General features: G+C 42.8%; 3 protein-coding genes and 1 non-coding gene across 4 annotated transcripts; 1 reads left to right on the top strand and 3 right to left on the bottom strand.

Annotated features, from left to right (window-relative positions):
* Nucleotides 1-36,005: 36,005 nt before the first annotated feature.
* On the top strand, nt 36,006-83,849 carry CAND2 (cullin associated and neddylation dissociated 2 (putative)). The gene is made up of 15 exons (XM_036738125.1): nt 36,006-36,415; nt 50,825-50,968; nt 56,600-56,754; nt 59,029-59,152; nt 60,210-60,466; nt 62,079-62,184; nt 63,469-63,608; nt 65,597-65,889; nt 67,428-67,569; nt 69,254-70,756; nt 72,104-72,199; nt 72,784-72,953; nt 77,971-78,135; nt 80,413-80,520; nt 82,289-83,849. Exons 1-15 carry the CDS (start codon nt 36,348-36,350, stop codon nt 82,514-82,516), a joined length of 3,699 nt encoding a protein of 1,232 aa, XP_036594020.1. The 5' UTR covers nt 36,006-36,347; the 3' UTR covers nt 82,517-83,849.
* Nucleotides 83,850-84,245: 396 nt separating this feature from the next.
* On the bottom strand, nt 84,246-89,271 carry RPL32 (ribosomal protein L32). Its single transcript, XM_036738126.1, has 4 exons — nt 89,195-89,271; nt 88,615-88,715; nt 85,334-85,515; nt 84,246-84,423 (listed from the first exon to the last, which is right to left on the bottom strand). The coding sequence occupies exons 2-4, from the start codon at nt 88,708-88,710 to the stop codon at nt 84,294-84,296; spliced, it is 408 nt and encodes a 135-aa protein (XP_036594021.1). The 5' UTR covers nt 88,711-88,715; nt 89,195-89,271; the 3' UTR covers nt 84,246-84,293.
* LOC118832438 lies at nt 88,786-88,925 on the bottom strand. The gene has a single exon (XR_005009200.1). It is a non-coding gene; the product is annotated as a small nucleolar RNA SNORA7 (small nucleolar RNA).
* Nucleotides 89,272-95,336: 6,065 nt separating the features above from the next.
* EFCAB12 (EF-hand calcium binding domain 12) lies at nt 95,337-114,775 on the bottom strand. Its single transcript, XM_036739716.1, has 8 exons — nt 114,329-114,775; nt 112,993-113,169; nt 108,875-109,028; nt 106,530-106,732; nt 103,707-103,920; nt 98,174-98,318; nt 97,226-97,282; nt 95,337-95,601 (listed from the first exon to the last, which is right to left on the bottom strand). The coding sequence occupies exons 1-8, from the start codon at nt 114,746-114,748 to the stop codon at nt 95,337-95,339; spliced, it is 1,635 nt and encodes a 544-aa protein (XP_036595611.1). The 5' UTR covers nt 114,749-114,775.
* Between the last annotated feature and the right edge of the window lie 15,954 nt (nt 114,776-130,729).

Here is a 130,729-nt window from a genome sequence, read left to right as displayed (position 1 = left end):
ATGTTTTTCACTTTATATACTTAAAAATATTATTATAAGAAGGGGTCCATAGGCATTGCCGGACTGCCAAAGAGGTCCATGACCTGAACAAGGTTAAGAATCCCTGCCCTGGTAGAATGTAAACTCCCTGAGGGCAGGGATTATTTGTTATCGTCTTTTTTGTCTAGAAGCCTCACACACAGAAGGTGCTTTTTTGTTTAGTCATTCAGTCATGTCTGACTCTTCATGACCCCATGGACCATAGCATGCTAGGCCCTTCTGTCCTTCACTAGCTCTCAAAGTCTGTCCAAGTTAGTAGGTGCTTAGTTTCATATATATAAATATATGCATATTTATATACACATCTACTTATTTACATATATTGTCTTCCCCCACTGAGAATCAGTGCGGAGGAGTGGATAGAGAGTTGGCCACCAAGACAGATAGAGCTGGGTTTCAAGTTTTTCCTTTAATAGGACACAGAACAAGTGATGTAACCTCCTGGTTCTCTAGGCAACTATCGTAAGACTGTAAGCTTTAGAGAAGGTGCCCTAGAGTTCCCTATAACAGTGAAATCCATACTCTCATGATAGAAAGTGATCTCCTTGAGGGCAGGGACTGCTTTTGCCAGTCTTTTTAATCCCCAGGACTTAAGGCAGTTTGTTGTTTAATAAACGTTCAATGATTGATTGACCGACTAAATATTTGTTTAAATTGTGGATTTGTCTCTGGACTCCAAGTAGGGAGATTTGTTCTTACTCTGTTCACAGTGCCCTATGGCTAATGGCTAACAAAGGACTTAGGAGCTCTCTCTACATGGGCCTGTTTGGTCTCCTTCCGATGGGAAGAGGCCCTTGTTGACTGATAGTCCATCTATAACACTGTGACCTGGAGTGAGGGTTTGGAGGAGGCCTGCCGGGTGGCTCAGGACTACTGAGTCATAACCATGCCCTTAGAAACAATGCCAAATACTACACGAGTTAAGTGAGTTATGATGGAGTAACTGAACGCATTCAATCAGTCAACAAATAATTGCCCTCCTATTACTGTGCTGAGCTAGGGACTAAATACTTTGGATAATGAAGATAACTTTAATATATGATTGCTGCCTTCCATAAGAATGAAACTCATAATCCTAGAATGTTAAGGTTGGTTCCACCCCATTTGTTGAATAAACCAAGATCTGAAAAGGTAAACTAAATTATCCCAAATCTCACAGCTGGTGAGTGACCAAGTCAGCACTTAAACATGGGTCTCCTGCCGCCCAGTTCAGTGTTCTTTTCACTAGTCTAAACTGCATAAAGTATTTGAGTGGGAAACTGAATTGGACCATCTCCCTTTTGTGGACTTTGAACTACCCTGACCACTAGGGCAGAGTACCTAATAGTGTTGAAACCACTGCATCAACGCTACTGTGACCTTCTGTAACCAGGTCCAGGTTGTGTTATCAGAGCCTATTCAAACATACCAGAACTGGGTTAAACTCGAATCCAGAAACCATCCCTTCTCCCTACTGTTCTATCATATAGGCTCCCTCCCCTCACCTTGCCCCCACCGCCAAAGCTGGCATTTCAAATGACTCCATGGCTAGCACAGTAAACAGCTTGTGACCCAATGTTCCATCCCCCTACCTAGCTGCCCTTCCAGAGTGTATAGAACCCCTGTTTGTAAACCCCTTCTCTGTTTGAAAAGACAGTGCATCACCCCAAATTGCAGTTCCTTGACCCTGAATAAAATGCCCTTTAGTATTTACTGATTGCCTAGTTAAGTCTGAGTATTTTCAGGTGGACATGAGTAAGAGATGATCAATGGATAGGGTTCAAGATAGAAAGAATTACAAACTACAGGTTCTTAACCCCTTTTTATGTCATGAACCCCTTTGTTAGTCTAGCAAAGCCTACAGACCCCTTCTCAGAATAATGTTTTTAAATGTGTAAAATGAAATACGGAGGATTACAAAAGAAACCAATTATATCAAAATGCAATTATCCCCCCCCCCAATTTTTTTTAAGTTCATAGACCCACATTAGCTATGTGGCACAGTGAATAGAGTGCTGGGCCTGGGGTCAGGAAGACCTGAGTTCAAATCTGGGCTCAGATACTTTACCAGCTGTGTCCTGGAAAAGTTACTTAACCTCTCTGCTTGCTTCAGTTTCCTCAACTGTAAAAGGGAGATCATAGTAGCACCTACCTCCCAGGATCAAATGAGAAAATATTTGTGATGTGCTTAGCACAGTGCCTGACACCTGATAGGTATTTAATAAATGCTTGTATCCTTCTTCCTTCCTTGATTGAGGTATTGGTACAAACAATAAACCCTACTTTAGCTTAGGAACTTAGATTCTATATCCTAAATGTGGAGCTGGCAAGGGCCTCTTAGGCCATTGGGCACAACCAAGTCAGTGGTCTTTCTACTGACCCAGTGCTGGAAGGAAAGGCTTCACAGGGTAGGAAACCAAAACAATTCCCTGGATGGAAGGTCCCAGATCAGGTGATCTGAAGGACTTTGGGACCTCAAGGAACAGAGTAATATCTTGGCCATATATCTATTGAGGAATACAGGGAGAAGGAAGAGGGAAATGCTCAGCTGGTGACTGCCACATTCCTCAGAAGAGCTCAAGGCACCTGCTAGAGGGTGAATAGCCAACTAACCAGATCATTTTCAGTCACAAGGTGACTTCTCCTAGGGGCTCTTCCAGCAGGGCTCTATGCCCAAAGTCCACATGATTCAGAATCATCACTGGTGATGAACTGTCCATTTCTTAGCATGGTACTTGAAAGGTATGTTGATCTTTGCAGCACATAAAAGAATGTGATTACCTAGATGGTCCCTGAACCTGACAGGAGTTGCCTGAAATGGATTTTCAGTCCCTGGTCCTCCAGATTTCCCTTCCCTAGGGTTTAAAAAAAAATCACTTTTTGTCCAACTGTGGAGAAACCACTTAAATTGATATATTATAAATGTGTGTTAGGGGGCCCCTAGAGCTCATTGAGTAGAGGCATCAGGCGTATGCTTTAGAAAAATCTTTCTGGCAGCTAAATGGAAGATGGGCTGCAGTGGGAGAAACTTGAGGTGAGGAAACCAGTTTGAAGGCTATAGAAATAGTTCAGATGAGAGCAATGAGGGCCTGGACGAGGGTGTGGCGGTGGTAGCTGAGTGAAAGGCAGGTAGATTAGACATGTTGTAAAACAGGAAGGACATGATTTGGCAATAGAGTCTAACATCAAAAAATGAAAAAGAAAAAAGAGTCTAACATCAAACATACTGCCACACTTGGGTTAAAGATAAATGAATTTCCCTAAACTGCTTCCCCCCCTTCTTTTTATTCATTGTTATTCCTTGTTATTGTTTATTTATCCTTGCCCAGGTTGGCTCCCTGGGCAAGGAGGGGGCAGGGATACATTCAGAATTGAAGGTTATATAAAAACAAAAGATAATAACATTTTAAAATTCAGGAAAAAAGCCTTGTTCTGGTAAGGGCTGGGAATTTTGTAGCTCTTCATAGCACTTTAGGAGCGAGTACTTGAGCAATGAGGCTTTGGAACTGAAAGACCAGAGATCTGATGGTAGATGTTTAACAACCAGCTTTCTGAGAGAGAAAAAAAAAAATTATTCAGGACACACTTTAAAGTTCGATCTGCATTATTAACATTTTGTCCATCGTTTTCTTATGTCTAGACAATCAATAAAATGGTAAATGAAACCATGACTTGTAGTGTTTGCCAACTTCCAAGGTGTAAATGCTCCAACTGAAAATTTAATGCTTAGCTCTTCAGAGCTGGTTTGAGCTGGCTCCAGCACCCTCCTATTTTTGAATCCCACTGACAGCACTGATCTGTCTCATCCCCACTTCACACTGGAGTCTCTGTATGTCAACAAGCATTTAAGCATTAACTAAGGGCCAGGGCATGGAGATACAAAGAAAAAACAAAAACAAAGACATAATCCCAGAAGGAAGGCACTTGGGGCGGGGGTAGGGGGAGAGGAATGGTCTCCAGAAATTTCTTGGGAATCTTCTGGGGCTGCATACTCCATTCTAGGAGCTGGCAATAGAACCCAAACCCTCAGATTCCATTCTATCTCACCATTGTTACTAGAGGACAGCCCTCCTCCCAGAACTGCAGGGTCCAATGTGGCAGAATCTTTGATAAGGTTAATCAGAGACAACAGGATGGGCATTTCCCTTCTAGAAATTGTCTACTCAATGGGCCTCTTCCTTCCTCCAGACTCCTTACACTTGACTGCTCCCCAGCAACACTGGCATCCTCACTGTCCCTCATACATCACTCCCTCTGCCCTGTCCATAGTACCTCCCCGCTGCCGCTGTCCCCCATTCCTGAAGCACTCTCCTTTGACTCTGCCTTCTGGCCTCCCTGGTTTCCTTCAATATTCAATTCAAATCCTTCCTTCTTTAAAAAGTCTTCCCCAGTCTCGAGCTCTCCACTCTAGTGCCTTCCCTACATAATTACTTTTAACTTGCCCTGTAGAAATAGTCTATAGAGCTGTTTGCACATACATATACATACACATACATACACACAGAGAGAATATAGAGATAGAGACAGGACCTGTGATTTCATTGGAACAGCAAATTCCCTTTCATTAGAATATAAGTTCTTCCACGGCAGGGACTGGTTTTTGCCTTTCTTTACATCCCTAAACCTTTAGCGTAGTGTCTAGTATATAGCAAGCACTTAATAAATGCATGCTTATTGTTGACTGATTAAATGGGGCTTCAGAGTCTGAAACTGTTGTTTCTCATCTAGGACAGGAGCAAGAGCTCCGGAGGACTGGATTGGATGGCCTCTAAGTCCCTTTGGATTTAGCTTTGGCTTTGGCTTTGGCTCAGGCTGGACAAGGAGGAATTAAGAATCAGTCCCCGAAGGACAAATAAACCCCAGGGAACACAAGTGAGGCAGACTGGAATGATAGCCCCAGGCTCCCAGCTCCTCACTTCCTACCTCTGGGAATCCCTTCCTTCCTTCTAGATTCTGTTCTACCAGCCTTTCCTGCTCCCCTCCAGCTGCTAGCACCCTCCCCAAACTGTCCGGTGTTGATTTTGTATATTATTCATACATACACACATTTTTGTAGCTTAGTGTAGTGTCTAGAGAGCTAGCGTCTATAACAGGGGCTTTTATGTTTGGGCCCATTAAACTGTTTTAACAATATCATTTTGATGACGATTTCAATGTAACTGGCTTCCATCACAATCCTTTGATTTTATTTTATGCATTTAAAAATGTTATTCTGAGAAGGGCTTCGCTGCACTGCTAAAGGGGTTCATAAAAAAACAGGTTAAGAACCTTTGCAAGCTCCTACATGCACCGACGTTGTGCCCCTGAATAAGTAAGTGACCCTCTAAATGATGAGAAGGTGCAGGGGGAGTTACTTTGCTTGGGAAATCGCTCTTCCAATGAAATCACAGGTCCTGTTTCCAATCCTATATTCTCTCTATGTGTATGCATGTAAATGTATATGTATGTACATATATGTACATGTGTATATATGTATATTATGGGGCAGCTAGGTGGCATCATTGTGGATAGAGTGCTGGGTTGAAGCCAGGAAGACTCATCTTCTTGAGTTCGAATCTGGCCTCAGACACTTAGCTGTGTGACCCTGGGCAAGTCACTTAACACTGCATGCCTCAGTTTCCACATCTGTAAAATAAACTGAAGAAGGAAATGGCAAACCACTTTGCTAAGAAAATCCCAAACGGGGTCATGAAGAGTCAGACATGACTGAAATGACAAAAAGATAACAAATGGATGTGTTGTTTCCCCCAAGAATGTAAGCTTCTCCAGAGCAATTGTTTCATTTGTCTTTGTCTCCCCAGGACCTGACACAGTGCTTGGCACCATACTTGTTGATTGGTTGCTTCAATGGGGGATTAGGGCAGGAGCAGATATCCAGGAGCTAAAAGAGGGGCCATTTTAGGCTTGATTGAAGGGAAAACAATCTAACCATGACAGCTGTCCAAACGTGGAATGGGCCAGTCCTGGAGAGAACGGAGAACCCACCCAGGAGACATGTTGCAGAGAAATCTGTACGACCTCTTGTTGGGTCTGATTTAACAGGATAATTTTTGAGGTCAAGATGAGACTTAAAAGACCTCTAACATCCCTTCCAACTCTGAGGACCTCTGATCATTCTATGATTTGTGAACCACCCTCCCCCAAACCTCAGCACATGTGCGCGCACACACACACACACACACACACACACACACACACACACACACATATCTCCTCCTCCTCCTCCTCCTCCTCCTCCTCCTCCTCCTCCTCCTCCTCCTCCTCCTTCTTCTTCTTCTTCTTCTTCTTCTTCTTCTTCTTCTTCTTCTTCTTCTTCTTCTTCTTCTTCTTCTTCTGTAACTTCCTGAGGTTTCTTGTTCTTTTGCAAAACCTCTTCCATGCAACACTTGTATATGCTGAGCACATTAAGAGAGCCAGTAATGTCCCCCCTTTTTTCTCAACCAGATTTACTGTTATATATAAAGGTAGGGGTGCATGTGAGTGGAAGAAAGAGCCCCTAGCCCCTCACGATTTGGTCCCACCCTTCCAGGGAAAATCCTGTTAGAAGTTATAACTGTCTCTACCTCCACCCCCTCCCCTACCCCAGTCCAGGGCATGGGAGGAGCAGAGAAGGTAGCTCTTTTGGTCTTAACATTTCCTTTCTGAAGGGAAATTGGTAAATATAAAACTTTTAGGTGAACAATCCCACAAGTCCACCTGTATTTGTGCAATAACTCACAGACTCCATCAATCAACACTTTGTGTTTCTGTATTATGTTTCAGATCTTGTGCTAAGTGACGGAAGCACAAAGAGGCAAAAACAATCCCAGTCCTCAAGAAGTTAACATTCTTTTTTTTAAAATAGTATTTTATTTTTTCTAATTATATGTAAAGATATTTAGCAACATTCACTTTTATAAGATTCTGAGTTCTATTTTTTTTTCTCCCTCCTCTCCCTTTTCCTCAAGATGGCAAATAATCTGATATAGGCTAGACATGTGTGATCACGTTAAACATATTTCCACATTAGTCATGCTGTGAAAGAAGAAACAGAACAAAAGGGAAAAAAACCATGGGAAAAAATTAAAAAGTGAAAATAGATCTGCATTCAGACTCCATAGTTCTTTCTCTGGATGTGGATAACATTTTCCAGTCTTTTAGAATTTTCTTGGATCGTTGCATTGCTGAGAAGAGCTAAGTCTATCATAGTGGATCATCACACCATGTTTCTGTTACTGTGTACAATGTTTTCCTGGTTCTGCTCACTTCACTCAGCACCAGTTCATGTAAGTCTTTCTAGGTTTTTCTGAAATCTGCCTGCTCATCATTTCTTATAGCACAATAGTATTCCATTACATTCATATACCCCAACTTGTTCAGCTATTCCCCAATTGATGGGCATTCCCTCAATTTCCAATTTTTTGCCACCACAAAAAGAGCTGCTATAAATATTTTTGTATTTGTAGGTCTTTTTCCCTTTTTTATGACCAAGGAGCTTACATTCGAATGGAGGAGACAATATATAAATGAACAGGTTCATACAATGTACATGCAAAGTGGACAGAAGGTCACCTTGGAAGGGAAGGCACAAAGGGCTAGAAGGACCAATAAAGACTTCCTACAGAAGGTGACATTTGAGATGATTCTCAAGAAATCCAGGGTAACTAAGAGGTATAGGTGATAAGAGAAATATCCCAGGCTTCCAGAAATGGTTCTCATCAGAGAGCGTCTTAGTTCAAGCCCTTAATTTTAGAGTTGAGGAAACTGAGGTTCACAGAAAGGTCACATAGGAAGTAAGTAAAAGAGCTGGGATTCAAAATGGCGTCTGACTTAAAATCCAATAGTCTTTCTTGTTGGTACAATCAATGAGGGATAGGATGATAAACTGAGGCCTGGAGGAAATCTCAGAGGGAGGGGAAGGTGGAGGGAAAAGAGGAGGAGGAAGGAAGAGAAGCCATCCTCAATGGAGGGAAAATTGAGAGAATGTTTTATACAGATTCTTTTGTTTAAATTTTGTATTCCCAGTCTAGCACTGTGCCTAGGACCCAGTATGTTCCAATTAAATGTTTGTTTATTTAAATTTAAATAGAGTTCGGTAGTTTTGGGGATCCCAGAGAACAAGGACCCTGTCTTATCCACTACTGCATTCCTACTATTTAATTTTTATTGAATTGAATTCCCCTTTCTCACCCACCTTAAAATAAGCCTTGTTTAAGGTCCCACAATGATTCCCTTAGGTATTTTCTTAATTATTTTGTACAGTTTGTGCCTTTTCTTTAACATTTACCCACCATAGTATTTTCTAGACAGCCTTGTACCTGTGGGATTTTCTCTTGGTTTTGTGATACTGCTTTCTTTGGGTTCTCCTACCTATGTGATAGCTCCTCTGTCTCCCTTGCTTCCAGGTCATGTCTGCTAACCTGATGGGTCGCCCAAGGCTCTGACCTGGGCTCTCTTCTCTCCTCCTACTCTATTATTTCTCTTGATGACCTCATCAGTTCCCATGGATTCAATGATCATCTCTATGCAGCTGATTTTCCAATTTATTTACCCATCAGTCCTGTTCCCAATCAACCCTATTACCAATATAATATAATATAATATGCAATCAAACATAAAATCCCGGTTTTAGCTTTTAAAGCCTTTCATAATTTGGATCCTTCCTACCTTTTCAATGTTCTCACAGCTTACCAACCTCCACCACAATCCAGAGACACTGTTCTTGTATAACACCCTCCATCTCCCAACCCTGGCCATTTTCTCCAGCTGTCTCCCATGCCTCATCTCCGCCTCCTGGCTTCCATTGAGTCCCAGCTATAATCCCACCTTCTACAGGAAGACTTTCCTGATGCCCCTTAATTCTAGTGCCTTCTCTCTGTTGATTATTGCAAATTAATCCTGTCAGTATCTTGTCTGTACATCGTTGTTGTTGTTTAGTCATGTCCTGACTCTTTGTGAACCCATTTGGAGTTTTCTTGGCAAGGACACTGGATTGATTTGCCATTTCCTTCTCCAGCTCATTTTAGAGATAAGGAAACTGAGGCAAACAGGGTCAAGTGACTTGCCCAGGGTCACACAGCTAGTAAGTGTCTGAGCTCCATGCACTATGGCACCACTTAATTGCCCTGTTTTGTACATAGTTGTTTGCTTGTGGTCTCTCCCATTAGACTTTGAGCTCCTTAATTGCAGGGACTGATTTTTTGCCTTTTTTTGTATCCCCAATGTGCATAATGCCTGGCACATAGTAGGTGCTTAATAACTGCTTATTGACTTGAATTGTTGAAGTAATTATGAGTACAAAGACTTGGTTTCTCCTCTTAGTTCTCATACGAATTAGCTGAAGGAGCTTTGGCAAGTCACTCCGCAGATTTGAGTCTGTCTCCTTCCTTAAGGCAGCTAGATGTAGAATCATGAAATCCCTTCATATCCTGCCTGCTGCTTGCTACGTGACCTTGGTCAAGTCCTATCACTTCTCTGAAACTTTGTGTCCTCATCTGGAAAATCAAGATACTAAGAGCTATAGGCTTGTTGTGAGGCTGGTGTGAAAAGAAAATGTGTGTAAAAAACTTTGCACATTTTAAAGCCCTAGATAAATGTCAGTAGTTATATTTAAAATGTTCTGTTTGGAATAAATTCTCGGCTCTGACATTTTATGTTCTAACGTACCTTCCAGCTGCTGTGTGTAGTTAGATCTGAGAAGTTCCTGATTCCTTATCAATTGGATAAGTTTACAGGGTGGTGAGCCTTTGGGACTATTATTCGATGTTCCCAGTTTCTTCATGGAGGGTGTGAAGGTGCCCATCGATAATCTGGGGAGAATGAGGCCATCTTCTTTGTCTCATGGGTAAAGATTAATTGAGCATAAATGTATTGGCTCAGACTGTTGTGGGTCTCAGGTCTTCCCTTTTGACTGGGACTATAAAAAAAGAGGTATTGGCCCCCTTTTCCTCACCTTTTTTAGGAGAGATCCAGAGGGAGCTGAACATAGACCAAAGAATATAGACACTAGAGTGGCCTTTGGTTCCTAAGGGTGACCAGCACATTGACACAACTTCCTCCTGGAACCAACCAGTCACCCTCCCCTCAGTTCCAGAGAACCACAGTAGAGTGAAACTGAATTGGACCATCTCCCTTTCATGGACTTTGAACTGCCCTGATTATTAGGGCAGAGGACCTAATAGTGTTGAAACAGCTGCACCAAGGCTACTGTGACCTCCTGGAACCAGGTCCAGGCTGCATGATCAGAGCCTGTTCAAATGTAACAGAATTGGATTAAACCTGCCTCCAGAAACCAAGCCTTCCCCTGCTATTCTATCATATGGACTCCTCCCGCCCCTACCGCTAAAGTCAGCATTTCAAATGGCTCCATGGCTAAAGTAGTAGACAGCTTGTGACCAGCTGTCCCATCCCCCTACCTAGTCTCCTCTCCTGAGTGTATAGAACCCCTGTTGTAACTCCCCTCTCTGTGCATCCTTGTCTGAAAAGACAGTGCATTGACCTGAATTGCAATTCATTGACTCTGAATAAAATGCCTCACCATTATTTACTGATCCCCTAATTGGTTTGAGTTTTTGTACAGATTGGCAGTGGCACCCAGAGAAGTAGTGGGGTAGTATCAGTTTGGGGACCCAGCCCTAGAGAAATGCTATGTAGTTCATGGGACCAGAGGCCATCAAATCCAACCTGTTCATTTAACAAATGAGAAAACTGAGGCTCAGAGGTCAAGCGACATCTAGGGTCACACAGCTAGTAAGTGTTCATGTTCAAATTTTCCTCACTCCAGGTCCATCACTCTATTGGAAGGAGCAAGATGGTTCAATGGTTAGAGCTGGACCTGTGTGAAGATCTGAGTTCAACTTTGACTTCAGGCACTTATTAGCTGGGCAAGTTACTTAATGTTACCCTATCTCAATGACATCACCCAAAAGATGGGGTGGGGGGACAGACTAATGGCACCTCCTTTTCAGAGTTGTTGTGAGAACAAAATAAAATAGTATTTGTAAAGTGTTTTACAAACTTTGAAGCAATATATAAGTATTATTATTACTATCACTAACTGTGGCAATTAAAAAAGTTTTGAGAGACACAATTTCTGGATAATTTAATCATTTTATTAATAATGTCGGCATTTTAATAAAAGGATGCTCATTCGGCCTCTCTCTTAGACCAAAGACAATCATGGTTGCAGACTTACCTCATATGTCCTTTTGAAAGAGGCAGGTTCCCCAGGCTGGCAATCAATTATGATTGGTTAACAATTAATGAGAGAAGGAATGTTACAGTGAGGGACTGGACCTAAACTTTGATGATGTCATTTAGTTCTTAAGTCATCCCCAGCCTTGAGCAATCTATTCAAAGGATAGATCCCCCCTCCCCAAACCTTAGTAGAGCCCAGTAGCTGTTCCACCTGAGTGGGATCTCAACAAGAAAGTTAGTTCAATGTCTTTATCAGCAATGTCCTTCAAGACACGTTTACTTTTAAAATCAGAACTTTGGAGAAAGGGGGGAAACTCTGGATCTCCCCAAATCATTGGTTATTAATAATAATGTCTCTCATATAACTATTGCTGCTCCACTGAGCCACCTAGAGATCTAATGTATGCACCCAACTACTTGGCCCCAACAGAGTAGTGGTAGTTCTGGAACCCAAGCCTTGAGAGAGAGAAGGAGAAGTTCCTGAGCATTGCCAGGCTCACTGTTGCCTCTTTAGCTACTCCAGGTTCTAGAGAAAGCAGCTTGGTGGAATAATCTGATAAGAGTATTGGGCCTGGAGTCAGGAATTCCTGAGTTCAAATTCAGCCTCATACTTACTAGCTATTTGACCCTAGGCAAATCATTTAACCTCTGTCTGCCTCAGTCTCCTTAACTGTAAAACGGGGATCATAAAAGCACCTACTTCCCAGGGGTATTGTGAGGGATCAAATGACACATTTGTAAAGTGCTTAGCACAGTGCCATGTACATAGTAAGGCACTCAATAAATGCTTGTTCCCTTCCCTAGAGAGAAGCGAGCATTTCTGGATAACAACATCCACTTGAGAAAAAGAGGGATTGAGCACACGCCCACAGAGTTGGCAGAGTCTCAAGAGACTGTCTCCTCTGAAATGGAGGAGCTAAAAACCTATACTTTGTCCTCCATTGTTACCATAAGTTATTTGGACTATGCAAGTCTGATGGGAAAGGGAGTTTCTTCTCTAAAGATAATACCAAATCAGTTTTCTTTCTAGGGTGAGTTTGAGCCGTTAGGGGACTATAGCTTAGGTCCTATATTGGAATAATGACTTTTCTAAAGTAGTCACATGTATTCAAATTTATACTATTGGAAGTTATTATAGTACAGTATATATAGTGTAAGGATAGGAGGGGTTCCAACCTGATGGAAATGAGAAATAAGAATATAATACAATCACTTCAGAGGGAGGGAACTAACAGATCCTGAGGATTTGTTCTGTAAAACTTGAGCTCAGGCAAGAGGCTGCACTCAAGGACCTAGAAGGTCACTTGTGGCCTCAAAGCCACAGATTCCCCACCCTTGAACTATACAGTGAAGCAGGAATAAAAAAAAAGGAACTCTATAGAATGTCAGGGGACTAGTGGTGACAAAAATAATATATCTTTCCAGCAACTACTACTTCATTTCCCTTCCTAGAGATGTCGAAACTATGAGCATGGAGGCCCCAAAGAACTTATGAAGTATGAGTACTAATGTTTTGTAAACTAGAGAGTGTTATATAAAAGCGAGCTCTTAAAACAGATTCTAATCTAACAGGGGACATTAAACACACATAAACTTAAAATGTAAACAAGCCACAAAGTGGTAAGTGTTTATGGGGCGGGGGAGGCGGTGGTTCATACCTAGTCCCTACTGCTACTGGCCTTGGCTAAGTCTGTCATCAGTACGATGAGCCTCCAGGAGTGGGAGGCCACCAGGCTGCCAAAGGAGAGGCCAACCAGCCCAGGTCAGAAATGGAGCAGGTCAAAGGTTCTGAACTGATCAGCCTTGGGACTGAGCCTGTGGCAGAACAAGAAAGGGAAAACCAGATTTTTTAAAAAAAAAATGTTAATGGGAATTTGGAACTAGAAGTGACACTTCTCAGTTCAGGACTTCTGGTGAGTTAGGGAGGCGATCATGCAGTTTCCAGTAAGATGTGGCATAAACACATTGTAATCAAAATGTCAAGAAGGCAACCACCATTTCCAGTTGTTAGGTTATGGAAGTGGAGGCAAAACCCACAACAGCCACAAGATGGCAGTGTTACTATGGGAAAACACAAGCATTTGTGATATTTTCCCTTTTTTGCCCTGATAATTAAATGCATTTGCCACTTAAAAGAGAAAAGGAGATTCTGAAAGAAAAAAAGCCCAGGTTCACAGACTTCATTCAGTAAGAAACTAAAGTCACAGGGCTGCACACAGGACCACAGATTTAGAGCTAGTAGGGGCCTAAGAGGATGCCCAGTCCTACCCCCTCATTTTAAAATGGAGGAAACCAAGACCCAAAGAGATTAAATAATTTGCCCAAATTCACAAATGTAGTAAGTGATAGAGATGGAATATTTTATGGTGAGGTTTAGGGAAATTTAACACATCCTCAGATAAATGAGTAAAAATAGCGTTTATATGGAGCTCAGTATGTACCGGGCACTGACTGTACTAAGCGCTTTCAAATATTATCTCATTTCAGCCTCACAACGACCTTGGAAGGTAGAGGCTATTATTATCCCCATTCTAGAGATGAGGAAGCTGAGGTAAACAGGGCTAATTGGCTTGCCCAAGGTCACACAGCTAGTAAATCCCAGGCTGGATTACATTCAAGTCATCCTGATTCCAGGTCAGGTGCTCTCTTGTCTCAAAAGACATCCTCATTGGATTTCTGCCTATGGGGGCCCTTTGTTTTCTCACTTCTGGGTGCAACCTCAATCCAATAAAAACATAGACACACGACACTTTTTTTTTTTTAACTTACATAGAGGCAGCCGGGAAAAGCCAGATTTTAGATTTATCTCTGTGCCGTCCTGGGTATGTGAGCCTTTGACTGCCCTAAGTGAGGACACATTTCTGAGAAAGTGTCAAGCCTGCACAGGTAGGAGGATTTTCCTCCCCTGAGAGCTCTTCATTAACAAGATAACCACAGATCCAGTCCCCATCCCCACTAAGGAGATCCGGAAGTTTTCTGGGCTGCTTTGAGATGATATTTCCGGGGCGGGGGGGAGATTTTTTGGATGGATTTTCTGCAATTTAGTTTCATTCTTCAGTTTTGTAAAGGAGACTACATTTGAGGAGACTCAATTATTTTGAATAGGCCTGCTAACCCAATGGCTACATAATCACAGCTGTAAATTAGCATTTCAAATACTCTACAAAGAGACTACAATAGCCTTTTTTCTTTTGTCTGGGGGTGCCACTGTTTTTTTAAGAGAAAGTTTTCACAAGTAAGCTGTATACCAACCTTTGAAATAAAAGGGTGGGACCATAGGAGAGCTATCAGTCTAAAGACAACCTTCGAGTTGCTAAGAGTACCCAGCATTCATTGCCTGCCTTTAGCTATGACAAGCTACTTGTCTGAGGTGAGACCTGAACCCAGTTCTTTCAGATTGAGAGGCGGTCTTGCTATCACCCTGCCTAGCACTCTTCATTTCCCACAGAGCTCTGCTCTTCAGGGCTTGGCCATGAAGCCCCAGGAAACTTATCATCCAGCAAGGTAGCATCCACCCTAGAAGGCTCATCTGCCCTTGGGGCCCCTCCCTCCCTCTGGATGGAGAGCTCCTCGAAGAACCTCCATTTATAAAGAGCGCCCAGGCCATCCATTGCTTCATTTCCCACCCTGTTGCGCTCCCCTGGGCTTCTCTGTCATATCTAGGTGCCTGGTACCTTTCCCCAATCCGGCCCTATCTCCCTTTTTCAGCTTCCTTTTTATATTGCCTTCCCTATTATACTGTAAGGGATTATCTTCAGTTGCAACTAGAAGGAGAACCAAACGGCATCATAAACATTCATAAATGTCATTATAAACAAGTCAAGTTAATATTTTTTAAAATTTTATTATTATGAACTTGACAAAAATCAACCAAGAACACTTCCCCAGACAGAGAACAAAAGAACATCATGTGTGAAAATGACTCTCCACTCCAGAGAGCTTGGGTTGATTTAAAAGTCTATTGCAAATTTAACTTTGCATCTACTATTGCTTGTCTGTATCCCTCTGAACCTCCTCTGCTTCACTGCTGACAATACCACTGCACATGTACAGGTATTTTATATGTAGCCTTTAAAGAGCTCTGGGGGTCATTAGCCAATCTTCTAATCATATTAGCAAGGAGGATTCTGAGGGTTTGATTAAATCTTCCTTTCAGGGTCTTGGTGTGCCCCCTAAGGGGTTGGGGATATCTTTCTAACGTTCTTGGCTCAAGCCCCCATTCTGGTGTGTTCTTTCCAATACCAATTGCCAATGAACAATATCCACCATCACATAACTATTGAAGGTCATGTTGCCTCAGTGACCTATTGTTCCTGGGTATGCTTGTCAATCAGTGTTGAGGGAGGCCAACAGCCAGTCTGCAGCTATCCAGCACGGTATCCCTACCTGTTTACATCATCTACCTGATAAACATCATGTTGGGGAGGAGCTGAGATGCAATGATGAGCCCATCAACAAGTCTGCTCCATCACAAATACTCCATTCTCTAAGGGCAGGCAAGAATAAGCACAACAGCGAGAGAAATAACAGAAGTGCCATGCAGTTATTATGACTTTGTGTTGACCCACGAGTAGAGGGTAGGCTGCTAGCACTCTCTCCACCTGGAGGCTTACAATTAGTTATTGCCTCCTCACTTGAGGCGCTGGACAGGGAAAAGGGATCATGTTGGCCAGCAGCCAACCAAAAAGCCTTTTCTTTATCACGAGGTACAATGAGAGGAAACAGTGATGGCGTGGTCACCCACGCTGCAAAGTGGGGTGGAGAGAAGAATGAATGCCACAGGCTGAGCATGCTGCATTTCTACATACGGACTGGATTGTCATTGGCCTGTTCCCTCACATACAGTTCCAAGGAACTTCCAAAGCCAAGTTGGTGAGCAGGGATTATTCTTTTAAATCTAGAAGTTCTTAAGACATTCAGAGTTATTTTCCTTTACGGTGTTGTAATCATTGAATAAATTGTTCTCCTGATTCTTTTCACTGCACTCTGTACCAATTCATACAAGTCTTCCCATGTTATTCAGAATCCATCGCTTTTACCATTTCCCATAGTGCAATGAAGTTTCATTATTTTTACATGCCATAATTTCTTCAACTACTCCCCATTTAATAGGTACCCACTTTGATAAACCAGGAAAATACATTTTCTTTCTTTTTCTTTTCCTTTCTTCCTTCCTTCCTCTTCCTTCCTTTTCTCTCTCTCCCCTCCCTCCTTTCCTTCCTTTCTTCCTTTGTTCCTTCCTTCCTTCCTTTCTTCTCTTTTCTTCTTTCTTTCTCTTTCTTTCTTTCGTTCTTTCTTTCTTTCTTCTTCACCTTATTCTTCATCATCATCATCTTCTTTGTCTTCTCTTTCTTCTTCATCATTATCTTGTCCTCCTCCTCCTCTTCCTTCCCCCCACTCCCAGGCTGACCATATTGGTGCCAGTTGTAGCGCAGATGCCTGATGAGCTTTAGCACTACTGTAGCTCAGAACTCCTGAGATCTACTAGCCTCAGCCTTTCCCAATAGCAGAGATTACAGGCCTGTATTACCAGGTCCAGCAAAAGTAAATTTTTGCTGAGTTTTTTAAACTCATCTGACCAAACTTTTTTTAAACGATTTTTAAACTCAAAATGACCAAAAAAGTTATCACCACTTTTAAAATGGCCAAAGATTCACAGTTTTTCTTCATATCCTTGTTATTTTAAAATGTATAAAGGGCTATTTAATTTTTTTAAAAAATAGTATGCCTTTTATTGTTTTTTCATATCACAATTGTATTCTCCCCTATAAAACATTCTTTTGTAACAAAGAAAAGTGTTTAAGTAAACCTACCAATACAGGGACCATGGTTGACAGATTAAAAAAAAAATTTCCACATCCAAGGGCCCCCACCCCTCTGCCAAAGGGAGAGCTTTAGCCCTAATACACTAATTTGTAACAGTAGAGCAAGAATGGCCCTTTTTATCTACATTGGCCACCCCCTTCCATCTTTCTACTTTCAAGGTTCAGGACTAACCTGAGTCTCATCTTCCTCATCTGTAAAACAGGGATGATAATCCCTGCCCCCATCCCTGAGAATAGGCTCTAAAAAGGCCTTTGAGATCATAGAACTCTATGAATGTACAACAGGTCTTATAATCAGCAAGAGATTAGGGCCCACCCTGCAGAAGGAACACGCTGTAGGTTTAAAAAGGACAGGAACAGAATGTCAGAGAGCATCTGCTACTTTAAATTGTTACTTTAAACACGTCTCAAAAAATGTGTCAATGCAGCCATATACCGGCCCACGGAGGATTAACCTTCAGGTTTTCTGTAGCATTTCTTGGTGCCTATTATCTGCTATTTTAATATCTATTCTGTGCTATTGGCAGCAGAGATACAAAGAAATATGAGACAACTAGCTACATCTTTTCTTCCTGGGTATCATCCTCCTAATTCCTTGAACTCTTAACTCCTCTGTTCTCCTGTTCTGTTCTCCCATTCATCACCCATGAGACTGTTCACATCCTGGACCTTGCTGTCATTCAACAATATCTGTTCCCTGTTCAAATCACAAACAACCCATTTTGGACCCCAGTCTATGCTCCCCAACTCCCATCTCAGTGTCTAGTCCAACCCCCTCAGTTTACAGATGAAGAAACTGAGGCCCAGAGAGGTGAATAACAGCACCTCCCTCCCAGGGTTGTTGTGAGGATCAAATAAGATAATGTTAACTTAGCACCGTGCCTGACACATAGTAGGTATGAAATTATTAATATTGGTGTTATTACTACTATTATTACTGAAGATTAGAAAAATAGTATCAGAGGTAGGATTCAAACACAGATCTGACTCCAAAAATGAATATTCTTTCTATTGTACCATTCTTATTAATATGAGTACCATTGCCAATGTGACAGGCTGCAAACTATCCAATACTTTCTTATTCTGTTTGACTCTGATCCATATCTTCCAATAAATCTTCCAAAGGAGTCAATGTCAAATGTCAATGCCAAAATCCTTCCTTTAGGCATTTTAGCTTAGGTGGTTACCTTGCAGCTCTTGGACTCTTCATCTGTCATCCCTCATCTATGGGACCCACTTTCTTTGCTAGTCATATGTTTCCTGTAGGGTATCTTTTGCATTTAAAGTGCAAGTTATCATTGGTTGTTTGCTTCCGCTCATCTATGCATACCATACACTTCCTCGTTGCCTTGCCAGTTGGGTCACCGACATTTTTATTCTTCAGAGGTTGTGTTGTTCCATGATTCACAGACATATGGAACCATGTTACACTAATGGCAACTATGTGAAGGAAGATAACATCAACGGGCAATAAAACTTATGGTAAACAAGATAGAACAAGATGGCGTAACCTGGCTAATGTTAATGCAGGTGGTCAAGTCACTAATAATAGAAGGGTACAGACACATGCACAATCACTCACGACCACTCTGTGTTCTTTTGTTTATTTGGTTGTCACGGTGCCTTTGAGTTCCTGGTTCAGCAGAAGAAAAAACAAGAAAGTTCCTGATACTTTGGAAGGTGGAAGTGAACAAAAGGGGGGAGGGAGGGAAAATCCCTTAAACTCCTCCTAAGCCAGAGAGGGAAAAGCAAGGAAAAGTCAACAACTGACTCTTTTCAAACTAGAAGCAGCAGTGAGAGAAAACAAGAAAGGAGGGGAAAAAACCTGCCTCTCCTCTTCCATGTCTTTGTCTCTTTCACACTGCAATATACATACAGTAGATATCACTGTCACTCCCAGTGGAGAGGCATATGTAATTGTTCTTTGTTTTAATATATCTCATTCAATTTCAGTCTGGCCTTGCAAACATGTGTTTCTTCTCTACATACACCAATTAGTTACATAAAGAACAGTACAGGACACTTACTTCACTGTCTTTTTCAAGGACCAAATTCATTTGCTGTGGAGTTGAGGATAGGGTGAGGAAGACCCCAGTGGGAACCTTCTGTACCTTGTGTTCTGCCAAGTTTGGGTCTGGGAATTTCGAACTGATCTTGAGTAGTTTTTCTGGCTTTGTTCCTTGTGATATTGTTTTCAATCTTGGCAAAGTTTGGCTTCAGAATTATGAATCTATGAAATTTATCGTCATGCTAACCAATGAGAATATTCAGGTTTTTGGTTAACCAGGTAGGGGCTGCCCTGTTCAGAGAGACAAAAACGATGGGATGTTTAGACAAATTCTACAGCTGGATTACTGGGGCCATCTCCCCAATTCTTCTCACCTGGGCTTGTTCCAATATTCAGATGCACATAACAGAACTATGGGTTTAGTCTGTTTTTCAACATTTCTGAATAAACCACTGTATTAGGTACTGGTGGAAATACAAAGTGTAGATGAGATGTGGTCTCTGATCCTTTGGAGAATTATAGTCTAGTTAGGGGATAACACAGTATCTTCCTCATAACAACTTTACAAGGCAGATAGTACAAATATTATTCTCCCCATTTTATAAATGTAACACTAACACATACGCACACACACACATACACACATACACACACGCCCCATTCACTCTTTTAACCCTAACTTATACTGGCAGGTTTGGTCCCCCTCTAGAAAGCAGTTGACTACTTCTCTCATCAGGGTTCTAAGAGTAACCCCAATGGACTAGGATTTCTAATGCTATCTTTAATGAGCCCTCATCCAGTGTGCTATCCCCAATACGGGCTAACCGGTTGATATCAATTAGGAATTAAAGGAATATTTATTGAGAAGGTATAGCAAGGACTAAAAGCCCCCCTGACTAGGGGTACATGCTCCCCTCTACATACATTTGTTCTTTGGGGAGCATGGGCTCAAATTTGAAGCAAAAAAGTACTGAGGCACACATGTAGGGGACATGTAAGAACTATGCTATGTAGAAACTCTGCTGAGTCTAAGCCCACTCTCCCCAGAGCCTGGGAGGGATGAGAGAGATTATGTCTTCAAGGTGTTGGGACAAAATGGTTGTATGTCTTTTCTTGCAATATCTTCAAAGTAAATATCTCTTTGAAAAAGTTAATTGATGTTAAGTGATTAAATGGAGTAGGGACACTGCCAACAGTAAAAAGGAACTCATCTATAATGGGAGCTTGAGCCAATGGTATTAGAGAAGAGATATCTAAAACCCCTTAGAACCTTAAGGGGGAGATGTAGTTAGCCTGGCTCTAGAATAGTGTGCCAGAGAGGACTTGCTATGCTGATGTGGGAGATCAAGAAAGGCAAAAGAGAGAAGATGGTATTTTAGTGGGGCTATGAATAATCCGTATGAATAAAGCAGTCAAGGAAGGAGAGGGAGGATGTTCTGAACGTACAGACTGACTTGACCAAATGCAGATGAGAAGGATGGGGATGTGCAAGGTATGTTGGGGAGGTCAGAATAGTCCATTGTGTAGAGTATGTGGAGGAGAGCAATATGAAGAAGACAAAAAGAATAAGGAATTACTAGTTGTTGGTGGAACCAGCTTGTATAGGTTCCAGAGAGCCAATTGTTAAATTTTCAGTATGAGCATTTACACCTTGGAATGCCAACATAATTTGTTGTTTTGTGGGTTATCTAGACATATGAAAGTGATGGTACAAATATTAATAATGCAGATTAAACTTAAAAGGAGTTGCATTTTTTTGTTTGTGGAGAACTAGCTGTTAAACATCTACTAGCATAGTCCTGGGTGTTGCCATGCTTTGGAAGGCTTTGTATGACAAGCAAAGAAATGTGTTCCCACGAGCAATAAGGGTGTCACAGAAGCTTGGTAAGCCAAGGAGTGAGCTGACTAGATCGAGGCATGGGATTAGTCTGGCAGCTGGATGAAGGCCAGAGAATAGAGGATGGGGAGAAAGCAGAAAGCTTTCTGTAGGTGGGTAGTGATGAGGGCTTATACTCTGTACTAATAGTACAGAGCAAAAGAGAGATGCAAAAAGCCAGTATAGACACCAAATTGCTAGAAACTGAGAACACCTCATATATGAGTTACAGAAGGATATGCTACAAGTTTCATGTCTATAGGAATTAGAAATTGAATCCATAGGATGTTCCAAAAAGCAGGACCACCTAAATGTGAACTCAAAATGGGGATGAAGCCACATGAAGGGTCAAAATACAATTTTGCTTGAGAGATTGCATATATCTTGGTCTTCTCACCACTCCTATTCATGACCTTCATCCTGAAAAGAGAAGTCTTTGAATATTCCATTCCACCCAATTCTTTCCATGTTTCTGGCAGTTACTTTCTCTTTTTCATTGCTAGTTTGGGGTGGGGGTGGGGGTGTGCGAGCTGAGGGTAGGAATGATGGAAAGCATCTGGGTTGACATATATTGGCTGCCCAGAGTTATTACTGCAGATATGACATCTAAGATGCCTCAACTATGATCAGGAGAGGGTGTGAGCTGAGATACAAACCTAGAACTGAGGTGTAAGCTGCCTATTAGGACTGTAGGAGTCAGCTCAGCTGGGTCAAGTCAGGTCTAGAGCAGAGACGGATCGCAGAGCACCTGACTAGTAGCATTTGAGAGTGCTATCAACTGTTGAGATTAAAGTGGAGACAAATTTGTCACCCCTTCCACTGAGAGGGGGTCTTGGATGCCTAACTCCTGCCATGAAGGTTTTAAGTGCTTGGCCAAAAAAGCAGGGAAGACAATGAGAAGATTTTCCATTTTGGAAAATGATCAAAGATGGTTTTCCTCTTGTTTATGTTCTGTACAGTAAAATGAGTGTGGCTACAGTGGGGATTGCCTATGTGAATGAAATATAGTCAGCCAGAGGTAAATTTCCCTAATATGGGCGGGGGATTTGGCAGAGATGACAAATTTTCTCCATTTTTGTAATTTTGGATTATACTCCATATCATACTCCTAGATCTTTATTGAACCCCAGGCCCACCTCTGGGGGCTAAAATGGTGTATGAGTTGAGTTCAGTGGGAGAAGGAGTAATCCAGGATTTTGCAGGTTGAGGCTTTGGGATGGGCAGAATACTTCAAAATACCATGTGGCCGTGGGCTCAGGGTAGCTCCACCTGGTGGCCAAATGACAAATGACTCTTTAATGGTTCGTGATCACCTGCTTTTTTGTAGGGTGGGTTGCAGAATGAGCTGGAGAAGCAAATGGCAAACCAGTCCAGTATCTTTGCCAAGAAAACCCCAAATAGAGTCACAAAGAGTTGGGCACAACTGAAAAGACTAAACAACAACAACAACAAAAGGTTGTAGAAAGCAGGGAAATGAACCCAAAATGGGTTGTTACTCCTTCGGCAGCATCACCATTAGCTGATGTAACCTACCCCAACTGACAGAGACGTGAGGGAGAAAAGGAAGGCAATACCAAGGTCTGGAACCTGGAATGCTGGGTTACCAAAGATGGTGAAGCCTGAATGAGGAAGACCAGGTCTAGAGGGAAGAGGATAAACACAGTTTGGACATGTTGACTTTGAAGTGAGAGAGAGAGGAGAGAGATGCATGACATACAGGTGGAGACATCCTGAAGAATATTAGAGATGTGGATCTGGAGTTCAGAAGAGAGGTCAGGACCAGAGATAAGTATTTGGGAATTATCTGCACAGATGCAGTAGTTGAAGCTATGGAGGTCAATGAGAAAGGAGGAGAGAAGGGGGAGCAAAATGATTTATGCTTGTAAAGTACTTTAATTGGAAAAGGACTTCTCAACTATCTCATTTGATCCTCACAACAACTCTGTGAGGTAGGTGCTATTATTATCCCCATTTTACAGTTGAGGAAACTGAGGCAATCAGAGGTTAAATGACTGACCAAGAGTCACACATTAAGTGTCTGAGGCTGGATTTGAACTCAGGTCTTCTAGACTCCTGGCCCAGGTATATCCACTGCATTACCTGGCAGCCTCTAGGCAGCAATGGAGAAATTAAAGGCAAAGGGCACCATGGGTAATGCGATGATGACACACACAATATATTTTTAAAGGAGATTAGGGAGCTGGACTCTCCAGGAATTGCATAAGAAATGTGAAAGGAGAAAAATCAGGGAATGGGAAGGAAGGAGATGGGGTCTGGGGGAAGGGAAGGAGGAGAGATTCCATTTTCCCAGCACCTTCTTTCTCCTCTCTTCTGATCAGAATTCTTTTATCTTCTCCTTTGTTCCTTTCACCCAGGGCTCTCTATTCTTCTTCCCCACCCATTAGCTTCCAGAGTGTCTCTCACACCTCATTCCCCTGAGTCTGGGTCTATGCCCCAATGAATGTAGCTATGGAAAACAAAATTCACTGCTGTTACCCAGTAAATTGGGACCATAACTTCACTAAACTTGAAGAATTCTTGATATATTTTATGTTGACATCACCTTCATTTCAAAATATATCCTTCTCTCTCCCCTCCCAAGAGAGCCATTCCTTTTGACAAAAAATGAAAGAGAAAGAAAGTACCTCAGCAAAACCAACCCACAGGTCGACTGAGTCTGAGACTGAGACTGAGTCACCATTCCATATCCATAGTGCCCCACCTCTACGAAGGAAGAAGAGAAGAGAATTTTGTCAATTCTTAAGAGTCCAAGTTTCGTGGTGATGACCACATAGAGTTCAGGTGATTTTTGTTGCTATACTTGTTTTCCTGCTTTTGCTTACTCTAACCTACATCGGTTCATATAAATATTTCCATACAGCACCCTACTTTGAGAATATAGATTACTGAAGTTCTAGAGCTGACAAGCCAGGGCAGGTGGGGTGTAGTTCAAAAGTTCTTAGTTCTACAAATGGATTCACCACAGGCTTCCTTTACTAGATGAGCTCCTGTGGTACAATTAAGAATGTGATCTTCACCTCACAAATAGACCCAACATTTTAGAATTAGAGGAGAATTAGAAGGAACCTTATTGATCACCTAGTTCAGTCCCTTTATTTATTTAGTTTTGTCAGTCAAAAGCATTTGTTAAGCTCTTACTATTAAGCTCTTTGTCAGTCAATGTGCTAAACTCTAGAGGAAGTAATAGTATTTGCCTAATTCAAGTAGCTTACTTTCTAACGCCGACTCCTTCATTTACAGATAAGGAAATGGGGTTCAGACAGATCAGGAGACTTGTTTAAGGTCATACAGTAAATGTAGAGCCAGAAATGGGCCCCAGATCTTCCAACTTCCATGTTAGCTCAGTCAAAAAATGAGCTTCCTAAATCTCAGTTCTGACCATATCAGCCCCCAACATTCAGTAAACTCCAGTGGTTCCCAGTTGCTTCCAGGATCAAATACAAAATGCTCTCTTTGGCATTCGAAGTCCTTCACAACTTACCCCCTTCCTACCTTTTCAGTCTTCTTATAACTTGCTCCTTCCCAGCTCTCTTATATCTTACTTCCCAGCACATACTCTTTGATCCAGTGACACTGGCCTGGCTGTTCTATGAACAAGACACTCCATCTGTCACCTCTAGGCATTTCTCTGGTTGTCTCCTGTCCCTGAAATGTTCATTCTCCTCAATTCTATCTACTGGCTTCCTTTAAGTCCCAACTAAAATCCTGTATATCCCAGGAATCCTTCCCTATCTCCTCTTAATTCCAGTGCTTTCCCTCTGTGATTTATTTCTTATTTATCCTGTATATAGTGTAGTTTGCTTTTTATGTATTTGTTGCCATGTCATCTCCCTCATAAGATTGTAAGCTCCTTAAGGAAAGGACTCCTTTTTGCCTCTTTTTGTATCCCCAGCACTTAGCACAGGGCCAGACAGATAGTAGGCACTTAATACATATTTGATTGATTCATTGATTAAAACTCTAGCTACCATACCACAAAACCTGTCATGACTGTGCAGAGCAAACCTTCAATAAGCCAATTTCTCCAAGGGACAAAAAGAAGCTGAACTTGAAGGAAGTATTTATGAAGAGAGATTTTCTGCTTTGAGGCTTTTATTAAGGAAGAAAGGGAAAATGGAAACCACTTTATACAGGTTTTGGTTTTCTTTCATCTTTGAGGACTACATTGGGGTGAGAGAAATAAGAATTTTCAGAGATAAACTTGAGTATCCTTGGCACTCTACTTGGAAGAGAAAGAATTGAGAAAAAATGAAGGGAGATTGAAATTAGGTGGAATTAAGGAAGCCAGAAATTGATTGCTTCTTTGGGTACAGAGTAATATCCCAAGTCCATAGCATAGCGGAAAGAACATTGGGGTTTCAGGAGACCAGAATTCCTCCTGGCTCTGACTTATTAGCTATGTAACCTTGGGAATATCACAACTTCTGGCTCTCTGTTTTCTTGTCTGTATCATGGGGATAATAACACTTGCCTTGCCTGCCTAAAACATTAGTTGTGAGGCTTTCCTAATGGCTGACATTTATAGAGCATGATAAGGTTTGCAAAGCACTTTACCTACATAATCTCCTAGGAGTCTCACAACAACTTTATAAGATAAGTGCTATTATGAAAACCATCAGCATAATTGACCATATCAACAACAAAACTAACAGAAATCATATGATTATCCCAATAGATGCAGAAAAAGCTTTTTGACAAAAATTCCTATTTTAAAAAACCCTAGAGAGCATAGGAATAAATGGAGTTTTCCTTAAAATGATAAGTAGCATCTATCTAAAACCACCAGCAAGCATTATATGTAATGGGATAAGCTAGAATTATTTATAATAAGATCAGGGGTGAAACAAGGTTGGCCATCATCACCACTGTCATTCAATATTGTACTAGAAATATTAGCTTTAGCAATAAGGGAAGAAAAAGAAATTGAAAGAAATAGAATAGGCAAAGAAGAAACAAAGCTATCACTCTTTGCCAATGATATGATGGTATACTTAGAATCAACTAAAAAAACTACTTGAAGTAATTAACAGCTCTAGTAAAATAGCAGGATATAAAGTAAACACATATAAATAATCAGCATTTCTATACATTACTAACAAAGCCCAGCAGCAAGAAATAGAAATAGAAATTCCATTTAAAGTAACTGTAGACAATATAAATTATTTGTGAGTCTACCTGCCAAGAAAAATCCAGAAACTATATGAACACAATTACAAAACACTTGTCACACAAATAAAGTCAGATCTAAATAATTGGAAAAATATCAGTTGCTCATGGGTAGGCCAAGCTAATATAGTAAAAATGACAATTCTACCTAAAGTAATTTACCTATTCAGTGCCATATCAATCAAACTGCCAAAAAGTTATTTTATAGAGCTAGAAAAAAACAATAACAAAATTCATCTGGAAGAACAAAAGAATATCAAGGGAACTAATGAAAAGAAATACAAGGGAAGGTGGCCAAGCTGTACCAGATCTAAAACTATATTATAAAGCAGAAATCAACAAAACTACTTGGTACTAGCTAAGAAATAGAGTGGTAGATCAGTGGAATGGGTTAGCTACGCAGGACACAGTAGTCAATACTACAGTAATCTATTGTTTGATAAACTCAGAGACACCAGCTTCTGGAATAAGAACTCACCATTTGACAAAAACTGCTGGGAAAACTGGAAAATAGTATGGCAGAAAGTGGACATAGATCAACATTTTACACTGTAATACCAAGGTAAGGTCAAAGTGGGTACATGATTTAGACATAAAGGGTGAGACTATAAGCAAATTAGGAGAGCAAGAAATAGCTTACTTGTAAGATCTGTGGAGAATAGAAGAATTTATGACCAAATAAGTGATAGAGAACATTATGAAATGCAAAATGGATACTTTTGGTTACATTAAATTAAAAAGTTTTTGCACAAAGAAAGCCAATGCAACCAAGAGTAGAAGGGAAGTAGAAAGCTGGGAGACAATTTTTATAGCCAGTTTCTCTGATAAAGGCCTCACTTCTAAAATATATAAAGAACTAAATCAAATTTATAAGAATATAAGTCATTCCCCAATTGATAAATGGTCAAAGAATATGAACAGGCAATTTTTGGATGAAGAAATTAAAGTTATCTATAGTCATATGGAAAAAATGTTCTAAATCACTATTGATTAGAGAAATGCAAATTAAAACAACTCTGAGGTAACACATCACACCTATCAGATTGGTCCACATGACAAAACGGGAAAATGATAAATGTTGGAGAAGATGTGGGAAAATTGGAACACTAATGCATTGTTGGTGGAGTTGTGAACTGATCCAACCACTCTGGAAAGCAATTTGGAACTATGCCCAAAGGACTATAAAACTGTGCATACCCTTTGATCCAGCAATACTGCTACTAGGTCTGTATCCTAAAGAGATAATAAAAAGGGGAAAAGGACCCACATATACAAAAATATTTATAGCAGCTCTTTTTGTGGTGGCAAAGAATTGGAAATTGAGGTGATGCCCGTCAATTGGGGAATGGCTGAATAAGTTGTGGTATGTGAATGTAATGGAATACTATTGTTCCGTAAGAAATTGTGAGCAGGTGGACTTCAGAAAAACCTGGAGAGACTTACATGAACTGACGCTGAGTGAAATGAGCAGAACCAGGAGAACTTGTACACAGTAACAGCAACATTGTGTGGTGACCAACTTTGATCGATTTAGCTCTTCTCAGCAACGCAGTAACCTAAGAGAATTTCAAAAGACTCGTGAAGGAAAATGCTATCCACATCCAGAGAAAGAATTATGGAGTATGAATGCAGATTGAAGCAGATTATTTTCTCTTTTTGTTGTTGTTTCTTTCTTGTGGTTTTCCCCTTTTGTTCTGATTCTTTTTTCACATGACTAATGTGGAAATATATTTAATATGATTGTGCATATATAGCCTATATCAAATTGCATGCCATCTTGAGGAGGGGGGAGGGGGAGGAGGGGGAAAATTTAGAACTAAAAATCTTATAAAAGTGAATGTTGAAAACTAAAAATAAATACATTTTCAAAAGAGGTAAGTGCTATTATTGTCCCCCTTTGAAAACTTAGGAAATTGAGGTTTGGAGAGATGAAATGACTTATGGATGACCACTCAGCTAGTTAGTTCCTGAGATGAAGGAGACATCACTAGACAGCAGTTTGTTTGGAAGAGATTTGGGACCTTGGGCAGCAAGCTAGCATGAGTCAGTAAGTCAAGAAAATGCTGCAGTCAGCTCACAAAAAGAGGCATAGCCCTGCCTTCCTCTGTCCTGGTCATTCCATATCTGGAGTATTTCATTCAGTTCTGGATAACACGTTTTAAAAAAGACACTGAAAGCTGGACAGTGACTACAGGAAGGCACCCAGAGAGGGGAAGATCTTGTTAAAGAACTGAGTATGCTTTAGCTGGAAAAGAGAAGCTTGGGTGAGGGCTACACAAAAGAACGTGAGAGCTGCCTGGAAGCATCTGAAAGGTTGAAGGATTAAATTTATTCTCCTGGGCCCCCATGGGCAGATTATAAGCAATGGGTAGAATTGGCAAATAGCCAAATTTTGACTTGGTATAAGGAATAACTTCCTAAGAATTCACACTAGCCCAAAGTCAGAAAGATTGCATCTGAAGGTAGTGGGTTTCCCCTCACTGAAAATCTTCAATCAAGGACCAAATGACCACTTGATGGGAACAATATTTAGTACAGGGGATTCTTGTTCAGCTGCCCATCCAAATACATACCTGGGATCTCTGGGATCCCTTCCAACTTTGAGATTCTATAGTAACATTCCATTATATTAATATAATACAACTTCAACTTAATGTCTCTGGGCCTCAGTTTCCTCTCCTGTAAAATTGGGATCTAGATTAGATGATTTCTAAGGTCCCTTCCAGTTCTAGAGTTACAATTCTATGAACCCAAAACAAAGAAAATCAAAGCAGGAATGATGGTCACAAAAGGCCTTTGGTAGTTTCTGGCATGAGCTGAACCTTGAGTAGAGCACAATTTATTCTTCAATTCCTCAATCAGTAGAGGGGTGGACATGTGGATTATTTCCAGATCTTTGATGTTATAAATAGTGCTGCTAGGATTACTTTTGTACAGATAGGTCTTTTTTGTACCAACAACATCCTTAGAGTATGGTCCAAGTAGCTGTATCAGTTGGTGAAGGTGGATGAACACTTTTGCAGCTCTTGGTACATACTCTCACATTGTTTTCTGAAAAGATTGTACCAGTTGACATGTGCCTACTTTTTCTACAACCTTGGTGCCATTGAATTTTATCATTTTAAACTATCTTTGCCATTTTAATAAGTGTAGGTGGTATCTCAGAGTTATTTTAATTTGTATTTTCCTTTGTTAGAGTTTCAGCATTTCTTCATGTTGTTGTGGATCATTTGCGTTTCTTCTTTCCAGAATTGTCAATTCATAACCTTTGGCCTCTTATTTTTAAACTCTTTTTAAAAAATTCCAAATTCTCACACTCCTTCCACCTCCTCCCTCTACCCATTGAGAGGGCAAGAATTTAGTCTATCACATAATCCAAAAAAAGAAAACTCTAGTAGGTAGGTAAGCAGTGCATGCTTTGGGTTTGGAGCTGTCCAGGGTACTGACCCACCCTTTAGCAGAATTCGGAGAAAACAAGTAGAGAGCACTAGAAAGCATATTCAATCATTCTACTCTCTTCCTGAAGGACTCATACCCAGGGTCTCTCCCAAATAGTAACCAGTTAGACAGTCACCACACCCAGTCGGTTAATCTCTGGGGATGTTCCTCCCCCTAACCCTCAAAAGGGAGAGGAAGGATAGTGTAGTAGATAGAGAACAAATCTTGGGAACTAGAAGACCTGGTTCAAGGCCTGCACCTGACACATGGTAGTTGCATAGAGAGAAAAGTCATTTAAACTCTCAGTGTTCTAGGCCACTCTCTAAGACCATAAGTTGCAGAATATAGATGCATATATGCATTGAGAGAGGGAATTTCATCACTGGAAAAGCCAATGAAATCACAGGTTAATCAGTTGATGCTTAGTTTTACTTTTTCCCTTTTTCTTTTTTATTCTTTGTTAAGAGGGATAGGATGATATATTTAGAAATGAAGAGGACAGGGTACAGTGGTAAGTGCCTCCAATGCCTACTACTGGGGTGGTGAAAGCTGGTGGGTGTCTTGAGATTGAGAGTTCTAAGCTGCAATGAGCTAAGTTCAGTCATCTACACTATGTCCAGCACTGATATGGTGGGATTCCCAGAAATGGAGAGCCACAGAACTGCCTAAGGAGGCGTGACTCAGCTCATGTCTCAGATGGAACAGGTAAAAGCTACTTGTTGATCAACAGTGGAATCATAAGTGACCATTGCATAAGTGGCCAGGATAGAAAGTCTGGGAAAGACAGAAGAAAGGAAGGAAGGAAGGAAGGAAGGAAGGAAGGAAGGAAGGAAGGAAGGAAGGAAGGAAAGAAGGAAGGAAGGAAAGAAGGAAGGAAGGAAGGAAGGAAAGAGGGAAGGAAAGACATATTGTGTTAGAAAGGGAATGATCTGGATATGACCAGATAGTAATGTGGAGGTCTATATCTGGGCAAGAGAAGATAAAAGCCCACCTATTAGAGCACAGGGTAGTGCCAAGGGTAGAATTCAAACCAGGAGGTAGAAAACAAGCTGTAGTGGAAGTGACATGAGAGGTGTGCTGGAGCCAGCTCTAATTGGCAACAGACCTGTTGTTAAATTTTCAGTGTGAACATTTACACCTCAGAAAGAAACGATCACAAATCATGGCTAGATTTATTGTTTTCTTGATTGTCTAGACTTAAGAAAGTCATGGAGAAAATGTTAACAACACAGATTAAACTAAAAAGTGCATAATACATTTTCCCCAAAGAGAAGCTGGTTGTTAAACATTTACTAGCACTATGCTATAATTATATATTTTAGATATGTATATATATATATATATATATATATATATATTACATATTATACTATTGCTCTATAAACATTGCTTGACTGCAGCAATGGTGTAGTAGAAGGCTCCAGGAATGAAGTCATCACCAGACTGGAGATCTGATAACTATAGACTGATGATGATGATGATGATGATGATGATGATAACTGGCATTTATATAGTCCTTTAAGGTTTGCAAGGTCTTTTATATCCATTATCTCATTTGAGCCTCACAACACCCCAAGGTGGCCTAGTCTGGAGAAACAAGTTGTAGAATATGAATGTAATTGAATATTACTGTGCTGTAAGCAACAATGAGGGGGTGTTAGATGGCTCCATAGTGCACAAAGCGCTGGGCCTTGTGTCAGGAAGACTCATCTTCCTGAGTTCAAATCCAGCCTCAGACACTTCCTAGTCATGTGATCTGAATTGTCTTATGAAGATCCTGAAGATAACCTGGCAGGATAAGATACAAGACTCTGAGATCCTTACTCAAATTAAACTGCCAAGCATTCAAACTCTGCTTCAAAGAGTGCCACTCCCATAGGCTGACCATGCTGTTCAAATGCAAAATTTACACTTGCCAAAAAGACTATTTTATGGAGAACTCACATGGGGGTGGGCATTTACATGGTGGTCAGAAGAAGTGATACAAAGACACTCTCAAGGTCTCTGAAGATCTTTGGAATTGATTGTGTGACATGGGAGACACTGGCACAGGACCACTCAGCATGGTGTGTCCACATCAGAGAAGTGCTGTGCTCTATGAGCAAAGCAGAATTGAAACAGTCCAAAGGAAATGCTGGATGTGCCAACTTAGAGTACCCACCCCGAATGTTCACATGGATTATTTGTGCCCAACCTGTAGTAGAGCATTCTGAGCTCATATTGGTCTGATCAGTCACAGTCAGACATATTGAAACTTGACTCTAGAGTGATGTCGTCATTTTGGTCCTCTTTGAGAAGGAAGGACAATAACCAACCAATCAACCAATCAACCAACCCTGGGCAAGTCACTTGACCCTGTTTGCCTCAGTTTCCTTGCCTATAAAATGATCTGGAGAAGGAAATGGCAAACCACTCCACTATCTTTGCCAAGAGAACCCCACATGGGGTCACTAAGAATTGAACTCAACTGAAACAAATGAACAAGAAGAAATGATGAATATGGAGAAACACAAGAAGCCCTATATGAACAATGGCAAAACAATCAAATTGATTGCTGTGAAATTATAATGAACAAGTTTGGTTCCAAAGAATAGATATGGAAATCCATCCAACCCCTGCTTTTGTGCTGAGGCCAGGACTTTAGGGGAGCTACAAGTCAGACTTGTTTGATGTTTGATTGGTTTTGCTGAACTGTTATTTCCACTCTTTAAAGTCTTTGTTCTAAGCAGTGGCTCTCTGGGAAAGGAAGAGGGAGAAAAATGTAAGCAATGTGAACACTGAAGATATCAATAAAAATGTATTTAAGGAAACCCTGGGAATTTCCCCAACTTCTAAATTAGAAGAGAAGAAGGAAGAGGAGAGGAGATATAAAGATATGCCTGGGCTAAAAGAGAGAGCCTAAGACAGAGTCCCTCTGAAGGGCTTCCTTCATTGGGGTCTTTCATCCAGGGGCTCGGCCCAGGTGGGAGCTGTGTTCATATTCCCTTGCTTAGAAGAGAGGTTATGTGACTCCCTGATGTTACCTTCTCTCACAAAGGAGGGGAAAGAGATGGAAAGTGGAGAGGGAAAATAATATCTGACTTTTATATGGTACTCTTGAAGTTTTCAATAGAAGTGCTGTCACAAACAATATTAAGAGCTTCACAACAACTCTCAGGCAGATACTACAGATATTATCATTATATTATTCATTTTACGGCCTCAGTTTTCTTATCTGTAAAATGCAAACTTTAAACTCCACAATGCTCCATTCAATTCAACAAAATATACTTGAAGTAAATTGCATACCTTCAAGGCTGGGCTCTCAGTACCTTCTAAGATTAGCTAATTTGATAGGCCATTCTGCACTAACGAACTAAAGAATTCTAGGCAAGGGCAGCCAGATTTTGAATTTAAAGAATTCTCTCCCCTTGCATTTAATAAACATACCAGGAGTTTCCAGAGACTAGACCATCATATTTCCAGGGATTATTTTGTTTTTAATTAAAATTTTTTTTGTTACATTTTGAGTTGTAAATTATCTTTCTCCCTCCCAACTCCACATTAGAGAAGGCCAACATTTGATATACACATATATATGGCACCAAACAGCATATACTTCTATATAACAGTTCTTTCTCTGCGAGTGGCTAGCATTTTCTTTCATAAGTCCTTCATAGTTGATTTGAATAATCATATTACTCTGAGTACCTTAGTCATTCACAGTTACTCTTTGAACTTTAAACATTCTCTTGGTTCTGCTCGTTTCACTTTGATTCAGTTCATGAAGTTTTTCTATGTTTTTCTAAAAGCAACCTGTTCTTCATTTCCTACAGCACAGTAGGATTCCATCACAGTCATATACTCCAACTTATTTAGCCATTCCCCACCTTTACTGTTAAACATCATTGAGAATAAATTTGTCCTAGAATTAGAATCACAGAACTGGAAAGGAACTGTGAAAACTGATTTTTAATAATCATTATCTTGGAGATTCAGAGCTTCCCCAGCCACTTCTTCGGAAGTTCAGGTCGTTGGGGGTTTTTTTTTTCTTCAGAAGAACATTACTGATAAAGAGATTGCATTGAGTCTCCTTAGCCTAGTCACCCCCCCCCTCCCCCCCGCTAGCAAGTAATTTAATATAATGCAGGGAAGACTGGGTGGAGACAGAAACTTTTGTTTAGCTAGCCCAAATCCTGGGGGTCTGAGAGAAGAGGTATTTCTTCCTTCCAAGGGTAAGCTTATGATGGGATGATATCATCCTTGTGCACCCTATATAAACTGTGCACCCAAACCTCAAAATGAACTCTCAGTTCCAAACTGTTAGCTCCCATGTGTGCATGTTGCCAGCTTTGAGAGAAATAAAACAATGGACACAACTTAATCATGTTTGTCTTTCTTAGACCAAACTCGGAGGCTGACAGAACTTAAGAGTTTATCTAGTCCAATTCTGCCATCTTTTTTCACATTGGAGAAAACATGAACAGAGAGATTAAGTAACTTGTCCAAGGTCACAAAGCTAATTAGTGGCAGAGCCGGGACTTGACCCAGGGGTATGCTGGTAAATGTTTAACAACTGACTGTCTAAAAGGCACACCAGACTTTTCAGTTTAATTTGCATTAATATTTTCTCCATCACTTTTCTAAGTCTAGACATTCAAAACAACAAATCAAGCCCTGATTTGTTGGTTTGCCCATTTTTGAAGTAAAAAATGCTTATGCCGAACATTTAACAATACAGGTTACAGGAGGGGGAGGGAGGGAGCTGGTCCCCAATATATACGGACCAATTCTTCATTTCCTACCAGCTGTTTAGGTTGGTTTTGACTCAGCAATTATCATGACCCTAGGCAAGGGACCCTCTGGCAGCCTCCCCCTTCCCTTTCAGCATCCTTTCATTCACCGTCTTTCTCCAGAAGACTGCATGCTCCCGGAGGATAGGGACAATCTTTCTTTTTCTAATTTGTATCCCCAGTGCTTAGCACTGTTTCTGGCACACAGTAGGGACTTAATAAATGTTTATTGACTATTCACTGTGGAACTCAGATCTGCTATTCTCAGGGTAATACACATTCCACCATCCAACACAGCCTCTGGTTGCATAAAGCAAATCTTCACAAGGCTTATTTCCTTGACCTGGGCAAGAAATTCACAGCCATGCCAGGGAAATGAAGGGATCCTCCGAGGTGTAGTGATTCAAATTCATATCACTTCAATTCAACAAACACTTATGAATCGCCTACTATTTTAAGAAGTCTTGAGAAGACTTAAGTCTAGGATATCCGAAAAGGTGATTCTAGGGGTAATGTGGAGGAGGGAGTTCCCTTTTAAGAGCTTTAATCTAAGAACAGATGGGACATAGAGTTGCAGAAGGGGGTCGACTGGGTGCCCCTTAAATTCAAACAGAAATAGTTGACCTTCACCCGCTTTCCTATGTCCCCCCCCCTTGATTTTCTTCCTCTTTCCCCAAATCCTTCTCCTTTTCTCTCTTCTCCACTCTCCCCAAACTTGTTGCACATGAGAGCATGCAGAAGAAAAATCAAAGATCTGGGATTCGGTGACTGTGAAGTGTACTTAGTTGGGTCGTGCTGGATGTGATCCCTCACTGAGCTTTAGTTTCTTCATATGTAAAATGACAATAATAATTCTGGTACTACCTACTTCACTGACATTATGGGGAAAGCAGCCTATTCACTCTAAAGCCTATAGAAATGTAAACGGGGTTTGTAAGGTCCTTTCCAGTTCCAAATCCCAAGGTATTCTCCCTCCTTTCCTTGTAGTTTACCCCAAATTCTGACTCTTCTGTGCCATGCTCCTAAATCCCCCTCCTCCGTTTACAAGTACCCCTTCTTTTTCCAGTCTTTTACCCCAAATATCTCTCGTCTCCCTTCCCCAGATCCCATCCTGGGCTGGCTCCAGTCTCCGGACCACATATTCCTTCCCCCTCCAGTCTTCTTTTCCCGAAACCCTCCCTTTTCTGGTCCCTTATCCCCAAATCCTTCTTATATTCCCTCTCCCGCCTTCCGACCCCCTAAATTTCACTCTTCTTCTTCAAGACACTGTCCTCCCCAGTTTTCTCTCTGATTTCCACTCCTTTTCTCCACCTATCAACAGGAGTGCAGCCCTCCCCTCTCTAGTCCCCTATCTCCAGATCCCTCCCTCTTCTATCAACAGACCACCCCCAAACCCTCCTCTCTCTAGTTCCTTACCCTAAAATACCTCCCCTCTTCCTTTAAAGATGGGAAGGGAAATCCCCCTGGGTCCCTGTCCCCTTTGTCCCCTATACCCAAATTCCTCCCATCTTCCATCAACAAACCCCCTCACACTCTCCTTCCATTAAGAAATGGAGAATCCTGCCCCCTCCTCCGCAATAGCTTCCTTCTCAGGTCCCCAGATCCGCTCCTTCCTAGCCCCCTGAAGCCCCTCCTCCTCCCGTGCTGGGGCGGGGCTGGCGCAGGTTTGCTGCCGGCAGGGGGCGGCCCGAACCTCCAGCGCAGAGCCCGGAGTCTGGAGCTTGGAGCCGGCGCGGCTATTTCTATCTCATGATCACAGTGCCTGGGCTCGGGGCTTTTCCAGCGACTTCTGCCCGGGCGGAGAGCGGGCAGCGGGCAGAGGACGGCGCCGTTCCGGCCCCAGGGAAGCCATATTCTGCATAACCGGCTTCGGGCCCAGGGAGACGGTGCGCTGCAGCCCCTGCGCCCCGGCCCCTGCGCTCCGGCCCCCGCGCTTCGGCTCAGTCCAGCGGCGTCCCTGCGCTGCGGCCTCTGCGTTTCACTGTGCCACCGGCTCCAGCGCAGTCCCCTCCCCTCCGGCTGCTGCGGGGCCACGGCCGCCTGGCAAGATGAGCAACGTGTCCTTCCACATCTCCAATCTCTTGGAGAAGATGACGTCCACGGACAAGGATTTTAGGTAGGATTCCCCCCAAGTGCCCCCTCCCCCCACTAGGAGAACGTCAGGTCCTTGAGGGTTGGGACTGTTGAGATGCCATCATTTTGACCCCACTACTAGCATGGTGCTGGTCTCGTAGCAGGTGCATAATAAATACAGTAAGCAGGAATTACCGTGTCACTGTCCCAGCCCTCCTGATCCCCGGTTTCCCTGGCCCAGGACTCCAGCCCCCTTCCCTTTCCTCTACCTACTCTTATCAGTGTAGGCCAGTTCTTTCCCCATCTGCTCCCTGTATCTACCCCATTCCCCCCAATTCCTGTCTTCTTTAACCCCATCTCCATCTTCTCCCACACTATTCCAACCCATCCTTCCTTCCCTACCTGCCCCCTAATCCATCATCTGAGCCTTTGCAGTGTGGTGGGAAGAGGGCTGGCTTTGGAGTCTTGAGGACCTGAGTTCAAATGCTGATTTTTATCATTATTACCTGTGGCCTTGGGCAGCTCCCGGAACTTCCCTTCTCCTGTTAAATGATCTCAATGATCAGTCTCTAATGACCTCAAAGGTTTCTTCCTGCTCCAAAGCATGACTTTATCATCTTCTGTCTCTTTCTCTTCCTCCTCCATCCTCTCCACAATGCTCTCCTACAATGTTGTAGGATAGACTTCTGTGATAAGTTGGTGCTGACCCTTCCACGGAGTCCCCTTCCCTTCCTTCTGTCTTCTTTCCCTGTAGGAAGTTTGGCCTCCCAGATATGTTTCTTGTAGATCCATACATTTTTAAATTTTCTTTAGAGGTGGAAGGAACCTTCGAGGTGATTGAACCTAACCACTTCGATTTGACACCTAAGGAAAATGGAAGTGTTTGCTCAGGCTGACAGTCATTTAGTCTGATACTCTGCTCAGTGCTATTGAATGAGGGGACATTTCTTTCCTTCTTTGTAAAATAAGGGACCTGGACTTTATCTCCACAGTCCCTTCCATTTGCAATGTTTGACCCCATGACAGCCTCAGAGAGGCTTTGAAGATGCCCTTTCCTTGAAAGGGAGATGTGGTATGGAGAAACAGGTAGTGCTAAGCCTCCTGGGTAAATTGTGATAAAGTGATCATTCAGTTCTGGGTCCTTAGGGCTGGAGGGAGGTGGAAGTGGTGGATGATGAAGACTCACCTTGGGCAGGAACACAGACAGAATCCCAATGCTGGAAGGGACTTGCCCAGAGAATCAGATTCTAGAGCTGGAAGGGTCTATCTAAGGCCAATCCTCTTGTTTTATAAATGGGGAAACTGAGACCTCAAGTAGATAAATGACTTGTCCAAGGTCACACAAATGGTATTTCTTAGAGGTAGAATTTGAACCTAGGACCCAATATCAACTAGCCCACCACCCCTGATATTGTAATTAAGTAGAAACTGAGGCTCAGAGAAGTTGTAAGTTGCTCAAGGTCACTCAGCCAATTAGTAGCAAAAACACAACTAGAATTCAGATCCTCCAGCTTCCAAGTATAGTGCTCAGATAATGCTGATTATGGGGCTGGCAGGAAGAGGGGAAGAGTGGCAAAGGGGGGTTCGTGGACACAAGTCTGACCTTGAAGTCAGGAAAACCTGAGTTCAAGTCCTGCTGCTGACTCAGACTGGGCTGTGTGACCATGGGTGAGCCCTTGAAGCTGCCAGTGCCGTACTACCCCCAGCAGCTTTCTAAGAGTGACTGAGTTCAAATGGAAGGAGTTTCTACATTACACATTCCCTACGGAGATGAAATGGTGGGTTCTAGTTCTGCACCCAAAAAAGAATTTGGGGCAGGGGAGAGATAGTACAAGTGGACATAGACTAGCTTTAGGAGAGCAGGAGAGATATCGGTGAAATGAATAGACCTTCTTCCCAGCCCACCTTGATCTTGGTTAGACCCTGGGAATAAGGTGCTGGGTCCCTGGGGTCCACCTTCTTGTGGGTCTCCCAGCTGTTGGCCAGGGGTGGGAAAGGCTGCCTGTCCCTGCCAGAAACCTGCCCTACATGGACCAAGTTGCCAAGCTGGACTGCCTGCTCCTCCGTACATACCACTGTTTATGGAAATGCAGAGTCAGCCTTGTGTCTCTCAGCCCAGGGCAGGGGTGGGCCTTGCTGCCTGGTTTCCAGTGAGGCCTAATAATGTGTCTTTTATTATAATAATCCTTTACACTTGTATAGACTATTATACTTTCCAATAAAGAGTACTTCACGGTGGGCAAAATACTTTCCTCTAGGTTGGAAACTTGGCTGTGCTAACTTACATTCTGCCTCTGTGACTGAGTAAGTCACCCCGTTGCCCCAGACCACTTGATTTTCTTATCTTTAAAATTAGGGGGAGTTGCTAGTTGATCTCCAAGGGGCTTTCCAGATCCAGATCCAGTACTAAAATATGTCATGTAGACCTTTTTCTCCCCATTTTACAGATGAGGGAACTGAGGCTTTGAAAGGTTAAGTGACAGTGTATTTCAGAGCTAGGACTCAACTTCATGTTTTAGGATTTAGGACCTGTATTCTTTCCTCTGTACCACAAATGTTCCCGTGCCTTATTTCTAAGATCTCTCAATATCTCTGTGAGGTATACTGGGCAGGGGTTATTCTCACATTGCACAGATGAAGAAATTGGGCAACAAAATCTCAGAATTTGAGAGTTGGAAAGGACCTCAGTGTCTATTGAGTCCAACCTGTAAACAGAAAGAATCCCTATTGTATTATATTGGGGGTGGGGAGCAACACACTGGACAAGGAATTAAAAACCCCAGGTTCTAGTTTGAATTCTGCTAGCTCTACCTTCTAACTCTTCTACCTTCTAGGCCTCCATTTGCTCATCTGTAAAATGAAAACAGTCTCCCAAAGCCCTTCTAGCTCTGATATTTTTCTCTACGAGGAGTTCCTGGCAGAACTGGGCCTCCTGACTCCTGGCCCAGAGGTGTTCCTCCTGTTTTGATATCCTCTGGAATAGATACCACTCTAACGTAGCCTTAGGGCAGCCTAGGAAATGAGCTGGAGGGAAAGTAAAAGGAATTACAAATGGAGAAATTGAAGCCCAAGGGGAAGTTAGTTATCTCACTTTACCCAGAATCCCCTGGGTCTTAGTTATTACATTGTTCCCTCCAGGATCCTTGGACTTCCTAGAAGACTTTCTTCTTTTGTACTTACCATTCTCCTGCTATCAGGCCAAACGGATACTTTTCTGGTATCTGTGGCTGCTGAATCAGCTGACCAGGCCAGCACATTCCATCTTCTGTGATGTAGAGATGAACTGCTCAGCCCAAGGTTATGTCATAGTCTGTGCACTTGGCTCCTAAAGGCCCCTAACTGTCCTAGTTATGGTGTCCTAGAACCTTAGAATGTTCGCGCTAGAAGTGCCCTCCCAGATGCTTCCACTGATCTCATTTTACAGAACGTCTTGACTCTCACCCTCTCATTTTACAGATTATAAAACTGAGTCCCTTGCCCAAGGTCACAGGGTAAATTAGTGGCAAAGTTGGAGCTTAAACCCATATCTCCTAACTTTCAGCTCGTGGTTCTTCCCATCACATCAAGCCAGCTTTTGACTTAGAATCCTAGAATAATAGATAGCTGGGAGACATTTTAGGATTTAGCTGGTCCAGCCCTCTCATTTTATAGATAAGGGAACCAAGGCTCTGAGAGGAGAAATCACTTGTCCAAGATCACACATCTACTAAGTAATAAACTAGGTCTAAAACTCAAGTGTCCAGTCTCCTCTTCCATTAAAAATTCCAGATCTGGATATGGACCAAGCAACCTGTAAACAAGCATTTAAGTAAATTGTGAGTAGATTATCAGGTTGAGATTATCAGGTAGATACTATGTCTCTTTTCCTTGGAAGCGACTTACGGTATCCTGGGTAGTCCCTAGTCACCACTCATCACTGCCACCATTCACAAAATCCAAAAGTCGAATGGGTACCATAGCGTGCCCAAATTCAATCCATCAGTCAACAGGTATCTATTGATGCCATACCATGTAAACTCATAGAATTGAGAGCTGGGAGTTGTTAGTACATACAGAATTAGAACTGGACCTTACAATATAGATGTGAGAAAATAGCATTAGAGCTGTAACCCCCACCCCCAACTCCAGTGCCTTCCTGTTGTCTCTAGGATAAAATATAAACTCCTTCATTAAGCCTTTAAAGCCAGACACAACCTGCCCCCAGCCTATCTTTTCTGCCTTAATGGACATTATTACTCTCCCATTCCACACACTGTGATTCAGCCAAACTGGCCTTTTCTCTGTTAGTCATGCAACTTCACTCCAGTGCCCATCCCTGTGGGGCACTAGATGCCCACCCCATGCCTAAAATTCGGTCCACTTCTCTTCCTTTTGAGGTCAGGCACCAGATTTTGTGAAGTCTTTTCTGATATCCCCAACTGCCAAAGCCAATCCTCCCAAACTACTTTAGATTGAACTGCTTTGTACATTTTATATTTATGTTCATGCTGTATATATTTACATATATTATTGTCATCTCCTCCATCGGAATGTAAGCTTTTTGTGAGTAGGGATAGTTTCACTTTTTGTAACACCCTAGCTCCTAGCACTGTGCTTAGCACATAGTAGGTATTTAATAAATACTTGTTGATTGATTAAACAAAGAACGTTATAACTGGAAAATTTAATACTTGTAAATAATAAATACTACTTTAATAAATCTTGTTGATTAAAAGCAGAATTCTAACTGGAAGGAGCCTTAGTATATGTTAGAACGTGGCATGTTCAAGAGAGTACAGACCATCATGTACAGATGATGAACCTGAGGTCCAAGAAAGGGAGGTTGACTAGCCCAAAGTCATGTAGCCAGGGATGGGCAGAGCCGGAACGATAACCTGGGATTCCTCCCTCTTAGTTCAAGATTCTTTTCTCTGGACGAGGCTAGCTAACTGCTTTGTGCACCAAGCTAGGAGTGGAGAGAGACACAGAAGCCACTGTCCTCTTTGCTCAGCCCTAGCTTCTAAAATTCCTGGGTCTCATGCAGGCCTGAGTCAGGCTATTCCTGGCACCCAAAGGCAAGAAATAACAGGGAGCTTTCTCCCTGTCTTTCAGGCAGAGCCCAGGCAGCCATACTCTATAAATAACATAAAGATGGCATCTAGATGGAAGGCCTGTTGGTGTCAGTCTGAGTGGTTGCTGCTAATGTCCCCAGAGGGAGGTGCTTTTCTCCTACTGGGTTTTCCAAATGTATTTGTACTCAGTGTCCCCCAGTAAAGTGGAAAGAGCACTCTGAACTTGGAGTTAGGAGATGGGTTCAAATCCAGACTCTTCATTTTTTTAACTTTTGTTTTATTTTCAGTTTATAAGTATTTACTTTCTCTCCTTCTCATCTCCTCCCACCCCCATTGAGAAAAAGAAAAAAAAACCAAACCCTTGAAACAAACATTTCATAGTCAGGCAAAACAAATTCACCTATTGGCCATGTCCAAATATACGTACCTCATTCTGTGTTTTGAGTCTGTCACTTTTCTGTTGGGTGGTGGGTAGCATGCTTCCTCAGTAGTCCTCTGGAATCATGGTTGGTCGTTTAATTGATCAGAGTTCTTAAGTCTTTCAAAGTTGTTGGCTGTTACAATGTTATTTTATAAATTCCCCTCTTAATTCTGCATCAGTTCATATAGTCAATCAGTAAACATTTATTAGACACCTGCTATGTGCTGGTCACTGTGCTAAGTGCCAGAGATACAAAAAGAGGCAAAAGATAGTCCCTGCCCTCAGTGACCTTACAATCTAATGTTCTGCTCAGGCTTCTCTGAAATTGTCCCTTTCATTGTTTCTTATGAGACAATAATATTCTATTACATTCACATACTATCATTTGTTTTTAATCACAGTAAACATTTCTATAGCAATTAAGGCTTTCAAAGAATTTTACACTTGTTATCTCATTCGGTCCTTGCAACAACCTTTTGAGGTAGGTGCTGCTATTATCCCCATCTGACAGGTGAGGAAACTGAGGCAGAGTGAGGTTAAGTGACTTTTCCCATAATCACATAGCTTATTGTCTGAGGTGGGTCTTTCTGATTTCAAGAATCGTGCTCTGTCCACTGTACCATCTAGAAAGAAGGATGCTGTGTCACTTAGTTTCACCCTCTAATTTGACCAGTAACATCTCTGGGCCTCAGTTTCTTTATGGAACCTTGCCAGGTTTCCATAGCAAGTCAGAGGCAGAAGTAAAAATCAAATCTAGATCTCCCTCTCTGTTGAAGCTGCCCCATGGAACAGACCCAGGGCACAGAGGGTGCAAAGTTTGCCCCTGTCCTCCCAGGTCCCTCCTTTCCTGCATTTAACCTCCCCTTGCCGCCATTCTTGTTCTTACAGAGCTTCCAATTCATCTCGTCCCCGGTCTGCCCTTCTCCTCTAACCCCCAATGGTAGTGGGTAAATACTTAAGGCATCATTTCCCCCAGCATCATCTGCTTGTCCGTAGAGTACTCCAGAAGACTTCAAAGACTTGAAGAGCTAATGGAGTACTTTTCTGAAAAATTTTGCTTTTATTGATGCCCTTTGTTTTCTATATCATATTAAAGATTTCCAGATATATTCCTGCCCCTGCCTTAACTGGTGAACCATCCCTTGTAGCAACAATTTTAAAAGAGCTAAAGAAGGCCATTGAACAAAACCAATGAACATCTTGACCATGTCTGGCAGCAAATACAATTTCCTACGTCCACAGCCACTCACCTCTGCGATACATAATAATAATAATGATAATAACTAATATTTTTATAGCACTTGTGTGCTAGGTGCAGTATCTCATTTGATCTTCATGATGACCCTGGGAGGTAGGTACTACTATCATCCCCATTTTCCAGCTGAGAAAACTGAAGCACACAGAGGTTAAGTGACTTGCTGAGGATACACAGCTGTTAAGTGTCTGAGGCTGGATTTGAACTCAAGACTTCCTGATTTCAGGCCCAGCACTCAATCCTAAGGGAGGGTGATGCATTTTCTCAATGTTTCTCTGGTTCAAGCTTGGTTATTGTCATTATACAGCATTCAGTTTTGTTTTGTACTTCCTGTTAACACTGTTGTAATCATTGTATGTATCATTTTCCTGGTTCTGCCTGCCTCACTGCATCAGTTCATCTAAGTCTTCCCGTGCTTCTCCATATTGTTCATAGTCATCATTTCTTAACGCTGCAGTCAGATTCCATTATATCTATGTTCCACATCTTGTTTAGCAGGTCCCCAATATATGGGCATCCACTTTGTTTTCAATCCTTTGCTTCCACAAAAAGTTTATGTTACAAATATTTTGGTGCATATGGGACCTTTGTTTTAGTCTTTAACCAGTACAAGAATAATTTTTAATGGTGAAACTTCAGGCAGTGCAATAGACTGTCTAAGAAAGGTTTGGGACTAGAAGAACCTTCCTAGTCACTTCAGATCATGCCAGGAGTTGACCTCCCAGCCCTGAGCCCTGCTTTGCCAGCAGTGCCCTCATTAAGATATGATGATGTCTAGGTGATACTCTAGTGCAAACAGCAGGGAGAGAGAGACTCATTCTTCTAAGGAGAGCAAAAGACCATCAGCCTTTACAATAGCCCAGAGACGGCTATTTATTAAGCACCTCCTGTGTGCAAAGTACTCTGCTTAGGCCTCCAAGGTTACCAAATCTATTTTAATTGCTAAAGCTGAAGACCTTTCTCTGCCTTCCTCCTTCCTGATCTCTCTGTAGCCTTTGATATTGTTGACTGTTGACCTCTCTCTCTCTTTCCTCCTAGACCCTTTCTTCTCCCATGTTTTCGCAACTGCTTCATCTTGGTTTCCCTCCCCACTGTCTGGACATTCCTTCTCTCTTTTCTTTGATGGATCATTATCTATTTCTCACAGAACCCACTGTTCTGAATCACCATCTCTTGCCTCTAGACTCTCTCTCTCTTAGTAACATCATAATTCCCATGGATTTAACCATCATCTCTAAGCAGATGACTCCCAGATCTACATCTTTCCAGAGCACCAGTCCCTCATTATCAGTTGCCCAGTGGACATCTCCAATTGGATTTTGGAGACATCGGCATCTCAAACTTAGCATTTCATTATCTCTTTCCTTCACCCTCCACATGGGAGCATACACATCCCACTGTCTTCTTGTTTTCTTAATTTCTCTATCTCTTTTGAGCATGCCACCATCCTTCCATTCACACAGGTTCACAGCCTCCAAGTAGTCATTCTCCTTCCCATCATATCTAATTGCTCCCCAAGTCTTATCCAGTCTCCTGGCTCAATATATCTCTCACCTGTCTCCTCTCTTCCATCCATACAGTCACTAACCTGGTTCAGATCCTCATCACCTCTTAGCTGGACTATCGGCTTGTCCCTCTCCAATCTGTCTTCCACACAGTTGCCAAGTCGATATTCCTAAAGCCTGGGATTATAGGGTCATAGGTCTAGACCTGGAAGAGATCTTAGAGACTGTTCAGCCTCTTCATTTTACAAGTGAGGAGCCCACAGACATTAGGTGACTTGTCCAAGGTCACACAGTCACTGGCAGAGAGCCCAGATTCAAATTCAGGTCTAGGTTTCCTACTCCCAGTGACCTCATCACTATCACACTCCCCATTATCATGTATTTTTTTTAAAAAGTTGACACTTATGCATGGCATATATGTGTACATCCATCCTATAGACATTTATAATAGCAACTCATTTTGGTCAGTGCTCCTCACTGACCACTCTGCTTCCTGTCAGGTCTGATCATGTCCCTTTCACCTCAAGAAGCTTTAATAGCTTCCCCCTTGCCTCTAGGATAAGATACAGATTCCTGTGCTTGTTTTGTTTTAAAGTCCTTCACAGTGGGATTTTTGCTGTTCCTCTCCTGACATCTTTGCTATTCTCTGTAGAGGATACTCTGTGTCTTTGCTCACGGAGCCTGGAATATATTCTTTTCACCTCTGATTCTTGGAATCCCTAGCTTCCTCCCAAGATCAGCTTATAAAGGAAGCTTCTGATGCCCCCTCCTCTTTAGAAATAACTCTGCATATACTTTGCATGTATTTATATGCACCCAAATAATGTACACACAGTACAGAGTGCTTTAAGGTTTGAAAAACACTTTTGCAAGTACTACCTCATTTGGGTTTTTAAATTTTTTGTTCATTTTGGACTTACAGCTGCACAACATAAAAAGAGGATTCAATATAAAACCAAGAATTTCCATTACTTTTTTTGAAAAAACTATGTAATAAATACTTTACATTGCTTTCCAAGTTACCCTGCTTTTCTGTGCTTTCTTCTAAATTTTCTTTTGTTCTCTATTGTGCACTTTTTTCCTCCCTAGAGAAGGCTACCATTAGACATGTGTGTGTGTGTGTGTGTGTGTGTGTGTGTGTGTGTGTGTAAAACCATACCATACGTACTTTATTTATCAGTTCTTTCTCTGGATGTGGACAGCATCTTCCTTTATAGGTCCTTCCTTTGTAGCTGATTTGAGTTATAATACTCAAAATGACCTAAGTTGTTCAAAGTTGTTCTTAGGAGAATGTTGCTGTTACTGTGTATAACGTTCTCTTGGTTCTGTGCATTTCACTCTTCATTATTTCACTCAAGTCTTTTCATGTTTTTCTAGAATTAACCAGCTCATCATTTCTTATAGTATAATGGCGTTCCATCACAATTATATACCACAACTCGTTTAGCCATACAGGTATTAGCACACTTGATCCTTACAACAGCTCTGTGAGGTAGGTTTTATTGATAGTATTGATAGGTGTTACTGGTATTATTACAGATTTTACAGATGAGAAAACTGAGTTTAAGCAACTTATCTGAAAATAACAGGCAGGATTTGAACTCAGAGGTCTTTCTTAATCCAAGTCCAGTCTTCTAACCACTATAACGTGTCGCATATTCCAACCCTAACCCTAACCCTCTAACCCTAACCCTTTAACCCATATTGTCTCCCCTCTTCCCTCCTCCCCAGTAGAACGTAAATTCCTTGAGAACGGGAATTGTTTTGATTTTTTTTGTCTTTGCATCTTAGCACTTAGTTTGGTGCCTGGCACATAGTAGGTGCTTAAACACTTGTTGAATGAATGAATGTCAAAGGCAAAAAGAGAAGGCTTTGTAGAGTAGGTGACTTTACACTGACCTCTTCCAATATCCCAAACAATGCCAGGATTTTAAACAGGAAACACTTCAATCACTTGTATCAGAGAAGGATTGTTGTCTGGTGGAATGAACACCCATCTTGGCGTCCAAAGACCTCATCTGTGAAATGGGAATGTTTACCATTCTCCATGAGCTCATAAAACCTTTTTAAATCTTTCTATGACCATGAGAACCATTGCCATTATAAACAAGAGGCAGGTAAGAGTGAAAGCTTCTTGCCAACATCTTCAAAAGGAGAAAGTTGGAATAGATGAGCTTTTTAAGCCCCATCTAGTTCTAACTCTGTGATAAAAGCATTCAGGACATAACTCAGCATGTCATAGGCAATAGGGCCCTGGACCTGAATTCAAATTCTGTCCCAGGCAATTAATAGCTGTAATTCTGGATCTCATTACTTAACCTGTTCGTATCTAAGTTCCTTATCATTAAAAGAAGTGGAGTGGACAATGGCCCCTTCAACTCTTAAGTCTATCATGTGTAATTCCACAGAAAGCAACTAAGCGGCAAGGTTCAATAAAGCACTCAACTTAGAGTCACAAAGACCTGAATTCAAATTCAGCCACAGATATTTACTAGCTGTGTGACCTTGGGCAAGTAACCTCAATTTCCTCAACTATAATGTGGGAATAATTATAACATTTAACCTCCCCAGTTGTGAGATTATCAATCAGTCATTAGATTAGAAGCTCCTTGTGGGCAGGGACTCTCTTTTGCCTCTTTTTGTCTCTCCAGCATTTACAGTGCCTGGCACATAGTAGGTGCTTAATAAATGTCAACTGATTGATTGATCTGAGGTTGCACTGGAATGGAATTCATTTTGGTCCATTGTCTCCGTCTTTCCCTTCACCAACATCTCCAGCCTTCCCCTTTACCAACGTGTCCATTGTTTCCTTTCTCTTATATCCCAGACCACCTTGGACTCAGAGAAGGCTGGTAGCTCCTAGAAAGGCATTTCTGCCCACATGCTGAACCTATCTATGCCAAGAGTAACATGGAGAGGAGGGCTTTCTGTACCAAGTCCAAAGATGAAATGACTCGTCCAGGGTCAGCAAGGAGCACAATTGAGATTGAAACCCTGCTTCTCTGACTCTTTGACTCTCTTTCCACTGCTCCGTGCTGCTCACCATATGTTTCTTTGAGAGATAGCTCTTAGTGGTCCAGAGAAAGGAGCTATGGATTTCAAGTTGGAGGAGTTGCCTTTACTTACCTCCAAGCTCTCCTCCTTTTCCTGCCTGGACCACCATGGACAAATCATGATCTTCAGGACCTTAGTTTCCTTTTCTCTAAAATAAGGAGGTTGCGCTCTATAATGTTTAAAATTCCTCCCAAATCTGAAATTCAGTGATTTTTGCTAACAGCGAAAAGAAACATGTATCAAGTACCTATTGAGTCCCAGGTACTGTGCCAGTACTGGTGATACACAGACAATAACAAGGCAATCCTGGTCCCCAAGGAACATATGTTCTATTTACAGGGAAAGAGGGGGGAGAAGGCAATGACTTGCTGCTGGGAAATCAAGAAGATACTGAGAAAAGACCATTGAATCAGGCATTTAATAGATCATTGATAATCTTGGAAAGGGTAGTTTCAGTTGAGTGATGACATCACAGGACAGATTTGGGAAGTTGAAGAGCAGACGTGAGATGAGAGAGTAGAATGTAGGTAACCTTTTTCTCCTTTCCTTCCTTTCTTTTTTTAAGGAGTTTGGTTGTGAAAAGGAAGTTATAGGACAATAGCAAGATGAAGATGAAGCGTGGGCTCTTTTAAGGGGGAAGATCTAGGCATGTTTATGAACAGTAGGGATGGTGCTAGTGAGTAAGGAGAGATTGAAAATTAGGGAGAGAGTGGAGAACCGCTCCCAGAGGAGATGAAGGCATGGGATTGAGGGCTCAGGTAGAGGGACTAGGAAGGAGAAAGATTACCTTGTTCTAAAAGACCAGGGCACAGTAGGAAAGAATGGGGGACCTATGTGGTAAACTTAAGTAGGAGTCAAGAAACCTGATTTACTATCTGTCCTTTTCTCAGTCCTCACTCTTCTTGATCTTTCTACTGCTTTTGACACTGTTGACCCCCATATTCCCCATCTCTAGGTTTTTGTGATGGCACTCTCTCTTTTTTCCCCATGATCCCCACCCTTTCTCTGGGTTTTCATGACACTATTCTCTGTTCTCCTTCTGAGTATCTGATGGGTCCTTAGTCAACAACGAGGTGACACAGTGGGTAAAGCACCAGACGTGGAGTCAGGAAGACTCATCTCCCAGAGTTCAAATCCAGCCTCAGACACTTACCAGCTGTGTGACCCTGGGCAAGTCACTTTTCCCTATTTGCCTCAGTTTCCTCATCTGGAAAATGAGCTGGAGAAGGAAATGGCAAACCACCTCTCTTTGCCAAGAAAACCCTAAATGGGGTCATGAAGAGTCAGATGTGATTCAGCAACAACAGTGTCATTACAATATATGGCCCTAGAGAAATTTATTTTTTTTAATTTTTTTTTTTTTGTGTTCAGCATTCACTTTTCTACGATTTGGAGTTCCAGATTTTTTTCTCCCTTCCTCTCCTCCCCCTTCCCCAAGACAGCATGCAATCTGATATAGGCTATGCATATACAATCATATTAAACGTAATTCCGCATTAGTCATGTTGTGAAAGAAGAATCAGAACAAAAGGGAAAAACCATAAGAAAAAAAAAAAAAGAAAATAGTCTGCTTCAATCCGCATTCAGATCCCATAGTTCTTTCTCTGGATTTGGATAGCACTTTCCATCATGAGTCTTGTGGAATTGTCTTAGATCGCTGCATTGCTGAGAAGAGCTAAGTCTATCAAAGTTGGTCATTGCACAATGTTGCTCGTACTGTGTACGATGTTTTCCTGGTTCTGCTCGTTTCACTCAGCATCAGTTCATGAAAGTCTTTCCAGGTTTTTCTGAAGTCCATCTGCTCGTAATTTCTTATGGAACAATAGTATTCCATTACATTCATATACCACAACTTGTTCAGCCATTCCCCAATTGATGGGCATCACCTCAATTTCCAATTCTTTGCCACCATAAAAAGAGCTGCTATAAATATTTTTGTACATGTGGGTCCTTTTCTCTTTTTTATGATCTCTTTGGGATACAGCCCTAGAAGTGGTATTGCTGGATCAAAGGGTATGCACAGTTTTATAGCCCTTTGGGCATAGTTCCAAATTGCTCTTGCCCTGGGGAAATTTAGCTTGGAGAAGAGAGCCTTAAAGGGGGACACAGGAGAGCTGTCTTCAGGTATTTGAAGGCTAGTCTTGTGGAGGGGGTATTAGACTTTGACCTCCAAAAGTCAGAACCAGGAGCGATGGTTGGAAACTGGTGGAGAAGTTGGATGTCAGGCAAACCTTTCTAACAATTAGAGCTGTCCAAACTGTAAAATGGGCTGCCTAGAGCAGTGGTGGCTTCTTCCTCCTGGCTGAAAGACTTCAAGTAGAGGCATTTGTCAGGTCATTTCAGGTATGGGTCAGACTTGATGACCTCAGAGATCCCTTCCAACTTTCAAATTCTCTGATTTTTAAAAATTCTTCTTTAAATTTTATTTCCTCAATTACATGTAAACAAAATTCTTAAACGTTTTTTTTAATTTTGCGTTCCAAATTCTCTCCCTCCTTGAGAAGGCAAACAAATTCTGTGTTTATATGACCTGTTACATATTCCTCCCCTCTATGTAGTCTCAAACTGGCAAACTGGCCTATTTTCATCCCTCCTACATGATCTTCCAGTCACCCATCCCCATGCCTTTGATATAGGCTTTTCCTGATGTAGGGAACACACTCTTTGCAAAATCTTGGATTCAAGGCTTAGCTCAGGTGACACCTCCTATATGACCCCCCACCCCCCACCCCATTGTTTCCTTCCCACACTCTTCCACTGAATTTATTTTGTATGTATTTTAAGTTGATTGATCTGTGTATATACTGCATCCCACTAGTAGAATACATGTTCCTTGAGGGCAGAGATTGTTTCATTTTTGTCTTTTATTCCCCAGGGTCTAGCACAGTGCCTGGCACCATAGTAGACACTGCTTAAGTACTTGTTGAATGAATGAATATCATTTGGTCTTCTAAGATAGTCTTGTGAAGTAGGAAAGACCAATATCATCTTCATTTTACAGGTGAAGAAACTGAGGCTCAGAGAAATCCAACAATTTGTCCATTGTCACCTACCTGGTAAATAGCAGAGGCCTGATTCAAACTTGGGTTGTCTCCTTACTCTGCTCTTTTCACTGTAGATTCCCATAAAGCCAGTTGGGCCTGCTTAAAGCTTCTTCTCCTTGTAGATTCATGGCCACCAATGACCTGATGTTGGAGCTGCAGAAGGATTCCATTAAGCTGGATGAGGACAGTGAGAAGAAAGTGGTGAAGATGTTACTAAAGCTTCTAGAAGATAAGAATGGAGAGGTACAGAATTTAGCAGTCAAATGGTGAGTGGGGAGCTGAAGCAATCATCATACATTCCTATCTAAGATAGCCTAGAATGTGAAGGGTTAACCACGTGGGGACATGAGTGAAGGGGATCAGAATGGAGAGGAAGGAATCTCCTAGAGGGAAATGAATGACTCCCAACCAGGCACGTTCCAGAAGCAGAGAAGAGGGACTCCCTTCTTTAGGGAAACACAATGCTTTAATTGGGGAAGGGGAGGGAAGATCATCACCAAGTTCAGTCGGGAATGGCTGAAGTTGAAGTGTGACTGTCAGAGAACCAGGAGATCAGAATGGTAGAAGGACGAACTCTCTAGTAATTCACCAGCATCATGTACCTTGGGACACATAGTGACTATCCTGACCCCTTTAAGAATGAGAATGGGATGGGCCAGTACTGGGGCAGAGGACCTCAACAAAGTGGGGTCCTGGGAGTGACACACAACAGTGATGTCAAACTCAAAGAGAAATGGATCCCTGTGGACTACATGTTGACCTAGAAAACCATAAATTAACATCATCTATGTTGTATTTTTATTTATTTTGTTAAGCATTTCTCAATTACATTTTAGTCTCATTTGGAAGATCTTGAATTTGACAGCTCTGACGTTCATCATTTCTTTCTCCATACTTTTATCCCCTTGAAAGATTTTGAGCAGAGATAGATTGCCCCTTCTCCTAGCCAACTGGTCTCCTATGAGGATTCATCTATGGTTTCTCCATTTAATAATACTAACTTTCTAACCTTTGTACCCATCATATCCCTCATATCCATCAATGGTACTTTCCTTCCCCTCCCCCTGACCTCACTAGGACTGGGCTCTGAATGGTTTGTCCAGTGACACATATTGGTCTTCCCACATTCTCTCACCTAGTTGTCTTGGTAACTGATGACATAAACTTGCTAGATGGTTGGTGGGATTAGGGGTTCAGTGCAGAATGGAGGTAGGGAGTCTCTGCGGCCAGGGCTTGGAGGTGGGGGAGGAGAAGGTCAGGCTTTGATTGTTGACCCGCTTTAGCTTGTCAACACCCTCCTAAAATGTCTCACCCAGAAGTGAACACCATACTTGGGGCACAGTCACACTGACCAGCGCACAGGACAACAGGACTGTCAACTCTTTATATGTGACATCATTAGAATCAGTCTGTCAGGCTATTGACTTGTATCGACTCCTGTCTAGCCCCAACTTCTGTCATCCTGTATTTGTGAGGTTGAATTTTTGAACTCAGATCTAGAACTTGAAATTTCATAGAGGCAAACATAATCTTCTTAGACTTGGTACCTCCTTCTAAAACCAAGTGTGTTTAACCTGGGGTCCAATAACTTGATTTTAAATATTTTAATAACTGTATTTTGGTATAGCTGGTTTCTTTTGTAATCCTATGTGAATTTATTTTATGCATTTAAAAATATTCTCCTGAGGAGTCTCTAGGTTTTGCCAGACTGCCAAAGGCATCCAGGTTGACAAAAGATTAAGAACTCTTATTCTAGACTGTCAGTCTCTTTTTTCAATCCTAATTCTGACATCCAGTATTTCTATTATCCCACGCAACTTTGTCACCAACAGTTTTGATAAGCATGCCATCATTCCAGTCATTAATAAATATATTGGACAGAATATGGCCAAGCACAAAGCCCTGGGATGCCTTCATCGGAGATCTCCCCCCAAATCAAGATTGAACCATTCGCTAATCATGGTTTCTTGGGCCCACTTTTCCAACCAGTCTCTAAATCCACCTGACTGTATCTTCATTCGACTTGTTTCTCTCTGTCTTTTCCATTATATAATGGCAAACTGCCAAAAGATGTATAGAAATCTAGGTGGACATTTACGGTCTAGAAATCGAATCAAAAAATGGAAATAATCTCAGTCTGACCCAGCTTGTTCTTGCCCAACTCATGCTGACTCATAGAGTGATTCCCGTTTCTCTAATGTTCACAGAATGTCACTTTAATAATCTGTCCTAGAATTTTGCTGGAAATCAATCAATGAACAAACATTGATTAAGTAGTTTCTATGTGCCACGCATTGTGCTAAGCACTGGGGATATGAACAAAGGCAAAAGCTTTATCCCTGCCCTCAAGGAGCTTACCTTCGAATGGGAGATACAACATGCAGACAGTTTGGTACCTACAAGATATATTTAATGCAAAAAGAATTGATCCAAGCACTAGCCTGGACTTTGAGATAACATGTGAGCATCTACAGGCCTATGGGGCCTCTCTTGCTCTCCATGGATTTTTCCTTTTCTTTTTTGTTTATTGAACATTTTTTAAAAATTAATTTTTTTTTTAATGAACAAAAAGTTGCTTTCTCCTCATGGTCTTTCGTAGGTCATTGACAGTGACTCAGTTTGGACGTTCCCATTCTTCATTACCTTGGGGTTTTGTTAGTGTGGGGCTCTAACTCACTGAGGAAAGGGGGTTGCCATCTTACTATTTCACTGATTTTGGCCTTCAGTTTCCTTTTCATCTTTTTAGTCTAAAGATCCTTTTCCTTCATAGAGAAGACAAGAGCAATAGTTGTTGAGAAGTTCTATTTTCTCTTTGTTGTCATTTTAAATTTTTTATAAATATTTAATATCAATAAAACCAAATAAACTTGCTTAGTAAATAAATATTCACATTTAAATGAGTTAATTTCTTAGGACCCTAGGTTAATAGATTAAGAGTTTGAAGGGAGGGGCAGCTAGATGGTGTAGTAGATAGAACACTGGGTTTGGAGTCAGGAGGACCTGAGTTCAAATCCAGCTTCAGACACTTACTAGCTGTATGACCCTGGGCAGGTCACTTAATCCCAGTGGCCCATCCCCACCCCACCAAAAAAAGCTTGAAGGGAGTTTCAGAGTCATGTAGACCAGTGCTGTCAAACTCATATAGAACTGGGGATGTCTAAACAATATCTTAGGATCCCTGTGAGCCTCATATTGACTTGGAAAATCACACATTAACATTGTCCATGTTCTGGTGAGTATTTATTTTGTTAAATATTTCCTAATTACATTTTAATCTGGTCCTGACCGCACAGTCTGACACTTCTGATCTAAACCAATTCCCCCATTTTAGAGATGAGGAAACTGAGTCCTGGGGAGCTGAAGTGAGTTCCTCAGGGTCGCATAGGTATTAAGGATCAGATCTCAGATTCCACTCAAGTCCTTTGACTCCCAACCTAGCTCTCAGTGTACAGGGGAGAGAGAGCTGGCTTTGGAGGATCAAATCCCGCCTGCCCCTTACTACCCATCTGATCCTGGACAAGTCACTTACCTTGTCTGGGCCTCAGTTTCCTCATCTGAAAAATATGGGGGTTGCATTGGATGGGCTTCTGAGGTCCCTGCCAGCTCTGTGACCGTATGAGAACAAAAGTGAAGGAGCCTAAAAGAATGAAGAATCCCGATAAAGACCGGAGGCTGGAAGAACTGCGAGGGGGCTTTCTGTACCAACACTTTCCTATCCTTCCCTCAAAACCCTTATCAGAACTCTGCCCTTTTACTTTGTTTCACGTTTAGTTTCAAATGGTAACAGTTGGCACTTTCACTTTCCTGGTTCTGTGTCTCTTGCTTAACGTTATTTTTTTTTTTTGAGGGGAGAAGGCAGGGCAATTGGGGTTAAGTGACTTGCCCAAGGTCACACAGCTAATAAGTGTGTCAAGTGTCTGAGGCCGTATTTGAACTCAGGTCCTCCTGATTCCAGGGCCGGTGCTCTACTCACCGTACCACCTACCTGCCCCTCCTTAGCGTTATTTTTTTAAAATCTCCCCAGATTTCTTTGTATTTCTTGTACCCATTGGCTTTAATTACATTTTTGTGTTCTGTTCCATTAATAATGTTTTACTTAATTATGTATTAATGTATTTAATTAATTAATTTTATATGATAATAAATGCTATTATAAATACATCAATATATTTTATATATGATAATAATAAAATAATTTTATGTAATAATGTAATTTATTTACTGCCCTTCCCAATCATTGGCCATTTTGGCCGTATTCAGTTTGTTGTTACTGCAGATAATATGCCATGAAAATCTTTGTATCTGGTTCAGCTGAATCAATTCTGTATTTCGGCTTGCAGCAGAAAGAGCATTTGTCCAAATACCTGAAGTCACCCATCAGTCTTCATCATACCTCCATACCCATTTGGTAATCTACTGTGGGCCCTGTTTTCATTTTTTCCATCTGGCCTACACTCATTAGTAACCATTGTTCTTCTGGGGCCTGTGATTTCATTGGGAACTCTCCATGAGAAGACTCTATTATCTCTACTATCATTAAATCTCGATACCTGCTCTGCAGCCTAGAGTCCTAAAGACTTGTTTGGAGTACTAACAGGTTAACTGTCTTTACCTGCGGTCATAGAGGCAGGATTTGAACTCAGATCTTCCTGACTTCAAGACTGGCTCTTATTTTCTATGCCATCCCTTCCTTTCACTCGTTAATAGACTCCCATAATAATATGACTTCTGCTTTTCCCCTCATGGCTCCTCACCAGGATGCCCTCCATCACGCGGCTTTTTCCCCTGGGTGTTAGATCTCTATGTAGGTTTCTGTGTTCTGGACTTTGGCTGACATTATACTCACTGGAATGCATTGCCTTCCACTCTGCCTCTGCACTACCATCTGACCTCTCTTGGTTGTGTGTCCCTCACTATAATGTGAGCTCCTTGAGAGCAAGGACTGGCTTGTGTTTCCATGCCACAGAGCTGATGGCAGAATAAGTGCTCAGTACATGCTTTTTCATTCATTCGATCCCAAGAATACTCCGCCAAACTCCAATCTGTCCCTTTTTGAGCAAGACAGACACTCCCAATACCGTATCCTAATCATGGATCCCCTCCCCCACTTCTCAGTGATATCTGTAAAATGAAATTTACATCTTCGTGTTAAGAACTCTATTAAATCTTGTTATTAATCCATTCTATAGCTATTTGTATTTCAACCTCTGAGGCCATGGTTTGTATTACCGCCCTTCTAATAAGCTGTTATTCATTAGGATCTCCATTCTTTATACTGAATATATATTTTATATTCTTTATATATACTTTATATATATACATATATATAATTTATACTTTATATTCCCCAATACTGAAGTGGCCATATGATTAAATAATAAACACTCATTGAATAGAAAGAGAAAAGAATGAAAAAAGAATGAAAGAATAAGAAGTAGAGATAAGAAGGATAGAAAAAATGTAAATAAAGCTAGTATGGTAGGGGATAGTAGACCGTGGATTCCTAGTGTTAACCCAGGGGTCACTCAGGGATACCATTCCATGATCTCTTCATTTAAGCCTTCAGTAGAATGCACACTGAGTCAGAGGAGCTGGGTTCAAATCTTATCTCTGATGCTCACTACCTGTGCGACCTTGGCAGGCAACTCACCACCTCCCTGGGCTTCAGTTTCCTCTTCTGTAAAACGAGAGGGATGAATTGGGTGGCATCCAAGGTCCTTTCTACCTTTAGGTCTCTGATCCTAAGATTCTAGCAGAATGGTAGCCCGTAGAAAGACCTCCATTATTCCCATGAGATCTGGAAATTTAGTCGGAATTCTACCTTGGGCAAATTTTGAAGCCATGGGGAGGGACTCTTGGAAGGTAAGCACACCATTTTCTCTCCTTTCTCTTGGTAGCCTGGGCCCTCTGGTGGGCAAAGTGAAGGAGTACCAGGTGGAGACCATTGTGGACACCCTCTGCACCAACATGCTGTCTGACAAGGAGCAGCTCCGGGATATTTCTGGCATGGGCCTGAAGACTGTCATCTCTGAACTCCCACCTGTATCCACAGGTACCCAACCCCATCCCCCTCTGTAGAGAGCCATAGGATTTCTGGGCCAGTGCAAGTTAATCTCCATTAGGTTCTGTATTCCTAGGAGCCTGGATTCAGAACTGGAAGAGACCTTAGAACCAACCCCCTCATTTTACAGATTGGGGAACTGAGGCACAGAGAGGCAAAGATACTTGACCAACTGGTTCACACAGCTAGTGAGTCTGAGGCAGGATTTGAACCTAGGTCTTCCTGACTCCCAAGTTACACCATACTGGCTCCATCCCTCTGCCTTCAGATAAAGGACCACACCCAAACCAGCCCAGTGGGTTGGGAGTGCCTCCTGTTTGTTCAGAATACCGCAGCTGCAACTAGGAGAATAATTCGTCTTTGAGGAAGCTAACCTCACTCCTTCCTGCTCCTTGCCCTTTTGTTATGAACTCTATATTGTTCAGTCATGTCTACCTGTCTGTGATCTCATTTGGGGTTTTCTTGGCAGAGATACTGGAGAGGTTTGCCATTTCCTTTTCCAAATGAGGAAACTGAGGCAAACAAGGTTAAGCAACTTGCCCAGGGTCACAAAGCTAGCAAGTGCGAGAGACCAGATTTTGAACTTGGGTCTTCCTGACTCCAGGTCTGGCACTCCCTCCACTGTACCGCCTAGCTATACATCAGCTCATGTGAGCCTCAAGCTATAACCCTATGAGGCAAGTGGGAGGAGAAACGATATTTGCCGGGGACAGAGGCTGGGAGTTGGTGACTTGCCCAAGGTCATGAAGCAAATCGCTGGCAGAGATAGAACGTGAGCCCAAGCCCGAAGTGCCCTTTTCAGTTCAGCTCAGTGCGAGAAGAGCAGGTCCCCACCCTCTGTGAGTGAGGAGGCTCAGTGGACCAAGGCTGGCCTTACATAAAGCATGAGACTCATATCTTTTTTTTTAACAAGTTCACCCAAAGGACTTGCCGTTGCCTTCAGAATGTTCTCCTAGGGGTTCTGGCCTTGCTTGGCCCATCCTGGAACTCCTGGCTTGGCACAACCTCCAGAAACTGGTTTATAAGCAAAACAAGGGAACCAGTCCTGTAACTTTGGACTCCAGTGCTTAGCACAGTGCTGAGCACATAGGTGCCTCATAGATGTTTCCTGACTAGCAATATTGATTCTGAACCCCTTGCTGGACGGCTTATCCTCGTTACACTCACCAGGCCCTAAATCCCTCCCTCCAAGGACAAAGGTGCCTTCCAGCTGTGGGTCAACAGTGCCTCCTTAAGTCACCCCTTCCCTAGCTCCCTCAGAGGCATGAATGCCAAGCATCTGCTGCCCGGCAGCTGGAGTAAGGATGAGACCTCATAAGGTGCTGACTCACAGTGGGGTGACCCTGGTGTGGAGACAGTCTGATGAGTTAACCTCATTGGGCCATTTACCATATGGATGTATAGATATATCTATGTATATATAGATATAGATATAGATATAGATATAGAAATACATTTACCAGAGGATGGTGAGGCAGTTCTGATTTATTGCCTGTAGCTTGTCTAGTTGGTGGATTTCTCAGTCACTGCCCTGCCCTCCTGGGAGTCACATTCTTTATTGCCTTCATAGTACACCCTGAGGTGGTACGAGTGGACAGAGAACTTGGACATGGAGTCAGGAAGCTTACACTCTAATGGGGGACAAGAACACGTATCAGAGGCAGGCAGGAAGAGTGCAATGGTGAGACCTTGGCCTTGTTATCAGAGGATCCCAGATCTCCAGCTGGAAGGGAACTTAGAGGTCACCTAGTCCAGGAACCCCCTCATTTTACAGGTGAAGAAACAGAGGCAGGTAGTAAAGCCAGGGCCTCTTTCTCTAGACCTATATTCTCCCCACTGTCCTGGCTCTTGACAGTTAGTAGCCGTGCAGCCTTGAGGAAATCACCCGCTGGCAAAGCAGGGATTTGACCTCTCGGCCTCTAAATTATGCACAATTTCCACCACCCCATACTTTCTGGTACAGCTTTACCTTATCAGCCCCAAAGCTGTAACCAGTGTTAGGATGGAGCCATGCCACTGAAACCTCAAAAGCCCAAACCGCTATTGTAACCGAGTTGGATACAGGATAGGGAGCTAAATATTGATGACTGAGGGATGGGGAGGGGGAAAGAAGCATTTATTAAGCCCCTACTACGTGCCAGGCACTGTGCTAAGTCCAGTACAGATATTATCTGGCTGTGTGTGCATGCCACCTGCTGGGATCAGTATCCCAGAAACGCAGGCCTTTTGGCACTGCCCCAGTTGTTTCTCCCCTCCGTGTTCCAGGCTCTACCATGGCAGCCAACGTGTGCAAAAAGATTACATCCCAGCTCACTGGAGCTATTGGGAAGCAAGAGGATGTGTCCGTGCAGTTGGAGGCTCTGGATATCTTATCAGACATGCTGAGTAGGTAAGAAGTCTGGGAAGAAAAGAGGCCTGAAGGTCAGGGAGTGGTCAGAGAGGGTGCATGTGAGCCCCAGATTGCATTTTTATAGGACTTTGGACTTTTCAAACTGTTTTTATATTCGTGATTTCATTTGGTGCTTACTACGTTCCTTTGTGGAAGGCAGTATAGGAAGCATCATCTTCATGTCATTGATGGGGAAACTGAAGCCCACAGAGCAGCAGTCACACAGTGAGTCAGTGGTACATCAGTGACTAGAACTCAAGGCTTTTCATTCCTAGTTGCCTTTCTTCTATCCTGCCTGGGTTTTAGGGGTTCCTCTGTCAGGCATCAGGAATGAGCTATTTTTCTGGGGCCCAGAGGGTATAGATGCCTCAGTTCTCACTGTGCGTTGAAGACTTGGATTGGCCTGGTTGGGAGGATAGAATGGGAAGGTGATAATGCCAAGCATGAGGTGCAGACTGTTCACTGAGGCAGAGAAGGTGTAGATGCCTAGGGTGCCCCCTGCCAAATGGAGCTTTAGATTGGCATGGCTAGGAGAAAAGGAGGGGGAGGGCAATGATAGGGGAGGCCCAGGCAGAATCGGAGTGGCTGAGAGATAAAACATCCTCCTTCATAGTTCCATTTATACTTCAGTGTGGATTCTACCTCTCCCTAGGACACATCTGTAGTTGGAGGGACCCACTGCGGTAAAGCTGGACCGATTCTCTGTAGGAAAGTGCTAGATAACAGGCTTCCCACTAGAATACCTTCCATCTGGAGTTAGGAGGCCGAGCCCTGGATTCTAGAATTAATTGACTAGTTCTACTCTGGACTCTCAGCTGAATCCCTTAACTTCTCTAGAACTAAAGCTTCCCATGCCCTCTCAATCTACGTCCTAGAGTCCAAGTGAGGATGAGTTAGGCCAGGTAGAGGCCAAGTGCCCTCACTGCTCAGCTGCCTCTTGTGGAATGGGGTGGGTTGTGGGCTGGGTGTTGGGGGGAGGGGGGCTAGAAGTGGGGAAATTGAACCCAGAGACTGGAGACTGACTCCTTCATCCCCCTCCCCCTTCCTTTGGCCACAGGTTGGGCGGGGCCCTCTTCTCCTTCCACTCCTCCATCCTGCACTGCCTGGTCCCACAGCTCACCAGCCCCCGCCTGGCAGTGCGCAAGCGGGCCATTGTTGCCCTTGGCCACCTGGTCATGACCTGCAGCGCCAACCTATTCTCAGAGCTCATGGAGCAGCTGTTGGCTGAGCTGGAGGGAGATGCATCCACCTCTACCACTCGTACCTACATCCAGTGTATTGGAGGCATCAGCAGGCAGGCGGGCCATCGTGTTGGTATGAGGCTTCTGGCATTTTGGGGAGAGAGGGCCAGGGAGTGGGGCTGACTGAAGAAGGGGGGCGGGTGACAGTCCTTGTTCCCAGGTGGGGAATAGAATGCCCGGAGGAGAGTCGAGGACAGACTGGACCCCAGAAAATGGGCATTTTCTAGGGTAAAGAAATAGCCGAGCCGAGCCAAGGAAGGATGTGGGCTACCATGGGCCCAAAATGTAAAGACAGGAAAAACAGCTGAGGCCTGCATGTTTTTTCCCCTTCTAATGAATAGCTCCATTTGTCCTGCAAACAAGCATTATGGAAACTGTAGCTTATTTTGTACAGAACTCCAACTTTGTGGAAAATTTCTACAGCCAAGATTTAAAACAAACAAAAACAAAATCCCTGCAAACTGTCTCAATAAAGAACTCAGATAATGGCAAATAGTCACTTGTTTCCTGGTCCTGCTGTTATAATTCGCAAAGCTGTCAAACATTGGGGAAAATACAAGGAAGAACATTTTAAAACTGTGTTGCTTAAGAGGGGAACAGCTGGTCTATTTAGGACTTAGAGCTCCTCCTAATTACCCATGATTCTAAGAAGAGATCCTAGTGCAGCTATTCCATAAGATACAGAGCTGCCAGGTCAAGTTTTCCTATACTGAGGGCTGCTTCTAAACCTTCAGACCAAAGTGCTTTCAGGTGCCTCCAGCCTCTGCGAGGGCCTGACCTAGAAGAGGAGGCTAATGAGAGATGAATGGGAAGACATGTAAGTGCCAGGGTTAAGAACAAAGGCCCAAAGGTGGAAGCCAGGTGCCAAGGATGAGAAAAGAGATTTAGGGAATGCTCCCAGAACAATGGCACCTGTCGCCCAGCGTGGTTTGGCTCACTGTGGATTCTCTGCTCTCGGGGCTGCCAAGAACACAGAGAACAACTGGAGCTTGGGGAGGGGAGAGGGAAGGATGGGGAACATTATACACCTGAGGCAGGAGTGGGGTCAGTTGGCTTCTGCCTCTTGGCTCTCTGTCCTGAAGACTGCAAACCACCTTTTAAAAAATTAATTTTTATTGATAATTTTTGTTTTTCTATCAAATGTATTTCCAACTATTTCCTTCTCCCTGCTCCTTCCAAGAGAGCCCTCCCTGATAGTAAAATATGGAGAAAGGAAAAAAGATGTCCAAAAAATTTTAACTACTTAAAAAAAAGAAATCTGATTTTATATGCCACATCCCTCACCAGTGGTCCTCCACTTACCCAAAGGATTGTGGGAGGAGATGAAGCTGCCTTCTCATGTCTTCTTGATCGATCAGTTTCATTGTTTTGTCATTCTTTGTCTCATTTGTGTAGTTATTGGAGCATATGTTGATTTATCAATCTGTTCATAAGAGTCGTTGAATCTTGCAGAACAAAGCTCCTAGCCCAGGCCTTTGTCATCACCCCGCTTGGGGATGGAGTGAAAAGGACTCGGGGTTTAGGGTCTGCCCTGAAGTGAGTCTAGACCTATTATAATGTACTCATCAAAGTCCTGGGATGGAGCAGGCCAGGCTTGGGAGGAGTCTGAAGGCTAGGCAGCCAAGGGACATGTTGTGTTGGGTGGGACTCAGCCCTGGACCCTCTCTCGTCTTTCCGTCCTGCAGGTGTCCACCTGCCAAGGATCGTCCCTTTAGTGGTGAAGTTTTGTGCTGTGGAGGATGACGAGCTCCGAGAGTATTGCTTCCAAGCCTTCGAGTCCTTTGTGAGAAGGTAGGGCTGTCTGGAATTTGAAGCCCTGATTTGATTCAGTCTCTGGCAGTCTGGGGCAGGGTGGGGAGGGGTGTTTTAGGTAGTCCTGGGCACACACACTAAAGCTGTTTCCTCCCTGCTCCACTCTGGCCTTCTGGAAACATTTTCCTTCCCTCAACTCTTCCTCTTTAAATCTGCCTTAGCTATAAATAATAAACATAAAGAAAAACAAAAGTTCATAGGACCCTAGAATTTCCATGCAGGAAGGGATCTCATTCTAATCAAACAGTCAAGTAAAAAGCATTTATTAGGCACCTACTGTGTGCTAGATCCTGGGCACACAAAGGCAAAAATGAAACAATTCCTGCCCTCACAGAGCTTGGGTCCAGCCCATTTGAATCCCTTCTATAAAACTCTAAGCTTTTTAAGGGCCAGGGCCATCTTTGTCCCTGCCTGACCTCAGGTGTACAATACAGTCTCAGTGAATGTTTTTTTAATTGAATTGACTTGGAAGCCAAGGGTCTAGTAACTAGTTGGTGGAGGAAGTGATCGAGTTTCCGCTCTCCACACATCAGACCCAAAAGGGAGATAAAGGAAGTGTGATGGGGAAGGAGTCCTGGATTGGGAGTTGAGTCCTGGGTTCAAATCAGATTCTAACTCTGCCTGGTGGGGAACACACACACACACACACACACATACATGCACACACATACATGCCTACAAATGCTTCCTTAAGGGGGCTGGTTTGTGGTGGCTAATGGGGATGATAGACCCTTTGGCAGAGAACCTCCCAATTTGGAGATTAGGAAAAGCCAAGGCCACTAAATCCCATCAACATCGACCAGGGAGAGAGGCCTGTATTTGAGGGTAGGGATTAGGGGATGGGGAGAGAAGCCTTGGAGGTCAGTTGAAGGGGAACTGCCAGGTACAGTCAGTGCTGGACTTACAGACTCATGATACATAAGACATGGAGGCATGAAGTGGGGAGTCAGGAGTTCTGGGTTCTACACCTGGATCTCTGTCACTATCTGGGTGATCTCAGACAAATTACTTCATCCCACTGGCTCCCAGTTCCCTCATCCATAAAATGAAAGACTAGAATCACATGCTATGAACTTGTCCATTAGCTAAATCTCCAGCCAAAATCTTAAGGGCCAATTCTCTCTACTTCCAAGGAAGAGATTGGGGATGGGGAGTGAGTGTGACTAAGGCCTCTGGAAAGCACTCATTGTAGGAGAGTAATCTAAACCCCTCACTTCCACTGCATATAAAATTGACCATTCCCTTTCTCCACCCAATCTGCAGGTGTCCCAAGGAGATGGGACCCTATATTCCCAGTGTGACCAACCTCTGCCTGAAGTACCTGACTCATGACCCCAACTACAACTATGACAGTGATGAGGATGAAATGATGGAGACAGAAGATGGAGAAGATGATGAACAAGGTAGCTGTGGCCATTGAGATGGGGCATGGGCATGTGGCAGGGTAGTCCTCTTGCTTCCATCAACCAAGGCCTAGACCCTCCACCAGACCAAGGCTTAGACCTTCCACCAGACCAAGGCCTAGACCCTCTGCCAGACCACAGCTTAGACCCTCTACCAGACCACAGCTTAGACCCTCCACCAGACCAAGGCCTAGACCCTCCACCAGACCAAGGCTTAGACCCTCCATCACATCAAGGCCTAGACCCTCCACCAGACCAAGGCCTAGACCCTCCGCCAGACCAGGGCCTGGACCCTCCACCAGACCAAGGCCTAGACCCTCCGCCAGACCAGGGCCTGGACCCTCCACCAGACCAAGGCCTAGACCCTCTACCAGACCAAGGCTTAGACCCTCCACCAGACCAAGGCTTAGACCCTCCACCAGACCAAGGCCTAGACCCTCCACCAGACCAAGGCCTAGACCCTCCATCACATCAAGGCCTAGACCCTCCACCAGACCAAGGCCTAGACCCTCTACCAGACCAAGGCTTAGACCCTCCACCAGACCAAGGCCTAGACTCTCCGCTGGCTCCCATCATCCTTAATAGCTAGCATTTATATAGAACGTTAAGGTTTGCAAAGTGATTTACAAATGTTATCTCATTTTACTGCTATAACAACCCCAGGAAATAGGTACTATTGTTATCTCCATATTACAGTTAAGGAAACTGAGGCAGACAGAAGTAAAGTGAGTTGCCCAGGGTCCCACAGCTAATAAGTGCCTGAGTCCTGATTTGAACTCAGATCTTCCTGATTCCAGGCCCAATGCTCCATCTCCTAGTACCACCTCACTTCATTAAAGATAATATGTTTTGTTTTAGATATGATGTGAGATGAGTCCGCTAATTAATCTCTGCGTTCAGGACCCTGGCTTCCCCTCTAAAGTCCAGAGGCCTCTTTGTGACCTTCACCTCTTCCCCCGCTCCCAAACTATCTAGTGCCATGCCCATCTTTGCCCATGCTCTGAAATGTGCCCCCTGTCCCTGCTGTCCCTAAGTCCTCTGTCTCATGTCCCAATCCCCTCCTGCAGGAGGCCGGGTGAAGTGTGTGGCAGAGGTAGAAGGAGTAAAACCAAGGGTGGGACTGATGGACAGCCAGGCGGCCACGTCCTGGGGATGGGATTCAGTGTTATCTGGACGGAACCAGTAGTGTCTGATTTGTCACTGTGCTTTACCCAGAAACCCAGCCTGTTTGGGCTGTTCTCCTATGTTTTACACACTCAGGATGCCCACCCACTGGGCATTACAGCCTTATCTTGCTCCCCAACACCAACATCTCGGAGCTGATTTCCCATTTCCTGGTTACTATTTCCAAGACTCAGCATAGCATAGTGTTTAGAGTATTGGAGTCAGAAAGACCTGTATTCAAGTCCTGCCTCTGACTCCTACTAGCTGTGTGACTCTGGACAAGTTAACTAAGCTCTCTGATCCTCAGTTTCCTCATCTGTAGAATGGGAACACCTGTCTCATGGACCTGTGGGGTTTTTTTTTGTTAACAGTAAATTTAGGCATAGAAATAGCTGTCTAGTAAGTGAGGAAACTGAGACCCAGAGAGGTCAAGCAATTTACCCAAGCGCCTCCCCATACAGGCAGGTCGGGACAGAGGCGGGATTGAACCAGGTTCTCTGACTTGGAAGCCAGTGCCTCAGGACATGGGTGCTGGGAGGCTCAAATGGAATAATGTCCACAAGGAATTTTAAACTTTTAAAGCTCTGTGTACATGGCAGCTATTATTAATTAGTGATATCATTAATAACCATTCCTTATCATTATTGTTACAATATATTATGTTAATATAGTCATTGATAATAACAAAATAATGGATGGGTAATAATCACAGGAGCTACCCTCCCCCCCCCTCCTCCTCACTCCTACTGCTTCTATGTGGGTGTCTCCCAGTTTAACATCAGATGTCAGTCGCGTGAAACCCCCTGTGATTCTGCCATCCCCAGAAAGTGACGACGAGTACAGTGACGACGATGACATGAGTTGGAAGGTCCGAAGGGCTGCGGCCAAGTGCGTGGCCGCCATCATTAGCACCAGGCATGACTTGCTGCAGGACTTCTACCAGGTCCTCTCGCCGGTGCTCATCAGCAGGTTCAAGGAACGGGAGGAGAACGTCAAAGCTGACATCTTTGGGGCCTACATCTCGCTGCTGAGACAGACGCATCCCGGGCAAAGCTGGCTCCGAACGTCGGAAGTGGCTGGCAAGGAGAACGTGCCCCTCACCATGCTGCAGAATCAGGTGGGGAAGCAGGGATCGGGGGTGGGGAGTCTTTGGTGGAGGGACCTCAGGATCGTGGTGCTCTTTTGGGGATCCCCCATGAGTGGGGCACTGATAAGGGGGAGAGAGGTAGGCAAAGTGGGGACCCCAGGTGGGGAGTCTTTGCCGGAGGGACCTCAGGACCATGGTGCTCTTCTGGGGCTCCCCCATGAGTGGGGCACTCATCACAGAGAGGGAGATGGGCATAATGGGGGTCCCGGGCGGGGGGGTCTTTGCTGGAGGGACCTCAGGATCGTGGTGCTCTTCTGAGGATCCCCCTGTGAGTGGGGCAGTGATCAGGGGGAGGAAGGTGGGCACACCGGGGATCTTGGGGCCAGGAAGGATTGGTCCAGTCCCAGTAACTGTCACTTCCAGCTGCACATCCCTCTCCATTGTCCTTTAGGCTCATAGAGGTTCTTACCTTCCCTTGTTCCCCACCCCTCCACCCCCTGCAGGAACTTCCCTAGTAGATGATCAGTTAGTTCCCTCTTCTTTTGGAGGCTCCTGGGAAGAATATTGTCTTCAGAGTCAGAAAACCCATATTCAAATCCTGCTTCTGTCCCTCACCGTCTGTGTGAGCATGGGTTCTTTCCTCTCTCAGCTTCAGTTTCCTCGTCTTTAAAATACGGGGGTTAGACCTGGTGGTCTCTTAAGATTCCCTTCCATATGACTCTATGAGCTGTGCAGAGAAAGAGAGGCTAGTAGGGCCTTCCTCCCTCAGTTCTGTAATCTTTGATTTAATATTAAATTAATGGGCAGCTAGGTGGTGTGGTGATAAAGCACTGGGCCTGGAGTCAGGAAGACTGGAGTTTAAATCTGGTCTCAGAAACTTACTAGCTGTGTGACCCTGGGTAAGTCACTTAACTCTGTTTGCCTCAGTTTCCTCATCTGTAAAATGAGCTGGAAAAGGAAATGGCAAAACCAGTCTAGTGTCTTTGCCAAGAAAACCCCAAATGGGGTCACAAGGAGTCAGACATGACTGAAACGACCAGACAACAAATTAATAATTTGATTATTATTAAATTTAAGTTAAATTTAAAAATTTACAATTCTCCCTGAAATCTGGGAATTCTCAATTCCCAGCTGCCGTATGGTCCCAGAGGACTTTGATAAGTAGAGATGGTGTCATGTGAACCTTCTTCATTCTTCCATCACTGGCTGAATCCATAGCATTCCTGAGGGTGGAATAGGATGAGAAGTGCATTTGGGCTCCAGGAGGACTGGCTACCTGGGCAAATCATTTCTCTTTTCTGGGCCTTTGTTTCTCTACCATCAGTGAAATGAGGAAATTGGACTAGAAGATCACTAGGGTCCCTTGTAGCACCAGATCTATGATCCTGGAATCAGGGATAGAAGGACCGGGGCTGCCCCAGGCTCAGCCAACTCCAGATCAGGAGCCCCTTTGTGAGCCTAAAGGACATTTGAGACAGATAAGGAGCTTCACGGTAGAACCTCAGTTCTTGGGCGCAGGGAGGGAGAGAGGCTCCTGCTGGTCACTGAGCGCTTCAGACATCCCACAGGTGCCCCATATTGTCAAGGCTCTCCAGAGACAACTCAAGGACCGGAGTATCAAGTCCCGCCAAGGCTGCTTTAGCGTTCTCACAGAACTAGCTGGAGTCTTGCCGGGGAGCCTGTCCGAGCACATTCCTGCTTTGGTGCCAGGTAACCTGGGCTGGGGGTAGAGGGCAGTGTTGGGACTGGGGGTAGCATCCTCCTTGTGAGGAGCCGGGCAAACCTCCTAAACAGACACAGATCCACCTCTCACCACACCAGTCCTGGTGAGGGTCACTTCTATCAGGGTGGTACTTTGGAAAGAGCTTGGGCATGGAGGCCAGAGACCCAGAATCAAATCCTAGCTTTGTGATCTTGGCCCCTCTGGGCCTCAGTTTCCTCATCTGTAAAATAAAAGTCTTGCACTAGCCCAGGGGTAAGCAAACTTTGGCCCAAAGGCCACCTCCAGCCCACTGCCTGTCTATATAAAAATGTAGAAAGCATTCTTGGCTTATGGGGCCAAGCAAAACTAGGTGGTGGATGAGATTTGGCCCGTGGGCTATAGTTTGCTGACCCCTAAACTAGGTCTTTCCCAGCTCTAAATCTGTGGTCCTGTGATCACCTTAACTACACTATGGCCCCATCTCACCCCTAGTCTGGCTATAAACTGGCACCTCCGCCTCCCACCACCATCCTTTATTTTGATAATCCTGGTCATTGTGCAGACCCTCCTCCTCTTCCTAGATGCGCTGGCTCTGGAAGCTGTAACTACACTGGAGCATTTGGTCCTTTCCTCCCTAGGGAACTGCCTGAATCTTACCCAGAACCTCTCCCTATCTCTGTTACTATACTCCATGTGTCCTCCCTCTCCAACTCACCCACTTACTGAAGAAGAGAGTGAAGTACCAGACCCTGGGTGTTTCTGAAGCAGCAGAGGATGCTTTCTGTGCTTGGTCTGCGATCCACGCTTCTTGTTTTATGCTGCATTAGCCTCTTGGAGAGGAGGGGAATGACCCATCCAGGAAGGGTAGCGGTATGACCCATCCAAGGGTCTCCAGTAGCCTCTCTGGTCCCTGGATGACTGACCTTTGGCTCAGCAATAGAGCAACCGATGACAGTTTCCACTGGAGGGCCTGGTCTTCTTTCGTTTGCCCAGGCAACACGTAGTTTATTGGGCACGCCATGTGCAAAGCCTCGCACTAGGAGCCTCAGAGATGCAAAGAGCAATAAAGAAACCTAACTCTCAGTCCTTTGTAGATTTTAGTATTGCTACCAGTCAGGAACCTCAGGAGAAGAAGGAAGGCATCTTTTCTATACTTGGAGAAAGAAGGAAGGCGTCTTCTGTATACTTTTTGTCCTGTAATTTTTGAGACCCCCATTAATACTAGAAAGCTGTATTAGGAGTCAAGAAAGCTGAGTTCAAATCAAGTCTCTAACCTGCTCCAGGCCTGTTTCCTCAATGGTAAAATGAGATTAGGCCTATAAGGTCCATTTCAGCTCAAACCCATGATATTTTGCAATCAGATTCTTCCCCAGGTTTCTGGCTATGGATCACAAGGAGGCTTGGGTGAAAGTATAGTTGGCATAGTGTTTTACCTGTATTGTTGAGACACTTCAAAGCACCCACCCTGTGATTTCTGTGTAAACAAGACAATCCATGTGCATCGATTAATTCCCTAGATATACTGTGGATGGTGTTGAGGCAAGGATTGCATGAACTAGACATTCTGCAATAGGAAATGGGTGGTGGAGGCTTGGTGGTGCTGAGTTGCAGAGATTCTCCTTAAAGAATCTGGTTCTTCTGGTAATGTTGTTTCTGTTTTCTCCACCCCCCCCCCATACCTTTTGGCTGTAGGCATTATCTTCTCCTTGACAGACAAGGCCAGCTCTTCTAACATGCGGATTGATACTTTGGCCTTCCTGCATGTCCTCCTGTGTACCCACCCTCCTGAGGCCTTCCATGCCCACCTGCCAGTCCTGCTGCCCCCAGTGGTGGCTTGTGTGTCTGACCCATTCTACAAGATAACCTCAGAGGCTTTGCTGGTGACTCAGCAGTTGGTGAAGGTCCTCCGGCCCCTGGACCAGCCCTCAGCCTTGGACCCCCAACCCTACGTCAAGGAGATATTCACTGCCACCCTCATGAGGCTGAAGGCAGCTGACCTGGACCAGGAGGTGAAGGAACGAGCCATTGCCTGCATGGGCCACATCATGGCCCACCTGAGAGACTGGTTGGGGAACGAGATGAAGACCACCCTGCTCATTTTCCTGGAGCGGCTAAAGAATGAGATCACCCGGCTGCCCACGGTCAAGGCACTGGTTCTGGTGGCGGGATCCCCACTCCGGGTTGACCTGCAGCCCATTATCGATGACATTTTTCCCATCTTGGCTTCCTTCCTGCGGAAGAACCAGCGGGCCCTGAAGCTGGCTACCCTGGCAGCCCTCGAAGTCCTAGTACGGAATTACAGGACCGCCATCCCTCCACCCGTAATCGAGGCAGTACTGGGAGAGATTCCCCCGCTCATCGGGGAGAGTGACATGCACGTGGCCCAGATGGCTGTGGGCTTCCTCACCTCCCTGGCCCAGGCTCACCCTTCCTCACTCTCCAAGACCAGCGGCCCCATCCTCTCTGAAGTCCTGCAGCTGGTATACTCACCGCTGCTGCAGGCTGGAGCACTGACCGCCATCGCGGGTTTCTTCCAGGCCCTCATGGGCACACGCTCCCCGCGCCTGAGCTACTGTGAGCTGAAGAAACAGCTCACAAGCCCCATCTACAACGCAGTTCCGAACTCACCTCCCCTCCACAAACAGGCACACCACTCAGTGGCCAAGTGCTTGGCTGCCTTGGTAGTTGCCTATCCCCAGGAGGCAGCAAATACTGTGGGCCAGTTCACCCGAGATGCCCAATCCCCCCGCTCCAGCCCAGGCGTCAAGGTCCTGTCTTTCCTGGCACTGGCCGAGATGGGCCACGTGGTGGCTGGGATGGGGTCCCAGCGAGAGTTGAAAACAGTTCTGCTGGAGGCTTTTTCATCGCCGAGTGAGGAGGTGAGGTCAGCAGCCTCCTACACGCTGGGTTGCGTGGGTGCCCGGAACCTTCCTGAATACCTGCCCTTCCTGCTTGGGGAGATTGGTACCCAGCCCAAGAGGCAGTATTTGCTGCTGCACTCTCTGAAGGAGACCATCGGTGCAGCCCCAGCGGAAGGCCTCAAGCCCTATGTGGATGACATCTGGGCCCTGCTCTTCAGGCACTGTGAGTGCACAGAGGAAGGCACCCGCAACGTGGTGGCCGAGTGCCTGGGGAAGCTGGCCCTGGTGAACCCCTCCCAGCTGTTGCCCCAGCTACAGAAGCAGCTCCTCGCAGGTAAAAATGGAGGGAGGTGCTGGGGAATTGGCTCCCCGGGTGGGATCAGAGGGACCCAGAATGACGTGGAGCACCTGCAAATTGCTTCCTCCCCAAAGTGCCCATTGGTCTTCTCATCCAGGAAAGAAGAAAGGGAGAAAGCAAGTCAGCTCTGTTATCCAGAGCTGGGGGTCTCTTATTTTAAAGGCCTATGCTGGTTTCATTCCAGTCCACTTGGAAAAAAAAAATTTAGCAAAACCAAGCAGCACAAAGACTGTCCCTAACAATGTATGCAATATTCCATACCCATGGCCCCCCACCTTTGCAGAGACCACTGCCCACTTTAGATGGGGCAGCCTACAGAATTCAGCCGCATTTCGACAACGTCACTTAACGTCTGTCTCCTCAGCTTCCTCAGCTGTCAAGTGAGAATCAAATATCACTTACCTCCCAGGGTGGTTGTGAAGATCAGATGAGGTAATGTGGGAAAGCTTTTTGCAGACTTCCCAGCACTATATAAGTGCTGCTTACTATGGTTAATAATCTTCTTATTTCTCTAGCGCCCTGTGATTGCCAGATCCCTCCCTTCTCAGTAGTCCTGTGGTGTAGATAATGCAATTATCTTTGTCCCCCAAAATATGACTGTTCTTTGGCTCTAGACCTGTGGTTTCCTCATGAGTATAGGGAACTCCACTGCTGTTGAAAGATCTGTGACTCCTGTCTTGGAGAATCACCCGGAGCCCTGGGAGGTGGTGATTTGCCCACGATCACACAGCCAACATATGGTAGGGACAGGACACGAACCCAGGGCTTCCTCACTGCAAGGCCAGCCCTCTGTTGTTACCTGGCTCCCTCTCTCGTTTCTCCACCAGGTAATAGAGGCTTAGGAAGGCAGTGCCTTGTCCCTGGGTCTTGAAGCTGGCTGGTTTTAGAGCCAGAATGCTCTTTATCTCAGAGCACACTGCAAAAATAATCCTAGGAAAGAGACCACATTTCACACCCCTCTCCAAAACAGAAGTGGGCTGGAATGTCTGTTATGTATCATCCCTCTTGTTCCCATTCCTCAGAGTGGATAATTGAGAGCTGGCAGTAAGTAGGGTTCTTTCCCATGCACTCTCCCCAAACATCAAGAACAGAAGAAGGTGGGCCTGCCCCAGCAGTAATAAGAGGTTTCAGATCTGAAGGTGCGCCAGGGCCAGGAGTGAAGTGTTGACATCACTTTCCCTTGGAGATGGGAGGAGGGAGACTGGGCTTCCCCTGGAGGCACAGGGAACCTGGGAGGGCCCAGCCCCATCCATGATGCCATAACTGTTATTTTGAGTTGGTCCCTGTTCCCCTTGGGTCATGCTTTCTTCTGGGTCCCGCCAGGTTCACCACATGCACGTAGCACTGTTGTCACCGCCATTAAATTCACTATCTCGGACCAGCCCCAGCCTGTCGACGTCCTCCTGAAGGACTGCATCGGTGAGTCCAGAGCCTGGCTTGGTTACCTGGCAAGACTTTTACCATCAAGAACAAAAGCAGAGAGAGGGCAGAGCCTCTCTGGCAATGATTAAAGTCACAAATCCCAAGGGGCCCCATGCCGGCACAGGCTGCAGAATGAAGTGTTTGTATCACCTTCCCTGTGGAGGAGGGGGATCTTCTCAGCGTTTGCTCCCTCCTCAAATTATTAGACCTGTTCTTACCTGTCCCTTCCAATCCCATTGGACTCTGAGGTTCTCGAGGGCAGAGGCTGTTTTCTGCCTTTCTTTGTGTCCTCAGCGTTTAGCACGGTGCCAGGTACACAGCAGGAGCTTAATAAATGCCTACTGACTTGATTTGACTATATCTATGAGCCTGTGAATACAACTCTTATACACTACTTAGGTGTACAGTACCCGGATAATTGAGGCACAGTTGGAGAACTTAGATTTCTATTGTTTTTACTTAAAAGCTATGGCTGCCCCCCTCACTCATGTGTGTGTGTGTGTGTGTGTGTGTGTGTGTGTGTGTGTGTGTGTGTGTGTTGTTTATTTTCTTCTTCTTACCCTCTCCCTCCCACCCTTCAGGAGATTTCTTAAAGACCCTTCAGGACTCAGACCTAAATGTTCGAAGGGTGGCTCTGGCCTTATTCAACTCTGCTGCTCACAACAAGCCCTCCCTCATCCGAGACTTTCTGGATAGCACGCTTCCCCATTTGTACACTGAGACCAAGGTCCGAAAGGAGCTCATCCGAGAGGTAAGTGGGCACTGGGGTGGCAGGCTTGGGCCTGGAGATGGGCAGCAGGGTGAGGACGGGGCAGGTGACATGGAGGAAGGTACTGGCCATCCTGCTTCCTCACCAGCTGGGCGAGTAAGAATAATTGCAAGGTTAATTTACTGCTAAATACCACTCCAGCTTCTAACAACTTCTCTCTGAGAGAAGGCAAGGTGGCATACTGAGTAAGAGCGCTGATTTTAGAATTCAGAAGATCTGGGTTCAAAGCCATCCTCAGACACTTAATAGCTGCGTGACCTCGAGCTGGTCATTAAACCTCTTTAGCCTTAGTTTTTTCATCTGTGAAATGGGCCTGATAATAGCACCTACCTCCCAAGGGTTGTTGTGAGGATTAAATGAGATAGTATTTGTAAAGTGCCATGTAAAGGCTGCTAGCTGCTGCTCACCTCTATGGTAGAAACCCCAAGAGATCTCTAGATGTGTCTGGTCCAATCACAGCTGGAGTACTTTGTTCACTTTTATATGTCATATTTCAAGGACATTGACAAGCTTGGGTGTGTCCAGGAGAGGAAGAGGAGAATGATGGGGAGGACCAGAGGCAATGGTGTTAGTTGATCATTAGGTAAAGAAATCAAGTGTATTTCTTTCAGAAAAGAGAAAATTTAGGAGTCAGTAAACACTTATTAAATGCCAACTGTGTGCCAGGTACTGTGCTAAGCACTGGAGATACAAAGAAAAGGGGGAAGCTGAGAGCAGATCTTCAAGTATTTAAAGGGCTCTCAAGTTGCAGTGGGATCATGCTTGTTTGGCTGGGACCTTGAAGAGGAGCCTTGGGTGGAAGAGTTGTGGAAAAGATGATTTCAGTTCAGACATGAGGAAGAAGTTTCCTGACAACAACAGCCAGCCCCCAAATAAAATTGGATGCCTTGAAAGGTAGTGAGTTCAGGGGACAGAGCCAAGATGGTGGAGTAGAGGCAGCAACCCAGTTGAATTCTCTCATTATTCCCCTCAAAACGACTTTAAAATAACACCTCAAATCAAACTCTGGAGCAGCAGAGCCAGCAAAAGGTCACAGTGAGACAGTTTTTCCAGCCTTACAAAAATTGGTAGTTTGGAAGGCAAGGTCTGTGATATTGGGGTGGGGTCAGCCTGGAGCAAATGCAACGTTAGTAACAGTGGTGGCCTTTGGAGGCAAGCAGTAGCAGCTCTGGGAGCTCCAGGGCAGAGAAGGACCCTGCAGTGGGGCAGGGGCCCTTCTTGGGTAAAAACCAGAGAGAACAGTGACCACACCTCTCCCCTGTATCACACTACCTTGGAAGCATTGAAAACTTGCAGACCCCCAGAACTGTCTGTGAAATCAGCAGTTCAGAAAACCCTGGAGCTTGGGACAGTACCTGCCCATCCCCAGGTAAACAGAACCCGCTTTAACATGAAGTTAAAAATCAAGAAATAGGCTGGCAAAATGAGCAAACAACAACAAAAGAACCTGACCATAGCAAAGTTGTTATGGTGACAAGGAAGATCAAGACACAAATTTAGAAGAAGACAATGATGTGGAAAGAGTTACAAACAAAGCCTTAAAGGTGGGGGTGGGGGGGACCTGTAAATTGGACATAATCTCAGTTAGAATTCCTGGGAGAGCTAGAAGAGGAACCAAAAAAAAAATTATGTTAAAAATCAGAGTTGTAGAAGAAAAATTGGTAAAAGTAATGAGAACAATACAAGAAAATTACGAAAAGAGAATTAACAGTTTGGTTAAAAAAGGCACAAAAAATAACTGAAGAAAATAACACTTTAAAAAACAGAATTGGCCTAATGATGGCACAAAAATTCACTGATGAAAATAACAATTTAAAAAGCAGAATTGGCCAAATGGAAAAAAGGTACAAAAACTCACTGAAGAAATAATCCTTAAAAATTAGAATTGGGCAGATGGAAGATAATGACTCTGTGAGACATCAAGAAACAATAAAACAAAGTTGTCAAAAGAATGAAGAAATAGAACATGTGAAATATCTCATCAGAAAAACAACTGACCTTGAAAATAGATTGAGGAGAGATAATTTATAAATTCTTGGACTACCTGAAATCTATGATCAAAAAAAGAGCCTAGATACCATATTTCAAAAGAGTATAAAGGAAAACTTTTTCTATCCTAGAACTAGAGGGTAAAATAGAAATTGAAAGAATCTACTGATCACCTCCTGAAAGAGATCTGAAAGTAAAAACTCTCAGGAATATTATAGCTAAATTCCAAAGCTCCAAGGGTAAGGAGAAAATTTGCAAGTACCCAGAAAGAAACCATTCAAATATTGTGGAGCCACAGTCAGGATCACATAAAATGTAGCAATTTCCACATTAAAGGAGTGGAAGGCTTGGAATATTCCACAAGGCAAAGGAGCTAGGGTTACAACAAAGAACCACTTATCCAGCACAACTGATTGAGTATAATCCTGCAGGGGGGATAGTGGATATTTAATGAAATTGGGGACTTTCAGGCTTCCCTGATGAAAAAATCAGAATTGAAGAGAAAACTTGACATTGAAATACATTCACTAGAAGCATAAAAGGGAAACCTGAAAGAGAAATCATAAGGAACTTAATAAGGTTAAACATTCCTATCTGGGAAGATGAGACATGTAACTCCCAAGAACTTTATCATTATTAGGGCAGTTAGAAAGCCATCTACATAGACAGAGGGCATGTGTCTGAGTCAATTATATTGGGAAGATCTCCCCCTCACTCCCCCCCCCAAGGAAATGAAGGGGTGAGAAAGAGGGATGCACTGGGAGATGAGAAAAGGGAGAGGAAGAATGGGGAAAATTATCTCAGATAAAACAGCCATGCCAGGAAGGGCTTTTACAATGGAAGGGAAAATGGATGGGGGTGGCAGGTGTCACTTGACCTTAGTCTCCCTGGAATTGGTTCAAAGAGGGAAGAAAACATGAAAACACAGACACAAATTCACACACCCACATACATACTTACAGAGTTGAGTATAGAAGTCTGTCTTACTCAACAGGAAAGGAGGAGGAGAAGGGGATAAGTGAAAGGTGGGGAGGGGGATAAAAGAGAGGGCAGATTGAGGGAGTCAGTGGTCAGAAGCAAAACAAAATTTTGAGGAGGGACAGGGTAAAAAGAGAGAGATGTAGAAAGAAGAAAATAGGGTAGAGGGAAATGCATAGTTAGTAATCATAACTGTGAATATGAATGGGATGAAATCACCATTTAAATGGAGGCAGACAACAGAATGGATTACAAACCAGAATCCAACAATATGTTGTTTACAAGAGACACACTTGAAATAGGAAGACACGTACAGGTAAAATAAGGGACTGGAGTAGTTATCTGTTATGCTTCCCCTGAGATAAAAAGGGAAGGGGTAGCAAATCATGATCTCAGAGCAAAAAGCAAAAGAGACCTAGAGAGATAATCAGGGAAACTACATTTTTGTTCAGTGGTACCATAAAGAATGAAGTAACTTCAGGACAAAACATATATGCACGAAATGGCAGGATGTCCAGGTTCTTAAAGGCACAAACAAAACCAATACAGGCCAAATTAGAAGGAAAGCAGGAAACTGGGAAAACTTTTATAGCAAGTTTCTCTAATAAAGGCCTTGTTTCTCAGATTTATTGGAACTGAGTCAAATATATAAAAATAAGAGCCATTCCCTAATTGGGAACGGTCAAAGGATATGGACGGGCAGTTTTCAGAAGAAGAAATCCAAGCTATCTATAGTCATACGAAAAAATGTTCCAAATCATAAGATAAATGCAAATTAAAACAACTCTGAAGTAGTGCTTCACTCCTATCATATTGGCTGACATGACAGAAAAGGAAAATGATATCTAATGGAGGGGATGGGGAAAAATTGGGACAGTGATGCTGTTGATAGAGTTGAACTGATCCAACCATTCTGAAGGACAATTTGGAACTATGCCTAAAGGGCTATGAAACTGTGCAAACCCTTTGACACAGCAATACCCCTCCTAGGTCTGTATCCCAAGGAGATCAAAGCAGAGGGAAAAAGTCCCACATGTACAAAAATATTTGTAGTAGCTCTTTTTGTGGTGGCAAGGAATTGGAAACTGAGAGGATGCCTCTAAATTGGGGGGTGGCTGAACAAGTTATATGGAATACTATTGTGCTATAAGAAATGACAAGCAGGATACTTTCAGAGAAAACCTGGGAAGGCATGTGAATTGATGCAACATGAAGTGAGCAGAACCAGGGGATCATTGTACACGGTAACAGCAATATTATAATGATGATCAACAGTGAATGACTCAGTTATTCAGAAAAATACAGTGACCCAAGACAATTCCAAGGGACTCATGATGAAAAATGCTCTCCACCTCTAGAGAGAGAACTGATGAACTGAGTGCAGATTTAAGTATAATTTTTTCAGTTTATTTTTTTCTTGCCTTCTTTATCTGCAACATGGATAATATGGAAATATGTCTTGTGTGATTTCATATGTATAATTGATATACTTGCTTGCCTTCTCAATGCGTGGGGGAAGGGTTGAAGGAGGGAAAGAATTTGGAACTCAATCTTTTTAAAATTAATGTTAGATGGAAATATGTTTTGCATGACTGCACATATATAAGCTATATCAAGTTGCTTGCCTTCTCAATGGAGGAGGGGAGGGAAAATAATTTGGAACTCAAACTTTTAAAGTGAATGTTAAAAATTGTTTTTACATGTAACTGGGGGAAAATAAAATATTAAATTAAAAAGTATTAGAAGTAAATTAATAAAGAAGAAAAAAGGTAGTGAGTTCTCCATCCGTGGAGGTCTTCAGTGGCCATTTAGTGGATGGAGGTGTTGTAGAGTTGAGTCCTTCTTTAGTATAGATTATACTAGATGTGACAGGTCCTTTTCACCTCTGACTTTCTGTGTTCTCCGAGTTTAGGACACTGGGAGAGCTTTCTGGGCCAGCAGCGCCCCCCAGTGGTCACTGTGGCCACCAAGCAAACCACTCCCAGTGCAACATCTGCCCTCCCCTCAAATCTTGTGTTGACTTCTCCCACAGGTAGAGATGGGGCCATTCAAGCACACTGTAGATGATGGGCTAGATGTCAGGAAAGCTGCCTTTGAATGCATGTACACACTCTTGGAGAGCTGCCTGGACCGACTGGACATCTATGAGTATTTAAACCATGTGGAGGATGGACTCAAAGATCACTATGACATCAGGGTAAGGCCGGCCTCCCCCACTCTCCTTCCGGGAGTGTGATTACCTTTTGTTTTTAGTCACCAACCAAAACCACAGGTCCCGTTCCAACATTAACATTCTGTTCCGAGGTTCCTTCTACCTCTGATATTCTCTGTTCTAACATCTTTCCCAATCTCAGTCTATTTTTAAAATTTTTTAATTAATAGCTTTGTTTTTCTGTCACCTTCATTTCCACAGTTACCTCTTCCCTTTCCTATACCCACTGAGCCATCCCTCATGACAAAGAATAAACAAAGAAAAAAAGTGTGTGTGGTGGGGGGGTGGGGGGGAAGAGTTCAGAAAAATTTAACTAAACCTCAGCTGTTCCAGATAGCATCAATATATTGTTCATACCCGTAATCCCTTCCCCCTCCAAAAAAGGGAGCAAAGTGAATGTTCATTAAGAGATTGTTTCTACAGGAATACACACATTTCTGTGCACGTTGTGTCTTACACATGTATAGGCATAGATGTATTTGTTACACATACATCTATACACATATAATATAGTGTGTGTATATATGTATGCTGGGTGAAATGACCTCTACAGTTCCTTCCAGCTCTAAAATCCATTGCTCTCATCCAGGCTCTGTCCTCTCAAACCCACGAGGTGCTGACATGATGTTTGAGAATCACGAAGCTGGGAGGGGACTCGGTCAGCTTAGAGTGGATGGAAGCCCACCATCCACTGGATGCTTGGAGCTTCTCCAACACATTTCCATCCGGCTCCTGCTTGAGCACCTCTGGTGACAGGGAGCTAACCTGCAGACAAAGATTCTTCACTTACAAAACCCATCTCATCTTTACCTGTCCTTTTTTTTTTTTTTGACACAACTGGGGTTAAGTGACTTAATCAGGGTCACACAGCTAGTAAGTGTCTGAGGGCAAATTTGAACTCAGGTCCTCCTGACTCGGGGGCCAGTGGTCTGTCCACAGTGCCACACAGCTTTTTTCACTTTTTTGGAGGGAGGAAGGGGAGTTATGCTCTGTCCTCTTCACACCACCACCTTTATCATTTCCGGAGTTTCAGGGCAAGGCATTTGAGTCAGGAGGTGGGGTAGAGTCTCATGATCTTTGGGAATGGGATCAATCATAGATTTTGAGCTAGAAGACACCTTAGGTCAAGTTCGGTCCCCTCCTTTTCCAGGTAAGGAAACCAAGGCTTAGAGTTTAAACAGCTTGCTGATGGTCATAGACAGTAAGTGGCAAAGCCAGTTTCCCAATTCAGCCACGTGGGCACAATGGGTCCATCCTATAACTTTTCCTGTCACCTGTAGGGGGGCATACCTGTGATCTCTGCTCTTTGTGACCCCCAGCTAAAAGCGACTGGATATCCACACTAAATCAGGCCCCCTGGGCATCAGGGTGCCTCCGGGCTGTCTAAGGCGGGACAAAACAGTCCCAGCTGGAGACTGAGTAGGTCTGAGCTTCTCCTATGCCAAATCAGCAGTGTGCTCAGGCCTTGAATAGCCGCTGCACCTCCAGCCTCGGCAAGAGAATTTCTGTTCAGTTATTTTTCAGTTGTGTCTGACTCTTCCTGATGCCATTTGGGGTTTTCTTGGAAGACATACTAGAGTGATTTGCCACATCCTTCTCCAGCTTATTTTACAGATGAGGAAACTGAGGCAAGCAGGATTAAGTGACTTGCACAGGGTCACACAGCTAGTCAGAGTCTGAGGCTGGATTTGAACTCAGGGAGGAAGAGCCAGTCTCAAAGAAAACAAAACAAAAAAATACTTTTCCTGGGGCAATTGTTTTCTTATTTCGCTCTTGTGAGAGAATTTTTTTTTTTTAAAGTAGAAGCAGCTAGGTCAGAGGTGGGGAACCTGCGGCCTTTTGACTGAGTCCAAGTTTTACAGAACAAATCCTTTTATTAAGGGGATTTGTTCTGTGAAGTTTGGATTCAAAGCTCCACACCTTAGGACCTAGAGGGCAGGCCACAGGTTCCCCACCCGTGAGTGGATCAGTGGGTGGAGTGCTGGGCCAGGAGTCAAGAATACCTGATATCAGATTCAACACTGTAGATGTGTGGAGATGGTCTTTTTAAGCAGAATCCTTCCTCTTACTCTTTAGACCCCCTCAGCCCCTTCTTACCCTAGAGTCCACAGAGTCAGGATTGCTTCATCGCTTTTACTAGCTGAGCTGTGGGGGAGGAAATAGGAAGAATGTGGATTCTTTGGGGAAGTAGATGAGTACTGGGGGATGTCTAGTATTCTGTTTGTCCTTTCACAACTAATCTCTTTTTACCCTGCTTGGCAGATGCTCACTTTCATCATGCTGGCCCGGCTGTCCACTCTGTGTCCCAACACTGTCCTGCAGAGGCTGGATCGCCTGGTAGAACCCCTACGAGCCACCTGCACCTCCAAGGTGGGTTCCTCCCTCCCTGATGGGAGCGCTTTGGCCTCGGAGGGTGGAACCAGCAACACAAGCTAGTGTGCGAGATAATGGCGCAGTTAGGGGTGGTCCCATGGGGGAGGATGTGGTCTCTGAAGAGGAGTAGGAGGAGGGGAAGGCCTCAGACATTCAAGATTCTTGAAGGTATGGAGGTAAGGATGTTCACAGTGTATACAGGAAGCAGTGTCAGGCTAACTTCTATGGCGGGATTGGTTTGGGTTAGGGAGTGGACTTTCGATTTCATTGGCACAGGGAGCTCCCCAGATGAAGGAGCTCCTTCCAACACTGGCCACATACTTCTTTTAGTTTTAGAACGCTCTAGATCACAAGTGACTTGTCCAAGGTCTTCCCAGCTTTAAGATCAGTTCCCTATCGGTTATGCCACAATGCTTCTAAAGCAGGCTGCTACCAGATTGTGGAGGGCCATACAGGAGGAGTAACGGACAGCCTCCAAGTTTTGTTAGCCATTGTATGAGATGGAATTTGCCATTTATTTCTTAAACTTCAAGCTTACAGGGAGATCTCTTATCCTGGCATTTTGTGAATGAGGGGCTGTGTGGCTTAGTAGATAGTTTGTTGGACTTAGTGTCAAGACTTGGGTTCAAATCCTGCCTTAAGATACCTGTTGCATAAGCTGCACTACTATGTTGTCATCAGGGAGGCAGATCACTTAACATGTGGGGGCCTCAAGTTTTTTCATGGGGAGGACAGCACCTCACATGTATGCTATGAGCCCTAAGGGGAAGGGAAAGGAATAAGCATTTATATAGCCCCTACTGTGTGCCAGGCACTGAAATTAAGTGTTTTACAAATAGTATCTCATTTGATCCTAACAACCCTGAGAGGCAGGTGCAGTTACAGTTGAGAAAATTGTCAGACGAGTGACTTGCTCAGAGTCACATGGCTAGTGTACGAGGCTGGATATGAACTTGAGTACTCTGGGCCTAGTGCTAAGGTACAGGAAGTGCTTTGCAAACCTCAGGGCGCTTGTCAGCTAATGCTATTCACTTTTTTCATTGCTGTTCATTATTTGATCTGCCAAATGCCAACAGATAATTTCCTCATGGACTGAATCTTCTGTCTCTTGCCTTTCAGTGGACTGGTTATTACCTGTTTTGATTCTCAGGCTGGCACTCCCTCCACAACCTCCCTAGAAGCTAAACGTTTCACTGACCCCTTTTAAAGGCTTAACATCAGTCATTTTCTACTAACCCCCCTTCCAGATGGAATTCTTCTTGTGCCACCAAAATTTCTTATAGAGACCAACATCTGATAACATACAATGTTATGTACTGGGCAGGCCTCATGTTTCCTTATCTATGCATTACTGGGGTTTTTTTAAAACATTTTTAGTAATTTTTTAAAAGTTGTTATAATCATTGGGTTTATCGTTCTCTTGATTTTGAATTAATTCATACAAATCATTCCCCATTTCTTTGAATTCCTTATTCATTTCCTAACTGCAAAATAATATTTCATTATTCATATTAGCCATAGCCCAATCAATGGGCAGCCCACTTCTGTTTCTAGCTCTTTTTATCACGTCCCCTATGGACCTCCCCATTGCCATGGAGAACTCAGAACATCAGAGGTAGAAGATGTATTTTCAGGTTACAGGAGGAAACAAGGCCCAGACAGAGAAATGAAGCTACTGAGCTAATCTGTAGCCGCTCAGTTCCAACGAGAGATAGGTTCATTGGCGATCTCTTCTGAACGACGTGTTTCTTATTTCCCATTTTAGGTAAAAGCTGGTTCCGTCAAACAAGAATTTGAGAAGCAAGATGAACTTAAGCGCTCGGCTATGAGAGCTGTGGCAGCCTTACTGACCATACCGGAGGTGGAAAAAAGCCCAGTGATGGCAGAATTCTCTTCCCAGATCAGATCCAACCCTGAAATGGCGGCTCTCTTTGACAGCATTCAGAAGGACTCAGCTTCCTTATATGCTTCAGAGTCAATGGATCTAAGTTAAGGGCCTCTGCTTTTCTGGTCAAATACCAACCCTCTATTAGTGGAACAGATTGCTAAAGAGCATCATCACCTGCTATGACCCAGGGCACGCCCACTTGTCTTTTGTCTAGGCCTCCATTGGGGATCTCGGTGCCCAGAATGGTGCTATCCCAGTTCTTTCTCCAGTGACCCCAATATGATGGCACAGAGGCCAGAGCTGAAGGGTCGAGCCGGGGAATAACTAAGCCCTTTCAGTTCAAGGACATGTCTGAGACTAGTAAGCAGGGCCACTGGGAGGGGAAAAGACACTTCTGAAAGATTTTTGTCTTTATATAGAGGGTTTTTAGTTTCTGTGTTGCACATTATCTGAAATGTCCCCAAGTTCCACTTTTAGAGATTCTGGTTCTCTTGAGTGGCAGACACTGTGAAAAAAACAAGATTGGTAACTTAAGGGAGCTTCCCTGAGGGGAGACAGACTCCCTTCCACACTAAGCCCCTCCGTTCCCTTTATTGCTTAATATTTTTTAGTTTAATGAATTGCTCAATTGGTAAATATAGCATTCTTTGAAAAAAAATTAAATACACCTCTGGCAAAGTTAGGCATTTACTATGAAGTGTGAATTGGTTTTAAAAACCTGTTCTCTTCACCTAAGGTAAGCTGTTCCTCTAGATTCCGATAGTACTGATTCCATGGATGGCTGATAATTAAGTACAAGAGAATTCTGATTACGGAGACTAAAGGGAGGAAAAGAATTTTGGAATCTGTCCATGAAATCACTCCCACCCAAACCAAGAGAGGGGATATTTCACTTTAAAGGTGATTTCCTTACTTAAGGGGCTAGTCTCCTGATCCTAAATAGAACCAGTATTATTTTATAAATGGGATTAGTTAGGGAATTTAAGGCAGTATTCAAGATTTGGAGTTCTAAGGAGATAGGGCAGAAGTAGAGGGTGAAGTAGGATGTCTATACCAGACTCCTAGTATTGCATATAGTGGCTAGACTGGGGATTGAATCCTGCCTGACACTAGCCCTGGGATCCCGGGATTTGTTTCCCTATGTGTATCATCTTAAAGCACCCTATGTTGTCACAATTAGTGCCCCCCAGTGTTCCCTTCTAGACTGCAATGTTCTGTAGAAGCTGTTTGCAGGAATGTTATTTATCACCTCAGAACAGGATCCTCATTGATAAGCTTCAGTTTCAGGACTCTACTCCAAGTCATACTGAGGCTTGTCAGACATGGAGGGTCAGGGATGCCTTTTTTGAGGCCCACTCTGCTAGTTTAATATTTACATAATTTGGGCTGTTGGGTTTCTATTGTTTGACAAAGACAATAAATAAAAGGTAAAATACCCGCTTCCATTGCAGTTTCTCTCCAAACTCATCCATCTAAAGGTGCTAACAAGTAAGTCCCCAAAGTTAAGAAATGTACTGCATAACTTGATCCACCCTTCCTTTACATTTTGAGTAATGATCAAAGAAGGTATTTATGAAGAAAGGGGTTGGAGATAAGAGCAACTCTGCACCAAAACCTAGGAGAGAAAGGGGACCTCCTTCAGACTTAAGTGTGATCCAGTAGAAAAAGAGCCAGGTAGTAGAAACTGGAACCAAATTTTTCCTGGTCATCATTTACAAAAACAAGGAAAAGGAGAAGCATTCTTAACCACCTATAACAGCAGAAATAGCAACAAATTCCAAACAACAATTTTCCAAATTCCCTCTAAAACCTCCACAAAAACAAAGCCAAACGGTAGCATTTCCAGGATTTATTTAACACAAATAAAAATGTGCAAAGCTCTTTACTCATTTTCTTCACTCCTCAGCCTAGCATTTGGATTGGTGATCTTGATGGCGAGCTGAGCTGCTCTCTCAACAATAACTTTCCGATTCTTAGAGGATACATTGTGAGCGATCTCAGCACAGTAAGATCTGCAAAAAGATCAAATAGATTAAAAACAAGCCAGGTCACCCACACTTAAGTATAAAGGCAAGCATTCATCTAGCACCTACTATGGGCCAAGCCCAGTGCACTAAGCATTTTTTTTTTACAAAGATTACCTCATAAAATGTCACCCGAGTACAGGAAATACAATTGGTTTAATTGAGAGACAGGAAAAGCCCCCAAAAAACATTTAAATGGCTTTAGTTGATACTTCATATAGTCATATTTATTACAACCCATCCCCTCTTAAAGAGCTCAGGAAGCTACTTGTTCTTCAAGATACTTAAAACCCCGCCCTGTTCTAGTCACCTTCTCTCAACAGCCTACATACACATACCTCCACAGCAAGCATTCAAGGTAAATGAATGGAAGGTTTGGATCCCTGAAGCAACAATGAAATGAGTGGCTGGCACACACACAAGGATTAGTTTGGCATCACAAAGGATGAACTGGGGGAGAGGCTACAAACAGCCAGGACTGGCAAGCTGATAACTGCCAAAGTTTCAAGCCAGGGTGACTATGAAAATGGCTGTGCTACCAAATCAAAATATATAGTCAGGCTGCCTTAATTCCTGGGAAGTCAGAAGACTCCCCATTCTCCCACTAAACATCTACAAAACCTTCACTAAGTCACCTTTACCCCATTTCAAACCACAAGGAAAGGGATCAGTCAGATAAGGCCCCGAGGACCCCAAAGCGGAGGTGTAAATTTTTAAACACAACTTCCTATTTAAAAGGGAAAGCTCTCAGTCTCAGGGACTCCTAGTCACAGCACACAAACTAGTTTCTATAAGCAATATGGCAAACACTGACCTCCAGGTTAGTAAACCTGAGAGCCAAGCACAACAGGGGCAAAGACCTCAGAAGCAGGAAGGTGTGATGTTCGCAGTAACTTACTTGTTGCACATCAGGAGCACCTCGAGCTCTTTGACGTTGTGCACCAAAAACTTCCTGAATCCACTCGGGAGCATGTGTTTTGTCTTCTTATTGCTTCCATAACCAATATTGGGCATCAAGATCTGGCCCTTGAATCGTCTTCGCACCCTGTTGTCAATGCCCCTTGGTTTACGCCAGTTTCTCTGTGATTAAAAGAAAAGTACAAGTAAATCCATGTGTGACACCAAAGACTGCAATCACATGGCCCCAAACTCAGGGTGTCATTCCCATCTTACAGAGGCTCCACAAAACTGCTTGACCACCCCAGACCAAGCTTCAACACCCTGGGGCTGATATGGCCTCATTAGCGGGTACCAAAGCATACTTCCTCACCCATGCTGCCATCCACCAGGAAACAGAGCCCAACCTCAAGACACCTACCTAGCCTGCCTGCCCACTTTCCATCACCACCTCTTGAAATGGTAGCATCAAAACCACGCTATGGGAGTGTTAACCATGCGACTGCCCCCAAATCTCCAGGCATAACCCCAGACCAAGACTTCTTTCCTTTGCCTCCACTGCCCTATATATTGTATCTCCCTATTAAAATGTAAATAGAAGCAAGGAACATGTTCCTATTCATCTCTAGTACCTGACACAAAGTGCTCATTCATTCAACATACACTTTTTTTAAAGGCACAATAGTTTAGGTACTTGAAGGAACAAAAACATGTATTTTTAGAGCAGGAAGTAACTTGGAAGTTATCTAGTCCAATCTCCCTGTTTTACAGAGGAGGAAACTGAGTAAGTGGCAGAACATGGGAGTAGAACCAAGGTACTCCAATCTCATGCTCCGGCCACTATATTCTGCTAAGAAATGCCTCCCTGAGCCTACCTGCTAAGACAAACCCAGGAACTATATAAATATATTAAAAAACACCTTTCATACAAATAGTCAGATCTAAACAGTTGGAAAAATATTAATTGCTTATGGGTAAGCCTATCCAATATAATAAAAACAACAATTCTATCTAAATGCATTTACTTATTCAGTGTCATACTAATCAAAACTACCAAAAAATTACTTTATAGAGCTAGAAAAAATAACAAAATTCATCTGGGAGAACAAAAGGTCAAGAATATCAAGAAAATTAATGAAAAAAAAGTGAAGGAAGATGGCCTTGCCACACCAGATCTCAAATTGTATTAAAGTGGTCAATCATCAAAACAATCCTGTGCTGCCTAAGAAAGAGTGGTGACGAGTAGAATAGACTAGGCACACAATACACAGTAGTAAATGACCATAGCAATCACCTAAAGACCCAAGCTGTTGGGACAAGAACTCACTATCTGACAAAAACTGCTGGGAAAACTAGAAACTAGTATGATGGAAAGTAGGTAGAGACTAATGTCACATACCATATACCAAGGTAAGGTCAAAATGTGTACATGATTTAGACATAAGCAACTTAGGAGAACATGGAATAGTTTACCTATTAGATCTATGTTGATAAGGGAAGAATTTAGGACCAAACAAAAGACAGAACATTACAAAATTTAAAATGAATAATTTTACGTTAAAAGTTTTTGCACAAACAAATCCAATGCAACAAAGATCAGAAGGAAAACAAAGCTGGGAGGTTTTTTTACAGTATCTCTGATAAAGGTCTTATTTCTCAAACATATAGAGAACTAAGCTAAATCTATAATACAAGTCATGCCCCAATTGATAAATGATCAAAGGATATGAAGAATTTTCAAAGAAATCAAAGCTATCTATATTAGAACTATGCCCAAAGGGCTGTGAAACAGCATACCCTTTGATCCAGCAATACCACTACTAGGTCTGTATCCCAAAAAGATTTTTAAAAGGGGGCGTGGGGGAGAGGAGAGAACTTATTGTACAAAAATATAGCAGTTCTTTTTGTGGTGGCCAAGAATTTGAAATCTTACGGATGCTTGTCGATTGGGGAATGGCTAAACTGGTATATGATTGTAATGGAATACTATTGTATTACAAGTAATTAAGAGCAGGATGATTTCAGAAAAACCTGGAAAGACCTACATGAACTAATAGAAAGTGAAGTGAGAAGAACCAGACTTCACTAACAGCAATACTGCCTGATGAAGAACTGTGAATAACCTAGCTCTTCCCAGCAATACAATGATCCCAGACAATGCCAAAGGACTATCCACTGCCCAGAGAGAGAACTGATGGAATCAGAATGCAGATTGAAGCATATGATTTCTCACTTTTTTATGGGGTTTTTTTTGGGTGTTTTCTTTTATAACATGACTAAGAGTAAATATGTTTTACACGATTGCACATTCTATAACCTCTCCAGGAGGGAGCAGAAAAGGGGAATTTTAAAAAACGAATGTTAAAAACTGTCCTTCACGTGTAATTGGAAAACAATAACATATTATTCTAAAAGAATGAACAATTAGACATCAAAAATCAGGCTGTAAATCCAACCTGATGGATCAGGGGGAAAAATGCCTCCCCGAGCTTAAGGAGACAGTGAAAAGCCCATTTTCAGATACAAGGGTGTCCCTGAAGTCTGGACACATAGGAAAACTGAGGACAATGTGGAGTCATCGCATCGAGTTCACACATGAATCTTGCAAAGCGCATCAACCTTTGCATCATAAATAATGGAAACCATACTGAAGATGTTATTTATTAATATTACAATTAAATAAAATGTGGTTGAAAATTTCATTCATTTGCATTTTTGCCTGCATGTCCAGACTTTAGGAACACCCTGTGTTTTCACCCGTGCGTATTTCTATTTTACACACTTACTTACACACACACACACACACTTTTCAGGCAACGCAGTGCGCTGAGTGATACAAGCACCAGATGAAAACAATTTGCGAGGCCCGGGTTCTGGCCCAAGTTCTACCACACTCTGATCCTGCAAAAATTACCTCTCTCCTATAAGGGAGGAATAGGTGGGGGTGGGGCATCTAATATTTGCTATGGGCCTGCTCTGTGCTGAGCCCTTCACAAATACCTCACTTGGGTTTCACATCCACCCTAGGAGCTAGGTATTATGCTCAATCCCATCTGACAGTTGAGGAAACTGGGGCAAGCGCAGGTTAAGTGTCAGGCAGGAGACCCGGAATAATTATTATCTTTTTTTTTTTTTTTTTTTTTTTTTACAAATCCCATCACGCTGAGGATGCATTTGCTAATCCACCACCTCTGGACACTTTGCTCATCTCTAACACGGAAAGGTGTTTCGTGTCCCCCGTGCTGGGCATCCAGCAGGCACTTAATAAATGCTGATGGGTACCTTGATCTTGACATATCTGTCGGACTGGTGCCGGATGAACTTCTTGGTCCTCTTCTTGACGATTTTAGGTTTCACGAGGGGTCTGAGGGCAGGCATGGCGCCTGTAAAACAAAAAGTTGGCCGTGACCACGGGCGACGGCTGCAGGGGGGACCCCCGCCCAAGGCCCGGCCATTTGTCGCAGATTTTCTTCCGCTCGCCAGCCACGGGCCGCGCTAGGAGCGGAATGGGTTTCCTCTGCGGCCTCACTCTGCCTCCCGTAGCCGAAACTGGAAGAGCACGGGGAGCTCTCCAGATGCGATCCGAGGAGGTCCACGGGCGCAAGGGCGGGGAGGAAAGCGGCGGGGCCCGAGCGGCCCGGGAACAGAAGCAAGGGCGGGCGAGGAAGGGGAGACCTCTGGAGCTCCGGAGGCAATGAGGCCTCAGCCCTCCGCTGCCACCGGGGCACGGGGGGGTCTGGCCGCCTCCTTCCCCAAACGGCGCCCGGCCCGTTCCCTCCGGGGCCCACCACCTGCTGCTTCCCGGGACAGGCGACCCTTGGGACAGCCGATGGGGCGAGGATGGCGACGGATTGTGACTTACCGGCGAAGAGATAGCCGCCCCTCCACGGGCAGCGCCGACAGAAAGAGAGAGAAAGAAAGACGTAGCACAGGGGCTGATGGGACTTTACGTCCAAGTCCTAGAAGGGGAAAGGAGACAGGCGCAGCCACCGCGTAACCTAAAAGGGTCAAGTTGTGGAGAGAAAAAAAATTCCTAAAGATAAAGACTATATCAGTCTTATCACTTACCAGAACTATGGTCAGAGTCCTTACGAAACTGTAGGGATTACTGATTTAAAACTTTTATGTTGTGATTTGTAAACTTCCAGGACCTTACAGGGAAGGTACTTCCTTCCGCCAGAAGTTGAAGTCATTTCCAAGAGCCGGACGAGTTTGAGGAGGGCTTTCGCCAATTCCTCCTCTCTACAGTCGTCTTCCCCCTAGCGGAGGGGATGGACCCAAGCTGGGAAGAGCTGAGTCACCCACGTGGCTGTGTAAAGGGATTTGCGTGTTCGGGCTCCTTTCATTTTCCAACAGTCGATTTTAAACCTATATATCCCGGTTCTGTGCTAGGTGCAGAGATGCAATAGATTGCAACAACATTTTGTGTATTTATTTATCTTTTTTTTAAATTCCCACTGGATTACAATAAATTCAGGGATTGCAATGACAATTCATGTAGTCATTCAGCAAATGTTTATTAAGTTTCCACTGGGTGCAGAACACATTATTATTCTTAAGAGCTTGTAATACTTCCTTCAAAAATTTATTTTATTCTTATTTTTGACAATTTTTCTATTGTGGAATGACCCTTAGTCAATAAATTTGAATCACTTCTTTATATATCTTTGATGCAAGAGAAACTTGCTGTAAAGAGATATTTCCCTATTTACATGTCTCCTAAGTTCAACTACAATTAGATTTGTTTGTGCAAAGTCTTTTAAATTTTATGTAATCAAAATCATACATTTTGTTTTCTGTGATTCTCCTTATCAATTCTTTAGTTAAGAACTCTTCCTTTATTCATAGAACTGAAAGGTACTTTCTTCCTTACTCCTGTAATTGACTTATAATGTCACCTTTTAAGGCTATCTCATTTATCCACTTGGAGTTTATCTTGATATAAGGTGCAAAATGTTGGTCTATACTTAATTTCTGCCAAAAGGCTTTCCGGTTTTCCCAAAAGTTTTTGTCAAATATTAATTGGAGTCTTTGGATTTCTATAATAGTATACAGTGCTCATTTGCTTCTATATGTTGTATTGTTCCACTAATTGATTCCACTAATCCATTTTTTAACCAGTACCAAATCATTTTAATTGTTACTTTGTTCATTTATTTATTTTCAGTTGTTTTTCGGTCATGCCTGACTCTTCTTGACCCCATTTGGGGTTTTCTTGGCAAAGATACTGAAGTGATTTGCCATTTCCTTCTCCAGGTTCTTTTACAGATGAGGAAACTGGGGCAAACAGGGTTAAGTGATTTGTCCAGGGTCACACTGCTAATAAGTGTCTGAGACCAGATTTGGACTCAGGTCTTCCTGACTCCAGACCTGGTATTTGGTATATCTACTCTGTCACAAGGCTGCCACAAGGGAATCACTGCATACTAAGAAGATTACTTATTTTTTTGTTAGTTATCATTGGTGGAGCCATAGGACATCAGAGCAGAAAAGGACATCAGAGGTCATCTTACTGAGCCACTTCATTTGACCAAGGAGGAAACTGAGGCCCCAAACACTGAAGAATCTATCCCAAGGACATACAGCTTAGAACTCAGGCCTGAAGCCAGGTCTCCCAACTCCCAGTCTAGGGCTCTTTCCTTTAGACATAATGAAACAAGAAATGGACCACATTTAATTATTCAGAATTTGTTCATTTATCCATTTTATTTATTCATTCAGATTCATTATATGTCTTTTGTAATAGGTGTTAGCAGGGGAGAGAGGACACAAGGGAAAACACAGCCTCTACTCTCAAGGAATGTATGTACAGTCACATCAAGGGGACAAGACAAGTACATGGAGAACACTTACAGTGAATTCATGGAAGCCAGCTCTAATGAATGGAGGTACCAGTGGTACCCAGGTACCCATGTTGTAGACAAATGATGAGAGGGAAGTTGATTTATTGATATATATTGATTAATATAATAAGGGAAGGTTTCAGGGGAGAAGCCTAAAGGCAAACTACCATATTTCCATTTCCAAAGAGAAAAGCAATTTGTAGACATTAAATTCAAGCTGTCAGTCAACAGCCCTGGGAGGTACTGGATCCCCTTCCTTCACAGACAAGAGAACTAAGGTAATAAGCAAGACACTCTAGGAGATAAAGTGCTCCCATAAACTCAGGTCCTCTACCTCTCGGCCTAGCGTCCACTTCTCCCTGGCTCATTTATGAAGATCCTGAGATGAGAAGGATCTCAAATGAGCATTGTCAGTATTGTTATGACTACATTCTGCATCGATATTACTAGGACCCTAGTCTTGCAAAATCCAACTATCTACAATTTCAAGCCAAGCTTGCTAGGAATGTATTTGTTGCATAAAATGCTGCTTTAAAAAAAAAATCCATCTGGGGAAGAAGGAAGAGTAGTCGACTAATTTGGGGAGAGTGTACTGATTTGCAAGGGTGTTGGTAATTTGTTTTTTAATTATTATATTCAATTAATTAAACATTTCCTAATCACATGTAAAATTTTTTAACAATCATTTTTTAAAAGTTTAATATATTTTATTTTTTTACCCCAATTACATGTTAAAACAATTTTTAAACATTTTTTTTAAAGTTTTGAGACCCAACTTCTATCCCTCCTTTCCCTCCCCCACAAGATGTTAACAATCATTTAAAATTTTGAGTTCCAGAAATAAGATATGCAGTCAGTGGGGTATAGAAATCTGTCTTGGGGCAGCTAGGTGGCGAAGTGAGTTGAACACTGGCCCTGAAGTCAGGAGGACCTGAGTTCAAATGTGAACTCATACTCTTGACACACTTACCATATTTCCCCACGTATAAGACGCACCCTTTTCCGAAAAAATTTGGGGTCAAAACTGGGTGCGTCTTATACAGTGATTTTAGATTTTTTTAGTTGTATTTCCTGCTTTTTTGCGCTTGTTGTCTTTGCATTCATTGTCTCGCATTTATTACCGGTATATTAGGTTATGTTTTGCCACGTTCTGCCCAGAAATGGCTCAGAAAAGATTTTCATACAGTGCTGAATTCAAGTTAAAAGTGGTCCGGTTTGCAAAAGTGAATGGAAATCGTGCTGCTGAATGTAAGTTTGGTGGTCCTCCAACTGAGAAAACAATCCGAGACCGGCTACGGGAAGAAGAAACCCTACTGAAAATGCTATGGCAGAAGAAGGCCATGGGAGGCAAGAGCGAAGAAACCAACTATAGGAGAAGTTTGTGCCTGGGTGAAAAGATCCTGGGAAAATAATCAAGATTGAGATCGTTGTCAAGTCATTTAAGAAGTGTGGCATTTCAAATGCCATAGATGGAACTGAGGACGAGGCAATATATGAAGACGGTGATTCGTCATCAAACACAGATGAGGACAAGCTAATGGATGGGAGTTTTGACGGTGATGAGGAGTTTTATGAATTTTATGATGAATAAAATTTGAGCCCGGTAACTTTACATAATACAATTTTTTTCAAATTTTGGGCCCCCAAAATAAGGCGCATCTTATACATGGAGAAATATGGTACTAGCTATGTGACCTTGGGCAAGTTACTTAACCCCAATTGCCCCACCTTCCCCAATCAAAAAGAAAAATCTAGCTTGCCCTACAAAAAAGTAAGGGGAGAGGGGACAAGGGGGTGTGGGGGGGAGAGTGGGGTGACAGAAGGGAGGGCAGACTGGGGAAAGGGGCAATCAGACTACCTGCCATCTTGGGGTGGGGGGGAAGGTAGAGATAGGGAGAAAATTTCCACAAAATCTTGTGGAAATGAATGTTGAAAACTAAAAATAAATTTTTTAAAAAAGAAAATTTTGAGTTACAAATTCTCTCCCTCCCTCCCCTCCTTGAGAAGGCAAGCAGTTTGATATCAATTATTCATATGGAGTCATGAAAAATATATTTCCATATTAGCCATGTTGCAAAAGAAAACACAAACAAAATAAAACAATAAAAAGAAAATAAAAGAAAGTATGTTTCAATCACCAGTCAGAATTCTTCAATTTTCTCTCTGGAAGAGGATAGCACTTTTCACTATAATTCCTTTGGAATTGTGTTGTATTTTGTCTTGATCAGAGTAGCTAAGTCTTTCATAGTTGATCATCCTTACAATATTGCTGTTACTGTCTGCAATGTTCTTCTGGTTCTGCTCACTCACTTCGTATCAGTTCATGTAAGACTTTCCAGGTTTTCCTGAAACCTTTGTGCTTGCATTTCTTGTAGCACAATAGCATTCCATCACAATCATACACCACAACTTGTTCAGCTCTTCCCCAATTGACAGATATCCCCTCAATTTCCAAATATTTGCCACCACAAAAAGAGCTATTATATTTTTGTACAAATAGGTCATTTTCCCTTTTCTCTGATCTCTTTGAGATGCAGCCCTCATAGTGGTACTGCTAGGTCAAGGGGTATGCAGGGTTTTAGAGCCCTTTGGGTATAGTTCCAAATTGTTCTCCAGAGTAGTTAGGCCAGTTCACAACTCCAACAACAATGCATTAGTGTTCCTGTTTTTCCATATCCCCTCCAGCATTTGTCATTTTCCTTTTCTGTCAAGACAGCCAATATGATATGTGTGAAGTGCTATCTCAGGGTTGTTTTAATTTGCATTTCTCTAATCAGTAGTGGGGAGTAGCTAGGTGGTACAGTAGATAGAGCTCTGTACTAGGGAACCAGGAAGACTCATCTTCCTGAGTTCAAATCTAGCCACAGATGCTTACTAGCTGTATACAAAGCAAATATCACCTTGTTGGCACAGGCCCATATAGTCAAAGCTGCTGTTTTTCCAGTAGCAATGTATGGTTGTGTAAGTTGGACTATAGAGAAAGCTGAATGCTGCAGAATTGATGCTTTTGAATTATGGTACTATAGAAGACTTTTTAGAATCCCTTAGACAGCAAGGTGGTCAAATTAGTCAATACTTCAGTTAAGTCAGGCTGTTCACTGAAAGGTCAAATACTGAAGCTGAAGCTTAAATACTTTCACCACATAATGAGAATATAGGTCTCATTGGAAAAGCCCCTGATGCTGAGAAAGATTGAAGGCAAAAGGAAAAGGGGCTGGTAGAGGATGAGATGGATACAATCATGGAGTCAATGAACATGAACCTGGATAGACCTCAAGACATAGTAGAGGACAGAAGGGCCTAGGATGTCATGGTCCAGGGGCTCGCAAAGAGTAGGACACAACTGACAACAGCAACAATCAATAGTGATTTAGAACATTTCTATGTGACTATTGATAGCTTTGATTTCTTCTTTTGAAAACTGCCTATTCATATCTTTTGACCATTTGTCAATTGGGAAGTGGCTCTTATTTTTATGAATTTGGCTCAATTCCCTAAATATTTGAGAAATCAGGCCTTTATCAGAGAAACTTACTGTAAAGAATTTCTCCCAATTGCCTACTTTCCTTCTAATTTTGACTGTATTTGTTTTATTTCTGCAAAATCTGTTTAATTTCATTTAATCAAAATTTTCCATTTTATTTACCATAATCCTCTCTATCTCTTATTTGGTCACAAACTCTTCCCTTATCCATAGATCTGACAGGTATATTTTTCCATGCTCCCCTAATTTACTTATGATATTACCCTTTATGTCTAAACCATTTATTCATTTTGACTTTATCTTGGTATATGGTGTGAAATGTTGGTCTATGCACAGTTCCTACCAAACTGCTTTCCAGTTTTCCCAGAAATTGTTGTCATATGTTGAGTTCTTACCCCAAAAGCTTGGATCTTTGGGTTTGTCAAGGTGTTGGTGATTTGTAATGTGACACAGCAAAGCTTGATTTTTAAGACTGCTTTTTTGGCCCAATGTCTTATAATTTTTATTACTGTGTCATTTAGTTTCTCCTATACTCATTATGATATCTATTGGCTCTGTGATCAGCTTTAGGAAGGTTGGGGGAAGGTAGGTACTAGATTTGGGTCCAGGCAGCCTAATGGACAGTGGGGCCCAATATTGGTGCTGTATTGAGTCTCCCAGTCTCTACCCAATCTATGTTAACACCATCTTTCACGTCTATCAAAATTGCCATAGGTTACGTAGCCTGAATCAGAAATGGGCCAAAAGCGATCAGGATGGTAGATGGCTGGGTAGGAATGAGGCAACTTCTTCACTTGGCTGAAAAGAACCAGTTGCCTTTCCCACTTCTTGTTGGGGAGGTACAGCAGCAGTTTATCCAGGAGGTGTCCTGGCCAGAAGAAATTGGGGTGAGTACCGTGAACCTCATCATATGTCTTATGATGGCTCTTGTGCTCGAGTTTCCTAGGAAGTGAAATGAGATGGGAGGTGAGGAGGAGGAGGTGTTGATCACTGTGAGACCTGGACCTGTCAGATGGCTAGGAATGCAGCTACTTCTCGGTTGGGTAGTACCCACTAACAATTCTACAAGCTTAGCAGAGTATAAACCAAGGAAGAACCTGGATTCTCAAGGGAGAAGGGCCTAGATGGTTGTTGGCCTATCCCTTTCACAAAGGGGGCATTACTAAGCCCTAGGAGATGGGGATGTAAACATGTAGCTAGAAAAGGGCAGGGAAGTGGTTGATACTGAGAAAAGATAAGGGGATGTCAAATGGTGTGGGTTTGGTCTATCCTGTGGGCCAAGGACCAGAGAAGGTTGTCCAGTGCCTCCCAGGCTCCTATTTTTGGGCGGCAGGTAGATTTCAGATGCTAGCTCTTTCCTAGCTGCTGGCTGTAGATGGGATACACCCCACCCCACCCCCACCCCCAGGATTAACTCTAACCAACTTCAGCTAATCTAATGGTAACTAAGGACAAGGAGGCCATGGATCATTAGAATGCACAAATGATCTTCTACAGTAATTTCTGTCAATAATTTCAGCCTGCTTTTCAAGGCTTCCGCCATAGTATGCCAACAGGGAGTCAAAGTGACAAACATAAATATCATCTCTCTTTTATCCTCCTCCAAATGTCCATCAGAGGTGCTAATGGTCAGTGGCTTTGGGGGAGGAAGGGAGTTGAACGTCTCAACCCTAAGTACCTGAGTGGAGATTCCTTACAGGCTTATTTCCACTAGAATCACTAGAAGGAAACTTGGAGACTGCCAATATTTGATGAAGAAAGTGAAACCCACAACAGGGGGAGTGATTTCTCCAAGATCAGAGAGGATCGTAGTTTAAAACCAGAGGCCCTCAGAGGCCAACTGGTATAATCACCTCATTTTACAGATGAGAAAACAAGGCCCAAGGAAGTGAAGTGAATAACCCAAGATCTCATAAGAACCAGGATCAGAACTAGAATTTGAACCCAGGACCACTGATTCCAAAGCCATTGTAACCTATTGCCTTATAATAATCGGTTAGTGAATCGCAGAGCTGGGACCAGCACCCAAGTGTCTTGACTTTCAGACCAGTGTGTTTTCCATCATGCTGATATCTGGAAGGTTACATCAGGAAGTACATCTACTTTTTTTCAGCTCCAAAAAGAAGCCTATGAGGATGTTCAGATGCCCCCCTCCCCTCCCTAAAGTAGCCTCTACTCTCCCTTGCTACCTGGCTTCCCTCAAGCACCTCAAATCTCATTTTCTTCCAGAGGCCTTTGCTGGACACCTTCTTCCTCCTCCCCCCACCCTCAGTGCCTTCACTCTGGAATTACCCTTCTCTTACATGGTATATGACTATTGACTTCCATTTCCTCTATCCCTATCCCTGACATTTCCTCCAGGGTTCTAGGGTTGGGGTGGGGGTAGCTACACACTTGCAATTGTTCACAAGATGCCTCTTTGCAGATAATCTAGACTCATAATAGAGATTGACACCTAGTCCCACTCTCAGGCTCTGAGTCTCCCCCCACCCACCTCCACAATCTCACATACACACACACAACCTCTGTGATCTACGTGTCAACAGCCTAAACAGTCCATACAGACCTGATCAGAGCCTCAAACTCTCCAAAGTTCATTTTCTTAATTGGCTTCTGTGACTTTCTAAAAAGAGTAAGAGAAAAAGGCTCCTGGTTAAAAGGGGAGGAAATTCAAGTCTCCAGCAACAGTTGGGGATGGGGAGTGGCAGAGGAAACCGCGCCCCCACCACCCCACCCAGGGAGCTCCAAGATTGTCACCAAAGCTTCTTCAGCTCTGGAGTGAAGCTGGCCCTGCCTTGTTGAGAGAAATGTCAGTAACTGTCCAAAGGGCAGTATCTTCTTTCAAAACCAGGACACGTTGGCATGCACTGTACTCCTGGTCCCCAGTACACTTCTCTGCTAGACACCTTCTAGCTGTCCTAGCTGCTTCATGAGCCCAACCTCTCTCCATAGAAGTAGTACCCCAGCTGCTGAGACAGAAGTGAATAGGAGAGGCTGATGGCTGCCATTTTTCTGATCAAGAGATCAGCAGCCCAGACCCCTCACCTGGGCTGGAAGATGAAGTAGAAGTTGCCTTCAGGCCTCCTGGAGAACATTATTCCTTCCCCATGACACAGGACCATGATCCAGCATATGCATGGCTGCCCTCCCTCAACCTACTGCTAAGTCATGATCAACCACTTGGGACCCCCATTTTGAAGAAAGAGGAGGCCAGGCTTAGGGTATCGGTATAAGGTCAAAACCCTCCGATCCACAGGTCCAGCAGCACAATGTAGAGAGAGACTGTATCTCTCAAATGAGCCATAGGGGGAAACACACTATGTAACACTTGGAGGTTTGTAAGGCATTTTACATACATCATGTCTGATCCTCACACAACAACCCTACGAGATAGGCGTTACTATCTCCATTTTATAGATGAGGGAGCTGAGACTAAGAGCAGGGACATGACTGGCTCAGGGTCATACAGCTAATAAGGTAAGGCCAGAGAAGCCCGACACAAGGCTGAACATACTTCTTAATTACTGATCCTTCTATCGTATGGAATTTGGCTTTAGTTGGTACGAATTCTTTCACTTCATCGTAATAGCCTCCTGGTTGTCTGAGCTTGAGAACGTTCCCTTTCTCCATGATGAGTTTGTCTCCAGGGTAAAGGAGAGCTGTCAACAACAAGAGAAAGACAACAGATTGGGAGAGGGCTCCCTAACTGGGTCTTCTTTGATTTTAGGACTTGAAGGAATCCTTTTGTAAGACTCTAGATAAGTAAGGGACTCCAAGTTCTGGACGGAGGGGCCTTCCCTTATCTGCTCCATAAACCAGTCCAATTCAACAAGTATTCAAGGTAAGTTTCTTGAGGGCAGCGACTTTGTATCGTCAGTCTCTAGCGCAGTGCTTGGCACATGGTACACACTTGATAGATGCCCGTTGACTAATTGACTGATTTCATGCTTCATATAGGCAAGGCTGGAGATACAGAATCAAAGACAAAAATAATCTCTGCCCTCATGAGTTTCTTTTTTTTAAAATTTTTTTTATGAGTTTCAATTGAACTGGATCCTTGTACTGTACCGACCCCTTCTGCTGACAACTCAAAGTCAATCAACAAACATTTGTCAAGCATTTCTTATGTGCCAAGCCCTGTGTTAGATGCTAGAGGTACAAACAGTGAAAGAATTTCTACTCTCAAGGAGTGTATAGTCTAATGGAAGAGACAAGAATATGTACAAGAATTTAAAGAATAAACAAAACTGATAAATATAAATACATACAAGGTAGTTAGATACAAATTATCTCAGGAGAGAAGGCACTAACAGTTGAGGGAATCAGGAAAGGCTTCACTTAGAAGGTGGTGCCAGAGCTGCATCTTGACACGATAGGAGGTGAGGAGGGACGGTACTCTAGACATGAGGGATGGAGATGGGAGATATAGCCCTATGACAAAGATGTGGGAGTCATCTGCACTGAGCTGTGGGAAGAACAGAGAGACCGGGGGCTGGAACACTCTCAGCTCGGGAGAATAGGGATCTGTCAGCGCTGAGCACAATGCCCTGCATGAAATAGATAATTCATAAAGATTTAACCTGACCCTTTGATGTGAAGCATGGGTAGGGATTACGTTGCTCTCTCCAATTCTCTCTTTCCTGACTTTGAGCTGGCTTACTCACCTTGTCCTCACTGATAAGTTGGGGATTTTCAGAGGGGGAATTCATGCTGCTGCAACTCACTCTCAGGGTCCTAGTAATCCTGCTGTAGGGAATATATTCCTCCTACTCACAGCTTTTGTAGAAGTAGTGGTGGCAGGAATTACTACTAGTAATAGTAGTAGTAGTACTGGTGGTGGTGGTGGTAGTAGCCCCCACATCTAGTGTGTCAGCTAAATGACAGCATCAACTCTTAATCAGAAGCATTTGCTAAACAGAAAGCAAAGAAGGAGAAATTAAAACATACCTTCCCACCTAGAACACTTCGTTGTTGTTCAGTTGTTTCTGACTCTTCCTGTGATCCTATTTGGGCTTTTCTTGGCAAAGACACTGGAGTGGTTTGCTGTTTCCTTCTCTGGCTCATTTTACAGTGAGGAAATTGAGGCAAACAAGGTTAAGTAACTTGCCCAGGGTCACACAGCTAGTAAGTGTCTGAGGCTGGATTTGAACTCAGGGACATGAGTCTTCCTTACTCCAGTCCTGCCTGTATCCACTGCACCACCTCACTGCTCAAAAAACAAAGCCAGTAGGATGGGGGTGGGGCCAGGGTGGAGAGTGAGCCCAAACTTACAGAACCATACATAGCTGGGAAGCTCATGAGTAAGAAACACATCTGTCCAGGGCCACTCACAACTCTTGACTGTGAGCCTCGATGTCCTTGTTTTTCTTAGGAAATAGCTGGACCAAGGTTAACTGTTGGGAAAAGCTGTTCCTCTTCTGGGCCTCTGCTTCCCTGCTGGGTGGGGCTGCAGCTACCAAAGCAGTGTTAAAAGTCTTTCAGCAAAAGCAACATCCCCCTAAGTCTGGAATCTTCAGAGCTTTTCCAGGCACACTCCCTTGGCTGGGTTCTAAGGGATCTCCAACTTTCAGACAATAGATGGTTATTCGTAGACATGCCTTCCAGTTAGATCCTTCAGTAAGCAAAGGTTTGTCCAGTAGTCAAACTTCCAAGAAGCATGTGATGGTGTAGAGACCCTGAGGTCTTTCTGTGGCCTGACTCTGAAAGTCTTCTCAGACAAGTTTGGTCTTAACCAACTCTGTTGCAAAAATAGGGTCTCTTGTGTGAAATGACTCGCCTCTATCTTATGGTGAGAATGCCAAATCCACATTTCTATCAGCCAAGCCACAAGTAGGCAATATACAGTTGTCTCATAGTCACCAAATAGCTCTAGGTATCAGGGTTTCCAGCTTTCAATCTCAAAGTCCTTATGTCAGTAATGTGTAAATTTAGATGTTAGGACTGTGCCAGTCTTCTGGGGCTGGGTGAAGGATATAAAAAAAAGAGGGTATATGGCTTTCATTGAGTGGACAGAATATACATGTATGTGTGTAAAATGGTGCCCTTTTCTGATTGGGATAATTTATTGATTCAAAGGGGCAGAAACAGCTGTGGGAGAAGCACTGAAAAAGCATCTTCCATAGAAACTTCTGTGTATAATGTTATTTCTTTAATATTCTTCACATACCCCTATGGTACCAGCTGAGGTGGATTGGTTGATAATACATTCAAATATTTTTCTGGTTCTGCATCAGTATACATCAGAAGGGGAATTAAGGAAGGGGGTGGGGAAGAGAAGAGTAAATATAATCCTATAAATTATCTCTACACAATGACTCAGTTTATATGTCTAGCCCTAACCCTAACCCTAACCCTAAATGCGCTAGACATATAGATCCAAGTGAGACCATCTCATGAAAAACAACCAGCCCCCAACTCCTTTGCAGAGGTGGGGGAGAGGGGGAGTCCACAGGTGTGAAACATTACATATAATGTCAGATTTTTTTCAGCATATTTGTGTGTATTTCATACATATTCAATGTATTTCAGTGTATTTGGTTTGCAGATTTTTTTTCAACATATTTGTGTGTATTTCATACATATTCAATGTATTTCAGTGTATTTGGTTTGCAGATTTTTTTTTCCTCTTCCTATTTTTCTTTTAAAAATTCTTTATTATATGGCATGGATTCCTGGGAGGAGGGATAGGAAGGAAAAGGGGGATGTTAAAGTGATCTAAAGACAAAAGATACAAATGAAAATCTTAAAAAGAAAGCCAATATTTTAGAAACTCGACTCACAACATTCTATGTCCTAGAACTTCAAACTACAGAATCCAGACCCAGGATGTTCATAATCTTGAGTCAACCAAACAGCAAGCATTTTAAAACTATGCTTAAGACATACTATGCTCCAGGCACTACAATCACAAAGACAAAAACGAAACCATTTCCACCCTCAAGGTGCTTACTTTCTATAGTGGGAGGCCACGCATACAAGTCAGAGAGGGGTTTGAGAATGGCTTGAGAATCCCCACAGACTTGTGGGAATTGTAGTCCAGACAGAGAACGGCTGTCCTTTTGCTCTGAGATGTTATTGCAAGGCAAGATGGAGAAGCTGGGAGTAGGAGGAATTCGTTCTTCTGATGCGATGGCTATTTGGTGGGCCATTTCTTGGACAGTTTTTCTTGGGATCGAGCGCTTGAGGCAGCATGATGGGGGACGGACAGCCGCCAACATGATGGGGTATTGTTGACGGAGAATAACACCAAGACACTGGCTTCCTCCCAGCTGTCAGCGCTGTCATGAGGGAAGCTGCTGACTCTTGTCCTCCAGGAGAGCTATAAAAGGTGTAATTCTGGCTTCTTGGGTCCCTACCAACTCTAACCTCTATGTTCCAAGAATTTCTCTCTTCCCCCTCTCTCTGCAGATGGGGTCATTCACTCCTAGACTTTTCCCTCTCTTTGTTCATGGAGTGGTTTACAATTTCCGATTTGTTTATTGTTTCCTTTCTGGAGTAAGTTTTCGATGGGTCATTCCTTTTTGGTGACTTGTGTTAAATCTTTATTTGAAAATTCGAGAGCTTCAAGGGAAGAGCCAGTGAAGGGCTCGTGATGTGGAAAGAAAGAGGACAAACCTCCTTCTCCAATTATCATAAATCAAGGAAGGAATTATTTTCTTCTCTTGATATTCAGTTAATAAGCATTTATTAAGTGCCTAGTTGAATGATAAATCATTATATATAAAAGATCCTCCATATTATAGTGCAGGCCTTGCACGTATGTATCAGGTTGTCCCCTGCATGAACTCTTGCATGTGACCAGGACTTGAGCAAAGAATAATAAACATTCTTGAGGTTAAACATCTGGAGAAACTGCCGTTCTAAGAACCTAGCCAATTCTTAAGAATGAAACATCTCTCGAGACCCCACTGTGAGGGGTGGCTCCTCTCCCCAGAGGGAAACATCCAGGACAGTTGCAATGAGCCTTCTTTGTTCAAAGCCCTATTTAAGTCTCCATGTGAGTGAGTTGCATTGGAATCTCTGTTGGGACCCTCCCATTCGGGACCCTGATAGCTGTACTGGCATTCCCCAGCTTGAAAAGTCAGGTGTCGGAGTTCCCCTGAATGGTGATGCCTTCTGTTGTTGTCTATTTGTGTCTTTGTCGCTTTTGCTGTGTTAGTTGTGTTATTAGGAATTGTTAGTAATTGCTGTTGTAAATCCAATGTAGTATTCCCTGCCTTTTAATAAAAGCATTATTCTGTTGGGAGTATGTCTTATTGCAGGTGCGAATATGAACCTAACTAAGCTTAACTGCACATTATTATGTGTCAAGAACTGCACTAAGAGGTTTATATAGTGCTTTAAGGTTCCCAAAGTACTTTACGAACATCTCATAATATCCTCACAAGACCCTGGGAGGTTAAGTACTATTATTATCCCCCTTTAACAAATGAGGAAACTGAGGCAAGCAGAAGTTAAGTGAGTTGTTCAGGATCATGCAGCTAGTAAGTGTCTGAGGCAGGATTTAAAATCAGGTTTTCCGGGGCCCAATTTGGTTGAACCATAATATTTATGAAGGAGAATGATATATAATGTAAAGGACTTTAAATGTCAAACAAGGGAGTTTGTCGCCAAGCTCAGTAGAGGTAATAGGGCTCGCTAGAGTGTTACTGAGTAAGGGAGTAACAAAAATCTGTGCTTTAGGAAAATCGTTTTCATAGCTGTTTGGAGGATGGACTGGAGTGGGAAGAGCCTTGAGTGATAGAGACCAACCAGAAGGCTATTTCAATAGTCTAAAGGAAGGTGATAAGCATTTTAACTACACTGGTGACTGTGTGAGTGAAGAGAAGGGGACTGAAATAGGAGATGCCATGGAGTTTAAATCTGCAGCCTTGGGCTAGTTAAAAGCCAAGCTAGGCCACCCTCCTCTGATGGTTGCTTTGGCAGGATTCTTAAAGAAATGAAGAGTTTAGTCAGGGGTGTTTTAACTAAAAGAAGAACTATAGAGGTGTCTTGTTGACACCTAAGTATCCTGGAGTTTCATTCCCTGCATGTTCTCACCACCTTGCCTTTCATGAGGGTCTTTTCAGTCAGCGGGAGTTGGTAGGCTTCACACGCCTTCACGCACTTCAGGTAAGCCAAAAAGGTAGCCTGTCGGAAGGCGTTAATCATTTCCCCCAACTCATCTTGCAGAGTGGATGGGAGGCAGTGGTCATCATAAGCCTTGTTGCCAGTCCGTACTAGGCGACACCTTTCCATAAACAACAAGGGATTGATTTTTTTCTGTAAAAGGTAAAAGAACAGATATTTTCCCATTGTAATCCCTGGAAAAGATATGCCATTCAGTTCCATTTAATGACACTAAGAACTCAGTTAACCATTCCACTGATGCCTATCCCTCATCCTTTACTCCTGTGGTCTTGAAGGACTTTCTCTGGGTAACTTTGTCGGGCCAGATTCATATCAGGACTACACCATGAAAATCAGGGTTCTATCAGAAAAATGAAATGCAAAATGACCACAGGAATGTGAATAGAAAGAGCAACCATATAAATAAATGAGACTGAATGAGGGGTGATTATTATTGATCAAACTTGGATCCAAAGAAAAAATTAGAAAATGCACCTACCTCCCTTGGGGGGAAAAACCCCAGCAAAATGAAACTGAATACTATGTAATGATGGCCCAAACATGGACATGAATGAGGCCACATGAGAATGACTCTCTGCAGAGGCTGGGGGCCACTGCACGTGCTATCAGACTTAGCTGATGTATTGGTTAATTTTACTTTTTTTTTAGGTTTTTTTTTTCCTCTATCAATCAAAGGCTCTCTTTCAGTAGGGTGGGGGTGGGGCGGAATATGCTTGAAAATAAAGATGATAAAACAAAATATAACAATAAAAATATTTTGGAAAAAAAAGAAAATCAGGAAACTGAGGTTATGCCTATCAATTAGAGAATGGCTAAACAAATTGTGGTATATAATAGTTCTATTGTGGGACAGCATTGTGTATGGTAGCACTACTGTGCTATAAGAAATGGTGAGGAGGATAGTTGCAGAAAAACCTGGGAAGACTTATACAAACTGATGCAAAGTGAAGTGAACAGAACCAGGAGAACACTGTACACAGGAGGAGCAATATTGTAACAATGGTCAACTCTGAAAGACTTAGTTATTCTGATCAATACAATGATCCGTGACAATTCCAAAGGAATCAATAATGAAAAATGCTGTCCACCTCCAGAGAGAAAACTTATGGACTGATTGCAGAATAAAGCATATTGTTTTTCACTTTATTTTTCTTGTCTTCTTTATTTTTGCATCGTGGCTAATAGAGAAATATGTTTTGCATCATTTCCCATGTATAATGGGTATCATAATGCTTGCTTTCTCAGTGGGTGGGGAAGGAGCTGGAGAAAGGGAGAGAATCTAGAACTCAAAATTTTTTAAAAATGAATGCTTAAAAATATAATTGGGAAATATTTAACAAAATAAATAAAAACAATAAAAACATAAAAAAGAAAATCAGTGTTCTAGAATCTCGTGCCATGAAAGTCAGTGTTGCAGAATCCTAGTTCCTAAAGCTCAGTGTTCTAGAATCCTAGTTTATGAAACTCAGTGTTCTGGAAGTACCAGCTCATGGTACTCAGTGTTCTACCAAGAAACACCTAATTTAATGTCAAGGAGAGAAGCTAGGATTACAAAGTGGTAGCACAATTATAAATATCAAACCCTTTCATCTGCATGAGAATCTTAGTGAATGGAGAGCTGGCCTGGGAGCCAGGAAAAGCTGGGTTAAATGCCACCTAACGACTGTGTGACCCCCAACAAGTTATTTACCCTTCAGGGTAAATTCAGCCAGCTCCTAACTCCTCAAGGCTGTCAGCCACTCTCTAAGACTACAATTTGCAGTGAGGGGGATGCTAAACTGAATTGGCAGGGGGAATTTCCTCATCTGGAAGTTCCCTCTATCAATGAAATCACAGACTAGTGACTAGCTAACTTCATAGAAAAAAAATCTCCTTCATAAAAGGATTTATCCTGTAAAACTGGACTCGATCAAAAGGCCACACCTGAGGACCTAAAAGGCAACATGTGGCCTTGAGGTCCCAGGTTTCTCACCCCTGATATAGTCCCTATCTTTATTTCTTCATTTGCATGGTGTTTGGGGTTTTTTTGGGGGGAATACCTTGCAAATCAATGTTCTACCAGATAAAGAATACATACAATGACTAACAATGTAAATGGTAAAACAAACACCAAACTGAACCTTGTATGTTGTTGTGTGATTATGATAAGAGTTGAGGCAGGCAGGAGAGGGATTACTGTCTCCATTTGGTACAGGAGGAAACTAAGACACCAGAAAAGTAAAGTGACTTTTCCAAGATCACTTAGTTACTCTGATCTTTTACTGGAAGCCTTCCCCAAGCCCTTTTAATTTGAATGCCTCCCCACTGTTAATTATTTCCTGTTTATCCTGTGTATGTCTTGCCTTGTATATATTTATTTGCATGTCTGTTTCTGCATTAGATTGTAGGCTCCTTGAGGGCAGGGGCTGCCTTTTCTTTCCTTTTGTATCCCTAGCATTTAGTACAGCACCTGGCATGTAGTAAGCCCTCAATAAGTGTATTGATTGATTGCTGCCAGAGCAGAAACTAGAGTCCTCTGGGGCCCAGGGCTTCTTCTACAAAATCCATGCAACGTGTTGCCCATAAGATCTTTTCCAATCAATGGGACACTGTGTGCTGGCCTGACTTTGAAAGAGCCAGAAAACATTCCCTTAGAAGGCGTGGGATAAGGGGGGCAAGCTGTGACTCCATTTTGATTTTTAAACTCTTTAGTGCTGGGAGAATAGCAAAGCAACAGGCAATTCCTTTGGCTGGGAAGTTACCTTAGATTGTCGCTTCATCTCCCGGTATCGCTTTCCGGCTTCCTCCATATCCTCATAGGTCAGATGCATTCTGTCTGGTTCCGTGTTAATTGGAGGGACTTCCAAGAAGGGGGATTTTGGAGAGGGGGGCGGGGGAGTTGAAATCTTTGCCTTCTTAGGTTTGGCAAGACGTCTTCGGAGTCTGCTTTTCCAGTAGTTAAAACCTGAGATGGGGGCAGTTACAATACTGGAGTAGGAGGAAAGGTACTATGCTTCACCTCCCCTCCTCAACTCCCCCCCACCTCGATCCATTAACAAATATTTATTGAACATTGATTATGGCCAAGGCACTCAACTAGATGCTGTGGGGCAACTTAAGGAGAAGCCCTTAAGGAAATTATAATTTAAGATGAGGACATAAACCATAAACAAACAAAAAAGGGTTAATAATAAGTAGGATCACAGATTTAGAGCTAGAAGGGACCTTGCAGATGGCTTCGGAAAGTATAGAGAAGTTAACTACTCCACAACCATCTCTTCTTCCTCTGTCTGTATCACTGCTTTGGCACCCTATTGAGCACTGCCTTGTGAATTTTGTGAATTTTTATTTTTTTACTGCTACCTTGCATCTTTCATTTTATTCTTCCTAGATGATGTCACCAACGAAGACTTGTAAGTAAGAAGTGGCACCACAGGTATTCTATAGGACTTGTGAGATTGGAAAAGGAGGTGGTCTGGTCACAGAGACAGTCATTGTGAGTGGGATGGTGAAGCCCTCTCATGGAATCTGGATCTCAGCCTTTCTGTGAGTTGAGTGGAATGAATGGGGGTGGGGACCTTTCAGCAGGGCTCAGGCTTCTGATTGACAGCTAGGCCTAAGTTTCAAGTTACTAAAATCACCTGAACTGTGTCCTCAACAAATAAGAAAAAAAGTGTTTTTAAGAGTTTGGCATTGGCTAAATTGGCTAAATTGTATCTGGGGTAGTAGATTTCTGCGTTTAGATTGTAAGCCTGATATCCACCAATGAGAGTAAAAGGCCAGTGGGGGTGGTGATGGTGGTAGTGGTGGTGGTGGGGCTGTTTACCTTGAAGTATAAAGCTAAGTTCTGCCCTCTGGGCCCTGCCTCTCCCTACCAATTGTCTATCAGTTTGGACCACCTTTTCCTTGTGCGATCATAATAAAATCCATTTCTACTTTCTACTTGAGAAGCCTCTGAGTTTAATTCTGGATGAAGTTGCTGTCCCACACAATTGGAAAAGGAGGTGGTCTGGTCATAGAGAAAATCATTTTGAGTACTACACAGTTACCTATGGAATGAGAACAGTACCAGTGTGGGGGTTCTTAACCTTTTTCTGTGTCATAGACACTCTGGTAGTCTGGTGAACCCTTTTCTCAGAATAAGGTTTTAAATGCATAAAATAAAATAGAGGACTACAAGGAAAACCAATTATATAAAAATAAAAATGTAATTTTTTTTCTTCCTATCCAAGTTCATGGACCCCTTGAACTCTATCCCACAGATGTTGGGGATCTGTGCACTCCAGATTAAGGGGCTGACTTAGAGGAAGGTCACTCTTAAGTGCGTTGTATAGACGCGAAGGATATTGACATTGATAACGATATTGGCAAAGATCCCTCAGGATGATAGAGTATGGGTATGGATAGGTTGAGATTCATCCCTGGTAGAGAGAGTGCCCATGTAGTAACAGTAAGAGCTGATAATTATAAAGTGCCTTTACATACAGGAGCTCATTGGAGCCTCTGGACCTTCCTTGTGAGGGAGGTGATATTATTCTTCACCATTTTGTAAATGAGGAAAGAGGCAGAGAGGATAAGGGATTTTCCCAGGATCCTGTAGCTCATATCAGTGCCAGAGCATTAGAAAAACTGGAATCAAAGGCCTCAATTCCAATCTCACCTCAGATATCCCTATGGATATGACTGGGGCTTGGTTTCGTAATCTGCAAAATGGAGGGTGAGGGATGGTATAGAGAGCTAACTTTCCTTTCAATTGTAAATGTGATTTCTGTGGAAGACTTAGGATTCTATGTCTATGGCAGGATAGGAGCCCAGGTTTTCCTGCCTCCAAGTCCAGCATTCAGTCTCAGAACTAACGAATTATTGCCCTTTCCCCACCCCCCACCCCCTATCCCCACCTGTAAGAGTTTTGAGGGCAGGGACTATAGCTCATTCTTTGTCATTCTCTCAGTGCTTAATAAGTAAATGTTAGGCATTTGATTGACTTTAGAAGGAGGGAGTTCCTTGAGGGCAGGGCATAGTGCCTGGTGCATCATAAGCCCTTAATAGATGTCTATTGATTGTTCAGAAGAATGGAAGGCTGCAGCCCAGCACTCTGGGTCCTTACTTTTCCTTTTTTCTTGGATATCACTTTTCTTGGCAGCAACCCAGCCTCTATATGAAGCTACCAGGTCGTCCTGGGAGATGACACCATGCTTGTTCATGGAGCATAGATAGATCACCACATCCTCAAACTCCCGTTCAGTCAGAGGAGCACCAACCTGAATGGAGAAACAAAATCCCGATTTAAAGGATAGAAGGTAACAACCAAACTAAGCACCCAAAGCTCTGGCTAAAGAGCCTGGTACTTAGGGGTAGAAAGGGATTATGGGGCCTCAGATCTCTCTAACACATACTAACTCCTCCCAGGCAGGAAATAGAGGCAGTGAAAGTGAGATAACTCAATCTAGGTCACTTGGTTCTAAATTCCGGACTCCTCCCTTTACCACATGGCAATGTACCCCTATTGTTAAATTTTCGGGGTCAGCATTTGCACCTCTGAAATCAGCAAATATTACATATCAGGGCTTGATTTTCTGTTCTGTTAGATTTAAGAAAGCTATGGAGAAAATGTTTACTGTAGATTAAACTGATCTTTACAGTTTTGTAGATTTAGATAATATAGATTAAACTGAAAATGTCATACATAAATACACACACATCTATATACATATACATATGTATGTGTGTGTATATATACATACATATATATATACACATATACATACACATACATATATACACATATATGTATTTCCCAGAAAGCAGGTTGTTAAACATTCCCCAACACACCCCTGGTTGTGCCCCTGCAATATTTGTAGTCCTTTGGGATCCTTAGCTTCTGGCTTTCCTCCTAAGTACTACATTGGTTCATCCAACGACTCTGACCCATAGTATGTCCTGACCCTGCTACTTGTGTGTAATCTGGCTTGGACTGCTCTGTGGTAGAATCCTTTCTCCTCAACGACTCTGGCTATATCTAGCTCCTTGCTCTTTGGATCCTGTCACCCTGCTGGGGTGCTTGGATGCTTGTGCTTGGGCCCTAATTCTAACATTTCTCCTTAACCTCTGCTTGGGTGCCTGTGCCTGGACCCCAATTCCAAAATCACATCTAGTTCTAAAATCATATCTCTCCCTAGCTGCAAAGCATTGGCCCTAGCAGTTCCTCTCCAGTTCAAGGGCAGCATGCCCTAGCAAAACACTTATCTCTCCTCCTGATACTGCAGCCAGCTGCATGTGTAGAATTTATTGGTCCGACTCCCTGTGTATGTGCTAATTGGCTGCACACTGGGCCATAACGATATTTACTACTTACTGACCTTCCTGATAAGTATCCTAAATATAGTCAAATGTATACTTATACCCTTACATTCATCTTGTCTAACAAGACATTTGATGGAAGCCACCTGGATATTTCCAGTCAGCCTTGACCTTTGGTTGACTTAGTGACATTTCACAGTCGAAACCACACCCCCAGGTAACTGCCCCCCCCACCACCCTTGGGCTATTTCCCAGTGAACTCTGGGTAAGATACCTGCGTAGTAGATACAAAAAGTGCATGTTCTTTTAAGAACTGACCCCTTAACCACTCCCTTATCCCACCCCAAACACTCAATTGACATGTTTCACCCCCAAATCTCGTATATAAACTTTCCTGTGCCCTTGTAAGGTTTCCAGTTCCCTAAGAACTCTTGCCCACTGTAAAGCGTAATAAATCTTTGCCACTTTGACTTAAAGGATGCTTGAGATGGTGAATTCATTCCAGATGGCCCCGACCCTCTCCGGTACTCGGGTCCTTGAGCGGCATTCCCCCTCAACGACTCCGTCTGGGAACTCCAGTCCTGGGGTTCCTGGACCTTGTCTCTCTCTCAACCCTCAACAACCCCAGTCCCATTCCTCATCCTAAACCCTCAATTTGTTGTTGCCAACTTTCTGATTCTATCAGAATTATAACCAGGAATTTCTGCAGTTGGGGTAAATAGTGCTCAAATAGTGCTGGGGCCAGGGTGGGGCAGGGTACAGAGACCGGTGAGTAAGCTGCTTCCTCCACAAGAAATGAGGAGAGGAAGGAAATAGGCTGTTAATGAATCTTGCTAACTAGGTGCTAGTCAGTTATTTCTAGGATGCTGAAGGACAAGTACTCCCTGTAATTACTGGCACTGGGAAAAACTCTGTTTTGCCTTTGTTGTATGGCTCTGGATCCTGGGGCAGATAGACAACAACTGCTTCTTCATGGGTAGCATACTTTGGCTACCTGTACTCAGATGAATGGTGATGCTTTGGGTTGGTCTTCCAAGACTTAACAGTTAAGAGCTTTCCCTCCTCTCCCTCCTTTTCTTTCTCTTCTTCTTTCCTTCCTTCTCTCCTTCCCTCCTCTCCCTCTTCCCCTCTGATTTATATTATATATGGGGTATGTATACACACACATATATACATACCCCATATATAATATAAATACATTATATACACATACACAATCTATATATAGTATAAATATACACAGTATATATACATGCATCTATGTGTAGTATAAATACATAGTGTGTCTATATACATCTATATACAGTATAAATATATAGTATGTATGCAGATTTATGTACAGTATAAATATATAGATACATGCATCCATATATAGTATGAATACATATGGTATATACACACACACATAGTATAAATGTATAGTGTATATGGTTATGTATAGTATATATAGTGTACATAGATACACAGATCTATTCAGTGGTGGGATTCGGCTGGTTCCCACCGGTTCAGCAGAACCAGTACCTAATTTTAGGTTGAGTTCTGGGCTACCGGTTGTTAACAGGGGCGGGGCCTGCACCTGCCACATCACTAGCCACAGTGCCTCGGCTCGGTTCCGTGGAGAACTGGTTGTTAATTTATTTGAATCCCACCACTGAATCTATCTATAACTATATAATATACACGTACATATAGTATAAATATATATAGTATATATGCACATCTCTATGTAGTACAAATATATAGGATATATACACATCTGTCTACAGTATAGCATATATAGATACACACATCTATACGTAGTATAAATATACAGTACATATACAGCATAAATATATACTGTGTATTCACATATTTATATATAGTATAAATATATACAATAAATACATACATGCATATATAATACAAATAAATAGTATAATATATACATCTATGTATAATATATAACTCTACAGTATATATGGATATACACATCTATATATAGTATAAATATATAGTACATATACAGCATAAATATATACTGTGTATTCACATATTTATATATAGTATAAATATATACAATAAATACACACATGCATATATAATACAAATAAATAGTATAATATATACATCTATGTATAATATATAACTCTACAGTATATATGGATATACACATCTATATGTAGTATAAATATATAGTACATATACAGCATAAATATATACTGTGTATTCACATATTTATATATAGTATAAATGTATACAATAAATACATATATGCATATATAATACAAATAAATAGTATAATATATACATCTATGTATAATATATAACTATACAGTATATATGGATATACACATCTATATATAGTATAAATATATAGTACGCATATAAATATATGGCATAAATATGTACAGTGTATACACACACATCTGTGTATAGTATAAATATATGGTCTATGTATATACACACACCTGTACATAGTATAAATATAAATATATGTACACCCTACAATATATAGATGTGATGGACTGCTTATCAGAGGATCTGTAGACGACCAAAGAGCCTTATGTACTCATATCTGTATCTATAAAATTATTTGCATGTTGTCTCCCTAATTAGAATGTGTTCTCCTTGAGGGCAAGAACTGTTTTTGTCCCTCTTTGAGGTCAAGTGTTTAGCACAATGCAGGCACACAGTAAATTTTTAATAAATGCTTTTTGGCTGACTGACTCAGATCTCTTCAATTAATTCAATCTTTCTTAAAGGGCCAAGCCCTCATTCTCCTCCAAACACTGTAAACCTATCCAAACAAAGCAGAACCCTTTCTTAGATTCTGAAATGCAGCACAAACAACATGCTCCCTTTTGACAGCTCCACAAGCTGATTTTAGACGCCCCAGAACCTGGTCCCGAAGAACAATTTTGCTTCTGATCACTAGGACCTGCTTACCCTTCTCATTCCTTCCACAAACTCTTCCCTGGTGATCTGATGTTCCCACTCTCCCTTGCAGAACATTTCAGGGACTTTGATCTTGTGGTTTAACAGATACTCATATAAGACTGACAGGCACACGGGTTTAGGCACAACGAGTGAGGGAATGTTTCGGTGGACACGCTGGGCAGGTTTCTGTTGAAAGAAATGAAAGGATACAAGGGAATGAATGACTTCATCAGGGGACAATGCCCATTCTTTGAGAGCCAGAGCCAATGGAATGCATCTCTTACGGGACAAGGCACTCTAAGTAAGGGTGTCAGAAAGCAACTGAACAGGGGCTCTGGGAGGACATCAATGGGTATTTTCTGTATTCTCATTGGAATCCCTAATTATTAGAAGGAAATCTGCCTGGCTTTCATGATCTGGCCGCAATTTGCCTTTTCCCCTTCATCTGATATATTATTTGGGCCATCCTCTCATGGTTGCTTGTCAAGCCATGTAGCTTCTACTCCTGTGTCTTTGCTCATAGCTTTCCCCACATGGAATATCCTATCTCTCCCACTTCCCCCACTTGCCCTTGCCTGTCCAAGGTCTTGCTCATTATCAAAAGTTGTTTAAAGGCTAAGGTTTTCATTTGGGCCAGGGTACATTGTCTGAATACGTCATGGGCAACTCCCTCCACCAAATTAGATTGCAATGACTTAAATCTTTTTTTTTTTTTGAGGTGGGCAGGCAAGGCAATTGGGGTTAAGTGACTTGCCCAAGGTCACACAGCTAGTAAGTGTCAAATGTCTAAGGCTGGATTTGAACTCAGGTCTTCCTGACTCCAAGGCTGGTGATAGAGATTCACTGTACCACCTAACTGCCCCTTCAATAAAGATATAGAGAAGTTAAGGGACTAGTCCAAGATAATACAACTAATAATGTCAAAGGCAGGAATTGAACTCGGGACTTCCTTACTCTAAGCCCAGTATTCCTTCCATTATGCCAAGCTGCCTCATGATGTATAGTATAGGTTTAAAATGAAAGTACCCTTCTGGTCAAATGAAAGAGAATTACTTTTCTTCCGTAGAGGCTTCTGGGCTATCCCTAGTCACCTGTCCCCACTGGTGGAAGCCTTGAGATATGTACTGGAAGAAGGACACAGCTCAAAGGCACTGGCCTTGTTCATAGACACATGTTCATTCTTGACTTCTAGATCCCAGATGGTCACTGATGACAACCTCTCACCGCTTTAGTTTTCCCTTTGCAAAAAGGAATTAATCATCTCTGTCCCATCTACCTACACAGTCTTATAATCAAATGATGTAATGGGTGACAAAATTTTCATCTGGAAAATGGGGTTGCTTACTGTCATCTCAGCAGCAGCAAGCTCAGCTGCTCTCGAGGCAGCCAGATCATTCTCTCTGTCCTTGTAAATCCTCCTTAACACTCGGTTCTCGGACTTTGTCGTCCTGGGCTTGCAATAGATCCATTTCTCAATGTTCACAAAAGTGTCCAGATCTTTCTTTACTTTTAGCCTCTGGGCCAGCCATACATGTGCTTCATCTTCACCCTCCACCTGCTTGTCTTCCTGACGAATGTTTACTGTTTTGTAGGATTGGTTTAAAGAATCCACTTCAGGGGAAGGAGCAGCTTCCACTGTCATCTTGGGTTCATTGACAACATGCTCTGGCATGGGGGGTGCAATGATAATACGGTGGCGGCATTGGGGCATTTTAAAGCCAGGCTTCTTGGATTCCTTGAAAGGTTGGAACCAAGTAGAACGCATCTTTGCTTGCTCTTCCTTTGGTCGTCTACAGATCCTCTGATAAGCAGTCCATCATTCTCTGAACTTGGCAAACCCTTAGAAAAAGATGGCAGTCAAAGATCATAATGCCAACTCAAGAGATTGCACTTCAATTTGATTCAATTCAATAAACATTTTTTAGGCTTGTTTAGTATTTTGTTTTTCTCCAATTACATGTAAAAACAACTTAAACGTTCACTTACAGGAACTTTGAGTTCCAAATTCTCTCCCTTCCCCCACCCCCCAACTCCCCTCATTGAGAAGGCTAGCAATTAGATATGGGTTATACATGTGTAGTCATGCAAAAACATATTTCCATATTAGTCATGTTGTGAAAGAATACATAGACCAAAAAAAAAACCTCAAGAAAAATAAAGAAAATGTTTAAAAAGTATGCTTCAATATGTATTCAGACATCATCAGTTCTTTCTCTGGGGATGGATAGCATTTTCCATAAATCCTTTAGAGTTGTCATGGATCACTGTATTGCTGAGAATAGCTAAGTAATTCACAGCTGATCATCTTACAATATTATGGTTGCTTTGTACACAGTACTGTCACTTTGCATCAGCTTCTATAGCTCTTTTCAGGTTTCTCTGAGAGCATCCTGCTCATCATTTCTTATAGTACAATAACATACCATCATAATCACATACTACAGTTTTTTCAGCCATTCCCCATTTGGTGGGTATCCCCTCAATTACCAATTCTTTGCCATCAGAAAAGAGCTGCTATAAATATTTTTGTACACATAGGTCCTTTTCCCTTTTTTAAAATCTCTTTTTGGATACAGACCTAGTAGTGGTATCTGCCCTCCCATCTATCACCCCACCCCCTTCTTTTATTTTTCTTCTCCTCCTACTTTCCTGTAGGGTAAGATAGACTTCTATAACCAGTTGAGTGTGTACGTTATTCCCTCTTTCAGCCAATTCCTATGAGAGTAAGGTTCACTCACTCCCTCTCACTTCCCCCATCTTCCCCTTCAATATAAAAGCTTTTTCTTGCCTCTTTTATGTGAGATAATTTGCCCCCTTCTACCTCTCCCTTTCTCCCAGTGTATTCCTCTCTCACCCCTTAATTTTATTTTTTTAGATATCATCCCTTCATATTCAACTCACACCTGTGCCTTCTGTCTATATATGCTCCTTCTAACTGCTCTAATAATGAGAAAGTTCTTATGAGTTGCAAGTATCATCTTCCCATGTAAGAATGTAAACAGTTTAACCTTATGAAGTTCCTTATGATTTTTCTTTCCTATTTACCTTTTTATGCTTCTCTTGAGTCTTATATTTGAAAGTCAAATTTTCTATTCAGCTCTGGTCTTTTCATGTGGGGCAGCTACGTGGCACAGTGAGTAGAGCATCAGTCCTGGAGTCAGAAGGACCTGAGTTCAAATTTGACCTCAGACACTTGACACACTTTATTAGCTGTGTGACCTTGGGCAAATCACTTAATCCCAATTGCCTGGAATTCCCCCCCCACAAAAAGAGAGAGAGAGAGAGAGACAGAGAGAGAGAGGGGTGGGGGAGAGAGAGAAGAAAGAAAAGAACGCTTGAAAATTCATTGAATGTCCACTTCCCCCCCTGAGTTTTGCTAGGTAGGTGATTCTTGGTTGTAATTCTAGATCCTTTGCCCTCTGGAATATCATACTCCAAGCCCTCCAATCCTTTAATGGAGAAGCTGCTAAATCTTATATTATCCTGACTGTGGCTCCACAATGCTTGAATTGTTTCTTTCTGGCTGCTTGCGTTATTTTCTCCTTGATCTGGAAGCTCTAGAATTTGGCTATAATCCTGGGAGTTTTCATTTTGAGATCTCTTTCAGAATGTGATCAGTGGATTCTTTCAATTTCTATTTTACCTTTTGGTTCTAGAATATCAGGAGAGTTTTCCTTGATAATTTGTTGAAAGGTGATATCTAGGCTATTTTTTTGATCAAGGCTTTCAGGCAGTCCAGTAATTTTAAAATTATCCCTCCTGGATCTACTCTCTAGGTCTATTATTTTTCCAATGGGATGTTTCACATTGTTTTCTATTTTTTCATTCTTTTGATTTTGTTTGATTGTTTCTTGATTTCTCATAAAGTCATTAGTTTCCATTTGCTCAATCCTAACTTTTAAGGAACTATTTTCTTCAATTAGCTTTGTACTTCCCTTTCCATTTAACCAATTCTACTTATTTTTTTTTTGGAGGGGGGGAAGGCAGGGCAATTGGGGTTAAGTGACTTGCCCAAGGTCACATAGCTAGTAAATGTGTCAAGTGTGTCTGAGGTCAGATTTGAACTCAGGTCCTCCTGACTCCAGGGCTGGTGCTCTACTCACTGCACCACCTAGCTGCCCCTCCAATTCTTCTTTTTAAGGAGTGTTTTTCTTCAGTGAATTTTCGTGCCTCTTTTTCCATTTGGCCAAATCTGCTTTTCAGTACATTCTTCTCCTCATTGGTTTCTTTTTGGACCTCTTTTACTATTTGGCTTAGTCTGTTTTTTAAGGTGTTATTTTCTCAGTATTTGTGTGTGTGTGTGTGTGTGTGTGTGTGTGTGTGTGTGTGTGTGTCTCCTTTACCAAGCTGTTAACTCTTCTTTCGTTATTTTCTTGCATCACTCTCATTTCTTTTCCCAATTTTTCCTCTACTTCTCTTACTTGATTTTCAAAATCCTTTTTGAGCCCTGCCATGGCCTGAGACTAATTCATATTTTTCTTGGAGGCTTTGGATATAGGAGCTTTGACTTTGTTATCTTCTGAGTTTGTGTTTTGATCTTCTTTGTCACTACAGTAACTTTCTATGGTTAGAATTTTTTTCTGTTGTTTGCTAATTTTTCCAGTCTATTTCTTGACTTTTAACTCTTCAGTAAAGTGGGCCTCTGCTTCCAGGGTGGAGGGTGTCCTGCCCTAAGCTTTAGGGGTTTTGTACAGCTGTTTTCAGAGACACTTCTAGGGACCTGTAATTTTTCAGTTCTTCCAAGGTGGTATAATCTAAGGAGAGGTGTATTTACTACTCTCCCGGCCTGTGCTCTGATCTTTGAGTGACCACAAGCACTCTCTTCTGCCCTGGAGCTGTGAGGAGGGTCCCTACTCCATTGCTGCCTAAAAGCTCTGGTGTGGTGCTGGTCCTCCTTGCCCTGGGACTGACACCCAGGACCGGGACCTGGATCTGCGCATGGGCAAAGCAACAGAGTCCTGTCCCCAGAGCCAGCAAAGAGACCCCTGTAATCTCCTTCTGAATTGTTGTTCGACCCCCTTATCGTCTGTGGGCTGAGAGCTCTGTAAATAGCCACTGCAGCTGTGGATTCTATGGCTCCCAAGGCCTGTTCCTGGTTTGCTGGGGTCTGATCTGTGCTGGTGTAGCCTGTGCTGGACTGTGCTGGACTCTTACTCTGCTGCGACAGACCTTTCCTGCCAACCTTCTAAGTTGCCTTTGGCTGGAAAACTATTTCACCCTGTCCTTTTGGGGGTTCTGCTGCTCCAGGAATTGTTCTATGGCATTATTTAAAGGTGTTCAGAGGAGTTTTGGGGAGAGCTCAAGCAAGTTGCTGCCTTTTCTCTGACATCTTGGCTGTGCTCCTCAATAAGCATTTATTAAGCACCTACTGTGTGCCAGGCACTGTGCTCAGCACTGAGGATACAAAGAGGCAAAAGACAGTCCCTGCCCTCAAGAAGCTTACAGTCTAATGGGGGAGAAAACAGGGAACCAAATCTATACAAAGCAAGCTTTATACAGGATAAATAGGAAAGAATGAAAAGAGGGAAAGCACTGGAATTAAGACAGTTGGGGAAGGCTTCCTGTCAAAGGGGAGATTTCAGTTGGGACTTAAAGGAAGTCAGGGAGCTCAGTAGTGGGAGCAGAGAAGGGAGAGCATCCCAGGCATGGAGTCAGCCAGAGAAAAAGCCCAGAGCTGAGAGATGAAGTATCTTGTTCATGGGATAGTCAGGAAGCCAGTGTTACTGGATCAAAGATTATGTGTTGGGGAGTAAGGTATAAGAAACCTGAAAAGGTGAGAGGAAGCTGGTTATGAAAGGATTTAAATGCCAAACAGAACATTTTGTATTTTATTCTGGAGACCACAGGAAATCACTGGAGTTTATTGATTGAGGTGGGGGTGGAGGTAACATGATCAAACCTGCACTTCAGGAAAATCACTTTAGTGGCTGAATGGAGGATGGATTGGAGTAGGGAGAGACTTGAGGCAGGCAGACTCGCCAGCAGACTACTGTAATAATCCAGGTGTGCAATGATGAGGGCCTGCATGAGGGTGGGGGCAGTGTCAGAAGGGAGAAGGGGACATATTGGAGAGATGTTGCAGAGGGGGAATCAATAGCCCTTGGCAACAGCTTGGATATGGGGGTGGAGTGGTGAGAGATAGTAAGAATCCAGGATGACTCCTAGGTTGTGAGCCTGAGGGGTTTGGAAGCTGGTGTTGCCTTCTGTAGTAATAGGGAAGGTAGGAAGCAGGGAGGTAGGGGGAAAGATAATGAGCTTCATTTTGGACATACCAAGTTTAAGATGTCTATGGTCATCCAGTTTGAAATGTCTGAAAGGCATTTGGAGACGTGAGGTTGGAGGTCAGCAGAGAGACGGGGTAGGAAAGGTAGATTTGAGAGTCATCAGCATAGAGATGGTCATTAAAACATGGAAGCTGATGAGATCACTGAGGGAAGTAATACAGAAGAAGAGAAGAGGGCCTAGGACAGAACCCTGTGGTTAGAGAGTATGATCTGGAGGGCTTCATCTAAAACCACCAAGAGTCAAATAGAACCCATAGGAAGCCTGATCTTTTCCTGTCAGGACTGACATTCTAATAAAGTACCATGGAGGAACACCGGACTGCAAGTCAGGAAACAGGGATTTTAGTTTTGTTTTTGTCCTTGACTCACTCAGTTCCCTCATCTTAAAATGGAGATTCAACAGTATTCAACATCATGGCAGCTGTCTTAAGCACTTGAAGTTTGGAAGATACAAAGCCTGGTACTTTAGGAGACACAAAAGTAAATAAGATGTGGTCCCTGCCTTCAGTATGTGCTCAGTTTCATAGAGGGGGATGAAATGTGTGTGAAAAGAATGATAATTCAAGTTAGAATGTGATAAGCAAATGAGATGATAGATATTACATTGTTTTTCATTCTCCACAATCCCATTTGGGTTTTTTGTTTATTTGGTTGGCTTTTTTTGGCAGAGATATTGGAGTGGTTTGTCATTTCCTTCTCCAGCTCATTTTACATATGAGGGAACTGAGGCAAACAAAATTAAATTATTTACCCAGGGTCACACAACTAGTAAGTATCTGAAGCTAGATTTGAACTCAGGAAGATGAGTGTTCCTGACTCGGATACTGGCGCTCTATGCACTATGGCGCCACCTAGCTGCCCCACTTAAGAGGAATACAAAGAGCCATTAAATCATAGGATATGAAGAGTATTTTCAGCTGGAGGGAATCAAGAAAGGCTGTGTGGAGGTGGTGCCATTTGAGATGGGTCTTTGAAGAAAGGGTAGGATGCAAAGAGGTCGGGGTAGGGAGAGTGGTGGAGTCTAATACTTATGCTTATTTCGTGAAATTGCTGTGAAGGCAAGATGATATAATATTGGTGAAAATGCCACACAAATATAAGGGGCTGTTAATGATTACTCATTCATGTTCTTGTCACCTCTTTAATGATGCAATTATCAAATGGGAAAATGGGCCCTTTCTGGCATTTTTCTTTCTCCTTGGGGCCCAGAGAGTTACATATGAAGGTGCTTGGAGTTTTTCAGAATTAATGAACCCCCTGCTGAAATCATCATGATGACTACAAAAAAAATGGAATGATACGGAGGAAAGAATTCTGGCCTTGGAGTAAAAAACAACTGGGGTCAGACCCCGCTTCAGATACTTTCTGGCTGTGTGACTCTGGGCAAGCCACTTAACCCATCTCAACCTCAGTTTCCTCATCTGTAAAATGGAGATTATGATAATAATAGCTGTAGGTTTGTTGTGGAGAGCAAATGAGATAATGGATATAAAGTGCTTTATATACCTCAGTTATTACTATTATCATTCTGCAGGAGGCTATTTATTGTCTCTGAAATAAATTGGATTTTTCCATTTTATCACCAGCATTGAGAAATGATTCCCATTCATAACAAGAGGCAGTATGGAGTCAGTCTGTCAACTGACGTTTATTAAGTACCTACTATGGGCCAGGTGCTGTACTGAGAGCTGGGGATACAAAGAAAGGTAAAAAACATTCCCTACTCTAAAAGGGGGTAGGAGGCAGCTAAGTGGTGCTGCGGAGACAGCACCGGGTCTGGAATCAGGAGGACTGAGTTCAAATTCAGCCTTACACACCTACTAGTTGTGTGATCCTTGGCAAATCGCTTAACCCAGTGTGCCTCAGTTTCCTCATCTGTAAAATGGAACTGGAGAAGGAAATGGTAAACCATTGCTAAGAAAAGCCTAAATGGGACCACAGAGAGTCAAACATTTCTCAACAACAAACACTCAAAAGGGACTCAGTCTAATGGGGGGAGGGGGAGGAGATGACATACAAACAGCTACCTATAAATGAGTTAGAGACAGGATAAATTGAGGTAATCTCAGAGGGAGGGCATTAAGATGACGGACTGGGAAAGGCTTCCTGAAGAAGAAAACTTTCATTGGGACTTGAAGGAATACAGAGAAGCCAAGAAGTAAAGATGAGGAGGGAAAGCATTCTAAGAATGGGGGACAACCAGGGAAAATAGCTAGAATCAGGAGTTGGGAGTGTTTCATGTAAGGGACAGCTAGGAGGCCAGAGTCACTGGAGACCAAAGTATGTGAAGGAGAAAGAAGACTGAAAAGGTAGGAAGGGGCCAGGTTACCAAGGACTTTGAAAGCCAAACAGGATTTTACATGTAGTTCTGGATATAATAGCAAGCCCATAGTTTATTGAATGTTGCGTGTGTGTGTGTGTGTGTGTGTGTGTGCGTGTGTGTGCGTGAGACATGGTCAGACTTATTTTAGGAGTAGTAAAAAGACCATTGAAGGAAGAATCTGAAGACCTGACTCGATATAAGAGAGTTTAGGAACAATTAGAACTGTCCAAAAATGAATGTCGGGTCACTTAAGGTAATGCGTTTCCTTCACTAGAGGTGTTCAGAATTTATCAGCTATATTCTAGAGAAGATTCATACTTCTGGTGGGGGAAAGGGGTTGGATTTAGTGAACCTGGTGATTGCTGCCACCTCTGAGACTATGATTCTTGCTGAGTCCTGACATTTCCTAGAGGTATGGTCTTAGTACTTCTCTTCTCGGGCCTCAGTGTCCTTGTGGGCAAAATGATGGGATTAGGCCAGATGATGTCTAGTTTCCTGTAGTTCTAATATGCAGGCAAAGTTTCTCAAAGAACGCTAAGATGTCCAATTAATAATGCCACTGAATGAAATCTTTTCTGTTGCTGGACCTGGAAATGGATTTTTGGTCTCTTGTGGCACTGGAAGGAAATATGGCACTTCTGTGTGTTATATACCGCACTGCTCAAGTTTTGATGGCTTAGAGTGAATGTAAATAGCAATTGTTTCTGTTTTGGCCAGAAACCCTGAGGAGCTTCCCCCACAAAATTTATTTTACTTTTTTGACTAGGTAATAGAGGTCATTCTTTGTTTCATTTCTTACCTAGCCTTAATCACTGAATGGGCACTGCCTCAGTCAAACTGACACCTGGTAAAGACTTGAGCTTTAAAAGACCAAGGTCTCACACTGCATCTAGAACCATCTCCAGTCATCCTCATCCATATCTTGCCGGTGGACCCAGATGGCTCTGGAGGAGAGAGTGAGTCTGGTGACTTGGCACAACCCTCCCTCACTTAAATCCAGTTCACTTGCCTGTCAAGGCATCACTGATGTCATGGTCTTCTTCAAGAAGGAAGGACAAAGGAACTCCTCTGCTCAAGCACTTTCAATGGCTCCCCATTATCTATCAAATAAGGCCCTAATTTCCTCACCCCCTATTCCAAGTTGTCCAGAATTTGCTTCCAAACTACCTTTTCCAGACCCTTCTCATGCTGTTGCCCTTCACACACTTCACAGACCTCCTATTTCATTGCTATTGGGAAACCTCATGATGGAACTCCCTCTATCAATGCAGATCAGCATCTTTTCTATGAATTTATAATTTTAAAAAATTGCCTGGGGCACCGGAAGGGTAAGTGACTTGCCCAGAGATACACAGTCAGTATGTGTCAGTGGGGGGGGGGGGGACCTTGAATCTAGATCTTCCTGATTCCAAGGCCATACTAACCTACTGCTGTTCACTATGGCGACACAGTAATACAACATAACAATAGTAACTGATATCAATCAATTAATCTGTCTATCTCTGTCTCCTACTCCTGGATTACTGCCTTGTCATGGCAGAAGGCCTTGCATAGCTCAGTGAAATTTTATGAGCTATGCTGTGCAGGGTTATGCAAGATTGACAGGTCATAGTGGAGAATTCTTACAAAAGGTGATCCACTGGAATAGGAAATGGCAAACCACTCCAGCATCTTTGCCAGTAAAAACCTAAGGACAGTATCAAAATGTAAAAAGATATGATACCGGAAGATGAGCCCCTCAAACCCAAAGGTGTCCAATACACTGCTGGGGAAGAGCCGAGGACAATTACAAGTAGCTGCAGTACTAATGAAAGGGCTGGGCCAAAGCTGAAAGGAAGCTCAGCTGCAGATATGTCTGGTGATGAAAGTCTGATACTGTAAAGTTCAATACTGCATCGGAACCTGGAATGTGAGATCTATAAACGAAGGTAAGCTTGATGTGGTCAAACAGGAGATGGAAAGATTAAACATCGCCATTTTGAGTGTCAGAGAATGGCTGAATTTAATTCAGGTGATCACTACTTAAATTATTATGGGCAAAAATCCCTTAGAAGAAATGAAGTAGCCCTCGTAGTCAAGAATAGGGTGAGAAAAACAGTACTGGGATATGATCTCAAAAATCACAGAATGATATCTGTTTGAATCCAAGGCCACATTAACATCACAGTAATGCAAGTATATGTTCCACAATGATTCCAAAGAGACCAAAGTTGATCAGTTCTATGAAGACCTAGAACATCTTCTAATACCAAATAATAACACCAAAAAAAACCCCATCAAATAATACACACTCATATATACACACACATACAGATGTTACATTTATCATAGGGGATTGGAATGCTAAAGTAGGAAAACAAAAGAGAGTTAGAATAATAGGCAAGTCTGGCCTTGGAGTATAAAATGAACCCGCGAGTTAGTCATAGCAAAGACTCTTTTTCAACAACCCAAAAGTCGACTCTACACATGGACAACATCAATATCAAAATCCTATTGGATTATATACTTTGCAGCCAAAGGTGGAGAGGCTCTATACAGTCAGTTAAAATAAGACTTAGAGTTGACTGTAGCTCAGATCATGAGCTTCTTATTTCAAAATTCAGACCTAAATTGAAGAAAGTAGGGAAAACCATCAGACCGTATAGGTATGACCTAAATAACATCTGTTATAAATATGAAATGGAAGTGATGAATAGATTTAAGGGATTAGATCTGGTAGGTAGAATGCCTGAAGAACTATGGACAGAGGTTCACAATATTGCACAGGAGACAGCAACAGAAAACATTCCAAAGGAAAAAAAGAGCAAAAAAGCAAAATGGCGGTCTGCTGAGTCTTTATAAACAGCTGATGAAAGAAGGAAAGGGAAAGATATATACAAATGAATGTAGAATTCCAGAAAATAGCAAGGAGAAATAAGGTTTTCTTAAATGAGCAATGCAAAACAAACAAAAACAATAGAATGAAAAAGATGAGCAATCTCTTCAAGAAAATTAGAGATACTGTTGCAACAGTCTGCTAGCAGCTGCTGTAGGGATGTGAGACCCACCAACAACCAGCACACAGAAAGCTGCCAACACGGGTTCTTTTGACCTGCTTTACTAAGGAAAGCAACGTTAAGGGGTTAACAATCTTACTTTAATCCAGCATATACATATATCATTCACTTAGTTCAGGGGGAAAAGCCAGCACCCTGAACTTCAGAGCAAATACAAACAGAAATTACAGAGACAATATAAACAGATCAACATTTCTGTGTAACCAAATCACAATAGACATAGTTACCAGAGTTCGAACATCCGGGGGGGCTCTTAACTACAGCTGCCCAGCATCTCCACTTCAACACACCTCCAAGAGTGAGAGCCCTCACAAATAGCTCTGTTCTCTCTTTTTAATACCCTCTGTAGCCATCATCAAACATCGTCTGAGCAACCAGAACTTAGGCTCCTACTATTGGCTCTGGTCTTAGCAACTCCCCTTAGGACCCTGAGGGCTTCATGCCCACATAGGCTTAAGCACATAATAGATAGGGGTTTGGGCCTGGGGCTTTGCACCTAGTAAGACTCAATCAAAGACACTTAATTAATCATTTAAAATAGTAAGAAAGTCCCAACCTAATTGATATCACAGATACCAAGAGAATGTTTCATGCAAAAATGGACATGATAAAGGGACTTCACAGAAGCAGAAGAGATTAAGAAGAGGTATCAAGCATATACAAAAGTACAAAAGGAAGATCATAACATCACCCGTGACCACGATGGTGTGGTTACTGATCGAGGGTCAGATATCCTGGGGTCTTATTGTTTTTATTATTATTATTGCTAACAATTAGGCTAGTGGAAGTGATGGTATTCCAGCTGAGCTATTTAAAGTCCTAAAAGACGATGCTGTTAAAGTGCTGTACTCAATATGCCAGCAAATTTGGAAAACTCAACGGTGGCCACTGGATTGGAAAAGATCAGTCAACGTCCCAATCCTAAAGAAGGGCAATGCCAAGGAATGTTCAAATTACTGAACAACTGTATTCATTTCCCATACCAGCGAGGTTATGCTTAAAGTTCTGCAAGCTAAGCTTCAGCAATATGTGAACTGAGAATTTACCAAGACGAGCAGGCTGGTTTTCAAAGAGGCAAATTGCCAACATTTGCTGGATTATTGGGAAAGTGAGGGAATTACAGAAAAATGTCTACTTCTGCTTTATTGACTACATTAAAGCCTTTGGCTGTGTGGATCACAACAAAATGTGGCAAGTCCTCAAAGGGATGGGAGTACCAGACCCTCTTACTTATCTCCTGAGGAACCTGTATGTGGGCCAAGAAACAACAGTTAGAACTGAACATGGAACAACTGAGTGGCTTAAGATTGGAAAAGAAGTATGACAAGACTGTATATTGTCACCTTATTTACTTAACTCATATGGGAAATGCCAGGCTTGATAACTCAAAAGCTGGAATTAAGAGAGAGAGAAATATCAACAGTCTTAGATATATGCAGATGATACCGCTCTGATAGCAGAAAGTGAAGAATTAAGAAGCCTCTTGATGAGGGTGAAAGAGGAGAGCTGGTTTGAAGCTTAACATTAAAAAAAACTAAGATCTTGGCAACTGGTCCCATCGCTTCCTGGCAAATAGAGGGAGAAGAAATGGAAGTAGTGTCAGATTTTATATTCTTGGGCTCAAAGATCACTGCAGATGGTGACTGCTGCTATGAAATTAAAAGATACTTGCTGCTTGGGGGAAAGCTCTGGTAAATCTGGACAGCAGACTAAAAAACAGAGACATCCGTCACCTTGCCAACAAAGGTCCTAATAGTCAAAACTATGGTTTTTCCAGTAGCAATATATGGTTATGAGAGTTGGACTATAAGGAAAGCCAAGTGCTACAGAATTGACACTTCTGAATTGTGGTGCTGGAGAAAACCTTTGAGAGTCTGTTGGACAACCAAGAGATCAAATCAGTCAATACTTAAATTAATCCAGACTAATTATTTACTGGAGGGTCAAACATTGATGCTGAAGCTTAAATACTTTGGCCATATAATTAGAAGATGGGACTCATTGGAAAAGACCTTGATACTGAGAAAGATTGAAGGCAAAAGGAAAAGGGGACGGCAGAAGATGAGATCGGTAGATGGTGTCATGGAAGCAGCGAACATGAACTTGGACAGACTTCGGAAGATAGTGGAGGACAGAAGGGCCTGGCATGCTGTGATCCATGGAATCACGAAGAGTCAGACATGACTGAACAACAACAACAAAAATCTATCATCTGGCTATTTAGCTCGTTTGTCTGTCTAGGTAGCTAGCCAGCTGGTCAGCATGGCACAAAGGAGAGAGAGCTAGCCTCAAACTCAGGAAGTTCAAATCCCACCTCTGACGGTGTGACTTTGGGCAAGTCACTTAACCTCTTAGTGTTCTAGGCAACTTTCTCACCCCATGAGCCACCAGGAGTTAAAGTGGAAGTGCTCACCTGCATTGGTAGAGGAAATTTCTGCAATCCAAGGTCCTCTCCACCAAAGCAGCCACAGGTCCTGTTCCTATCCTTATTTCTAGAGCACTTCAAAGTTTGCAAAGCTTTTTAAACACACCTTACCTCCTTTGGTCCTCACAACTACCTTGTGCAGTACTATTATTATCCCCATTTTAGAGATGAGGAAACAGAGGTGAAGTGATTTGCTCAGGGTCATGCTGCTCGTAAATATGTGAGGTGGTATTTGAACCTGAAGCCAAATCCAACACTATCCACCTTACCAAAATGGCTCTCTCCACATGGACACAGATAAGTAAATGCAAGGTAATGAAGGAGGGAGGGAGCCCTAATGAACTGGAGAAGATGTCACTGAGGAAGAGATAGCATCCCAGTGGAGCTTTAAAGGAAGCTAAGAGAAAGGAGGGGAAAAGGAATGCATTTTAAGTGGGGAAGAGAAGAGGGACCACTTGTGCAAATGCAGGAAGGCCAACCAAAGCAGGGAACAGTTGTCTCATTTTTTTTCAGTTAATATATTATAAATTATAAGTTTATATGTTACAAACTGTATTATTATATATTATTAAACAATACTAAATATATATTAATTAAATATGTAAACATATTAACCTTATTAAAGAAATGTAAATTTAAGTACTATAAAAATTACAGCTTCTAAATCTAACATGGACTATCAAGAAAAACAATCCAACTTAGTATACTTTATTTCATAAGAGGTTTTTCTGATGGGTTTTTATTTGCATTTGTCATAGAGTGGTCTTTATATACATCTTATCTTTCGTACTAGATAGTAAGCCCCTTGAGGGCAGGGGCTTTAAAAAAACCCAACAAAATATTGTTTAAGGACAGCCTGCATAACGGCTGTCCCTAGTGTTTCTTGAGTGCTGCTGAACGAAGAAAAACTGTGTGGTCCTTTGTCAGTTACTAAGACACAGACTAAAAGTGTGACTTGAGGAATGAAATCAGACTGAACATTTAAATAAAGCCCAGGAGAGGCACGCTGGGTATCACTGATTTTGTGATATCGACTCACATGTTACAAAGAAGCCTTAAAGGCTCTGGTGGATGATAATAGAGCAGGGGCTTAATTTTCAAACACTGCCCGGGGTTTAGGCAACCGCTCTGGCTTCACGGAATCGAAACCGAATTGGAGACCACAGTCTAAATCTTGGCTCTGCTTCCCAGCTGGGAGATCTTCAGCAAGTCACCTGACCTCTCCCTTCTTGGTAAAATCGGAGACTTGGACTAGATGATCTCGAAAGGAGCCTTTTAACCTCAATTATCTGTGACTTTCCTGTCAGTTCTGCCGGGCTGTCCGGATTCCATCGCAAATTAGTGCAGTGACGGCACCGCCCAGCTTTGCAAAGCGTTGTCTGAGTGATGAGAACTTCAGTTCCCCCACGGGCTGCATGAAAGCCCAGAAGTTACTCCCAACCTCAGGCTAGCCACTTTGCTCAGTCCTTGGGACTTTTCTAAGAACTCAGTAACAGAGTGGATGAAGAGCCAGTGTCTTAGAATTTTAGTCAGAAGGGCCTTTAGGGAGCGATAATGGGGTCCACCCCAACTTTTTTCATATGTAAAGAAGAGAATGAGGTTCAGAGAAGGGGAAATGACTTGTCCACGGTCACACAGCGGTAGAGGAAGGACTAGAACCCAAGACCCCTGATTTCCAAGCCAGTGCTTTTCATACCTTTAACAGCCGGCTCTTGCCTCATCTGGCCCAAGGATACCGAGGGGCTGCTGGAAGTGCAGTCTTACCTAACATCATATATGTCAGTGGGTCCATCATGTTGTGGTGGTCGATCATCTGAAGGCTGTGGAAAATGGTGGGAAGGTGTATAAGTAGTAAATTTAGTATCAGAGCGTTTGATGACAACAAATAGGTCTTTAACCTTAAGGAGTGCCAAGGTCGACTGACCGGTTGCACTTTTTTGCTCCTAACTAGGTGTGGCAGCTTCGAACGGTGTGTTGCAAAATTCGATGCCATGACTACAGTCTCGCAACTCCGATTGTATAGAATGGCACATCAGAACCTTGGGGTGCCTGTGGATTTGCTATATCAATGTCAACCACGTGTGCGGCCCCTGGACAGCTGCCAATACCGGGTACCCATGTACCTTGGGGTAATAGGAGGGGTGCTGCGGCAGCCATCGGGAAAACTAAAGAGTCGTGTCTTCTCTCTACTCTCTCTTTAGGCTTTCTGAGGAAGAAGTCTGGCTTACACCCTCCTGCCACAACGGAAACAAAGGCCAGGACCAAAGGGATATTCAACTGAACACAAGAGACATTTGTTAGGTTTAAACACCGATTGCGGGCAGGGCGCTGTGTTAACCACTGATGGCAAGACAGATCTCATGTAATAATAGTAATTTAGGCGGTTCAGTGGATAGATCTGACTTCAAATTTCAGACGCTCCCTAGTGGTGTGACCCTGGGCAAGTCGTTTAACCCGTTTGCTCAGTTCCTCATCTGCAAAATGGGGACACGCTGGAGAAGGAAATGGCAAACCACTCCACTCTTTGCCAAGAAAAGTCATTTAGAGTCAGGCACGACTGAACAATTTTGTACTTTCCCTGTCCAGTCTCATTGAGCATCGTTTTTGCTCCCAATTAAGTTATAATGCATTAGCTTTTTCTAAATGTATGTGTTGTATTTCCTTTTTAGGGCCAAATGTCACCTGTTCTCTGTATCCTTTATCTTATTCTTAGCGCTGTACTTGGCACATAGTAGGCATTGGGGTACATAATGTCATTTTTGAGGCCAGAAAAATCTTTCTCCAGTTTGTTCTGGTGGACAGTGAGAGCCCAATTTTTAAACTGTGCTCAGATCACGCCCAACTGTTTGGCTAGGGACTGCCCCCAAGCAATCTGAGCAGATATTCTAACCAGAATTTTGAATTATTAGGGCTCTAGGGTGATAATGGAAATTTAGATGTATATCGTGTCTATTAAATATCAGAGTACCACGCTGGGTAGTCAGAGAGATACAGAGCTCTCAGGAGAGTAATAGGATCACAAGACTTTCAAATCTAGGGCATATGTAAGGGTGAAGTTGGTTGAATAACTCAATCAAGTTACCTCATTCCATGTTAAGTGATAAGATACTGGATGCCTCTATGAGGTGAGAATCAACTAATCAAACTAACACTTCAGATTTAGTGCAAAATGTTCTTGGATGAACTGGAGCGACGTTGATGGGAAATGTTTGAATTGGCCGAGGAAACTCAGTTATGGCCTGTGGGTCATCTATAATAGACGACCAGTTCAGACCCCAGTTTATTACAGCATCTGGCACAGATAGCAGCAAACAGGCAGTCTTCCAAGAAAACCTCTGACTCGTGAATCAGTGATCAATCTTCTAGACTTACACACAACCTCCTAGTAATTTCCCATTGAGGATAAATAACTGGATACCCTCCTGTGCTGGGTATCAATAGCAATTCAGAGATGTTCCAAAAATCTTAGTGTGGTTTTAAACTATTGCAGCTTAAACACTTAAGATTTTTGGGACACCCTGAATAAAGTATGGCAATTTTTTATTTTTAATTTTAAATAATTTTAAAAAATTATTCTTCATTTAATAGGTGAATAAAACAGGCACTTCCATTTACAAAGAACCAAAAAAAAAAGAGGATTGTCAATGAAACTGGAAAT

Source organism: Trichosurus vulpecula, chromosome 9 (genome assembly GCF_011100635.1).
Source record: "Trichosurus vulpecula isolate mTriVul1 chromosome 9, mTriVul1.pri, whole genome shotgun sequence".
In the NCBI taxonomy this organism is placed as follows: Eukaryota; Metazoa; Chordata; class Mammalia; order Diprotodontia; family Phalangeridae; genus Trichosurus; species Trichosurus vulpecula.
This window is presented reverse-complemented; position numbering and strand designations above follow the sequence as displayed.

Excerpts from the sequence above, each read along its gene's own strand:
- CAND2 (XM_036738125.1), top strand. The coding sequence starts at position 36,348 with ATGAGCAACGTGTCCTTCCACATCTCCAATCTCTTGGAGAAGATGACG. Across the intron at positions 50,969-56,599 it reads CAGAATTTAGCAGTCAAATG|CCTGGGCCCTCTGGTGGGCA; the intron begins GTGAGTGGGGAG and ends TTCTCTTGGTAG. Across the intron at positions 67,570-69,253 it reads CATTCCTGCTTTGGTGCCAG|GCATTATCTTCTCCTTGACA; the intron begins GTAACCTGGGCT and ends TTTTGGCTGTAG.
- EFCAB12 (XM_036739716.1), bottom strand. The coding sequence starts at position 114,748 with ATGCGTTCTACTTGGTTCCAACCTTTCAAGGAATCCAAGAAGCCTGGC. Across the intron at positions 113,170-114,328 it reads TTGCTGCTGCTGAGATGACA|AAACCTGCCCAGCGTGTCCA; the intron begins GTAAGCAACCCC and ends TTCTTTCAACAG. Across the intron at positions 98,319-103,706 it reads TGAAAAGACCCTCATGAAAG|CTCTCCTTTACCCTGGAGAC; the intron begins GCAAGGTGGTGA and ends TGTTGTTGACAG.
- RPL32 (XM_036738126.1), bottom strand. The coding sequence starts at position 88,710 with ATGCCTGCCCTCAGACCCCTCGTGAAACCTAAAATCGTCAAGAAGAGG. Across the intron at positions 85,516-88,614 it reads ACAGATATGTCAAGATCAAG|AGAAACTGGCGTAAACCAAG; the intron begins GTACCCATCAGC and ends TTTTAATCACAG. Across the intron at positions 84,424-85,333 it reads GTGCTCCTGATGTGCAACAA|ATCTTACTGTGCTGAGATCG; the intron begins GTAAGTTACTGC and ends ATCTTTTTGCAG.